At 43.6% G+C, this 143,323-nt stretch overlaps 8 protein-coding genes, 1 long non-coding RNA gene and 1 pseudogene across 12 annotated transcripts in view; 4 read left to right on the top strand and 6 right to left on the bottom strand.

Moving 5' to 3' along the window:
* Positions 1-20,059: 20,059 nt before the first annotated feature.
* LOC139533959 (achaete-scute homolog 1a-like) lies at positions 20,060-21,868 on the bottom strand. The gene is made up of 2 exons (XM_071332508.1): positions 21,088-21,868; positions 20,060-20,935 (listed from the first exon to the last, which is right to left on the bottom strand). Exon 1 carries the CDS (start codon positions 21,688-21,690, stop codon positions 21,106-21,108), a length of 585 nt encoding a protein of 194 aa, XP_071188609.1. The 5' UTR covers positions 21,691-21,868; the 3' UTR covers positions 20,060-20,935; positions 21,088-21,105.
* Positions 21,869-25,979: 4,111 nt separating this feature from the next.
* Positions 25,980-37,964, top strand: LOC139533960 (KICSTOR complex protein ITFG2-like; annotated as a pseudogene).
* A 9,689-nt stretch (positions 37,965-47,653) lies between these two features.
* On the bottom strand, positions 47,654-76,667 carry LOC139533958 (nuclear receptor-interacting protein 2-like). Its single transcript, XM_071332507.1, has 6 exons — positions 75,723-76,667; positions 65,360-65,668; positions 55,674-55,756; positions 55,288-55,403; positions 54,273-54,325; positions 47,654-52,580 (listed from the first exon to the last, which is right to left on the bottom strand). Exons 1-6 carry the CDS (start codon positions 75,876-75,878, stop codon positions 52,473-52,475), a joined length of 825 nt encoding a protein of 274 aa, XP_071188608.1. The 5' UTR covers positions 75,879-76,667; the 3' UTR covers positions 47,654-52,472.
* Positions 76,668-79,624: 2,957 nt separating this feature from the next.
* Positions 79,625-83,231, bottom strand: LOC139533957 (kelch-like protein 42). The gene is made up of 3 exons (XM_071332506.1): positions 81,989-83,231; positions 81,620-81,813; positions 79,625-81,434 (listed from the first exon to the last, which is right to left on the bottom strand). The coding sequence occupies exons 1-3, from the start codon at positions 82,750-82,752 to the stop codon at positions 80,983-80,985; spliced, it is 1,410 nt and encodes a 469-aa protein (XP_071188607.1). The 5' UTR covers positions 82,753-83,231; the 3' UTR covers positions 79,625-80,982.
* Positions 83,232-87,151: 3,920 nt separating this feature from the next.
* LOC139533954 (endosome/lysosome-associated apoptosis and autophagy regulator family member 2-like) lies at positions 87,152-98,624 on the top strand. The gene is made up of 22 exons (XM_071332501.1): positions 87,152-87,403; positions 89,858-89,978; positions 90,218-90,407; positions 90,738-90,885; positions 91,183-91,272; positions 91,378-91,483; positions 91,708-91,857; positions 91,943-92,031; positions 92,632-92,812; positions 93,049-93,177; positions 93,423-93,513; positions 93,802-93,904; positions 94,607-94,744; positions 94,856-95,131; positions 95,432-95,605; positions 95,720-95,909; positions 96,077-96,173; positions 96,585-96,686; positions 97,106-97,232; positions 97,387-97,565; positions 97,679-97,841; positions 98,028-98,624. Exons 1-22 carry the CDS (start codon positions 87,299-87,301, stop codon positions 98,097-98,099), a joined length of 3,021 nt encoding a protein of 1,006 aa, XP_071188602.1. The 5' UTR covers positions 87,152-87,298; the 3' UTR covers positions 98,100-98,624.
* Positions 98,625-99,974: 1,350 nt separating this feature from the next.
* LOC139533956 (uncharacterized) lies at positions 99,975-102,889 on the bottom strand. Its single transcript, XR_011666892.1, has 6 exons — positions 102,754-102,889; positions 101,613-101,704; positions 100,649-100,749; positions 100,444-100,564; positions 100,277-100,350; positions 99,975-100,130 (listed from the first exon to the last, which is right to left on the bottom strand). It is a non-coding gene; the product is annotated as an uncharacterized lncRNA (long non-coding RNA).
* Positions 102,668-108,209, top strand: LOC139533955 (tetraspanin-9-like). 3 transcript variants are annotated; one of them, XM_071332502.1, is made up of 9 exons: positions 102,668-103,051; positions 104,647-104,671; positions 104,878-104,957; positions 105,107-105,298; positions 105,391-105,465; positions 105,587-105,688; positions 105,800-105,931; positions 106,724-106,807; positions 106,907-108,209. In XM_071332502.1, the coding sequence occupies exons 3-9, from the start codon at positions 104,895-104,897 to the stop codon at positions 106,976-106,978; spliced, it is 720 nt and encodes a 239-aa protein (XP_071188603.1). In that variant the 5' UTR covers positions 102,668-103,051; positions 104,647-104,671; positions 104,878-104,894; the 3' UTR covers positions 106,979-108,209. The 3 variants fall into 3 exon arrangements, with proteins under 3 accessions (XP_071188603.1, XP_071188605.1, XP_071188606.1); XM_071332504.1 differs by lacking the exon at positions 102,668-103,051 and adding an exon at positions 104,269-104,326; XM_071332505.1 differs by lacking the exons at positions 102,668-103,051; positions 104,647-104,671 and adding an exon at positions 104,736-104,759.
* A 3,880-nt stretch (positions 108,210-112,089) lies between these two features.
* Positions 112,090-117,002, bottom strand: amdhd1 (amidohydrolase domain containing 1). 2 transcript variants are annotated; one of them, XM_071332498.1, is made up of 8 exons: positions 116,760-117,002; positions 116,404-116,510; positions 115,668-115,759; positions 115,111-115,388; positions 113,530-113,755; positions 113,173-113,391; positions 112,846-113,006; positions 112,090-112,506 (listed from the first exon to the last, which is right to left on the bottom strand). In XM_071332498.1, the coding sequence occupies exons 1-8, from the start codon at positions 116,888-116,890 to the stop codon at positions 112,401-112,403; spliced, it is 1,320 nt and encodes a 439-aa protein (XP_071188599.1). In that variant the 5' UTR covers positions 116,891-117,002; the 3' UTR covers positions 112,090-112,400. The 2 variants fall into 2 exon arrangements, with proteins under 2 accessions (XP_071188599.1, XP_071188600.1); XM_071332499.1 differs by having other exon boundaries at positions 115,668-115,732.
* A 173-nt stretch (positions 117,003-117,175) lies between these two features.
* LOC139533953 (small nuclear ribonucleoprotein F) lies at positions 117,176-119,022 on the bottom strand. The gene is made up of 4 exons (XM_071332500.1): positions 118,873-119,022; positions 118,450-118,575; positions 117,958-118,022; positions 117,176-117,461 (listed from the first exon to the last, which is right to left on the bottom strand). The coding sequence occupies exons 1-4, from the start codon at positions 118,873-118,875 to the stop codon at positions 117,395-117,397; spliced, it is 261 nt and encodes an 86-aa protein (XP_071188601.1). The 5' UTR covers positions 118,876-119,022; the 3' UTR covers positions 117,176-117,394.
* Positions 119,023-130,847: 11,825 nt separating this feature from the next.
* Positions 130,848-143,323, top strand: part of LOC139533951 (netrin-4-like) — a 24,266-nt gene continuing 11,790 nt past the window's right edge. The window contains exons 1-3 of the mRNA XM_071332497.1: positions 130,848-131,355; positions 132,085-132,626; positions 137,614-137,886. Of these exons, the coding sequence (XP_071188598.1) occupies positions 131,298-131,355; positions 132,085-132,626; positions 137,614-137,886 (873 nt within the window). The 5' untranslated portion in view covers positions 130,848-131,297. The remainder of the gene's footprint in view (positions 131,356-132,084; positions 132,627-137,613; positions 137,887-143,323) is intronic.

The raw sequence follows: 143,323 nt of genomic DNA, 5'->3' as shown, positions 1-143,323 counted from the left end.
AGATGTGATTGTGTTCACTGTGGTGGAAGACGGACTGTCAAATGAGACATGACTATATCCATCTGAGCTGCTGACCTCTGACCTTTCAGCACAGTATATGATGACAGTCTGTGACGCTTTTGATGAAAGATAGATCTGAACCCTATCACTCTGTTGGTCAAGCTTTCTCCCGATCGTAATGTCTAACTAACACCATCCTAATGCTGAAATGCTTGAAACTCATTTGTTTTATGTAACACTTATGGTAAAGAATGACTACTATAGTTTTTTTTTATATAAGGAAATTGTACTCACAATCCAAGCCTCAATGTAGCGTGAGTCTTCATTGATGGCACTCTTTGTCCCTGCGCTTCCAGGCCAGGAAGTGCATTATTCAGACTTTTCATTGGCAGATAATGGGACTCCTAATTGGGGGCCAGTGCCAAATCGACTGAGTGGTTAAGTTTCTCGAAGGGAGTGTCCCTCTTTCAGTTAGGATGTGTAAAGAACAGAGGAGTGGAGATGTGATGTGACTGGGATGTTTAGGGAGGACAAAGAGGTGAATGTGTGTTTGTGAGGGGGGGGGGGGGGAGAAGTGGTTGCAAAGTGATTTCTTAAGTAGCAAGATAGATGTACACAAATGCAGAACACCTAGCATGTTGACTTTCAAAGTGCTTTGTGGAACTCTAGTAGGCACACAACAGTAATATTAAACTAAGTGGGTCAGCATCATGAAAATACAATAACCAGTGAATGAGCACCAGAAACAAGAAGGTGCCATACCATAACCATAAACCGTGTTAGTTTCATAGATATGACTGCAATATGATGACTTCTGAGACTCAGATTTGAAATTTGCCCAATGCCATGAGATTATTCTCCATCTCTGTGTCCCCATCCAGGCCCCATCCCAGACCAGTGGGTTCCAGTGAAGGAGGAGCCTGGTTGCTCTGATCGGGGGGAGCGAGGCTGGGCTTCCACAGGGGGCAGGAGAAGGCCCGGGATGCTGGAGTGCATAATGAGGGAGAAGGAGCGAAAAAGGGAGGAGAGAAAGACAAAGGTGCTAAACATCTACTCCAGACTCCAGGACAGCGGGCCCCTCCAGCCCAGCCGCAACAGGGGCCGCTCCAGGTTTGAGGACTGTGAGTGTATCAGTGTATCCATCCACCCTCACACATTTAAAACCCAAAACTGCCAACCGACACATACTGATCTGCCCACTGCCTCTTACCGTAAGGGAGCATGTTAGCAAAACACAAACGCATCTACGCTCAACACTGCGGCCTCTCTACTTTTTAAAATAATTATTCTCCCCAACACAATTTTCCTTTAGTCCAGAGCACAGCATTTGATTTCACCATTTCAATTAGCTGCTTTGTAAACAAGAGTTTACCCTGAAATTCTTCAGTCTCTCCCAAATGTCTAATTTCTGTCATGCCACGCATTGTCACTGCGCCGAGCCTGGCAAGTCCCACAATGAGCCTGTACTCCTCGGGTCAAGGTTAAGGGGGTGGGGCCCCCAGAATGGTCACAGGGTCAGGGTTTCTCCTGTGTGCACAGCCACTTGTCTGATTGGACAGGTTCGTTCAGCCAGTAATAAACCGAGAGGAAGAACCCTGCAGCTGTCCTTCCACACAACAAAGAAAGTTTTTTTTTTACCAATGATGAGCTTTTGTGTATTGTGTGTGTGGTGGGGAGAGGGAACTGTTTCTCTTTCATAAGTGTGTATTGGCTTCAACTATTTCTCAGTTCTCAGCTCGTTTTATATTTTTAGCAGTCGTCTTCAAGCATCATGTTTATGTCTGCTGGTGTTACTTTCTGTTTTTCTTTGTGGGTTTGTGTGATAATGAGTGTCAGTATGTGTGTGTGTGTGTTCGCACGTGTGTTTGTGTGCTGCTGCCACTCGCTCAGACACGTGTAAACGTGTCCCCTCATTAGAGGCTGAAAGGTACTAATTGGCCTTAATTGGCACCCTCTCGTCTGGCACTGACCACTGGCCAAAGCACTCCTAAAATAGAAACGCCTCTCTATGCAACCTTTACTTCCCCACTCATCCATCCATCTATCCTTCCTGCCCCTAGACATTCACTTTCTCTAGTGCCTCTGTTTGTGCCACACTCCCTGTTTCCCATCAAGAGTACATGACTGGGCTAGCACAGTAGTAGATAGACTGTAGATCGCACACAGGAAGGTGTACATGACTGTGTTATCACAGTAGTAGCTAGACTGTAGATCGTACACAGGAAGGTGTACATGACTGTGTTATCACAGTAGTAGATAGACTGTAGATCGTACACAGGAAGGTGTACATGACTGTGTTATCACAGTAGTAGCTAGACTGTAGATCGTACACAGGAAGGTGTACATGACTGTGTTATCACAGTAGTAGATAGACTGTAGATCGTACACAGGAAGGTGTACATGACTGTGTTATCACAGTAGTAGCTAGACTGTAGATCGTACACAGGAAGGTGTACATGACTGTGTTATCACAGTAGTAGATAGACTGTAGATCGTACACAGGAAGGTGTACATGACTGTGTTATCACAGTAGTAGAGAGACTGTAGATCGTACACAGGAAGGTGTACATGACTGTGTTATCACAGTAGTAGAGAGACTGTAGATCGTACACAGGAAGGTGTACATGACTGTGTTATCACAGTAGTAGAGAGACTGTAGATCGTACACAGGAAGGTGTACATGACTGTGTTATCACAGTAGTAGATAGACTGCAGATTGTATACAGTAAGTATAAGCAATAGCAGAGTGATGATTGTTTTCATACAGATAAGAGCGGGGTCAGGTCTGAACCTCAATGTTTTCCTAGTAGGCTAGGAACATACAATGCCTGTGTTGACTGAGTGCATGATTGTTTTGGATAGATACACGAGGGATGACTAAGTGCATGCAGGGAGACTGGTGCCCCCTCGGAGCTCCATTGTTGTTGTCCCATGGAGTGCTGCTCAGTAGCTGTACCTGTGCTGCTGGCGTCAGTGACTCACTCTGCCAGAGTCTCTGATGAATGTCAGTGTTGATGGGGAACACCTGGCGGCCCCGTGACTGCACCACCTCAGCCCCGCCCCCTGGACGCCACTCAGCCTCCCGTGTATTAGTGTTCTATTCAAGTAGGTGGGAAATCCACTGCAGTCGTTTGCTCGGTTGTTTTCACCGCAGTGAATAGCTTCTCAATGAATGAGCAAGGGAGACCAATCACTTAGAAGAGAGGGAGGTGTGTGTGTGTGTGTCTGCACGCATGCGCTTGTGTCTGTGTGTATATGTGTGTATCTGTGTGTGTGTGTGTGTGTGTGCCCGTGTGCTAGGGTACAGTGCCTTTATGTAACGGCTGTTTGCTCAGCCTTTGGTCTAGAATACCTGTCTATTTACCATTAGCGCCAAATGACTGGACAAACAAACAGCCAACCTATTGATGAGCATCAGCGTGGAATATGCACGTTAGCTGCTGTTTTTTTCCAAAGAGAGCAGAGAAGGAGAGAGGCAGAGAGCGGCAAAGTGAATCTGTCAAAGAGTCTATTATATGGTGTCTGAACAGAGAGGGCCCTCCACAATGGCTTTATTAATGGCATAATGTCAAGGAGAGCCTGGGAAATAATAACACATAATTTGGCTTTGTCAGCTTATCAGTTCAGATCAGTTATAGCAGATGATTAGAGGCTTTGAGGACTTATCTTTGTGGATCTGTGTGCGTGTGTAGCAGCGCTAGGTGATTGGATGTAGGCGTGTGTGTAAGCGTGTGTAAGCGCCGTGGTTTGTGGTGAGGTGGATGGCGTGCTGCCAGGGTCGGGAGTGTGGCCGCTGCGTGTGTCTTTGTTTGTTTTCCTGATGCAGAGTTTTCCCCCTCATCCTTTTGGGGAAAGTGTAGGGGTGGAGCCACGGGTCCATGGAGAAATAATGAGGCCTGTTGGCAAATTCTGCCCCCCTCCTGAATCCACCACGCTCAAAGGGACTGGAGCACAGTGCCAAATTCTCCTCCGACTCCTCCGACTCCGACCCGATTTGGTCGGGTTATTAAAGAATCACAAAGTTGATGAACTATCCTGTAAATATGGTTCTAAATTGCTTTCCTGTAAAACGATAACATCACGGAATCGTGATTGATGAATTGGCTAGTCTGGCCACTCCTGCTACAAGACTAGAGGAAATGTACAGTATGTTTAAGTCATGTCCAGTCCCCTGTCTTCAGCTAACAGTTGTGTGTGGATGTGGACATCTGTCTTAGATATGAGTTTCAACATTGAATGGAGCTCAGGAATGAAAGGGCTGATGATCTCCTCCTGCACCTCCTACTGGCCTACTGAAGCGCTCAACCTCCTGCTTGTATAATGCTGTTACTGTAACATGTAGTCTTCATATAAACCTCATTGGTTGCTCCATTGTGTAATTAATACACTCAAATATACTCTAGAATCATATCATGAAATCATCTAGACCAGTTTGGTTGAATTAATATCAGTGACTGGGTGATTTTATTATCATCATACAACATGTCAAGCTACTCAAACTATCAAACTATTATTTTTAGATTGTAGGACAAGCACTCAGTATGTCATGTTTTGACGCTACAGAATTAAATCATAGCACTTAAAGAGCTTAAAACTCAACGTATCCCCAAAGGTTCCCATGTAGTCTGTCTGTTGTGTTACCGTCACAGTGGATAACGTTTGAGCCTAGCCAACGCCATGGAAAATCCATGCTCATTACATGAATGTAATTACTCTAAATACAGGTTTTTAATCAGACACAATGTGGGTTAGGTTGGGCTCTGACATTCTCCCGCTGGAAAAACGGGGTCATTTCTCCTCTAGCACTGAATGTGACCTTTGTTTGGGGAATTATGGACACTTTATACATGTGATGATGAGCAGAAACAAAGGTCTGGGATTAAGCGGGGAAGAGAGGGATAGAAATAAACAAGAGGACAATACGTCATACAACACAATAGAACCACAGTCCCGACACTGTTTACATACAGTTGAAGTCGGAAGTTTACATACACTTAGGTTGGAGTCATTAAAACTTGTTTTTCAACCACTCCACAAATTTCTTGTTAACAAACTATAGTTTTGGCAAGTCGGTTAGGACATCTACTTTGTGCATGACACAAGTAATTTTTCCAACAATTGTTTACAGACAGTGAAATAATCTTATAATTCACTGTATCACAATTCCAGTGGGTCAGACGTTTACATACACTAAGTTGACTGTGCCTTTGAACAGCTTGGAAAATTTCAGAAAATTATGTCAAAGCTTTAGAAGCTTCTGATAGGCTAATTGATATCATTTGAGTCAATTAGAGGTGTACCTGTGGATGTATTTCAAGGCCTACCTTCAAACTCAGTGCCTCTTTGCTTGACATCATGGGAAGATTTTTTTAAATCAGCCAAGACCTCATAAAATAAATTGTAGACCTCTACAAGTCTGGTTCATCTTTGGGAGCAATTTCCAAACGCTTGAAGGTACCACGTTCATCTGTACAAACAATAGTACGCAAGTATAAACACCATGGGACCACGCAGCCGTCATACCGCTCAGGAAGGAGACGCGTTCTGTCTCCTAGAGATGAACGTACTTTGGTGCAAAAAGTGCAAATCAATCTCAGAACAACAGCATATTGTGAAGATGCTGGAGGAAACAGTTACAGAAGTATCTATATCCACAGCAAAACAAGTCCTACATCGACATAACCTGAAAGGCCGCTCAGCAAGGAAGAAGCCACTGCTCCAAAACCGCCATAATAAAGCCAGACTACGGTTTGCAACTGCACATGGGGACAAAGATTGTAAAATATAACTGTTTGGCCATCGTTATGTTTGGAGGAAAAAGGGGGAGGCTTGCAAGCCCAAGAACACCATCCCAACCGTGAAGAACGGGGGTGGCAGCATCATGTTGTGGGGGTGCTTTGCTGCAGGAGGGACTGGTGCACTTCACAAAATAGATGGCATCATGAGGCAGGAAAATTATGTGGATATATTGAAGCAACATCTCAAGACATCAGTCAGGAAGTTAAAGCTTGGTTGCAAATGGGTCTTCCAAATGGACATTGACCCCAAGCATACTTCCAAAGTTGTGGCAAAATGGCTTAAGAACAACAAAGTCAAGGTATTGGAGTGGCCATCACAAAGCCCTGACCTCAATCCTATAGACAATTTGTGGGCAGAACTGAAAAAGCGTGTGCGAGCAAGGAGGCCTACAAACCTGACTCAGTTACACCCGCTCTGTCAGGGGGAATGGACCAAAATTCACCCAACTTATTGTGGGAAGCTTGTGGAAGGCTACCGATTTGTTTGACCCAAGTTAAACAATTTAAAGGCAATGCTACCAAATACTAATTTAGTGTATGTAAACTTCTGACCCATTGGGAATGTGATGAAAGAAATAAAAGCTGAAATAAATAATTATCTCTAATATTATTCTGACATTTCACATTCTTAAAATAAAGTGATGATCCTAACTGACCTACGACAGGGAATTTTTACTAGGATTGAATGTCAGAAATTGTGAAAAACTGAGTTTAAATGTATTTGGCTAAGGTGTATGTAAACCTCCAACTGTCACGCCCTGACTTTAGAGATCCTTATTATTCTCTATGTTTGGTTAGGTCAGGGTGTGACTCGGGTGGGAAAATCTATGTTTTCTATTTCTTTGTGTTTTTGGCTGAGTATGGTTCCCAATCAGAGGCAGCTGTCTATCGTTGTTTCTGATTGGGGATCATACTATATATAAGTTGTCATTTCCCTTTTGGGTTTTGTGGGATCTTATTTTCTGTTTCGTGTCTGTGCCTGACAGAACTGTTCGCTTTCGTTTTTTCGCTGTTATTATTTTGTTTGAGTGTTTCTTGAATAAACGTTCATGAACACTTACCACGCTGCGCCTTGGTCCACTCTTTCCACTAACGAGAGCCGTAACACCAACTGTATTTCCTGACTATAATGATCGGTATTGAGAAAGTTTGTTGTTGCAGTCATTCAGCTATTCCGACTTAACCTAGATTTCGATAAAATAACGGTTATATGCAAACTACCTTCTCACTTTGAATGATGTTTGTTTTGTTCAGGTTGTGACTCTGTGAGAAAATATGAATCGTGCGTTCATGAATGCCTGCACGGTGTCAGATCAGCAATCAGGCCGTTTGTCATCTGTCAGCTGGAGACATTGACAGTGATGTCCAAGTGTGTGTTAAATGAGATGTGACTGGTGGCTTTTCGCCGTCTGCGGACCGGTGGACGTCTTTGTGGTGACTGAAGAAACTGAACAAAAAGAAGCAAAACAAACGGCAGTAAAAGTGAACCTCCTTGCTCATCATCATCACGGCCCCATTGTTCCTCCCTCAATCGCTACTGAATCGCCTCACTCTCATTACAGATTACAGCTTCAGCGGAGTGACTGTCCCCTTTCTCTCGCCTTTCTGTGCCACGGTCCTTCTCTTGATTAACATTTTCTGCTAGGCTTCACACCAAAGGCACAACCTGTGTGCTTTAAAGGCCATCTGAAAAAAAAAGCCATCATGCGCTGGAGTGGAATCAGATAAGGCTATCTGGCAGGAGGTTTTAGTGCCTGGGCTTTGTCCCGCTCCTCCACCCGCCTTCGCTTCCTCCCTCAATCTCTCACTCCACTGCACCTTTTGTCCGGCTGATTTCCCGACGGAGTGGCCCCCTCAGTCGCAGACCCCCTGATCTCCCTTCAGCACGGACGGACGGACGTGCGTGCGTGCGTGCGTGCGTGTGTGTGTGTGTGCGCGCGTGTAAAAGTGAGTGCTTGTGGGCACACATCAGGCTTGAGAGGTGCAAGGCAGAGGCCCTGGAAAGAGAAGCAGGCCTAGGATAGAGAAAGAGAGAGAGTGTGGTAGAATAAAGTCCCCATTAGGGGGACTGGAGCACTACCTACCAGGGACAGGACTGATGGGACCTGCCTCAGCCCGCCACCATGCTAAAGAGAGGAGACGGGGGATCCATTTACTCTGTCACAGAAGCTGTCAATTCACTTCATTGGATTGATCAGTGCACTGATCCAGGCAGTGGAGTGTGTGTGTGTCTATTGAAGAGGGTTAGATTGGGGTCTGGGGGCTAGCTAATACCCAGCCCAGATGCTGCTCTGGGACCGAACGTGTGACTCGTGGGTCTCAGCGAAAGCCCCTTCTCGTCACAGATATTTGCAAACAGATGTACACAGCCCCGCCGCAGGTTTTGATCAATCAAGCTTTAACAAGTCAAGTTGACTGGATGCGAATGTAATGCTTTGCATGTGAAAGGCGGAGGCTGCAGAAGGCCTGGTTTTGATTAGGCCTAAGCAGATAAATGGCAGATTGAAACGGCTCCCTGCAACCGGGGAGCAACCCAGAGGTCCAGGGGTTTAAGTCAGACTGATATAAACTCTGTTTCTGTTACTTTCTTCTGCTACCCAATGAATAGATCCATTATTCAGTGGACTCTTTCTCATCTCTACTGAATTGAAGTGGAAGCAGCTTAAAGTGCTTTCCCCTTGTCTCCGCTTCTCTTCTCTCGCCTTCTCTCCCCTTCTCTCCCGTTTCTCCTTTCTGCTGCTTTCTCTTCTCCTCCCCCAGATTTGCGTTCTGAAATTGACGTGGATGTGTGATTAGCTATCATAGCAAACGAGCTGCAGGCCCTTCTGTTGCTATCTGAAATTTTGACCACTGTAGACTTGTGGCGTCCTCAACATCCGTATATATAATTTCTAAAACGTGTACTACGTGCTCAAACCCTTGTACTTGTATTAAACGTTTCCCCTAAAGTGAGTTATGATGCCTGTTTCTCTTAGTTAATCAATAGATTGACCTCAGCCTATCCCAGGTCTGTAAAAACTCCTCTCTCTACACACACGAAGACTTAGCAGCCAAGTGCCACAGGAGGCCCCTGAGTGTGCTGCCTGCCCGGCTGGGAACCCCAGTGAACACACCTGTCCTTATTGCCCCCCCCCCCCCCCCCCCCCCACCACCAGGGGGATGCTGCTGGCCTCGCATTGATAAAGACCAGACTCTCACACACACACATACACATACACACACACATACACACACCTGAAGCCTGGCATACTGTATATCTAGATATTATTAGAAAACGTTCAAAATGCTCACAGATGTTTTGTGATCAGTATGAAATAAGATATAAACCCAGTTTGAGATAATATTAAGTTTATATTTCAGTTTGGTGATGTGTGAGGATTTGTAAGCAGTTGATTTGAATTTAGCACTATAGCAGAGGGTTGTGTGTGGCTTCTCTTCCCGCTAGAGAGCCTGTTAAACACAGAGGTTTGTATTTACTCTCTTCTTCCCTCTTCTCCTCTTCCTTTCTTTCTTGCAGTCGACTTCTTGGCAAAGTATTGCATTTTCAGCCAGGAGAAGCTGGCAGAATACAAAAGGGCTTTTGAAGCGGTAAGTGAAAGGGGATTTAAACCCTCTCTGTTCACACTATGCCTCAGATACACTCCCTCTTTCTTCCTCGTTTTCTGTCTCTCTCTTTCTCTAGTTCTTACTCTCTCCTTTTCACTCTTCCTGTCTCTCTCTTTCTCTCATTGTTACTCTCCCTCCTTTTCACTCTTCCTGTCTCTCTCTTTCTCTAGTTATTACTCTCTCCTTTTCACTCTTCCTGTCTCTCTCTTTCTGTAGTTCTTACTCTCCCTCTCCTTTTCACTCTTCCTGTCTCTCTCTTTCTGTAGTTTTTACTCTCTCCTTTTCACTCTTCCTGTCTCTCTCTTTCTGTAGTTTTTACTCTCTCCTTTTCACTCTTCCTGTCTCTCTCTTTCTGTAGTTCTTACTCTCCCTCTCCTTTTCACTCTTCCTGTCTCTATCTTTCTGTAGTTCTTACTCTCTCTCTCCACTTCCCTCTTCCTGTCTCTCGTGATTCTAACTTTGCTTGCATGAGGATGTTGTTGTTGATTATGATAATGTTGATGATGATCCCTTCAGGTTGTCATCGATGCTGATGGTTACATCTCCTGCCTGTAAGTGCTGATGGCACTAAAGAAGGTCATTCCTCCAGAGCTGCTCTCTGATGAAGAAGAGATATACGTCTACAGGGTAAATACAACACACACACAACACCTTCCGTATCACTTTGACCATGATGGTTTTTCTCTCAGATCCTGGAGATGGTGGATTTCAGGGTGACAGATGGACTTACAGACCTGGCTCTTTGCTGTGGTTGCGAGCCTGGAGCAGAAAATAGCCACCATGGAGTGAGTAGTCCAAGTCACCAATCCAACTCCCTTTTCACAATGAAGTCGAAAGAGGTGTCACTGAACCCCCCACCATGAATAAGAATAATAGTGTGTGTGTATGCATCCGTATGTCTGTCCACTGTGTGTGCATCGGTATGTCTGTCCACTGTGTATGCATCGGTATGTCTGTCCACTGTATGCATCGGTATGTCTGTCCACTGTGTATGCATCGGTATGTCTGTCCACTGTGTATGCATCGGTATGTCTGTCCACTGTGTATGCATCGGTATGTCTGTCCACTGTGTGTGCATCGGTATGTCTGTCCACTGTGTATGCATCGGTATGTCTGTCCACTGTGTGTGCATCGGTATGTCTGTCCACTGTGTATGCCTCAGTGCGTGTGTACTGTTTTGAGTGTGTTTGTGTATGCCTGTGAATATATTAAGACTACAACACGCCTAGTCAGGCCATTTAAAGCTGACCTGGGCAGTCATGATCCCAATACAGAACCCCATCACACTGATTAGAGTTTGGGGCCTCTGTCACTACATTATGTCCCATATGCCACAGATTCCCACACACTGCACGTTTCTCCCTGGCCGTGGTTTATGGCTGAGTACTAAGTACTGTGAACAGGGCCCGCCTGAAGCTCCAGGGGTCTCCGGGGGTCAGGGGCTGCTCAGGGAGACACAGTCCAGTGTGAGAGCTCCCTCTCAGGGTGGACGCGGCCAGGGTCATGGGTCCCCTGATTTACGGCTGGCCCTTTGTGCTGCCCGGTGAAGAGGAGAAGAGGCTCCTACTCAATCCCATCTATGACTATAGACTGTCTGACTTCTCCAGAAATGGAGAGGGACTAACTGGGGTGTTTAGTCTGGAAAGAAGTAATTGTGATCGTGATTCATTTTTATGCCCTGTGCATGGAAATGGAACTCTTTTCAGGGAGCTTGTAAATGGTTCCTGGATATTTCTAACAGGGACCATGCCCAATCATTAACATCTCAGATAATACTGGCATATAATACTTCCAGAGTTTCCTAAACCGCCAATTTTCATCTGTAGGTCCTTAGATGGAAGTACAAGCTTCAAGACAAAGATTAGTTATCTTAATACCCTTGCCTAAAAAACAATAGCATCAGTCTCTCATCTGGTCCTAGCTGAACTAAATTGATCCTGTTACCTGCTCTAATCCTGTTGACTTTAGTCCTAGCGTAAAACTAATCTGTAACAGTACCCGAAAAATGCTACTCTCTGGCTGCCTTTGAGGATTGACCAGCATGAGTATACCAAATAATGATGTACCATGCCCTTATTTCCCCCTTCCCCCGCAATTCCATTTCTATCCTTCGCAATGTCACTCTACTATTCAATCTAGTTCTCCCCTCTGTGCCTCAGTATGTTTCTCTCACTCTCTCGCTCTCTCTCAATGTCTCTCTCTCTCAATGTCTCTCTCTCTCTCTGGCGTGTTGCCCCCTGACTCAGTCCATCTGTCCCTGTATAACACTGTGCTTCTCAGCCTGCCTTGTACATTGCTATTCCCTCAGGGCAGGTCACATGACCTGAGAGACACATTTCCATACAGCAGCAGCCCATCAGAGCCAGGGTTGCAATCCCTTACAGGACACCAGTGGAACCTCATGCCACCACTGAACCCCCCTGAACCTGGAAGATCTGTAGTAGAATTTCACTCCTAGTAGTCTTTCCTCACTCTGACCTGTGTGTGTGTGTCACTTCTGAGTCCCTCCAAATGCATTATCCTCTTCTTCTCCCTCAGACCTGCTTTTATTCATTCTCTCCTTCCTTCACACTGCATTCAGACCAACTGTGGCCTGCTTAAATCCCCCTCTTCCAAAGACAAGTCTCAATTTCTCCCTGTCACTCGATTTTAACTGGGTCAGCATGCGTTTGCGTTCCAACACTGACCCCCAACCTCATCATGCCCCTGCCCCCCCAATGGAGGAGTAACCGCCAAAATGTTGGACATTACGTAAGTACGAAGTCTGCTGGGTTGTCCATGGCAGGGTGCCGTAGGAGGGCCAACAAAAGAAGTGGGTTAGGCTGCTATTATCCTCACTGGTCCTTCCCGGACCCATGTTTGGGGCGGCCATTATCATGACTGTCCTTCCCTGCACTGTCGTTTGGGCTCTTTTACTGCAAACCAAGTGCAATTAATGATCATTAGCTGCCCTGTCTCCCCTCGTTCCCATCAAGCCCCTCCCGTTTAGGGAAGTGGGCCAATCACAGAGCTGTGAGCACTCAGGCGTGCGCTCAACTCGGTGGCAGAGTGCTGATTCCATTCTTTCCCACTAACAGGCCATTCAGCGCGTGGGCCGGGCCGGGGAGGGACAAGGGCTCATTAGTACGGGGGGCTCGTTAGAGACCGGGGGACGGCCGTCGCTGTGCCACACGCTGGACAGGAGAGGTCTGTCCCAACACAATCGTCTGTGTCTCTGTCTAATTATCTGAACGGGGACTAGATTGTGTCGGTCAGCGAATGGTCATATTGCACCAGAGCCCTGATCCCGGTCTCTCCCTCCTCTTCCTCTAATCTACCTCCACTGAACCCCCCCACCCTACTACCCCTCGCCCACCACCCTCACCACCCACTCATGTCTCCATCCAGAGCAGTTTTATCCGTTAGCTGTGGCGGGATGTCCCCGTATCCATGGTCATTGTTTTGAGGACAGGCCACTGTGAGCAACCACAATGGGCTCAGAACACTTTACCATCACGTCTCCCCAAACAGCGTCACATGGGAGAGTCCCGCCAAAAAACACCCGCCACAGGGACCCAGACCTCCCCAACTGGGCCACCTCTCCTGTTTTTCTGTTTACTCTCTCTTTCTCCCCTTTACCCTAACACTATAGTGACACTGTAGAGATGCGTTCCCTGATATGGACTTCCATTCTTTGGCATTAAAGCTATACAAAGCAAAGGTAATACAAACCAAATATTGTCATTATCTCATGCCTGTTGAAGCAACATCTTCAGTATGAACGATGGTCTACAGTGCCTTCAGAAAGTATTTACACCCCTTGACTTTTTCCACATTTTGTTGTGTTACGACCTGAATTTCAAATGTATACTGTAGATTAAATTTAGATTTTTTTTGTCACTGGCCTACACACAATAACCCATAATGTCAAAGTGGAATTATGTTTTTTCGAAATTTGTAAAAATGTATTCAAAATGAAAAGCTGAAATGTCTTGAGTCAATAAGTATTCAACCCCTTTGTTATGGAAAGCCCAAATAAGTTCAGGAGTAAAAATGTGCCTAACAAGTCACATAATAATTTGCAGGGAGTCACTCTGTGTGCAATGATAGTGTTTATCAATTATCTGTAAGGTCCCTCAGTCAAGCAATGAATTTCAAACACGGGCTCCCGAGTGGCGCAGCGGTCTAAGGCACTGCATCTCAGTGCAAGAGGTGACAGTCCCTGGTTTGAATCCAGGCTGAATCACATCTGGCCGTGATTGGGAGTCCCATAGGGCGGCACACAATTGGCCCAGCATCGTCCGGGTTTGGCCTGGGTAGGCCGTCATTGTAAATAAAAATGTGTTCTTTATTGACTTACCTAGTTAAATACATTTTTTTTAATATAAACACAGATTCAAAGACCAGGGAGGTTTTCCAATGCCTCGCAAAGAAGGACACCTATTGGTAGATAGGTTAAAAAAAAAACAAACAGACATTGAATATCTCTTTGAGCATGGTGAAGTTATTAATTACACTTTGGATGGTTTATCAGTACACCCAGTCACTACAAACTCAGTTACCGGAGAGGAAGGAAACCGTTTATGGATTTCATCATGAGGTCAATGGTGACTTTAAAACAGTTACAGAGTTTAATGGCTGTGATAGGAGAAAACTGAGGATGGATCAACAACATTGTACTCCACAAAACTAACCAAATTGACAGAGTGAAAAAAAGGAAGTCTGTACAGAATAAAAATAATACAAAACATGCATCCTGTTTACAAGGCACTAAAGTAATACTGCAAAAAATGTGACAAAGCAATTGACTTTTTGTCCTGAATACAAAGTGTTATGGTTGGGGAAAATCCAATACAGTACATTACTGAGTACCACTTCCTATTTTAAAGCATAGTGGTGGTTGCATTAGGTTATGGGTATTCTTGTAATCATTAAGGACTGGGGAGTTTTTCAGTAAAGAAAAAAGACAGAATGGAGCTAAGCACAGGCAAAATCCTAGAGGAAAACCTGTTTCAGTGTGCTTTCCATCAGACACTGGGAGAATTAATTCACCTTTCAGCAGGACAATAACCTAAATCAGAGTTTCCCAAACTCAGTCCTGGGGCCCCCCGTGGGTGCACTTTTAGTTTTTTGCCCTAGCACTACACAGCTGATTCAAATAATCAAAGCTTGATGATGAGTTGGTTATTTGAATCAGTTGTGTAGTCCTAGGGCAAAAAACTAAACTTGCACCCAGCGGGGGCCCCAGAACGAAGTTTGGAAAACCCTGACCTAAAACACAAGGCCAAATCTACACTTGAGTTGCTTACCAAGACAACATTGAATTTTACTGAGTGGCCGAGTTGCAGTTTTGACTTAAATCTGCTGGAAAATCAAATGTCAAGACCTGAACATGCTTGTCTAGAAATGATCAACAACCAATTTGACAGAGCTTGAAAAATTTTGAAAAGAATAATGGGTAAATGTTGCACAATCCAGGTATGGAAAGTTCTTATAGACATACCCAGAAAGACTCACAGCTGTAATCACTGCCAAAGGTGATTCTAACATGTATTGACTACTTACATTACTGAGTATTTTGTATAGATTGCTGACAAAAAAATGTCAATGAAATCCATTTTAATCCCACTTTCTGAAGGCACTATTCATGTGGTAATAATATTCAATATAATTCAGGTAGTTTGCTTACTCCCTAACTGTAAAGCCCATCTTTACCATGTACAGTATAGTTTAACATTTACCATAATCACCCTCATGAAGGTATTTTCATGCTTACATCACAATCTCTTCCAACCTGTGGTACCTCTCCCTCTTTCATGGCCCCGGGAGGGTAATTACAGTGAAATAAAGACTTGGTAAACACTTTGAAGGGCATTTCAAATGAAAGCTTAGTAAAACTAGCTTTTTCCAGAAGGACCAAGTGCATCTATAGAAAGAGAGAGAGAGAGAGGCTCCTTTTCGCTTTCATGGATTGCTGTGCCTTAATCTCATTAAAGTGCCCAGCGGTGTACCTCCCGCGCCGCTCCGCCCCTCCCTCCCTTTAATCAGCCCTGAGACACACTACCACTCATCTCAGATGGACCAGAGTTATAGGATGGCCATTCACAAGAGGCAAGGCAGCCCGTCGCATTCAAATGGGGAGGGCAGGCCGACAGGGCTGCTGAAAGGCACATAGGGAACATGAAAGCATGTGGCCATGGGTGTGGAAACTGAGCCTGGTCTAGGTGGAGGAAGACTTTGTAATTATAGAGCTGGTGGTAGGGATAGGGTTGTTAACTGGGCTGCAGGAGCTGGAGGGTAGAAATGGGCTGATTGCCAGAGGATTATACCCCCTCCCCCCAATTATTACCTAGAATGCATTTAACTGTGCAAACAGGTGCACTCATACAAGACTAGAAACAGGCCGATGTAACATGAGACGCTAGGAGAGGCACACACCGACCGACACACACATATACGAGACACACACGCACACCTCTGCCCTGTCTAAACCAAGTCCACACCATTGCATATTGAACGGGCCTCTCTTTTTTTCCACCTGTATTGACATGGTGTTTGACCCTCTACAGCAGCTGTTCCTGCTGGAGGTGTAGACAGGGGGTGCTGTGGCCCAGCAGGGCTGTATCAGCGCAGAGCAGCTCCTAGTGGAGCTAAAGGCCGGGGGCATCCGACCAGAACAAGAGGAAGCCATCAAACAGGAGCTCCGACACATCAGCTCCCTGGACCTGCTGGACTTCCTGGTGTACCAGCCCCTCTTCGTCCTAATCCACAACTTGGTCATCGCCAACCCACTGGATGACTCCAGCAACCTGTGTTGTCATTGGCTACACAGGCTTGACCCCTATCTGTCATTAGCTACCACACACTGTGGCCACAGGGTTCCAGGGTCCCCTTTCTAAAACGATAGCTAATGCACTTAAAGCTGTTTTTTTATGTAGTTTTTTTGGGGGGGGCACTTTTCATGTAACAAGGTCGACATTCTGAGACATTTCTTCAAAAGGGCTTTGGAGACACCCTTTGGAATATGCATTTATAAATAGCCTACTGAAGGTGGACGTCTAAGCTTGAGAAGGGTGCTGTCTATGGTTCTGAAATATGCAGGGATTTTCAGTTGCGGTTCATGCTGAATCAGTAATGCACTGAATAGGGACATAACACGTTTAGACTCCAGTTAGACAAGGGATACACAATTGATGCTCATGGGGGGCCAAATCCTAAAATGCAAGATGCAGGTGCAACTTCAAACTTTTGCACAAATCAAGCATTGATTTAATGCATGATTTATGCCAAAGCTTTGTGTGGGTTTTTCAGATAGGGGGGGAATATAATGGCTCTCCACCGCTTTAGTAACTGAGTAATGTGGCATTATGAAAATAAAATAAATGAAGCATGACCTAACCTAAATCTCCTATGTGTTTTCAATCATCTCCCTCAGCTTTAAGTGAGAGGGTCCGGCAAGAAATTACAAATTAGATATGGCAGTTCTTTCTTTAATTTCCCTCAGGCTTGACAGAGTCGGGGAGGAAAGCGTTAACACACTCTGACAGGCGGTCATGGAATTGTTCGGACCATTCATTGCTGTTTTCGAGTATCTGTGTCATAGAAATTCTATAATGCCTAATAAGGGTACCAAAGAGAGCTATACATATTGCCTGTCGTTTTTGTGTCTTGTGCCCTTCTTGGTAAGCTCTATTTTTATTTTACCTTTATTGTAACCCTTTCCTGCAGTCAAATTATCAAATCGCCCTCTAGTGCAATCATGGGTGTAATGTTATTTTTTTCATAATTAATAAACAGTTTCTGTTTTTTGCGCCGAGAATTCGGGGTTTCTATGTCAAACGGTTTTGTTATATTTCAGTCTTCTGTGATGTATATAAAGTATAATATTTGGATGCAAACTCAAAATGTAATACATTTTCGCTAACGCTTTTCAACTGAAAGCGTTAATGTTTTCAGTTGGCAATTTTTTTATTTATTGTTTAATCCCATAACCGTGTGTGAAGTGTATACTTTTGTTTCAAAGTACAGTAGATTTGTTTAAGACTACTAAGAATGACTGTGTGACCCTGACTTAGCCCACTGCAGTAAAGGGTTAACAGGGAGTTCCATTGAGACCAAGGTCTATTTACCAAGCGAGCCCAGCATATACACAATTTACAATATAATACAAATAGGCCTATACAAAATAACAAACACATTCAAGAAAAACCATCACATTCCTCAGCAAAGAGGTCCCCAATCAACAATTTGAACTCCCCAAAAGGCACCACACCACATCCGGAACTCTGTAGATTGTTCCATACATAGGGTGCTAACAAACTAAAAGCAGAGACCGAAGTGATTTCCAGAGTAAGCCATCCATGAGACCAGGTATGGTACTGTGACTCGTATGTCTAAAGGTTTTTTAATTATGCTAGGTACGGCCAGAGTTTTTGTAAGAGAGCTTTATAAATAAAAAGAGAGCAATGAATCGACCTATGTAACTTCAAATAGGGCCAGCCTACTATTTGGTAAAGAAGGCAGTGATGTGTACCGAACCTGTCACCAGTAATAAAGACGAAGTGCGCTATGGTAAACTGCATTTAACGGCGTTAATGAAGTGGCTGCTGCATTCATATAGATGTCACCATAGTCTAGGACCGGTAGGAACGTCGGTAAAATGATCTGCGTTTTACTATTAAGCGAGAGGCAGGACTTATTTCTATAGAAGAAGCCCATTTTTATTCTCAGCTTCCTCACTAAATCATCAATATGCTTTTTAAAAGACAGCCCATCGTCTATCCAGATGCCCAGATATTTGTATGCAGGGACACAATCGATGTTAGCACAATCTAAAGTGCATGTGCTCTAGAAAACATATAATTCAATACTAGTTTGAGGTCAATAAAGGGTTTCTGTAAATCAATGAAGGCAGATTGATGATCAGATAGAGCCTTGTCAACAGAAAGGGCAGCAGAATACACAACAGTATGCCCGCACACAAGTGAAGGTTACATTTTTTTTTACAGACAAACCAATATTGTTTCTGTACTGTAGTTAGTAAAATGTACATGACCCAAAATCAAACCTTGTATGACACCTTTCGTAATATCAAGGAAACCTGACTTAACACCATCAGAAAATACACGTTGTGTCCTGTCTATAAATAACTTGGTCCCAGAAATAGATTTAAAATCAGTATTTGTCCCCCTAGAGAGTTAGATAATGGTGCATTATACACAATACACGGGCTTTATAAGCCGTAATAGTAGGCTCCACTCAAATAATATGTAGGCCTAGTAGCCATGCCTTAGAATATATTCTTATGTGACAACCATTTTACCGAATAAATCATTAATGAAGCATCAGCTATGATGTTTATCTTGGCGTCAAGGAATTGTATTGTGGTATTTAATAACTGCTGAGCAATAACCCTTTCAGCTAGAGATAGTGGTGAACAATACCTGGCACTCTTAAACGATATTCCATCTGGCAGCTGCACGCAACAAATGGTTTAACTTCAGCCAAACTGTTTTTTTTTCTTCCCAAGGACATTTGTTGAGTGCTAGTCGCGCGCTGCTGTAGGAAAGGCACACGCCGTCAGCCAATTCAATGCGCTGTCTCCTCTACCACTAGACAACGGCATTCACTCATTAAACCAGGCACGCGCCTCGATGCAAACGCGTCCCTACCTGTCAAACGCGATGCTTCTTGGCCTCAGGGATTAGATAGGTACCTGAACTAGAAATGGAGCAGAATGTTATGGGTGCTCTTTGCAAAACTGTTTGTATGTCTATTTTTACACTGTAGGCACCTGCAACTTACCACAAGTGAGATCATTTACATGTAGGCTAAACAAGAATAACTTTTCAAGCTTTGCGTTTTTTCTTGTCATCGCAATTAACTTTATTTTCAGAGCTTAAACCCTACAGTTCTATATGATTCGGAATCCTAATGTTGATGGTTTGCCAACGAAATAAGTATGTTTAAATTAGAAATAGGATTGTTTGTTTTACAGAATTGCACAATATATTAGAGGTTCCAAAAACATAGCAAACTGATGTAATTCACTGTTATTTATACAGTTTCGTTTACTAAAGTTGTTTTTAGAGTTTATTGTAATAAATTTGACTAAGAGGATGGCATAGACGGACTTACGGAGTCATTGTTACAACTGGGACTTTTTCAAGTGCTATTTTGGGGTGCTGGGCTGTAGCTACATATTTTTCTCACTCTGATATGCACGCGCTTGCGCGCTTCAGCATTGAGCTGGTGCACAACAGAATTGACATGCAGCATGAACGCTCCAATATTCGTGACACGTCTCCGCTAGCCTAAAGCCAGGCAAGACGTATTATCCCCCCATTAAGTATCCTCGGGCTATAAACAGGGCTATTGGATTCTTGAGGATTCGAATTTGCTATTGTTATATTACTCTATTTGTATGTTAATAACTTATATTACAGAATGTACCGTTTTTTACGCAAATGGGACGCGCGTAAAATGTGTGATATGGCATGAATTCGTTGGTGGAAGTGTGCGTAAAATGGGTAATATTTTTATAAAAAAATGTAACAGAAATATATTTCATTCCCCCCTCTCCTATATCCTTTCTCCCATTCCATCTCCAGTCAAACACACTGTAACTAAAAGTGAATGTAAAATGCAAACGTAAAAAAGTTTGAGGTACAAAAGGAAATACTAGAAAATGTTTTATTATGAGACTAGAGTGTAGAAAATATGGTTATAGGCTTTTCTCTTTTCAACCAACATGATATAAGTAAAGGCAGTGTGGAGCTGGCAGTATAGCAATAGACAATGAATCGCCATTGTGCTCTGTTTGGACAATAGCTGCATAACCTTTGATCATCGTGAACTCCATGTACAATAACATGTATTTCCTATTAAATAAGACACATTGGTGCTAAATTAAAACGTCGGAGTGTCAAACCCCTTCTTGAAACCTCATTAATCAATGACCATACACAGAATAGCCAGCTGCAGAGTATTATACAAGTCTAAAATAGGCAAGAGGTAAGAGCAACTTACCAATATAAATATATACAAAAGAAAACATCTAAAAAAAAAATCTATTTACATACAAAAATATCTTGATATATTTGAAAAACATGTTTGATATAGAATTTCATATAATAAAATCCGCACATTGGAAGCATTTTAGAACTAAATGTCACAGGAGTTTACAAAGAAGGGTTGATGTTCTTTGATTGGATTAAGCATAGTTTGAGAACAACATTTTAAATAATGTTTTGTGTGCTGTTGTAAATCACTTTTGAAATGTTGTTTTCGTGGGCGAATGTGCTGGAAGGTTGAATTCCCACGCTGTCAGACATGGAAAGCCCGTTTTCTTTTTAGTCCTTTGGCGTTTGGCTCAACACTGGCCTGCATGTCCGCAGTTTCTCTGGTTGCAAGGCCGTTCCTTTAGGTGGACTGGGTCGTGGACGACCGGAGCAGAACGCCAGCTCAGTGCGTCTTGTTCTAGAGGGCGCGAGCTCCCCTGTAATCCTCCCGAACCATGCTGAGAGTTTACATCATTCAATTGATCCATATTCCTATAGTAACGAACAAGAAAATGAGGTAAGACATTAGTTCAGTTATTTTCAATTGATCTTGAAAACGTAATAATGCAAATATTCATTATAACAAAGCATAATACAGTACTTGTAGAATATGAATGATGGGCCTATTATAAAAACATGTTTACCTTATAGGATACAGATGCTCAGAACCAGTTAGTGAAGTCCAGGAGTTCCTGCTCCTCGGGACTGAGAGGGTCGTAGGACCCCTCATCGGACGAGTAGGAGGACACTGGAGAGCCTGCCATGGAGTTCATCTCGTTGGGGTAGTTGTTGGGCGACAGGACCCCGGACTGAAACGCTGCGCTCACCGCGTCGTGCTCATCCAAAAGTTGCTGCAGTGCGCGAATGTACTCCACCGCCGACCGTAACGTTTCCACTTTGCTCATCTTCTTGTTGGCCGCGCCATTGGGGACGTGTTCCCGGAGAGTGGCGAAGCCATTGTTGACAAGTTTCACTCTGTTGCGCTCCCTCTCGTTCCGCCGCGCCACAGTGTGCGGCTGCTGCTGCGGCAGGCTGTACCCAAAGCCGGCAAAGTTCAGCCTCCTCTTGCATCTTAGCAGCTCAGGCGAGGATGAGCGCTGTCTCTTCACCTTGGATGCTGACTTGCCGCTCCCTTGGCTGCTGGTAGGGCTGAGCTGGATACTCTGCGCTGCGGCAGCAAAGAAGCAGGAGGGCGGCATGAAGTGCTGCTGGCTCACATTTATTTCCATCTTTGCTGTGATGTCCATTGGCACGTATTGAAAAATAAAAATAAGAGCTGCAGAGAATCTCAGAGTTCTTCTTTGGATTGATCCGTAGCAGTGCGTCCTGCTCGTGGCGTTCACGTGTGGCTTAATGCTCACTTTAGCCGTGTTTAATGGGCGGTCTTGTGGGCTTCTGCCTCGCACACTCCTCAGTCTGAACTGAGTCCTGATAAAGGCTAGTAGCGAGGCTTATACACTGGTAGCCCCACGCGCTGGACCTGACCACGCCTCCTCCTCGTGCTAGTTGTATTCACCTTGGCTCCTATGCTGTTGCAATGCGTACGCCGGTCGCGTGCCACTTGAACCACTGAACAAACAGTCACCAAAGCACAACTGGTTGGTTGCAGCATGCCGACTTGTTCCAGATGTCTTGAGAGTTTTGAGCATTAATAGAATGTTAGTTTTCATTCAACTCTGCTTTGAAAATCTAGCACCGGATCGTATGATTACGCGCAAAGGTTCCAAAATGCTCCTCATATAAAATGCATAAAAATAGAGCGTCTATGGTTCAGAAATTAACATTATATACTAGATATATCGAATTGTTTCATGGCGAATGAGAGACTGAGGGTCTTGTACATAAAAGTTGGCCACAGTGTGATAGAATATAAAATAAGATCGAGGTCGAAAGACAAATAAGGCGTAATTTCATTTTATGCGTAAAATGAGCTAAACGTGTCCCTTTATGGGTGACTCAAACAACTGTTGTTTTTTTTGGTTTGTTGAATATATCATTTTTTTTAAATAACTTAAACAAGCGAACCTATTAGACTATACTAGCTTTTTACGCATGCAGATAACCAATTTCTCAAGTGGACCGAAAAGTAGTGCTGAAAGGCAGCTCTCAAACTCAGGCGGACCTTAAAGGCGCTTATCAAAGATGTTAAGATTTAGTTGTTTGCATTGTCTTTGCAGTCCATACAGTATGGGCAGTATACTATAAGGTATACCTTATAGACACCATTGACTGTAAGTTGTTTGGAACACTGTCGGGTTGGCAGGCACAAGCAGACCCCACAGTCTTGGATGACCCACCGTTTATTGTTAACACTTTTACAACCGCATTTGAATGCTTCGTCTTTCGAAGAATGGAGCTTTGTCCAGCAGAGGCGAATTTCCCACTTTCATTAGGCTAGAGCTAATCATCACCCTCGGAGAGGCGGAACGGAAGGGTAAATCTGAGAAGGGGCCATAAGAAGGACGCATTCGAGGATGTTTTGTGTATGATTTGATACACCCTATTTTGTTACAGTAACGACTCGACACAGTGTATTTCGACAATTTTGTTTTCTTTTAAAGGGCAGCATAATAGAACATGTCTTTCACTCAGAACAAAACCAACCGACTCCACTCATGGGGATGAGTGTGTGTGTGTGTGTGTGTGTGTGTGTGTGTGTGTGTGTGTGTGTGTGTGTGTGTGTGTGTGTGTGTGTGTGTGTGTGTGTGTGTGTGTGTGTGTGTGTGTGTGTGTGTTTGAGGGGAGGGGGTAAATTGTGAAAATTTTCTGTGTTGGCTGTGGCATTCAAAATCAAGCCTGCATTGAAGAACCCAGCCCCCACCCACTTTTCTTTTCTTTTTCCTCCTTTTTTTGCACAGCAAGAGAGTTTAGAAAATAAGCGTGGGTTCTATTCAGTTTCCCCCAGCCCCCTCGCCATCGTCGGCTTTCTGAAACCTATCTACCATTCCCTGTCAGTGCGGTTCCAGAGTCCAATTAGCGCTTTGTAAAGACTTTTTTCTACTGCAGATCTTCCAGAGGCAGGCAGAGCGCTCCCTCTATTCGAAGGTGCCAGTCATAGCCGAGTGTAATAATTAATATGACATCTGGGCGCCCGAGTATCCATTGAAACACCTCTGTCTTTCTGCTTTTGGAGTTCACTGAGACATCATAAACAAAACTCATAAGGGCCCATTTGTCCTGGGAAATAATCCCTATGTGATATGCGGGATTAATTTTCAATTTGTTAGCTGTTAAACTAAATTGTGGTGTTTATTTTTTTTAAATAATGTGGTCGTTTGGGGTCGGCCATGGCACTGACTCTACTTTGTATAATTTCTGCAGGTGCATTACAACAGATCAGTCTTATAATAAAGTGGAAAGCCCCTACTGAATGCATTTTGAAGGATACAAACACAGTGATCACGGTTATCAAAATTCTAATTTATCTTTACTAACAATTTATACACATGAATAGGTCTAAATAAAAAAAGTTTGAAGGGCATAGCCTATATTCAGCTGCATTAACTATTCAATTGTGCTAAAAATAGAGTTTTAGATGAAAGACCATATCTGAAATAAAACATATGAAGTGGACTATAGCACAGTGTTGTCTAGCTAGCGTACATGACAGTATAGGGGACTTTAATTTTGAACGTTTTGGACGTTTAAAATTAGTCTACTTTAAACATCTATCTGATGCTTTTGTTTTACTTATTGAGTAAAAGAAAAGGGTTGTGCTATGCATTTAATTAATTAATGAGACCTGTCAAGAACATCTGGAGTGAATGGTAATGACCCATGCCATCACAAGGCATCTGAGTAATCTGAATCAACTTCTCTCAGCAGTTAGCCTATTGAAGAGATGCTGAACTGAATATTTATCTGAAATTCCCTACAGTCGATGTGGACAATCATCCAGTCCTGTCTGTGGCCAGTGATGTGCAGCTGTTTAATGGGTCGTGACTACCTGTTCTGGTCTTTACACACACACACACACACACACACACACACACACACACACACACACACACACACACACACACACACACACACACACACACACACACACACACACACACACACACACACACACACACACACACACACACACACACACACACACACACACACACACACAGAGAGAGAGAGAGAGAGAGAGAGAGAGAGAGAGAGAGAGAGAGAGAGAGAGAGAGAGAGAGAGAGAGAGAGAGAGAGAGAGAGAGAGAGAGAGAGAGAGAGAGAGAGAGAGAGAGAGAGAGAGAGAGAGAGAGAGAGAGAGAGAGAGAGAGAGAGAGAGAGAGATCCCCAGTGGTGGAAAAAGTACCCAACTGTCATACTTGAGTAAAAGTAAAGCTACCTTAATAGAAAATGACTCAAGTAAAAGTAAAATTCAACTTGAGTAAAAGTCTATAAGTATTTGGTTTAAAATGTACATAAGTATCAAAGTAAAAGTATAAATAATTTCAAATTCCTTATATTAAACAAGCCAGATGGCACCCTTTTCTTGTTTTTTTTATTTACAGAAAGCCACGAGCACACTCCAACCTTCAAACATAATTTACAAACGAAGCATTAGTGTGTTTAGTGAGTCCGCCAGATCAGAGGCAGTAGGGATGAACAGGGATGTTCGGTTGATAAGTGCGTGAATTTGACAATTTTTCTGTCCTGCTAAGTATTCAAAATGTAACAAGTACTTTTGGGTGTCAAAGAAAATGTATGGAGTAAAAAGTACAATATTTTCTTAAGGAATGTAGTGAAATAAAAGTACAAGTAGTCAAAAATGTAAATAGTAAAATAAAGTACAGATACCCCAACAAAACGACTTAAGTAGTACTTTAAAGTATTCTTACTTAAGTACTTTACACCACTGGAGATCACTGAAAACAGTGGCTCTGCTGCAGTAAATATCCACAGGCTGTGCACTTAAATTATTCCGTACTTCTGAGAATATACCAACAAATGTAGGCCTTTCAAACATGTAGGTCTAATATATAGGCAAACCAATGGTGGCTTGGGTTCCTCACTCAAAGAGTCATATGGGTCAGAAGGGCCTTGGGTCCCTAGACAGTATGGATGAGGTGAAATAGTTGGAAAATATTTTGTCTTGTACAACAGCACCCTCTACAGGATTGACAGTGCATCACCCAAATGCACCCCGACGAGTAACCACTTGATGGCAGTTGTACTGAGTTTTTAAACCTTTTTGATTTAATGCCCACAGCAGTCTACCACATTATTCTTTTAGCTTACTGACATTATAATTTATCATTTACACTCATAGAATATTCTGGAATTACTAGGCTACATGTGAGTGTGACATTAGTCTATATAATGAACAATTGAATAATCAGCTAGGTGGGATTCAGTATTTGTGCATAAATACAAATGCAGGGATTATGTTACAATATAACATTTCCGTTGGCTGTTTAATTTTTTCTTTACTTCTCAATAACTAACGATATCTGTGGGATTACAATAAATATCGCCACGTGACCATACGAATCGCAAAATACAAAACGCGTGAAGCTTGTCTCAAGTATGTTTCCGTACTGTTTTTGTCACGTGAGCTTTGTTTAAGGAGGAGCGTACAAACCCTCAGGTCTTACAAGTTTAGTACGGCTTTCTGTTATTTTTAGTGGTTATGGTTGATAATAGTTATCACGCCAAGTTTAAAAGCAGAAGCAACGCTTAAATATACGCTTTAACACAGCTAACTACTTGATGTTTCTCTAACTTGCATTTGGATGATGCAAATTGCAGCTGTCAGTGTCCAGCTCAGCTGTCAAACTGTTATCTGGTGAAATGCGGTCCTTGAGCTATGTTCAGCGTGTTAGTTTGGATTTCACCGTAACTCTTTTCCCTCATGCAATTTGTCTTGGGGATGCAGATAATGACTCGGTAAAGTATCAGCAGCTAGACAACTATTCAGCGATCTTTCCTTGTGTCCATGTTTTCAGACATGAGCAATTCTTGAAAAAATGTGTGTAGTCTCAATGCCTACGGCGTTAGTGTATCCACCTCCTAGGGCCAGTTATACATATTGTAGACCTACCAATGACATGTTCAACTCGTTTTTTTGTCAGTTATTTCCCCACCTACGTGGCAACAGATAAATAATTTTTCAGAAGTCATAAACTGCTCTGCCCACTCTCCACTTGCCCATTCGTTGTCCAGGTGTGCCTTTCTAGTCCCTGTACTGTAAATAGCAACTCCGCCTTTCTAGTCCCTGTACTGTAAATAGCAACTCCTGCTTTAGAGGGTCTCTGACTCATTCCCTCCAGTCACGATAAGAGGGTCAAGAGTGAAATAGTAGATGCCATAACAGTCCTCTAATCACATTCCTTGACCTTCAACATATTTATGACAACATGTCTTATATCTATGGAAACAAAATGTCCTGGCTGTGACTGTACCCAGGGCCTTGACACCAAAACCTTGACATTAACTGTCATTATTTTTTAACAGCTGAATGAACTTATCGTGGGTGACACCAGTGGAAAGCTGCATGTGTACAAGAATGATGACTCTAAGCCTTGGATCACTAGAACATGTGTGGGCATGGTAAGTGGCTGCTTAGAGGTTATTTGATCACCCCTCTTTGAGTTCAAATATCGTCACATTTAAGTCCAACTGTAAGTGGCATAAAAGAGGGAATTCGAACACCCCTGTCTGCACATCTGATTTCTGTTGTTATTTTAGCAGATTTAGACAAATATTTAATGAATTATCTTTTTTGTTTATTTTTTAGCTCACCTGTGTTGGTGTTGGAGACATCTGCAACAAAGGAAGGGTGGGTGTGTGTGTTTTTTCCCCCCCTTGCATCCAATGAGTGCTATCATCTAACTATTCACTGCCTTAACTTATCCATCAGAACTTTGTAGTTGCTGTGGGTGCAGAGGGATGGTTTCACCTGTCTGCAGTGGCAGGAGCCAAGTCAGATTTGTCCAGCCAGCAGGAGGCGCTGTTCTCTGATGACCAGAAACCCTGCTTCTCTCAGCACATTCCTGCCAACACCAAAGTCATCCTTATTAGTGACATAGGTAACCTCTCTGTTCTGCACCCATTTCATCCTAGACGTAGGCACCCTCAATGCAATTGACCGTTTCTGTTTTGACTGCTTTATTCTCAGGTGTGTGTGTGTGTGTGTGTGTGTGTGTGTGTGTGTGTGTGTGTGTGTGTGTGTGTGTGTGTGTGTGTGTGTGTGTGTGTGTGTGTGTGTGTGTGTGTGTGTGTGTGTGTGTGTGTGTGTGTGTGCGCACGCTTTGCAGATGGGGATGGGCGCAGTGAGCTTGTAGTGGGATACACAGACCGTGTGGTGAGAGCGTTCCGCGGGAGGAGCCCACCGATTCTTCAGACCTGAGCTCTGGACAGCTGGTCCTGCTGAAGAAGTGGCTTCTGGTAGGTCTATACACAAACATGGATTATGTCAATCAAAGGCTGAAAAACTCCTGAGGGGTATCCTACGGAGCAATCTACTCAGGGTTTTCTTACCAGCTTCAGCAAGTTTTACATTCCAGCTCAGGCTTGGTCCGTTCTACGACGGTGGATATTGCTCGTCCGCCTGCCGCTATCTCTAACAGGTTAGTAACTGCGCATGTCGCACATGGCTAGTCGAACTCTTCATTGAGACAATGCTGAAACCTTAATCTATGGATTAATCAGTGCCACATTTTTATTTGTTCTGAGAGAAAAATTATCTCGCAAGTTCAGCAGGCTATGGTGTGAAATAGGCTATTAAAAGTGCCGTCTTTATTTTCAAACTTATCGTTAAGGTCTTTGGTGTGCTTATCAATGCACAAGCACCTTCCCACTCCTATTGATATTTGTTATTTATTAAGTCATACAAAAGTGTTACATTGCGTGAAGTTTAAAATGCATTCTATCATTACTAAATGTGTAATGTGATAAATCTTAACATTAGTAATTTAACACACAAAAAACATTTGATTAATAAAATATTGAATCAGTCGTCTTCCTCAAATGGAGGGGATGATGGAAGTCTTTGCAAGAGGGAGTGAATCTGAGTTAATTGATCCTCAACTCGCGGCTCAGTCATTTCATTCAGGGTAAGTAGAGTTAGCCTGCCCAGGAGCTGGTTCGTTCTGAAGGATTCGTTGCCATAGAAATTAACCTGGCTAAAAGCTGAGCTACAGTGGGGAGAACAAGTATTTGATACACTGCCGATTTTGCAGGTTTTCCTACTTACAAAGCATGTAGAGGTCTGTCATTTTTATCATAGGTACACTTCAACTGTGAGAGACGGAATCTAAAACAAAAATCCAGAAAATCACATTGTATGATTTTTAAGTAATTAATTTGCATTTTATTGCATGACATAAGTATTTGATCACCTACCAACCAGTAAGAATTCCGGCTCTCACAGACCTGTTAGTTTTTCTTTAAGAAGCCCTCCTGTTCTCCACTCATTACCTGTATTAACTGCACCTGTTTGAACTCGTTACCTGTATAAAAGACACCTGTCCACACACTCAATCAAACAGACTCCAACCTCTCCACAATGGCCAAGACCAGAGAGCTGTGTAAGGACATCAGGGATAAATTGTAGACCTGTACAAGGCTGGGATGGGCTACAGGACAATAGGCAAGCAGCTTGGTGAGAAGGCAACAACTGTTGGCACAATTATTAGAAAATGGAAGAAGTTCAAGATGACGGTCAATCACCCTCGGTCTGGGGCTCCATGCAAGATCTCACCTCGTGGGGCATCAATGATCATGAGGAATGTGAGGGATCAGCCCAGAACTACACGGCAGGACCTGGTCAATGACCTGAAGAGAGCTGGGACCACAGTCTCAAAGAAAACCATTAGTAACACACTACGCCGTCATGGATTAAAATCCTGCAGCGCACGCAAGGTCCCCCTGCTCAAGCCAGCGCATGTCCAGGCCCGTCTGAAGTTTGCCAATGACCATCTGGATGATCCAGAGGAGGAATGGGAGAAGGTCATGTGGTCTGATGAGACAAAAATAGAGCTTTTTGCTCTAAACTCCACTCGCCGTGTTTGGAGGAATAGAAGGATGAGTACAACCCCAAGAACACCATCCCAACCGTGAAGCATGGAGGTGGAAACATCATTCTTTGGGGATGCTTTTCTGCAAAGGGGACAGGACGACTGCACCGTATTGAGGGGAGGATGGATGGGGCCATGTATCGCGAGATCTTGACCAACAACCTCCTTCCCTCAGTAAGAGCATTGAAGATGGGTCGTGGCTGGGTCTTCCAGCATGACAACGACCCGAAACACACAGCCAGGGCAACTAAGGAGTGGCTCCGTAAGAAGCATCTCAAGGTCCTGGAGTGGCCTAGCCAGTCTCCAGACCTGAACCCAATAGAAAATCTTTGGAGGGAGCCGAAAGTCCGTATTGCCCAGCGACAGCCCCGAAACCTGAAGGATCTGGAGAAGGTCTGTATGGAGGAGTGGGCCAAAATCCCTGCTGCAGTGTGTGCAAACCTGGTCAAGAACTACAGGAAATGTATGATCTCTGTAATTGCAAACTAAGGTTTCTGTACCAAATATTCAGTTCTGCTTTTCTGATGTATCAAATACTTATGTCATGCAATAAAATGCAAATTAATTACTTAAAAATCATACAATGTGATTTTCTGGATTTTTGTTTTAGATTCCTTCTCTCACAGTTGAAGTGTACCTATGATAAAAATTACAGACCTCTACATGCTTTGTAAGTAGGAAAACCTGCAAAATCGTCAGTGTATCAAATACTTGTTCTCCCCACTGTACTTTTGTATGACCGGTTATCCCGAGTTGAACTCTGGCCCGACATATAAACCCCACATAACACTGGATGACTTCACATCCTGTAAAGTGTACACTCTACTTTTTCTAATCCATTATTTCCTCCTGTGACAGGTGGACAGCCTGTCAGTAAACCCAGACCTAGAGGGTCTTCCTGAACTGATGGTGTCCCAGCCTGGTTGTGGCTTTGCCATCCTGCTGTGCACATGGACACAACAGGGCTCCTCTGAGGTGGGGCCTGGGGAGGAGGCCCCACCCACTCCTGGCAGGTACATACCACTGGACATGCAGAGCACCTAATACATATGCAGTATTGATACATACAGTACACAGTAGTAGACAAGTGCTTTGGCTGTCTAATTATAGATAAGCTGTGCCAGTTCATGTTGGTATCGTCCTGTGTTTGTAATGTGTCTGTCACAGCGAGGGTCCCTCCAGAGACGTCTTTCTGCATCTGACCACTGGTCGGATCCACAACAAGAACGTCTCCACTCATCTCATCGGGAGCATAAGCAGAGGCTCCAAAGGCGACTCCTCTAAATGCGGCCTGTTTGCCCTCTGTACTCTAGAAAGTGTCTGAAGTAAGTTGTTCAGAAGAGCAACGCTGCGCAATTCACTAATCGCACCACTGACCACTCTGAACTTTATTTTACTCAGTCCGTCTCATAATGGAATCCTAATGAGGATGTGTTCAGATAGGACGTTTAAAAAAAGAAAAAAAAAAAATTTAAATACATTTTACCCCCTTTTCTCCCCAATTTTCGTGGTATCCAATCGCTAGTAATTACTATCTTGTCTCATCGCTACAACTCCCGTACGGGCTCGGGAGAGACGAAGGTCGAAAGCCATGCGTCCTCCGAAGCACAACCCAAACAAGCCGCACTGCTTCTTAACACAGCGCGCCTCCAACCCTGAAGCCAGCCGCACCAATGTGTCGGAGGAAACACCATGCACCTGGCCCCCTTGGTTAGCGCGCACTGCGCCCGGCCCGCCACAGGAGTCGCTGGAGCGCGATGAGACAAGGATATCCCTACCGGCCAAACCCTCCCTAACCCGGACGACGCTAGGCCAATTGTGCGTCGCCCCACGGACCTCCCGGTCGCAGCCGGCTGCGACAGAGCCTGGGCGCGAACCCAGAGACTCTGGTGGCACAGCTAGCGCTGCGATGCAGTGCCCTAGACCACTGCGCCACCCGGGAGGCCCCCAGATAGGAAGTTTTAACATCACTGCAGTCAATTATCTTCTAAAATAATGAGCTAAATCATAACTGTAGCGGGCTCAGCAACAACAAAAAAGAAGTACTTCCACTCTGCTGTTAGGTGAGTTTTTCAGTGTAAATACGAGCAGATCCAAGGTTTATATGACTTGTGGTTGTGAAGATACCTGACTGACCTGTTTATCTCAACAGCAATAACCCTGTATATTAATCCTCCTTATAGAAATCTGCTGAACATCTCTGACAGGCAGTATATCTGCCAGCTCACAGAGCTGCCTAGCCTGCTCCCCAGCTCTCTTAATGTGAAAAGGAAGACCTTTCTTACTCTCTCACCAATTACAGTTTCTAACAAGGTCACTCAGAACTAGGAAAGGCATGTAGAAGGGAGGGAGGTGTTGTGGGTGAATGTTACCAGAGGAGACTGGTTGTGGTTGTTGCAGGCTGAGGGCTCTGTGAGCTCCTGGAGAGACTATCAATATTTAAAGAAAAGGGGAACCAATAGGATTATATCTTACTAGAGAGTCTGGGCCAGTCACAGATAGGCTAATAATGATGCACCAAGAGAGGGCTTGACATGCCTGTGTACCCTAATTAGGATCAATGTTTGAGGAATTCTGCTGAGGGAATAGTGAAATGTAGCCCGATCATATTACAGCCATTTTATTTTATATTTTTTCCCAAGTATTTGGATTTCGAATTCAAAGCTTGTTGGTGTTTTCAGGGGAGATTGAGGGACAGAAATTGTGTTGAATAAAGGTTACCTTAAATTATGTGCTATTTTCTTGCTTTTAGCTCAGGGATGGAGATCTTTAGATGACTATGTTGGTGTCCAGCACTCAGAGTGCTGCTGTAACCGTATGAATAATTCATTCCATTTCTATGGCTTTAATGTCTTAGTTAACCCCGTGAGAACCAGTGATCTGCAGGTCTTGAGCTGTTTTAGTTCTTTCAAAAAAAATCTCAGACTGTCGTATTATTATTATTATTATATGCAGTTTAAACAATACTCTTGATAGCATTAACAATATTAAGCATAAAATGTTGGTAATTTTAGTATGTGAACAATGTGATCGTGTGTTTTTGTGTTCCAGGCACACTGAAACTGATGGACAGTTCAGAGCAGTTGAAGTGGTCAGTTTTTTTAGTGACTGCCTGTGACCGTGCGGTTTTTGACATTGTGACTGTGCCTCTGTCTCCAGGGCGACGGCAGAGAAGAGGTGGTGGCGTGTGCCTGGGATGGTCAGACCTACATCATCGACCACAACCGCATGGTGGTGCGGTTCCAGTTTGACTAGAACGTCAATGCTTTCTGTGCAGGTGAGATCTCATTCTGAACCACACATTCTTGTCAGATCTCTCACCTATGTATACCTGATTTACGTGATGACTAAGCAAATGATATTGACAGTATTAATACAGTAAATGTTTCCAGCTCATGTCACCATTAGATGGCAGTGTTGGACTTCAGGCTCACATAAACAAGCTACATCCTCTCTATCTCCCACTCTCTATCTCCCACTCTCTATCTCCCACTCTCTCGCTCGATGTCAAACGCTGTCTCTCCAATTTCTGCACGAGCCCCAGTGCCTCTGAGAGCAGAGAGAGATCATATTGTTATCTAATAAGAGGATTAAAGAAATGGGCAAGAGAGAATCAAATTCAATTATTTTTGTCACATGCTTCTTAAACAACAGGTGTGGAGTAACTGTGAAATGCGTACTTACGGGCGCTTTCCAACAACGCAGAGAATAATACAAATAATAATAATACCACAAGGAATAAATGCAGAATGCGTAACGATGAACGCATGTTGAAGCTACAGACAGGACAATCAGAGTCAGTGTGTGAACAACACATGCTCAGGGGTCATCCATGCTTTGTCTCTGTGGTTATTGGAGTGAATTAGCTCAGCCTCACCACTGTTGGCATTGCTTGCGAAACACGCATTATTATAGGCCAGTGTTCACAGGGCCACAGTGATGAGCAAATATTTTCTTACTTTAAAAAAAAATGCATTGTTGGTTAAGGGCTTGTCATTTCGCCGCATGTAACAAATAACATCTGATTATATTTATTTGATTTGAACAATCCTATTTCTAAGCCTCTCCTATTGTCACTGAATGTATATTTTACTGTAATGACTAGGGCCTGGAGTTTTTCCCGATTAAGACATGTGATTAGGGAAAACTCGGGCCCCTAGTCATGGAATATGTTCTTCCCTGTGGTTGTCTAACCGGCCTTACATATTGGTGTTTAACAGGTCAGTACACCTGTACGGATGGCAAGAACAGCCCCTGTCTGGTGTACGTCAGCTTCAACCACAAGATCTATGTGTACTGGAGGGTGGAGCTGGAGCGCATGGAGCCCACCCATCTCCTTAGGGTCCTGGAGGAGAGGCCAGAGTTCAAGGCCCGGCTGGAGCAACTGGGAGTGGGTGAGTTGGAGTTAAACAACAATGTAAACCATGTCAAGAAAAAAAATGAGTTAGTTCTAACCTCCTCCCCAGGCTCATTACTAGAGAGAGCCGACAGGTGGACTAAGTAGGTCGAAATACAAAAATAATCTTACATGTAATTTAATTAGACCACAGCACCAGGTAGAAAGCTCCTGGGTTTCCCTGTCCACCATTTTGTTTAGTTCCCCATTAACTCAGCTAATGCTACCTGACACACAAACAGTGCATCTACTGTTCTGTATTCATGTCCTCTAACTGAGAGTAAGGGAAACAGATTAAATGTGTGTCCTCTACTCGTCTAAATGTATGTAAAACCTGTCCCCGCCAGCAGACTGTTGTTCTGATGCGTGACTGGAGTATTTATAGAGGCAGAGGCTGGAATCCACGCATTCACTCCTATGGAGCAGAGGGGACCACTCTCTCTTCATCTCTCTCTCTGCCTCTCTCTTTTTCGCTCTTTCTATCCCAGGGGAATTCTCTCTCAGCAGGCTAGCAACACTGTCAAAGGGCTGCCCAGATTCACACACACACACACACACACACACACACAAACGCAACCACGCACACACACACACTGAGGGACACATCTAGAGACGTACAGAAAATCCATCACACAGCTGTTCATTGTAGGGTGTGGGTGGACATGCACAGGACAGACTGGGGATATACAGTTGAAGTCTGAAGTTTACATACACCTTAGCCAAATACATTTAAACTCAGTTTTTCACAATTCCTGACATTTAATCCTAGTAAAAATTCTCTGTCTTAGGTCAGTTAGAATCACCACCTTATTTTAAGAATGTGAAATGTCAGAATAATAGTAGACAGAGTCATTTATTTCAGCTTTTATTTCTTTCATCACATTCCCAGTGGGTCAGAAGTTTACATGCACTCAATTAGTATTTGGTAGCATTGCCTTTAAATTGTTTAACTTGGGTCAAACGTTTCGGGTAGCCTTCCACAAGCTTCCCACAATAAGTTGGGTGAATTTTGGCACATCATTTTCCATCCACATAGTTTTCCTGCCTCATGATGCCATCTATTTTGTGAAGTGCACCAGCCCCTCCTGCAGCAAAGCACCCCCACAACATGATGCTGCCACCCCCGTGCTTCACGTTTGGGATGGTGTTCTTCGGCTTGCAAGCCTCCCTCTTTTTCCTCCAAACATAACGATGGTCATTATGGCCAAACAGTTCTATTTTTGTTTTATCAGACCAGAGGACATTTCTCCAAAAAGTACTATCTTTGTCCCCATGTGCAGTTGCAAACCGTAGTCTGGCTTTTTTATGGTGGTTTTGGAGCAGTGGCTTCTTCCTTGCTGAGCGGCCTTTCAGGTTATGTTGATATAGGACTGGTTTTACTGTGGATATAGGTACTTTGTACCCTTTGTGCCATGGTTCGTTGGGCAAGGCCTATGGGTAAATGAATGGAGTTTTTGGATATACGTGATGAAATAAGGTTGGTGGTAAACACAGGCTTAGGAGATCTTGTTCTATGAGATAATCTTCATCAGCTAACATCACTTTGTTGTGAATTCTGAAGCATTTTTGTCATCAAAAAAAGCACACAATGCACGTGAAAGGCTTCATATTTCATAAAGGTCATGTTAACTGCCTGATATTATCTCATCGAACAAAACGTATAAGATCTCCTAAGCCTGTGTTAACCTCAGACCTTATTTTCGGTGTTTATCCCAAAACCCCGTTCTTTCCCATTCATTTTCCCCATAGAAACGAACCAGAGGTATCTCTTTTCCGTTTTTTTAGGACGACAAGCTGCCGAGCTCTATTCAGGCTTATCTTTCTGCTACATGAGCACTATCTCCATCTGTCCCTGGGCTGTCCCACTAATGAATGACATAGACTGCACTACATAATACAGTAGCTAGCTTCCTGTCTGTTTATGTTTGTGTTGCATATGCACGTACTGTGTGACTGTTCATTTGTACTATATTCCGCTGCTCTGCATGGCCCTCTCTGTCGGAGCCAGTAGCTGCTGTGCTCACAGAGTGACAGATGGTCCAGCTACCTGACCCAGTGGAGGCTGCTGAGGGGAGAACAGCTCATAATAATGGCCGGAACGGCGCAAATGGAATGGCATCCTACACCTGGAAACCATGTGTTTGCTGTATTTGATACCATTCCACTGATTCTGCTCCAGTCATTACAACGAGCCCGTCCTCCCAAATTAAGGTACCACCAACCTCCTGTGCATGACACTGACAGCTTCTATATAAACACTGCCATCCTGGCTACAGGGCAGACACGCTGTTGAACGGTCTCCTGTTTCGACAACACAATGATGCACTAGCAGGGTAAATCAATTTGGCCCAAAGAAATGATCATTAATCCCATAATTAGCCTCTTGATTAAATCAAAGGTCTGGTGAGCTGACTGCTCGCCTAAATGATTATATAGTCTGCAGATAGCCATTTCAGGTAGGCCTTATTCATAAAAAAACCAAAAAGATTTCCTAACAGCAGCTAAGCCTAGTAGCTTCCTGTTCCTGCAGTGTGTGTTAATAATTGAACCCCTGGGCATGTTGGTGCTCCTTCCTGCGATTTCAGAGAACTGTTACCTAACAAATCATGAGACACATAGTGGTCATGGAGACTGAGGGCTGAGGGGGGGGTAGGGACCGAGAGACAGAGGGGGTAGGGACAGAGAGACAGAGGGGGTAGGGGGAGAGAAGGTGTAGGGAGAGTAAGGGAGAAGTAGGGAGAGGGGGTTGGGAGAGAGAAGGGAGTGGAAGAGAGAGAGGCTCAAAGAGAGGGAGATGTTAGAGAGAAAAGGAGCGACAGACTGTAGCTAGAGAGAGAGAGAGGTCCTCATGGCTAAACCCAGTTTGCAGTGCGACATCAGCTTATTGCTGATAGATAGCGCTGCCTGTGTGTGTGTAGCTGTCGCCTGTCACCAAGTCTGAGTTCCACACACAATGGTAGACATCTTCACTCACCCATCACAAATAACAACCAAACGCATCCCCCTTCTCTGACTGTCGACAGACCTGCGATATTATATATGAGTCATTGCTTAATAACAAGGAAGGGAGTAAAGTAAATGTATCTACAGTGTGTTTTATGTTTATCAGGAAGCTTATTTTCTCTGGCTTCACAATGTGACAATGCAGGATAATTATGGCTGTTGCTGTACAAGGCGTCGTGAGGAGAGATGCATATTTGTTATACCTATGGGGACTTTTATCTCTCTCTGCTTGTGCTTATTTCAGCAGTAAATGAATAATCTGAGTGTCTTCTCAGCGGCGTTGCCATGCAGATGGTACAGTTTACTTTGTACCACCACTCTCAGGTGTTTTACTGTGGCAAACTAAAACATTTATGTTCAGTGAACTTGTGTACCTGTCTGCAGTATGTCATTACTATGTAAATATGCATTTGAACAACACTTAAAAAGTTGGACCCTCAACAAGAAAGCTCAGACATGCAGCTACTACATACTGCCTGTGTGCATCTCTTGATTTAACATCCTGCCCTAATGCATTTTCTGTTAGGGACCAGCTAAATGAATGGCCCATCCGTAATGCATGCCATCCTGCTTCTGCATGATGATGTCACACTTTTTCTGCATTACCTTGCCTAAGCAACCATTGTCATGTATTCTAAACTCCCCAGTTTAAGTGAATGCCGGTAGAATAGCTCCTCAGAGCAGCAGGGAGCTCCTCCACTGGCTCAGCCGTGCTTTATTATTCATCTAAAGCAGTGCTCTCATCTGCATTTCAAAACCCACTCTGACTCAACCCCACTAAAGACAGAGTTTAATACAGAGCAGTCCCAGCTCCTTCAGAGGGACTCGAACCTGTAACCTTTCGATCAGAAAGCTCCCATGCCACCAGAGGACAGACCGGTCATATGATCTGTGTCTGGTCAAGGGTCATGGCCACCATTTGTGTCTGTGACAGACGCCGAGGACAGGGAGGCCGTGAGAGAGCTGGTGGGAGACACGCTCTACGGACACACGCTGAAGAAGCAGGCCGGATGACCTTAACACGACCCTCACCTCTCCACTCCTCCAACCCCCCACCTTTCTCTTTCTCCTAATTTATGTAAATACTCTGAATAAAGGCTGAAGCACACACTGACTGTTAGTTGTCTCATGTTTTTGGTAGAATCCTATTATGAAACGTGTCTGGTTTGCCTAGCTCAGCTTGTATCTAGTTCATGTTGTCTCACTGTCTCAGATCTCCCCTCTGGCATAATATTCCATTTATTCCATGCACCAGACTGGTTTAGAAGACACATTAAAGTGATATATGCTCGCAAAGGAGATTGTAGGAAAGGAAAATGCTAATATACTATATTCACACTGGTATGTCTCCACTGATGTATCAAACGGGATAGTTCTATGCAGCGCCTCTGTTTTCAATACCCTAAGGCAAGGTATTTTGTGGGGGGGGACTCAGTCGAGCCACTGCGGTCCTTCATGAGGAGTTCAGGTTTTTTTGTGGCCCTTCCCTGCCCTAAGGCAATGTGCCGGTTTGACAGAGTTAATGTAGCGATAGGTTCAACTACCAATATTTATTCCCGTCTTTTTATCTTGTAAGTTATACCAAATGTCAGCCATTTTAGTCCCATTCTTTTTGTTCTGTGATCGTTGACCCTCAAGGATCTGGAGTGGTACTGCTGTTACATAATTACCAACAGCGTTATGTAACTTGACCATTATCGTAGCAGCAAGACTGTACTCTTGTTTGTCAGCTTTGTATTGCAGAGGACTTCTAAGTCGAGGCAACAAGCATAAACACTGGCTGACTGCTGGATGGGTCTATAGGGGAATCCTACTTTATCCCAAAGGGAAGATCCGATATCAGCCTCTAGTCTGTCTACTCTGGTTCTCATGTATTATAAATGAGGAGGGACGAGTGGAGGACTCAGTAGCTGCCTCAAGTGTGTACTGTATGTGTGTGTCTAGACTCTGGGCTCAGGTGTCTCTTGTGTATCGTACTCTGGAGCTCCCCTCCCCTTTATGGGCCAAGGCCCTGCAGTGTAGTATGTACCAAAGCATGGACACTTTGTTTTTCATCTGTTTAGTTTCACTTCTCAAGGTTAGAAGTTGCATACAGGTAGCTGCCAAAATAATGGAAACAAAGAGAAATTGAAAGCAGGTGCTTCCACACAGATGTGGTTCTTGAGTTAGTTAAGTGTTTAACATCCCATCATGCTTAGGGTCATGTCAAAAAAAATCTGGGCAGGCCATTATTTCGCCTACCATGGCTATGCCCCCATCACAGCGTTTTCCATCAACAAAACACCAAAGGATGGAATTTCTTGTGGAGGGGTGTCGTATCCCTCCAATAGAGTTCCACGCCCTATTAAGACACTTTTATGTTGGTGTTTCCTTTATTTTGGCAGTTACCTGTACGTTCATTAAGGTATTTAATGAACCGGTGATGGGAACTGTAGAATGATGTGTGTGTTCTATGTCCTCCTTCCTCTCTGTTAATCATTATATTCATGGGTCTCCCAGGCTGTTCAACAAGTTATGTGATTATGTTTTTAGGTTGATCGTTGCGCCCATTACTGTGGCATGAGAAAAACAACGCTAATATATGCCCTTATATGTAGCCGGCACATTGGTCAGCAGCATTCCTATCAGCTTTGTCGAGACTTGTTCCTGTTTTGCCCGTTAATGGTCAAACGGTTGGCACGTCAGTGTGTCACGCTGCTTCCCAGGACCTGTGTCTCTGTGCGTCAAGACTGAAGGGACAGAAAAACACTGCATTCTATAACTGGGTTCCACTTTGGTCTCGACTTTTGACTCCGTCTGCCGACTAAGGCCTCTGACTGCAGTCCCGGTACTTGCTACCTCGTGGTTATTCAGTAAATCAAATCTTCTAATGTTATGTTCTTAAGTGTTTGTCTACTTTATGTAGACGTGTGTCAAGCCCCAGCAAATAGAGTAATGTCAAGACCAGCGATTGGTTCCATATTTATTGAATTATTTCCCACATAGGACACCCCTGGCCTGGTATAATAAATGCAACATGGAGGAGTGGAATGGTTCCTGTGTGAATTTGACCTTTGCCCTGATATTTCCCCAATGCCGTCAGGCTGGATGTTACACTATCTAATACAGAAGCAGCAGACGGATGACCCTGGGAACTGACCACCCAGGGGTAATGTCCCCACCAGCTGTGTGTGTGTGTGTATATTTAAGCAATGGGAGCTATTCTTGTCTCCACTCTCCTGTAGTTTTTACAATTATATTGATAGTCAGCGTTGACATCTGTTTAGTTTCACTTGTCCAGGTTAGAAGTTAGAACTCGTAACAGAAGTTCATTAGGGAATAGAATAAACCGGCGATGGGGACTGTAGAATGATGTGTGTTCTATGTCCTCCTTCCTCTCTGTTAATCATTATATTAATGGGTCTTGCCAGGCTGTTCAACAAGTTTTGTGATTATGTTTTTAAGTTGATTGTTGCTCCCATTACTGTGGCATGAGAAACAATTTTTTTTGACTGTGTGTAATGGATGGAGGACTTTTTTTCTCAGAGATGGAGAAGGTTATCATTTAATGTGCTTCCACAGAGCATGGCTACCGGGTTAGTGTAATCATAGGAAGGTTGAACAACTGTTCTGATGAAGCAGAATGGTGAGGCTATGATCAGGGCCCGGGGTCTATGACAACTGACAGCATGATGTGTCTAAACACACTCTATAATGGATGCATTTGTATAATTGTAAATGAAGGATCATTTTTTTTGTCTGCTGTTATTGAAGTTGATTTGCAACATGTCATTTGATTTACACGACATAATATAATTTTGGGTAAAGTATCAACAGCTATAATTACCTTAGAAGAAAGGGGTACATTTTAATGTCATTACAAATTATAATAATCAAGTTATAATTGAAGTTAAAGCTGGAGAGGAAAGAAATCTGATATGGTGTTGAAGGCATTAGGCTGTAAGAGCTTTAGCCAACATAAAAGGGTTTGGAAAATTTCCCCCTTTGAGTCCATCTAAGCTCAAAGACATGGCTAATAATAAGTACTGTAGGAAATAGTATTTTCTCTATGCGGGAAAAGAAAATGGTCCTACTCTGAAAACTGACAGCCGCCTCTCGTACAAACAGCCTTTACGGAAAAACCACATGAACTTCACGTGATCTTAAAACAACATATGATAACATCAACCTACACGTGAAAACGTGATCACGTGAAGTGTTCCAAAAACATGATTTCATGTGAAATTTCATGTCAAATCATGTGTTTTTTGTGTAAGGGAGTATCCCCCTCAAATCCTTCACCTTCGCCATCAGGTCACTCGGTTGTCATGGCAGTGACACTACAGAAGCCCCCTGATCACTAGGACTGAGACTGATTCATATTCCAGTTCAGCCATCATTGTCCCTTCAAGGTCTCCTCTCTATCAAACACTATATCAATTCAATTCAATTCAAGGCGCTTTATTGGCATGGGAAACATACAGTTGAAGTCGGAAGTTTCTCACAATTCCTGACATTTTAATCCTAGTAAAAATTCCCTGTCTTAGGTCAGTTAGGATCACCACTTTATTTTAAGAATGTGAAATGTCAGAATAATAGTAAAGAGAATGATTTACTTCAGCTTTTATTTCTTTCATCACATTCCCAGTGGGTCATAAGTTTACATACACTCAATTAGTATTTGGTAGCATTGCCTTTAAATTGTCTAACTTGAGTCAAACGTTTCGGGTAGCCTTCCACAAGCTTCCCACAATAAGTTGGGTGAATTATGGCCCAATGCTCCTGACAAAGCTGGTGTAACTGAGTCAGGTTTGTAGACCTCCTTGCTTGCACACACTTCTTCAGTTCTGCCCACACATTTTCTAGAGGATTGAGGTCAGGGCTTTGTGATGGCCACTTCAATACCATGACTTTGTTTTCCTTAAGCCATTTTGCCACAACGTTGGAAGCATGCTTGGGGTCATTGTTCATTTGGAAGACCCATTTTGCAACCAAGCTTTAACTTCCTGACTGATGTCTTGAGATGTTGCTTCAATATATCCACATAATTTTCTTCCTCATGATGCCATCTATTTTGTGAGGTGCAGTCCCTCCTGCAGAAAGCACCCCCACAACATGATGCTGCCACCCCCGTACTTCACGTTTGGGATGGTGTTCTTTGGCTTGCAGGCATCCCCCTTTTTCCTCCAAACATAACGATGGTCATTATGGCCAAACAGTTCTATTTTTGTTTTATCAGACCAGAGGACATTTCTCCAAAAGTACGATCTTTGTCCCCATGTGCAGTTGCAAACCGTAGTCTGGCTTTTTTATAGCGGTTTTGGAGCAGTGGCTTCTTCCTTGCTGAGCGGCCTTTCAGGTTATGTTGATATAGGACTCGTTTTACTGTGGATATAGATACTTTTGTACTTGTTTCCTCCAGCATCTTCACAAGGTCCTTTGTTGTTGTTCTGGGATTGATTTGCACTTTCGCACCATACTACGTTCATCTCTAGGAGACAGAACGCGTCTCCTTCCTGAGCGGTATGACGGCTGCGTGGTCCCATGGTGTTTATACTTGCATACTATTGTTTGTACAGATGAACGTGGTACCTTCAGGCGTTTGGAAATTGCTCTCAAGGATGAACCAGAATTGTGGAGGTCTTGGCTGATTTCTTTTGATTTTCCCATGATGTCAAGCAAAGAGGCACTGAGTTTGAAGGTAGGCCTTGAAATACATCCACAGGTACCCCTCCAATTGACTCAAATGATGTCAATTTGCCTATCAGAAGCTTCTAAAGCCATGACTTCCTTTTCTGGAATTTTCCAAGCTGTTTAAAGGCACAGTCAACTTAGTGTATGTAAACGTCTGACTCATTAGAATTGTGATACAGTGAATTATAAGTGAAATAATCTGTAAACAATTGTTGGAAATATTACTTGTGTCATGCACAAAGTAGATGTCCTAACCGGCTTGCCAAAACTATAGTTTGTTAACAAGAAATTTGTGGAGTGGTTGAAAAACGAGTTTTAATGACTCCAACCTAAGTGTTCGTACACTTCCGACGTCAACTCTAGTAAACATTACACTCACAGAAGTTCCAAAAGAATAAAGACATTTCAAATGTCATTATGTACAGTATATATACAGTGTTGTAACGATGTGCAAATGGTTGAAGTACAAAAGGGCAACAGGTCACAAATCTTGCTGCTGTGATGGCACACTGTGGTATTTCACCCAGTAGATATGGGAGTTTATCAAAATCGGGTTTGTTTTCGAATTCTTTGTGGATCTGTGTAATCTGAGGGAAATATGTGTCTCTATTATGGTCATACTTTTGGTAGGTGGTTAGGAAGTGCAGCTCAGTTTCCACCTCATTTTGTGGGCAGTGTGCACATAGCCTATCTTCTCTTGAGAGTCAGGTCTGCCTACGGCGGCTTTTCTCAATAGCAAGGCTATGCTCACTGAGTCTGTACATAGTCAAAGCGTTCCTTAAGTTTGGGTCAGTCACAGTGGTCAGGTATTCTGCCACTGTGTACTCTCTATTTAGGGCCAAATAGCGTTCTAGTTTGCTCTGGGTTTTTTTGTTAATTCTTTCCAATGTGTCAAGTAATTATCTTTTTGTTTTCTCATTCTCATTTGGTTGGGTCTAATTTTGTTGCTGTCCTGGGGCTCTGTGGGGTCTGTTTGTGTTTGTGAACAGAGCCCCAGGATCAGCTTGCTTAGGGGACTTTTCTCCAGGTTCATCTCTCTGTAGGTGATGGCTTTGTTATGGAAGGTTTAGGAATCGCTTCCTTTTAGGTGGTCGTATAATTTAGCGGTTATTTTCTGGATTTTGATAATTAGTAGGTATCATCCTAACTCTGCTCTGCATGCATTATTTGGTGTTTAACGTTGTACACTGAGGATATTTTTGCAGAATTCTGCATGCAGAGTCTCAAATGTTATATCTCTATAGGCCTACCTCCCCCATTTCCATTCTATATCACAGTGTTTATGTGCCATTCTGTGTGTTACTAGCCCACATGCTCCCCTGATCTCTGTAGCACAGAATGAAATAGAACAGTAAAGTATGTATGTATCTATACTCAGTAGCCCCTCTGTGAGAGCCTCCATGCATAATCTGGGTCTGTTGTACTATAAAGCCTTGTTGATTTTCACATAATACCGCTGCAATGTTGCAGTCATTCAGGCTGAATAGCATTCATACAGGCTTAATAGCATTCATACAGGCTGAATAGCATTCATACAGGCTGAATAGCATTCATACAGGCTGAATATTGAAGTAGTGTTGTTAGTTGTTTATATACGCTTCATGCATTGTCTCAACCTGAATAGACAAGGTAGTGTACTGTAATCAGTCCTGGTCCTTGTGAGTACATGAGAGCTGTTAGAAAGATAAGCCATAACAAAGTCCCTAGCCCATGAGACAACACTCATCTTGATGGAGATGTGCTTTTGCTGAGTCTCTGTGGTGGCTACAGTCTGTTCCAAACTGTCATGGTACCCCTGTGCGTGCTTAGGCTTGATGTGTGTATGTGTGTGTGTGTGTGTGTGTGTGTGTGTGTGCGCTCTCGCTCGCTCAGGCTTGATCCCAGTGTCACCGTGACGGGTTCTGATCCTGACTGACAGCCCACCGGCCGCTATCTACCTCAAGGGTCCTTGATGTGAGGGCTGAGTCTCTGTTTCCCCCGCGGCCCCCACCACGTGGAGAGAGAGGAGGAATCAAAACCCAGAGAGTAATTTCTCTTTGACAGGCAAGACAAATTATCACATTGTGAGTTGACGTACAGAATACAGACAGACAGCGTGCAGAATACAGACAGACAGACAGGTTGCTCCTCCACCCCACCAACCCTGTCTGTTTATTCTCAGGTCTATTACAATAGGAACAGGTAACATGTCAATTATAATACTGTGTGTCAACACTGGCCTGCAATTTTGACTGCAAAAGTGCTGTCTTGTCCGATATTTATTTTCATGTCATGATCTAGTACATGATTTGAAACAACACTTTTCTTTCAATTGCCATAGTTACACCATTTAGCCTGCGATGCTTAAAAGCAATGAAGGCTCTTCCATTCGTGACCGGTTGGACACGGTCACACATTGACCATCTTTCATCAGTGGAACGCCTATGTAACCTGAGATAGATCCCATGTGTAGTGATGACGACTCAGAGAGAGATTCAGTGTGTGATGGTTCTGTGAGTGGGAGTGTTGTATCAGCCTTTCATCCACTGGGTCTGACTATGTCTCCTGCTAGGCTCTGCAGAGCTCCTCTCCTTCCAGTAAGTGAGAACGGTCTCCGCTACGGTGTCTATTTGTTTAGGTGTGAGGGTGTCATAAAATGGACACCATACTCAAGGTCTGCGGGGAGGTGCTCTGTTACCCTGCAACACTCTTCCAAAGATGGCGAGAGACTTCAGACGGGGCTAGACTTTAGTGTGGGAGGCAAAAGAGGGTTAGATGCCTCACTGATGCCTCTAGTTTAATGTATTTTTAACCATATGACTAACAGAATCACAAGTGAGCAATAATACACTGTTTTCTGTTTTATTCACAGCCGTTTTCAAGTAATCAAGCAAGAAAATAGCTTGGCGGAGGTCCAGAGGTGTCAAAAGCCCCAAAGTACCAACAGCGGAGACTACCATTACTGTTTCCTGTATTCAACGTTTACACCTTTGAATTATGCCGTTGGTCTCTGCAGAGGAACAAATGATGTGGCGAGTTAGAGCTGTGGCAGGATGTGGCCTGTGCACTGACTCCAAAGGAAAGTTGCTACTGGCCTCCCAAAGCATGCTGCCACGGCAAACTACAGTTTTGCACAGATGACTATGCTTTGGGTTATCTGTAGGGTGCTCGGGGGACGTTCTGTACCTGGCTTTGATATAATGTAGCTCCGCAGAGGGCCTTCTCTCTGTGTGCCTACACTTTTGAGCCCACGCGTTGTGTTTAAACCTAGGATAAGCCAGGGACGTCCCATGGCTCAGATGAAACCGTTACTGAGAGACAGTCCAGATGAGATGAATGGGCTGTTTTTGTGACACATCTGTAAAACAGACAGCAGCAGCACAGGACAATAGCTTTTTAAATTGAGACTGATCTCTTTAGACGTTTCCTTAGCTGAGGTCCATTTCTCTTCCAAATTTTACATTAGCAATGTTATTCTGAATCCTGTGTACTGCAGTACCTGTTCTTATTCCATCAGCACTGTGGACATGGAGAACAGTGAGAAAATAGTCTCTTGTGACAGCCTTAACATCGAAGCTGATTTGGTTATGGGTGCCAAGGTATAACTTGGTCATAGAGACCTCTGCTAGTAGCATTGTTTTGAGCTTGTAGTCCTTCGCAGTCAGAGATAAATCGGTGTAATATGTGTGGCTCTAGTCCTAAGGCTGTTTGTTGGTAGCAGTGATTCAGCAGAGCATCTGAGGGCTGGGCTGGTATGGGGAATTAACAAACAGAGGCAGCCTGCCTCCCTGGATCCTCTCTGATTTGGGAGGGTGGGAGGATGCGTAACAGGGTTGGTTATGTTTCCACTTGCCACTGAAGAAATATGTATTCAGTGTTTATGTATTCCTATTGGTTGGTTGAATTTACATATCAATAAGGTGTTATGCCATTGGTCATGCTTGCAGATAGGGGGAGATCGTGAAACGTAAATTCTTCGCAGTCTGAGGGTGAATGGGCAAGACAAAAGATTTAAGAACCTTTGAACGGGGTATGGTAGTAGGTACCAGGCACACCGGTTTGAGTGTGTCAAGAACTGCAACGCTGCTGGGTTTTTCAAGCTCAACTGTTTCCTGTGTGTATCAAGAATGGTGCACCACCCAAAGGACATCAAGCCAACTTGACACAACTGTGGGAAGCATTGGAATCAACATTGGTCAGCATCCCTGTGGAACGCTTTCGACGCCTTGAAGAGTCCATGCCCCGACGAATTGAAGGTGTTCTGAGTGCAAAAGGGGGTGCATTCAATATTTTGGAAGGTGTTCCTAGGTTTTTGTACTCAGTGTGTGTGCGTGCGCGCGTACCTGTTAGATATTGCGGGCTTCCTGGGATTTGCTTTTGTATGTTAGCGCTGTAAGAGCGAGTTAGCTAGCATTCTCTAATTGTAGTGGACACATTAGCTCCCTGCTTATTCAGTTATTTTCATGCTAACAGACGAATCACAAATCTACAGCCATCAACATACTGTTGGTCCTGCACTTCTAATGTGCTTCCTTGTGGCTATTGTCAGGTACTTACATTTATTGTATTTTGTACTAATTTTGTCATTATGACGTTTGATTACAAAATACCCAGTCTGATATTGGCATGCAAATGATTAATAATGAATTTACACCCGTCAACCTACTGTCCGTCATATCTAATGTGCTTCCTTGTGTCTATCATCAGAATAAACACCAATAAATGGGGATCTCTGGCTGAACAGTCCTTTAAGAACACAACGCAAGAGTTCCGTAGTACGATCACATCTGTTACACATGTTAGCATTAGCACAGGGACGCAGCCAGCCAGGGACCTGCTCCCTAGTCAGAGGAGTCATCCTTCCAGGTCTCCAGCCCCCCATTCCCTCGCTGTGGGAACATCTGCTTTCTCTGCTGCACCAACTTGAAAAGGGGATTTTTATAATGACGTCACAGCAACACAACCATGAGAATATCAGAGCTATTAAAAAAGAAAATGGCAGCACAGTGACTCATGTTTTAGTTAGCGCTGAATATCCTCCTTTCTTCCCTCCAGTTGATCAGGTGGTGGATATTAGTGATACTGGCACATCTTAGTCTTGGCATAGTAAATTTGTGCAAATTAGACCTATAAAAAAACTGCAAGCATAGCTAGCCAGAATACATCTTTTAATAGGCAGAGAAAATACTGTTCAGAAAAAACACAAAAGATAAATGTATTTCATACATCGATTACCATCGCACAGCATATTAGGAAGTACACTAGTACGAAACATTAGCAATTATTCGTGGGTGACCTCCATAGAAAGAGCTAGAGGTCAGATGGATATTGTTACACAGTTGAGAGCATGGCACTGTCCAGGACCCATCTTCACAAAAAGTCTGAGTTGGAGTGCTGATCTAGGATCAGGTCCATGTAATCTTATCCACTATGCTCTGAAAGGCATAACTGATCCGATATCAGCACCTACTCAGGGTAGTCACTAGTTACCACAGCCACAAAGTCATAAACCCAGCCTATTTCTACATCTCTTCCTAAAATCTGATTTTTAAACCTAACCGTAACCACACTGCAAGACTTATGTCTAACCTTGAATTAAGACCAAAAAGCAAATTTTTGTTTTCATGTATTTTTTCCCTATATAGACCATTTTGACTTTGTGGCTTAGATATCTAGTGGAAACCCGTACTCAGAGACTCTTTGAATACAGGTCCAGATGGTTAAAGCAGAGTATGAAGACCCTTCTGAGGGCGTCTGAAGCGCTTCTCGATTGTCCAAACAATGTGAATGGATCAAGGCAGAGTGTAATGCATGTTAGTGGGAAGATTATAGCGTGGCCTTTTGGCTTTCTCACATGCCTGATTCACACCATAGGGTCAAACTGAACCAAGCCGAGCTGTACTGGATTGGACTCGTTACGTATCCACAATAATAGCTGGAACTGTGCTGTAAAGGATAATGAGAAAATACGATATTCAAGCAAGCACAGTACGTTTCGGCCCTGTAGTCGACCCTGTAGTGTGAAACTGTCAGTCAGGCAACAAGCCTGATGATGATTCTGTGCCGCTGCGCCGGTCCTAGTAAAATACCAAATCAGCAAGCAAGGCTTGTCAAAGTGAATAACGTACGTCAGCAAAAGTGGAACGAATGAGAAGGGGAAAAATGTATCCTCCTGATTCCTGCTTACAGGCAAAAATTAAAGCAGGAAGCACCAGTGACTAGATCGATAAAAAAGTGGTCAGATGAAGCAGATGCTAAGCTACAGGACTGTTTTGCTAGCACAGATTGGAATATGTTCCGGGATTCCTCCAATGGCATTGAGGAGTACACCACATCTGTCATTGGCTTCATCAATAAGTGCATCGATGACGTCGTCCCCACAGTGACCGTACGTACATACCCCAATCAGAAACCATGGATTACGGGCAGCTGCCGCTTTCAAGGAGCGGGACTCTAACCCGGAAGTTTATAAGAAATCCCGCTATGCTCTCCGACGAACCATCAAACAGGCAAAGCTTCAATACAGGACTAAGATAGAGTCGTACTACGCCGGCTCTGACGCTCGTTCGATGTGGCAGGGCCTGCAAACCATTACAGACTACAAAAGGGAAGCACAGCCGAGAGCTTCCCAGTGACACGAGCCTACCAGACGAGCTAAACTACTTCTCTGCTCACTTCGAGGCAAATAACAGGGCCAGACGGATTACCAGGATGTGTACTCCGAGCATGCGCTGACCAACTAGCAAGTGTCTTCACTGACATTTTCAACCTCCCTGTCCAAGTCTGTAGTACCAACATGTTTTAAGCAGACCACCATAGTGCCTGTGCCCAAGAACACTAAGGTAACCTGCCTAAATATCTACCGACCCGTAGCACTCACGTCTGTAGCCATGAAGTGCTTTGAAAGGCTGTTCATGGCTCACATGAACACCATCATCCCAGAAACCCTAGACCCACTCCAATTTGCATACCGCCCCAACAGATCCACAGATGATGCAGTCTCTATTGCACTCCACACTGCCCTTTCCCACCTGGACAAAAGGAACACCTATGTGAGAATGCTATTCATTGACTACAGCTCAGCGTTCAACACCATAGTGCCCTCAAAGCTCATCAATAAGCTAAGGACCCTGGGACTAAACACCTCCCTCTGCATCTGGATCCTGGACTTCCTGACAGGCCGCCCCCAGGTGATAAGGGTAGGTAACAACACATCCGCCACACTGATCCTCCCCTCAGGTGCCCCTCCTGTACTCCCTGTTCACTCATGACTGCACGGCCAGGCACGACTCCAACACCATCATTAAATTTGACGATGACACAACAGTGGTAGGCCTGATCACCGACAACAACGAGACAGCCTATAGGGAGGAGGTCAGAGACCTGGCCGTGTGGTGCCAGGACAACAACCTCTCCCTCAACGTGATCAAGACAAAGGAGATGATTGTGGACTACAGGAAAATTAGGACTGAGCACGCCCCCATTCTCATCGACGGGGCTGCAATGGAGCAGGTTGAGAGCTTCAAGTTCCTTGGCGTCCACATCACCAACAAACTAACGTGGTCCAAGCACACCATGACAGTCGTGAAGCAGGCACGAAAAAAACTATTCCCCCTCAGGAGACTGAAAAGATTTGGCATTGGTCCTCAGATCCTCAAAAGGTTCTACAGCTGCACCATCGAGAGCATCCTGACTGGTTGCATCACTGCCTGGTATGGCAACTGCTCGGCCTCCGACCGCAAGGCACTACAGAGGGTAGTGCGAACGGCCCAGTACATCACTGGGGCCAAGCTCCTGCCATCTAGGACCTCTATACCAGGCGGTGTCATAGACTGTTCTCTAGACTGTTCTCTCTGCTACCACACAGCAAGCGTTACCGTAGCGCCAAGTCTAGGTCCAAGAGGCTTCTAAACAGCATCTACCCCCAAGCCATAAGACTCCTGAACATCTAGTCAAATGGCTAGCCAGACTATTCACATTGCCCCCCCCCTCCCCTCTCCACACCACTGCCACTCTCTGTTGTCATCTATGCATAGTCACTTTAATTAACTCTACCTACATGTACAAACTTCCTCAACTAACCGGTGCCCCTGCACATTGACTCTGTACCGGCACCCCCCTGAATATATTGTTATTTTTTACTGCTCGTCTTTAATTACTTGTTACTTTTGTCTCTTATTCTTATACGTATTTTTTTAAACTGCACTGTTGGTTAGGGGCTCGTAAGTAAGCATTTCACTGTTGTTGTATTCGGCGCATGTAACTAAGAAAATTTGACTTGATTTGAAACTGTCAGTCAGGCAACAAGCGGGCCTGATGATGATTCTGTGCCGCTGCGCCGGTCCAAGTAAAATACCAAATCAGCAAACAAGGCTTGTCAAAGTGAATAACGTACCGAATGAGAAAAGGTAAAATGTACCAAGCAGATTTGTTTCCCGAACATAAAAAATGAAGGGAGAGAGAGAGAATATGCTTAAACAAACATCTATGAGGGCCTTGGCCCAGAGAGCAGCCTCAGAGCAGAGTGATTAATGTCCCCTGAAGAAGACGAGGGAAGGAAGGCAGCTGGGGTCAGCTCTGTTTTGGCAGGTCCCTCTGACTGGAGCTGGGAGGAGTAGGAGCTGGGAGAAGTAAGAGGAGGAGAAGTAAATAGAACTCATCCCTTTTTCTTTCCCATGTGAAACACTAGCCACTAACCATATCGAAACAGAAAAGCCCCTCCTCGATTGACATGCATCCAACACACACACACACACACATCTACCAGTACGTACACACACTCACACATCTCCAAGTCACACACACTGACACACTCTCACAGGAACATTAACATCCAGACGAATACAAAAGCAGACGTATACAAAAAATCATGTGGAATTATGGAATGTTTGTATCTTTTTGCTGTGCTGTCCGTCTGACGCACACAACTAGCTCCAGGACTCTATTAAAATTTTACATTCTTAGGAGCACTCTTCATTTGGGAAAATAGACGAGAGAGAGTCTTCACTTGGCTGAAGGCAGTTAGTTCAGGAATAGCAGTAGTCTCCTCACATCTCTTCCAGTATTCCCTGTCTGTCCTGACTCTCAATTTGATTTTTTTAACAGGCAGATTTAAAGGTTTCATAAGACCTGTTTTTTCACTGTTTCTCTTGAGCACGTGTGAGAGGACATCTAGAAGACTATCACTCTGTAAAGGGACATACAAGGGAGAAACATTTTTTTCCTCAAGGCTGAACTGATTTTGATTTTAAACAGTTTGGGCATTTAATTGATGATCAACGTAAATTATTTTATACCTCCAAATCACAATATGTTAATTTCAAATGATAATCATCGTCTGACTCCTCAGTATGTTTCAGTACACTCTTAGAAAAAAAGGTACTATCTAGAACCTAAAAGGGTTCTTCGGCTGTCCCCATAGGATAACTTTTTGAAGAACCCTTTTTGGTTCCAGGTAGAACCCTTTTTGGTTCCAGGTAGAAACCTTTTGGTTCCAGGTAGAACCCTTTTGAGATCAATGTAGAACTCTTTACAAAGAGGATTCTACATGGAACCCAAAATAGTTCCACCTGGAACCAGAAAGAGTTCTCCAATGGGGACAGCCAAAGAACCCTTTTGGATTCCTTTTTTCTATGAGGGTATTGAACAATGATGCACTGTCTGGCAGATAAAAAACACTTTGATTAAGTACATAATTATGAAGATTGTTACATAGAATTGTCCCAGTCCTTGAGCTCCATCCGCTCCATAAACTAGGCTAATTCAATACAGGAGTAACATCATGGTAATGTCTTAATTCCACAGAAACAAACACAATGGTGTAAACTGAAGAGAATTGGGGTGCTCAACCATGTTCCTGGCAGTGCGAGACACTGATTGGACAGTCCCGACCCGGACCGCATCATGTTTTTTCAGCGCCAGCCAATCAGAGGAGGGCGTGGGACGGCTGGGAGGTTGTGACACGCCAGCGTCACAGGTTCTCATTGCTGTCTTGGTGATGGCACTGGCTGACCATGAAAGGCAGCTCCTCCCCTGAGCCCTGGAGCTTTAGGACTCTACTGCTCAGGTCCACACAGCACTGGAGATAAAGGATGGATAAGGGAGACATCAGATGGGTGACCGTGACTGACTATAGGGTCAAAACATGGTTTAACATCAACTCTACCACAGATGGAATGCAGTGCGTGCCATGGAAACTCCATTCGTTTGCAGAACTGCCATCATCCAACAAAGTGCCATTTTAGAAAACAGAAGGTTAATAATGTTATGTAAACCAATATCCTCGGAAAGGTCGCCTCGTCTGCTCCAAATAGCAGTTCAATCGGTCTGCACATGGTGACATTAAAGGGAGACACTGTACTTTTTTCAGTTATGTACTTTTCCATCCAAATGGTTCTCTTGAGGGACTCATTAAATATGCCCCACTGCGCATGCATATGTGATCACAATTCACACAATGGCTGTGAGATGCACCTGAGTCTAGCTCTCTGCTTTCCATTGGGCCTATCAGACTCCACTGAGCTCTGTGTTTTACTTCCAGGTCACCAGAACGGCCCAGGGACTAAACTGAACATTTTGTCTCTGTTCTAACAGTTGTCTTTAACTTTAACTCCAGGCTTCCTCCATCTCCATATATGGGTATCTTTCCTTGCAGGCATATGTGATAATTAAATTAGGATTCACCCTTTTTTCCAAGCCACCGGTCTATTTAAGGAGTATTTTGAAAAGTTTTCAGCTATGATTAAATTGAGTTAAAGTTCCCATCTTGAGTTTTGCCGAGGGAGCAAAATACTGAGACTGGGTGCACTTGGAAGGAAAATTGTCTCCGGTATCGCAGATCCTCCGGGGGTGCTTTTGCGAAATCGTAGATCTGGTTTGCAGTGTACCCTTAAAGTCTAATTAGATTCTCTGTGAGAAATAGTCGCAATTAGTCTCGTGCCTAATTCTACTTTCCCTCTCAGACCCTCTAAGACAATTCTGTTCATGTATTTTCCCCTTCTGTTCTGTTTGTTGACTGTCACATTGTGTTGCCATTTCCTGGGATATCCTGTGGAAATGGCAGCATTTTAAACCTCCTCAGTGAGATGTGCTGATCTGAATTCTGTCTTATCTGTCTGTTTTCACCTGCAGCCCTGTCCTCACCAGGAAGCGCCAGCAGACAGCCGTAACCCTCAGATAACATAACACAAACCTGTCTGTCTCCATCTCTGTCTTAACCTGGTATTACTTGATGTGTTCTGATAGTAACACATTGAAGATGCCGGTTCCTAAGGTCTCTGCTTAATCTAATTGCTACAGCTCAATGTCTGCCTCCTTTTTCCCTATGATTATTTTTAGCAGCAATTTTCATTAGCTGTAAAGTTAACGTTGGGGGAGATTTGGGGAGGGCGGCAGATTCAAAATACAAAAGGCACTCGCACATCTGAGCAAACGTTTTGCAGGTGCATGGCAACAATTGAACAAGATGAAGGAAAAAGGAAACCGCACACTGCTCTCGATAGTATCACTGATCTTTAATAAGCTTACGTATCGGCCTCACGGCCTTCGTCAGAGCTTTTGTGAATTTTTTTAAATTAGCACCCTTATGTAGACCTAGCCCCACCCACATCCGTTCCACGCATGGAAAGGGGTTGGAGGCGAAGGAAAAACAAATAAGTGCTATCAAATATAACAATTTGCATTTCATAAATATTTGAATGAAGTGTAAATAAGACGTAGGAGGCAGATCAAACACAGCATTTACATATTTGCGACACTAATGAGGACTTACTTTGAGTTCCTGCAGAGTCTGAAGACCCAGGCACAGCTCAAATACCTCATCCTCTGTGGGGAGATGGAGAGGAGAGAGAAGGAGAGACAAAGAGAGGAAGAGAGAGAGCCGAATAAGAAACAGTGATTTTCTAACCTGCCGTGTCTCTCGCTGACTGATTAATTAACACTGTATAAATGAGCTCAACTCTAACAGAAATCATCAGCACATCTCTATTCTCCCATGTGTGTGTGTGTGTGTGTGTGTGTGTGTGTGTGTGTGTGTGTGTGTTAAACCATTAAGGTAATAGTCTCTCCCTGCTTGTCTTTGTGATTTGTCCCTGGCTGCTGAATAGGAAAGGTCAGGAGCACATGCTGCATACTGAGTACACACTCACACACACTCACGCTCTCTCACACACACTCACACACTCTCTCTCACACACACACACACACACACACGCTGTCACATACACGTTGGCTGCCAAGCACATCTCCAACACCTTTTAAGACCGCTGCCTTTTTAGAGCAAGCATTCAGAAATAACACAGCCAGTAAGCAAATCTATTACCGTCTGTTAATGCTACTGTCTGAAACACAGCTTTGTACCTAGGCACTGATTTGTTGGGGGGGTTTTACCAAGGGGTTTTGTATTGACATTGGTAAAGAGAAGTAATCTTGATGGTGTGGAAAATGGCTTGTGGTCATTGTGAGAGAGCACCCAGACGTTTTGTATTGATCACTGACAGGAACATTACAGTTTAACCCCAGCGATTTATATAATCAAGTTTACTTATCCAATCCATAGCATTATTCGATTCAATGTTGTTTGTTACGCCTACAGTCCAGATAATGCTGAACAGAATGTATGTTTACAGAGAAAGAAAAACGAAAGTGTTTCATTGACACTGTCATAACACCTGTATTCCTACCCTGTATGAGTGGACTCTCTCTTGCTTAATTGACAGTCATTACAACTGGCTGCAATGCTGCTTTAAATGTTTATGTGACGTAATATGTGATCTCCCCTTCCTTACCGGTGACGTGGGCAGAGCACTGGACACTCTGTCTGCCCAGCTGCAGCTGCAGGCCCCTCACAGAGCCCTGGCCCTCTGTCTGCTCACAGGGTGGACCTTCCTGGGTGGGCACCAATCTGGCAACACACAACACGGCCATGGTAGAGGTTATTAGGACGCTACTTTGTTCTGTCTCTCACAGGCCAGTTTGTTGATGCTGATGCAGTCTGATGTTGGTTGTGGTTGTGTGAGTGCCTGAGGAACTCAAATGTGTTTGTTGGCGCTCTGTATTTCGGTGCTGGTTGGCAAACCTGGACCCAGGAGTGTTATGTGATGGGTGGCTATTCGTGGGTGTGGTAGAGGTCGACGGAGAAAGGGAGATAGCGAGGGATAATAAGGCCTCTCACCCAAGCCTCCTGCAGCAGGAGCTGGAGATGCGGTTGTGTTGACTCCCGGTGTTGATGGAAGCCTTCACCTCAGTGTCACAGCACTGTGGAAATACAACAGAACTACTGTGTTAACTGACAGTATAAGTCTCCCACAAAGGAGAGAACAGCAGACAGGAACGCATATATTTCTCCTGCAGCTATAGGGAAATATATCTGTTTGATTACAAAAGGCTCCTCATCAAATGGGTCCCAACAGCTCTGCTGTTGAAAAAACCTGCCAAACTACGATATAAAGGCTGAATTAAAGGCTTATCGACTCTAGAGTTTTGGTCAAATTTGTGCTAGTAGTCCATTATTAAGCCACATTTCCCAACCAATTACAGATAGTGTTTAAGACTAGGTGTTTTCTAGGTTTGGCATAGTTGTTTATATGCAATCACGTTTGTATTGATCCTCTGTCTGAGTCAGAGACTATTAGATCATGAAGCCTGTGCTGATGATGCAGGACTTTGGCTATTCTGCCTCATGGTTAGAAATTATACCAAACCAACCATGACTGTTTAGAAAAAAACAACTATGAAATCATTAGTCTCACTCCAGTGGATGTGTTGACTATTAGTTCAACCATTAGAGCCAATGACTGTGCTTATTTTCTGAAAAAGATCTGAGAGATCTTATCTGAGGCCTCTCCATGTTTTTATAATCCAGAATACATTACTAGACAGTGAAATATTAGCCCAATCAGCAGAGCCTGTGGAATATTCTTCAACTAATCAGCGAACCGGTCAGTTCCTGATTTGAAAATAGTGCTCGTCCAAAACCATTATGCTCAAGCGCAACATCTTCTGTACAAGAGCAACATGATGTTGTCTAATGAGCCAGAACCATAGAACAGTAAACAGCACAACAATACTTCTGAAGTGAGGATCCTGTGTTTCAGCAGGGCTGTCTTCTCCTGGGTGCCTAAAGCATCCTATCTGTCTCACTCCCTGTCATCCAGTGTGTGTGTGTGTGTGTGTGTGTGTGTGTGTGTGTGTGTGTGTGTGTGTGTGTGTGTGTGTGTGTGTGTGTGTGTGTGTGTGTGTGTGTGTGTGTGTGTGTGTGTGTGTGTTTACACACCCAGCAGAGCTGCTAACAGCCAGGGTGGTGGTCCTTTATCCTCCTCCACATCTCCCAGTGGTTCTGTCGTAGGGCACTTCATGTCACAATGTAGTGATTCACGGTAAAGGGGAAGCAGACATTGCGGCAGATTCTAATGACTGCAGAGGCCTGGTGGCAGGTAGACTAGTGGTAAGAGCAATGGGCCAGTAACCGAAAGAGCGCCGGTTTGATTCCCCTGAGCCGACTAGGTGACAAATCTGCCGATGTGTCCTTGAGCAAGGCACTTAAACCTATAAATGTAAAATGTTCTATAATGAAGTTTCTGTTGTAAATCCCAAGGCTCTTATTATAATATTGCATATTTTCTTAAATGTAGCCTTTATTTAACTAGGCAAGTCAGTTAGCATATCACACTTCTGCGAGTGGAAGGCAGAACAGGCAATGTTGCTGAAAACACGCAACTCTGGAGGGAGGATTTAAAACATGTTCACACTTCACAGCATATGGTGGATCCGCGTGAGTGAGAACGGAACAAGATGTCACACCCGCCCCCTCTCGATGGAGAGGGAAAGACACTGAGTGGACACATAATGATATGCTTCCCTGAACACGAGTTAACACAACCCAGTGACATAACCTCTGTGTCCTCGCTGGGTCAGCAGTACTACCTTGTGGTTTCTGAGACATTGTACCTAATCTCAAGCCTTCTCTAACATCCACCATGTTTTGAATGAATGGTTCGATTGGTGGATGGATGGAAGGATGAATAAGGGTTGGATGGGTGGATGGGTGGATAAATGGATCATAGATGTACAGATGGATAAAACATCCTGAGAAAAGCACGTTTTCACTTGTCTTTTTCCTGCCATATTATCACTGTGTATCACAGTACATACATCGACTTGGCTCTAGGGTGTTTTTTACCCCCTAGATTAAAGCCCACTAGGACATCAAATCCCATTGCTGTGGCTGGGTGTAAAAATGTAGTCCCCGACACACAATATGGTGATAGTTGAGCTTCCCCCCTTAATCCCTGCAGGCTTCTCACGGCCAGGCTTCTCAGCAGGCCTGCGAACGTGTGCTTTTGTCTCTGCCTGAGTGATGAAAAATTCCTCCCCTTCTGTGAAGTTTAAAAATGGCTCTGGAATTAATGGGTAACTATGGGGTGTGTAGCCGCTTTTAAAACAGAATTAAACAAACGAGATCAAAGATAAGCTGAGCCCCATGGAATGTTCCCTGGCGAACCACTTACTTCAAACACATACACAGTAGCTGTGTTCGAATACTCATACTAACCGCACTAACCATACTATTTGTGACGTAAATTGAGTATATAAACTCAGCAAAAAAAGAAACATCCCTTTTTCAGGACCCTGTCTTTCAAAGATCATTCGTAAAAATCCACATAACTTCACAGATCTTCATTGTAAATGTTTTAAACACTGTTTCCCATGCTTGTTCAATGAACCATAAACAATGAATGAACCCTCTGGGGTTTGTGATATATGGCCAATATACCACGGCTAAGAGCTTTGTCCAGGCACTCCGCGTTGCGTTGTGCTTAAGAAAAGCCCTTAGCCGTGTTATATTGGCCATATACCACACCCCCTTGGGCCTTATTGCTTAAGTATTCACCTTATTTAAGAACCCGGAAACAAAACTATGTCCGAACGTTCTGTTTTGTGGAGGACTTTCATTGTGGCGTTCTTGCCGTTTTGCGATCGTTAGCTAGCTAGCTCAAAATGTCGTGGGATCATACCAAGAAAAACCTTTCAAAGTCGAATGGCAAGTCTGTGCCACATCCACGGATTATTCAAGAGTAGGAGGGCGATATGAAAAAATGGCCACATCACCTACGAAGACGTCTTCAAATATGTTGTCTCGTCTCTCGGTGTGGATGTCAGAGGTGAGGAGCTACAAAAGCACAGAGTCATATCAATACCTCCACAGCGGCAAAGTTGGACGGGTGCTTATTCACTGTCTTGAGGATGACAACCTGGTGTTCCTCAAAGCAGATGTCCAGCCCAGTCAGAGCAAAACACACCATCATTCTGCCTGGATTCTTGTATCATCTGTCGGTAAGATGGAGACTGCAGGGTGTTCTTGTGTTGCAGGGCAGGGGAAGTCTTGCAGTCATGCAGATGCAATACTATGGAAGGTAGTTAGCTCGCTGGCTTTTTGTTTATCATAACCCTTTCTATGAATGATAGTTACTTAGCTAGCTATCTAATTGTGATGATACCATATCACTGACCAGAACTGATAACGTTAACTATTACAGTAATGGCTCATTGTGTAAGTATATCAGTCTAATCTCGAATGGCAATGAGGTAGGTACAGAATCAAGGTGAGTTTTACAATCAAATAGGAAATTACCAGCATAACCTAAACCTACTAGTTAAAAGGAGACTGTGTAAACTAGTCAGCTGTGAACACCATGTAAACTAGTGTTCTGTAATTTACTATTCTATCAGTAGTGCTTTGTTGAAGGTGCAGAATGCTGTGTATGGAGGATTGACAGGGGTGTCCTGTACAGATGAGCAATGCCAGTGGCACTCTGGGACGCAGCGGAATTTAGCTCCAAAAAGGTTGAGCGAGATCTGTTTCAAACGTCACAAACCAAGTGACGAGTTCTCTGACAGCACCCCAGATGCTTCTCCATCTCTACCTCCAACTCCTGCATACCACTCCCACAACGCACTTAAAAGTTTGAAAGGGGCCAATGTTCCAGTGGGGAGCTTTCTACACAATTGCATCAAAGCTTAACCAAACATTCATCAGGTTCCAGCAGCAGCCACACAGCTACAACAGCCTTATGGTGAACATGGCATCAACATGCAGTGTCAGAAATGCTTGTCATTTTATGACATTTATGTTAAGCTGGAGGAGTGTAAATGTGCCAGCTTGGAGGAGGTCACTAAAGCACAGAGTGTCTCCCATGCATTGTATGACGCGCGTAAACTTTTGGATCACTGCTAGCTCAGCAAAGAAGGTTCCTGTGCGCACCTCAACAAATCCCGACTTCTTTGTGCGGGAGCATCTCTTCCCACACGTTCCGCAACCACATATGGCAAGGAGAACGAGCAGTTGGCCTACACATGGATGGAGAGCTGAGGGTTTAGTCTGGAGAGTAGAGGCACAGTAGTGAGTGTCAAGGAGCCATGTTTTTTTTCTGCAAGCCCAGATCGAGTGTTAAACTCTCAAGAACTATTAGAAATCAAATGTCCTGTTCTGATTAAGAAGTGCGAGTCTCTGACTGAAATGTTCTCTGGCAAACTCACTGATGTGAAGTTGGTGCATGGGGTTCCTCAGCTGCAACCTAATGGAGCCCGTGGGTACTACATGCAGGGCATGTTCTGCACAGGACTGGAGAGATGTGTTAGCAGTTGATGTTATTCTTCAATAACACAGACCCCAAAGCAAATCAGGGGGAGAAAAATATATTTATTTAAAGAGAACAAATCATAGTTGTTATGCTTGAAAGTAGATGGTAGATGTTTATTCTTCCCTGTCCTCAATGTGTCTCCTCTGAACAAAGAGACAGGATGTAGTTTATAACCCATCCCTAGCCTGTGGTTGACCAATTAGAATGTCTTGCAATAAAACTGGGCCAATGGCCAAATAACAAATATCCTGTTTCAGGCTCAATGTATAGACAATTCGGACCAATGAGAACTTGACACATGTAGCTATGAGTCCCAGACTGAAATTCCTCCCGTGTCCCTGACCCATTAATCTTCAGTTCCCCATTACAGAAAAAGAACTATTTCCATTGATAATGAATTCCCTCTTGACCTTTAGTCCTCTGCGTTGTGTATGTATCTTTGAATATTCGTACAGATGCAAACTGCTTGTCTGGGCTCCATCCGAGCAGGTTGTTATTGATGTGAAGTTCTGTGCTGATCTTATCCCTAAACTAAAGGCATTCTATTTCAAACATATGCTGCCAAGGATAGTAGATGAGTTCCAGTCAGTCAGACTAACTCTGTGCTCCAAATATGTTCATCTATGTGGTATCTAGGGGCCTTATAGTTCTCTGTTTTTAAATGGTTCATATATTTTGTGTCTTGTAAAGCTCTGTCAGCTCTACCTTATTATCTAAGCATAACTCTTGATTGGTGTTTTTTGTCTGTCACAGTTTCCCTTCATATGCACATTTACCTGATTTATATTTGCATGATTCTTGTTTTTTTTATATCTTGCCTTGTACAGCTCTCTTCATACTTGTTTATCTAATGCCTACGGATAATGATTTATGAATGTTTTTATTGTCCCTTGTATAACTCTCTTTTCATAATATGGCACTTCATGAATTTATCTCAGCATACCATAATTAATCTTGCACTTGGTGAATTATGGTGTTAATAAAACCACTATGAAATTCAACTTTGTTAACATTTTCTTTTATACTTAACATTTTGAAATGGACGAGGAGGCATGTCTAAAGGTTTCAAATCTGTTTACAGTTTGATTCTGGGTTTGGTTTTCAAGGGCACAAATTAAGAAAATTGTGCAAAGCTATCATCAAGGCAAAGGGTGGCTGCTTTGAAGAATCTAAAATACAAAATATATTTTGAATTGTTTAATAGTTTTTTGTTTACTACTTGATTCCATATGTGTTATTTCATAGTTGTGATGTCTTCACTATTATTCTACAATGTAAAAATACAGAAAAAGCCTTGAATGAGAAGGTGTGTCTAAACTTCTGACTGGTACTGTATTTACACCCCTTTGCTATGACACTTCAAATTGAGCTCAGGTGCATCCAATTTCCTTGTATGATCCTTGAGATGTCACTACAACTTGATTGGAGTCCACCTGTGGCCAATTCAATTGTTTGGACATGATATAGAAAGAAACGCACCTTTCTATATACAGTAAGGTCCCACAGTTGACAGTGCATGTTAGAGCATAAACTATAACATGAAGTCCAAGGAAATGTCTGTAGATCTCTGTGATATAAATGTGATGAGGCATATAGGCATATATATCTGGGGAAGGTATAAAGTGTTGAAAGTTTCCAAGAGCACAGGGGTCTCCAGCATTGGGCAACTGAAAAAATATGGAACTACCCAGACTCTGCCTAGAGCTGGTTGTCTGACCAAACTGAGCAACCGGGCAAGAAGGAGGTGGCCAAGAACCCAACCCACTCTGACAGAATTACATAGTTCCCTTGGCTGAGAAGGGAAAACCTACCAGAAGGATACGACTTTACCAATCTAGGCTTTATGGGAGAGTGGCTAAACGGAAGCCACTCCTAAGAAAAAGGCACATAACCGCAGGCAAATCCTTCATGAGAACTTGGTTCAGAGTGCAAATGACCTTAGACTGGGGTTAAGATTTACGTTCCAACAGGACAGTGACCCCAAGCATACATCCAAAGCAACACTGGAATGGCTTCAGAACAAGAATGTGAAAGTCCTTGAGTGGCCCAGCCAAAGCCCATACTTGAATCCCATTGAAAGTCTGTGAAAAGACTTGAAGATTGCTGTTCACTGCTGCTCCCCATTTAACTTAACAGAACTTGTGAAAATCTGCAAGGAAGAATGGGAGAAAATACCCAAATCCAGATGTGCAAAGCTGGTACAGACATACAGTTAAAGTTGGAAGTTTACATACACTTAGGTTTGAGTCATTAAAACTCGTTTTTCAACCACTCCACAAATTTCTTGTTAACAAACTATAGTTTTGGCAAGTCGGTTAGGACATCTACTTTGTGCATGACACAAGTAATATTTCCAACAATTGTTTACAGACAGATTATTTCAAGTATACTTCACTGTATCACAATTCCAGTGGGTCAGACGTTTACATACACTAAGTTGACTGTGCCTTTAAACAGCTTGGAAAATTCCAGAAAATAATGTCATGGCTTTAGAAGCTTCTGATAGGCTAACTGACATCATTTGAGTCAATTGGAGGTGTACCTGTGGATGTATTTCAAGGCCTACCTTCAAACTGAGTACCTCTATGCTTGACATCATGTGAAAATCAAAAGAAATCAGCCGAGACCTCAGAAAAAGAATTGTAGACCTCCACAAGTCTTGTTCATCCTTGGGAGCAATTTCCAAACGCCTGAAGGTACCACGTTCATCTGTACAAACAATAGTACGCAAGTATAAACACCATTGGACCACACAGCCGTCATACCGCTCAGGAAGGAGACGTGTTCTGGTGCAGAAAGTGCAAAAAGTGCAAATCAATCCCAGAACAACAGCAAAAGACCTTGTGAAGATGCTGGAGGAAACAAGTACAAAAGTATCTATATCTACAATAAAACGAGTCCTGTGTCGACATAACCTGAAAGGTTGCTCAGCAAGGAAGAAGCCACTGCACCAAAACCGCCATAAAAAAGCCAGACTACGGTTTGCAACTGCACATGGGGACAAAGATCGTACTTTTTGGAGAAATGTCCTCTGGTCTGATGAAACAAAAATAGAACTGTTTGGCCATAATGACCATCGTTATGTTTGGAGGAAAAAGGGGGAGGCTTGCAAACCAAAGAACACCATCCCAACTGTGAAGCACGGGGGTGGCAGCATCATGTTGTGGGGGTGCTTTGCTGCAGGAGGGACTGGTGCACCTCACAAAATAGATGGCATCATGAGGAAGAAAATTATGTGGATATATTGAAGCAAAATCTCAAGACATCAGTCAGAAAGTTAAAGCTTGGGTCATCCAAGTGGACAATGACCCCAAGCATACTTCCAAAGTTGTGTCAAATTGGCTTAAGGACAACAACGTCAAGGTATTTGAGTGGCCATCACAAAGCCCTGACCTCAATCCAATGAAAATTTGTGGGCAGAACTGAAAAAGCGTGTGCGAGCAAGGAGGCCTACAAACCTGACTCAGTTACACCAGCTCTGTCACGAGGAATGGGCCATAATTCACCCAACTTATTGTGGGAAGCTTGTGGAAGGCTACCTGAAACGTTTGAACCAAGTTAAACAATTTAAAGGCAATGCTACCAAATACTAATTGAGTGTATGTAAACTTCTGACCCTCTGGGAATGTGATGAAAGAAATAAAAGCTGAAATAAATGACTCTCTACTATTATTCTGACATTTCACATTCTTAAAATAAAGTGGTGATCCTAACTGACCTAAGACAGGGAATTTTTACTATGATTAAATGTCAGAAATTGTGAAAAACTGAGTTTAAATGTATTTGGCTAAGGTGTATGAAAACTTCTGTCTTCAAGAGATGACTCAAAGCTGTAATCTCCGCCAAAGGTGCATTTGCAAAGTATTAACTCGGGTGTGAATACTTATGAAAATGAGATATTTCTGTATTTGATTTTAAATACATTTGCAAACATTTCCCCCCCAAAATGTACTTTGTCATTATTGGGTATTGTGTGTAGATGGGTGCATAACTTTTTGTTGTTGTAGTTAATCCATTTTGAATTCAGGCTGTAACAACAAAATGTGGAATAAGTCAAGAATGAATACTTTCTGAAATCGCTGTACGTGTATGAGTTCATCAACAAAGCTCTATCTATCCCAAACCACATTGATTTGTTGGAACCTCGAACGCTCTCACAGGTATGCTTCAGGCAGGTGTGATTCAGAAAGCCAGTCAGTTAAATGCTGCCAGGTAACACCGGGGACGTTGGAAATACGCACAACACTACCTTGAGATGACATCAGTCAGAAATGATGCAACTGAGTGGGTGGTTTTTGTGTGGCAGTCATCCTTGGTCTATAGAGTGACTCAGGTGAGGTGATCTGGAGGAGGGACAGAACACAGTAGTCTCTGCCGCCCGCCCACCCACTCCCCAAGGTCAAACTCCTTTAATTGGGGGTATATTTCCGTACCTCTCAGTGGAGTTGATGCCTGGTTAGACTTGTGTATGTAGGTGTTGTTTCATCAGTCTGAGCCTGTGTTCCAGACAATCAATACTTGTGGGTGCAGTATGGTGTTTTAAAGTTAGTCCAATATTACGTTGCAGTATGTGGGTTGTCAGTGGGTTGTCTGCAGAAATAATATAGCCTGAACATACTGAGTCAGAAATTACTTGGATGGTAAGTTTGCTCATGTTCACTAATAACATCTTAATGAATGCTATTCATTCACTGAAATGAATGATGTTGGCAGTGAACTCAATGCATTTGCATTACTGGTTTGTCTTCCCATCTTGCATATAGATTGATTCTACCAATGTTGTTCGTATGATTATCTTATGATGGGGTCTTCAGCTGTGTGTTAACTTCATTATGAGTCTGTTGTTGATCCTGCATGTGGAGGAGTCACTGTTACAGTGTGTTACGTTAGCTCTTCCTTTAGCCACAGACACAGTGTGACGAGAGTGTCTGAGGGGTGCAGATGGTCGATATGGGGACTCTACAAGCCCTAGAATCAAAGCCATTTAGAATTGATGAGACCGGGCTCAGTGGAATACAATGAGGGAATAAATAATCTGGATAAATGATGAGTCACTGTGGTCTCTGAGTGCTTCTCTCTCCTCCTATCCCTTTATCTTACCCTTTCACTCCTCTTTTATCTTCATATGGAGTGGAACTGAATAGTATCTGAGATTTAATTTAGGTTAATAAAAAACCCATGAATCCGAAATGAAGGAAGGATGGGTGTTCAAGCGTACCTTGCACTGGACCAGCAGGGTAGTGAGAGGCCTCTCCTTCCTCCCCTCCTCTGTTTTATCGTTCCCAGCCGTGCTGCTTGTCTTCCCCCCGGCCTCGCTGCTGTCCTCCTCCTCGTCCGACCTCGTCTCTAGGCTCCTCTCGCTCTCCTCCGTGGAGTCGTCAGCCGTGCTCTCACTCTTCTCCTCTGCGTCGCCGGCGCCCCCCTCCTTGCTGTCGACCAGGGGCGAGGGTCTACCCACGCGGGCCTCGCCACGCAGTTGTGTGATGTTTCCCGCCATGAGGCGGCGCTGCACGATACTGTGGGGCTGCTGTAACCAGGAGACAGGGCAGGTAGAGGGATGTCAGACACCATTTTCAGTGGAGTCAGAAGAAATCTGCATTTAGGGCTGGGTTAAGCCTAGTCCTGGACTAGATTAGATTAGAGAGTTTATAGTCACATGTATAGGCTGGCAGATGTAATTACAGGGTACAGTGAAATTATTGCGCTCCGAGCTCCAACAATGCTGGACAAAGTGAAAAAAATAAAAATTGATAATAAAATAATAATATATACATATTACAACTGTGGCAATGATAAATGTCCATTGGGGTGGGGGCAGGGTGACTCAAAATGATGTCACTAGAGAATCTCCATTGAAAGTGCTTTTTAGTCTTGGACTAGGCTTAATCTGTGTCTGAGATCCCGCCCCTTAGTTTAATAGATAGCGCATAGTAGACCTAAAATGGTAAATAAATAAATTAAGAGAAGAGGGAACCAGTCTCGTGCAGTCTCTGTTCAATGTTAGAATGTTACAATGATTCCATATTCTTCAGGACAGAGAGTTCTGTAAATATGATACATTTCTATCTTAGTGTTCTGTACAGCTTTCATGTCCATTTACTCAGACCAACCCCTTTCCATAGAGACATTAAGCAACTGTTCTTTTATGATTTGATAATTGCCTGGATGACTAACAAAACAATCGATTTTAAACCATTTCAGAACAACTGGTGGGCAAAACAATACAATGTTGAGCCTAATGGTAGTCTAGTTGTTTTCCAGTAGGGAGTCACTCTAGAGAAAGATGGAAATCGTTTTTCTAAGAGGCCATGTGGTTTGAAGTGAACAGAAGGTCAGCTAACACCAGCAAAACCAACAGCATCAATTCACCATAAGGAGGATGTCAATGATTTCAGATATCATAACTGCTGCTGAAAAACGGTGCTGCTACTGACGGGATGGAAACATCCATTCTCTCTATGCCAGAGGCACATCGTTAGCTGTAAATAGCGTGTGTAGGCGCGCCTCCAATTTGTGTTTTTATCTGCACCGTGCATGTCTGTACAGTATGTAGCATACAAAACAGTTGTTCTGCTTATATCACACAGTTGCTGGTCTCAAATCTCACCTTTGGGGCCTCATTGTGAGTTCATTTGAGGTGTTGAAGGTTTTAGGTAATGACCACAACATCAGAGCCAAGCCGAGCTGTCTGTCAGTCTCCTCCTGGGCTCATTTCACCCTGTGCTCCAGCTCTCCCTGTCAGCCCGTCAAAGTGATGACTGGTCAGTGCTCTCACACTGGCTCACACAATAGATAGTATCAGGCCTCTGTATACCTCTGTGGGTAGGCGTTCTATTGATCAGGGAGGACGTGCTCTCTGGAGAGGCCAGTTTTGCGAAGAGCTTCTCTGTTATAGGGCTTATTGACACTGTAAACAGGCAGATATACACTCTCTCTCTCCCTCTCATATTTAGCTCTCTCTCTCTCACACACACACACACACACACACACACACACACACACACACACACACACACAGAGAAGCAAGTCTGTGTATGTGTGATAACCACATGAACAAGGTCAAATGAATAGGTTAACAAAAACAAGAAGCTTGTTTGCTCTGACTTTTCTAAGACATTTAGTGGCTATACTGTATATAGTGAACTCCAAAAGTATTGGGATAGTGTATGATATTTGTGCATCTGTAACTTTCTCATCATTATTCAGGATTCCTTTCAAAATCTCTGAGCGATGGCTACTGTAAAGTCAGCAAAATTGCTTTAGGAGAGTTAAGATGAAGATCCTACATCTGTAGGTGGGTTCTGCTGCTGGTACTGTGGGAGACTGCAGTTTCTCTAAAGGCTCTGTGTCACACCGGAAGTGTCTGGTGAGAGTTTACACAGACATGACCCTTGACCTCCTCAACACCTTCAGTAGATGAGCAGGTGTCCGTTGTGCATACAGCCTTGAGTCTGTAGTCTAGTGCCTCCTCTAAAATATACTATTACAGAGAGAAGCTGCAGGACATCACAGCACAAACAGCCTCATTACTATGTTGTGATACAATGCTACCTCTAATAGGGTTATTTTATAGTTCTATAATAAGTCATGTTATTTTACATTTCCTCCGTATGTTCGTGTTAATAGAAAACCTCATAGCCTTGGTACCTTGTATCCTATCTCTGCATATAAATGAAGTATTACATGGCCCACTCCTGTAATCACAGTATTGTATTGCACCCAGATACGAAGAGCACAAATCCCCAGAGGGTTTACTGTCCAAGTACTGCGATTGTGCAATCATACCCAATAGCCTGAGGAACAGATGGAGCAAGACGGAGAGGAAGAAGGAGAATAAATGCCACGCTGGTATTTTGTCCCGTTCTTTTCTCAGTTGATTGCATTGTTCATCATTGTTTTGTATTGTGCAATGTGCAGGGCTAATTTACCATTCTCTACACAGGGCTGGAAGCTGCAGCTTGTTCTGCCTGTTTACAATATGAATGAAGATAAGAGGGGAGAATTATAGGAGAGTAGAGAGAGGGAGAGAATGAATGAGAGAGAGAAAGAGAGAATAAGAGGGATAGAGAGATCCCAGTAGATCCTGGCTATAATATTGTCCTCTCATGCACTCCCGTGTGTATGTGTGTTTGTGTTTGTGTGTATGTGTGTGTATACAGTGTATACACTGTTTTTATAATGGCTTTCCTCCTGCTCCACAACACTGATTGACATCTGTCTCTCAGTAACACACCCTGTCATCCTAGAGGTCACCTAGGGGTCACACTGTATTCCTCTCCCAGTCCTGTCTTCCCTTTATTCCCCCCCCCCCCCCCCCCCACATCTCCTACCATTTTGCCTCCATATCTCCCCTCCTTCACTGTTGTCTGCCAGTGCGAAGGCAAAAGTATATTGTTGCTGTTGCTACCTCACAGTCCAGCCAAGGTCTGTGGATACGGGAACCGACTGGGTATGATGTGAGAGGTATTCAATCACTCTCAGAGGACATGGAACTTGTAAAAATACTTCTGTATTGTTGCAAAGCATTACACAATTCATATGGGTACATTAGAAGCTACCAGTCTGTATGTCATTGTCCTCCCAACCCAGCCTCAGTTCTAGCTGATCGTGTAGTTGCTAGGCTGAGCTGTGTTAGTCAGCTCTGACACAAGCTGTGAAGAAGGCCTCTCCACAGGAGCCCTTCGCAGAATAGGCTTTTCACAATGAGCAGCTCGACGTCCGCTCCACACCACTCCACATCAATCAACAGGGCCACTTGGACAGGCCTGAATCATACTCACCTCCTTCTGGTCCTGGAGCAAAGTGGACAGTGTTTTCTGACTCTGTCATATCTGACAACCGTTCAAATCAAGCCCCTGTGGTTCCTTTGACCTCACACTCACCTTCCCAGCTATCAACACCCATAGAGACTGGTTTTATCTCGATGTCCGCAGCCCTTTATCAAAGATGTCATTGGAAAACCAGCAGTGTACTGTGTGTCATTCTCGTTTGACCCCCACCATTCAGCCTTCTATCTTCCATCAGCACCAGCCTTATTGAAGGCAACACAGAAAAGGTGTAATTTCAGCAAAGTTTTCTCATTTACATTTCTCAAAGCTTGCAGGATCAGATAATTTATTATCTAAATCCGACAATGATTAAGGGTACTTCAACACTTATTCCCCTGATCCTTCCTGCTGTAATGAACAGTATGTGTACGGAAACACACACAGGGAGATAAATAATGAACCGAGGTAAATGGCTGGCTGGCTGATGGAGGGGCGTCCCTGGGCGAACTACTAAAGGTTCATCTGGATGGAGGAGTCACAGTCTGGAGGGAGGAGTCACAGGCTGCGTCCACAAATGGCTCCCTGTTCCCTATTTTAACCAGAGCCCCATGGTATCCCAATAGGGTGTCATTTCAGACGCAGACACAGACACAGACACAGTCTGTGGTACTGCTGATTTATCTGACTTCGTCCCAGTGTGTTACTTTTTACATTCATGGAGTTTTTGTTTGGTCCTTGGGTGGAGATTTAAAAAATGAAGAAATAAACAAATTTCTCTTTGACACTTTGACAAGCATTAATTAGTCCACAGGGGAGGGAGGGAGGGAGAGGGAGAGGGAGAGGGAGAGGGAGAGAGAGAAACAGGAGAGGCAAAGAGTTGCCTGGTTGCCTGCCTCTCCTCCCAAGGAGAAAACCCTCCTTTAAATCCCATTATTAAAAAAAACTCCATTACCCATACTCCCCCTCCTCAGTGCTCCTCTCTGACTGGCAAAAAGCAGAGCAGATTGAAGCTGACAGCTGTGTACCCAATGTAATTCCCCCTGCTCCATGTGAGTGAGGAGGCAGCTGGCTGATGTAGGTTCCGATTGCCCTGCAGCTACAGCGAGGTAAGACTGTTTGGATGCAGATCCTCTGTCCACAACAAGCGGCCTGTGTGCAGGGGTCGTGAACTGCCATACAGTATGTGGCCTGGCCTTTTTATAAAGTTCAAATGCAATTCACTGTTCTAGCGCTGCACTTTGGCGGATGTGCTTAGTCTTTTGTCTGGTTTCAGGGACAGGGATGAAAGCGGCTGTAAAATAACCCGTTTGGAGACAAAGATTATAATAATGTGTGATGTTGCGTCTGGCCTCTAGCCGTGACATCCTCAGAGGCACGGTGGAGGGCTAAAGCAAACAGTAGGATTTCAGAGCTTTTGCAACAACAACAAAAGAATATATCGACCAAATGCCGCAAGTAAACGTTGATTATTTATTCAGTTTCAGCTGTCACAGTGGACACGTTCATCACTTTTGTGCCAACCGTCAAATGGCAAAAGCATGAGTACATGTAAAACTATCTCGTTTTGCCAAATAGCTCATACAAGGCTTTTATTTGATTTGTCACACTAAATATGGAGTTATACCTATTGAATCCCCCCTGGGAGAAGGTAGCAGTCATACGTCAGACATTATGCTATACACCACCTTTATGGTTGTAAATGCATGCTGATGGGTGGTAGTCTTTATTGGTTAAGTGGGTAACATGGAATTGGCATCCCTGCTATGAATTAGGCTAATCTTTGTCTGCATCCATCAGCATTCATGCAGATTAGATTATATTGGCTGATATCATGGTTAGTCGTCATTCATTTCAGCCAGCAGAGATGATGACTGGATGAGTCTTAAATAGTGATTTGTGATGGTTAGTTAAAGATGTACAAAAGATGTGAAGGTTGCTGTCCCTTAATGTCCCTCGCCTAGTTGGTCTTTAGAAATCAATTCTCTCTTCAATTAGCTGTAATTAAAGCGAGTATAACTTCCCATAGTCTTTCTGGTACTGAAAGTATGGAGCAGAGATTGAAATTAAAACTTTATTGGCATGACATATAATATTTCTATGACTGTTGTTAACACTGTATGACACTATTGATGAATGCCAACTGTTGTCTCCCGTAGGCTAGATGGCCATTGTTTAGTTTTTTTGAAATATTTGAATTTACTAGATACAGAAGCAAACTGACCCAGTTAGACAAACAGTCCAGTCAATCCACTAGACATGGCACAATAGGTAAAGACTGCTGATGCTGCTGCTGAGTGTCCTGCAGTGACCTCCCTCGGAACACGTCCACAGTGTTCCAGTTTAAACCGGTCACTATGATGCTCACTCTCTCTATGATGCTCACTCTCTCTTTCTCTCTCTCTCCCTCCCTTTTGTCATGGCATGTTCTCTTTTCTTCTCTCACTCTCTCTGAGAGATTAGAGCCTAATTGCCGTGTGGGCTAATTATCTGACTGCAACAGGCTCCTCTCTCTGTCATGGCTGAAGTCACATGACTCTGCTAATGCCTGCTTTCCCATTCGGATCAAGGTCCCCAGCCGCTGGCTTTCTGTCATACAAACCATCAGGGTGTAGCCAGCGACACATCTGCTCTCTCTCTCATCTCTCTCTCATTTCTACTCTCGATCTCTCCCTCTGCCATCCCGTCGGTCTCTGTGCCGGTCTGTTTCACCCGGGTATTTTTAGCCGGCTGTCTGTCTGCGGAGCGCGGACCAGCTCTGGGTGAACCAACTCTGCCTCCCATCAACGCTTCTGACAACTGGGAGCGAGAGTGGATGAAAGAGAGCGGGGAGGGTGAGAGAGTGCAGAGAAGAGAGAGAGAAACAGATAGAGAGAGCGTGGAGAGAGGGTGGAGCGATAGAGAGAAGGGTCCTCACCTCCACTCTCGTCAGCCAGGCTAATTGGCTCAGTGCTGGGTTCTAATGGTAATCACTAGAACCTTCCTGAGATGTCTCCTGAATCAATTCACCATGGCCCTCCACAGTCAGAGTTAGGGCACTTTTCTCAAACTTCTTAGTGAAATGTCAAGGGATCCCATCGAGTGAGTGAAGGTGCCATGTCGCCGTCTGGGAGAGAACTCGGTCTAATGTTGTCGTCCTTGGATGTTATAAACAATTTAATGAGATAATTACCACCAATTTAAACCCAGCCCAGGCACTTCCACTTGATGTGGAGCAGGAAATGCCCTGCTGGGTTTGTTGTCCTGGTGGTGTAATGCACTCCTCTGAGCTTCATACTGCAGTGAGGTGATGAGAAGGGAAGGTGCTCTACATTCTGCTCCACACTGGAGCATGCGGACGCTGCAGCCCGGCTCTGACCTGACAGAGACACCTGGAGCCTCCCAATTAGACAAGCCTCACTGGGTCTGTCAGGAAAGAGGATACTGCTTCTACACCTGCATTGCTTGCTGTTTGAGGTTTTAGGCTGGGTTTCTGTACAGCACTTTGAGATATCAGCTGATGTAAGAAGGGCTATATAAATTGATTTGATTTGATACACAGATACACTCACACACATTTTATTCACACACACAAAGTTAAAAAGAGTGGGAGGCAGAGCAGATGGAGGGATATAACTGAGAAGTGGCGAGAGGGATGCTACTTCCTCTCTTCCTCACCCTCACTGTTTTTCTAGAACTCATGGCTTTCTGATATAAATAACACTTGTGCTAAAAGGGGCCACAGTCTACCACTTCCCCTCTTGTCCCCACCCTCCTCCACTCTGCTTTTCCCTTCCCTCGCTCTTGCGATTGAATGGTGGGTTGTCTTTGCCCTTTTCATGATCACTGCTCCCTGGCTCTGATCTAGGGGGAGGGAGGGCAAACACATTCATTCTTATATAACTGGCCCTTTACTGTTAAATGATGTACTGGCTCAGTTGAAGTGGAGTGGCAAACCCGGCTACATCTAAAGAAGCCCTGCGCGGTTCAATGTGTGTTTTTACACCAGAAATAGTTATATTTTAATGACTTGAAATGATAACGAGGACAAATGGCTCCATCATTCCTTAATAGGGGAAGGAACCCATGAGACTGATAATAAAGCATTCTTGAGATATGAACACAATTTCAGAATGACAGACAGACACACACACATATGTGGGCGGCAGGTAGCCTAGTGGTTAGAGCGTCGGATCAGTAACCGAAAGGTTGCTAGATCGAATCCCCGAGCTGACAAGGTAGTGGCAGTTAAGCCACTGTTCCTAGGCCGTCATTCTAAATAAGAATTTGTTCTTAACGGACTTGCGAAGTTAAATAAAGGTTAAATAAATAAAAAATATACACACATAATGTCTTTCTATTCAGCTGTGAGGTGACATCACTACTCTGTTGGTGCCTACCAGCTGGCTTCTGTTTTATCTCAGAGTATCCCCACGCACCTTAGGGAAACTCCTGCTGCTTTTCTACGATTCACTTTAGCCATGTCTCCACTTGGAGCGTGATTGCTTTTGACAGTCAGTACGGAGAGCGAGGCACGGCGGGGGAGCTGTAACAATGGCTGCCTCTCTGGCATTCTGCCGTTCAGGCTCCAAGGCCATTACAATGCGAAGCAGCACTGTGAGATGACATGTAAATCATTGTGTAACCCCTGTGGCCTGTTTCCTCCATCAAATGGGGTTTCTAGCAAATGAGGCATGAATCAGAGTGAGTTCTTTTCTCTTTCCGATGAGCAGATAATTGGTATTAGCATAAGAGGGATTTATCCCAGTAGCGTCGTTGAGTTAAATGCTGCCGTTCAGCAGATGTGGTCTGCATTTTGGAGGTGATGCAGAAAAGATTCAGCTCTGACTGCATTATATCGTGACAAAGTGGCATAAAGTTATACATGTGGCTGTAAATATACACTGAAGAGCCTGAGTGTGTCAGTGGCATCATCCTCTCTTGTTGTCACCATTGTAATCAAATTTTCCCCTGAATATTGCTTGCTTGTATTCAGAATAATGGAGACACTCGTTTACAAGTCAGACACCAGGGGTGAATCCCAAATGGCACCTGATTTTCTACTTTATATAGTGCACTACTTTTGACCAGAGCCTTGTGTGTGTAGGGCATAGGGTTCCATTTAGGATACAGAAGATGGTTACCTCCAGGTTCTCTCACTGCATAGGGATTTCATATTTTCTCAGAGTGTGAATAGAATCCACAGCACCAGACAGGCTCCAACAAATATTTAATTTTGCTCTAAATAACAGCTCGTTATCCTCCCACAATGCTCGTGTGAGAGAATTCAACTCTGAGAGGAAAGGGAAATAGATTTAGATATAACATGAGAGGGTTGAGAGAGATGGAAGTTAGTCATGGAGATGCTGCTGCCTTCTGCGAAAGCTGGCTTTAAATACACAGTGTAATCACACAGACACGCACACACACACTGACACACACACACACACAGTGTAAACACACACACACACACACACAGCACACTTCTGATGCTCTCCGCTCCAGTCATTCTGGAGATTCTTGGAGTGCGTTCTGGGAATTTGGGAGGCAGCCATCTAATCAAGACTGTGTCAGTTGTTGACAGTGGGGCAATGAAGCCATTATCACAGGAAGCATTTGTGTCCATAGAGGAGGACTGATTGAGCAGGAAGTGGGAGGATGGTGGGGTACAGGCGGACACTTCATAACAGGTACTGTCGCTCTGTCTTACAGTGTGTTCTATCACTGTGTCATGCATTGATTATAAGACTGTGGCTGTGTGGGTAGCTGCGTGGGTGGCTGCGTGGGTGGCTGCGTGGGTAGCTGCGTGGGTGGCTGTGTGGGTGGCTGCGTGGGTGTACGCCTGCATCTTAATCTAACTTGCTCTGTTTGTTCTGTCCCTCTGGCCTCATAGCTAGTGTACTGATGGAAGCAGACGTGTGAGGACAACACTGTGTCTCTGAGGCTCCATGTTCTCTAACAGGGTTTGACAGGCAGTCTTCTCATCTACTGTACTGAGTCTTTCATCTTCTATGCGGTCACATGGCCTACCATCTTTTCTAGACATCTCGTCAGATAATGGAAATTGCAGTTGATGTTGCAGCGATAACAGGGAATGGTAGATCCATGATAAGAATCGCACCGGTTTGATAGAAAAGCAGTATGGTGTTGATATTCAACTCTTTTTGATGACGACATCAAGAGAACAGAGCAATATCATAGTCAATCAAAGGTCCACCTCATTAGTCATAGACTTACTACATTAACTTTACACCGCATTTTTAACCTAGTAAATCATTCTGTTAGATACAGCCAACCGTTTACCCCAGTGTTGTCAAAATACTGTGACAATATTCATGTCTTTCAACTTGTCTCCCAACGGTCCCCAAAGCACCAACAATGCCAAGCAGCTGGTGGCAAACAGAGTACAGCCTCTTCAACTAACTATCCAAATAAGCTCATTTCAACATCTTCTATCTGCCAAGTCTCATCCAAAATGCATTTAGCCACCTTTTAGCCACCATTAGCCACCATTTAGCCACCATTAGCCACCACCACTAAAAGTCAAAGTGACACAATACAAGAAATAGAGTGTGATCTAATGGGACTTTCAGACAGCCACTGACCAGGGTCTTATTAAAAAAAAAAAAGACAGTCCCTCCCTGTTACAATCTGAACGTGTTCAATAAGAGCAGGGCACACTGTAGTAAAACATTCTACAACAGAAAACAGAAAACAGGCATTTTCCCTTGCAAAACATTTTGCAACAGTGTGCCTTAATAGATACAACTCATGTAAGTGACAGTACCACCAATAACAGAATAAGAATAGTCCAATGGGACATTGACAGACACTCACCAGATCTTTGGAGGTGCCCAGTCTCTTGAGCCCATCCAGGGGCAGCAGGTCGGCTGAGTCTTTGTGTGTGAACTGGGTGGCCTGCTTCAGACGCCTTTGCTGGCCCAGGATGGCTTTATCCCGGATAGCCAGATCACCCTTCTTCGACTCACTCATGGTCAGTCAGTCAATCAGTTAGTCAGTGCAGTACAGCTAGCTAGAGTGTAGAGCAGAGCTGCTACTTTCAGCGTACCTCTGTCTGATGTAGCCTGGTTTGGAACAGCAGTAGCAGCAGAAGCAGCACAGAAGGGTATGAGTGTTTAAGGCAGAGCAGCACAGCCCAGTGCCCTGTACTGCAAAGTCTCTCCTTTTCACTTCCAAGAGCTATATCGCAGAGAGGAGATGATACTGTTGATTACTCCTGTTTTTAGTTGGTCTCTTCCAGAACAAATGTCTTCCCTCACCTTTACTGTGTCCGTCTTCTAACTGTTCCACCTTCAAACTGTGACCTCCCTCTCTGTGAGGGTGAGGTTGTTTTGAGGGGCTAGTCCTTGGCATCTATTTGTGTTCTGTGTTGCTGTCAGTGTCCAGAAATGGTTAGTGTGCTGATTGTTCTGTTATGTAGACATGTCTCTCTTCAGGCTGGGCTGTGTGTGTGTGTCCCCTCCTCTGTCAGTGCAGTCTGTCCTTGCAGCGCTGCAGGAGCAAACTGTGCCCCTCTCTTTCTCTGCGCTCTCTCTCTCTCTCTGTCTCTGTCTCTCTCTTTCTCTCTCTCTGCTCTCTCTCCTCTTTCTCCTCTCTCTCGCTCTCTCTCTGCTTTCTCTCTCTCTCTCTCTGCTCTCTCTGTGCTCTCTCTGTGCTCTCTCTCTCCTCTCTCTCTGCTCACTCGTTCTCCTCTCTTTCTTTCTGTCTCCTTTCTCTCTCTCCTCTCTCTCCTCTCTCTCTCTCTCTGTGACTGTCTCTTCCTCTCTCATTGTTGCTCTCTAGAGTACATACCCACCCCCTGTCCCTCCCCTCAAGCCCTCTTTCCATCACACACTCTGACACACACACATACACACACACACACACACATCTCGCCTAGTTTCAAAACACGACACCCACATGTTCTCGGTTAATGCCCCGTAGTGGGGGGAAACACAAAGAAGTAGAAAAGCAACCAGCTGCCTTCTTATTACCTCCCTACCCTCCACACACAGATCTGGAATACCTTTCTGCCATGGCTGACATACTGAACATGCTGATTCATGCTGCTATAGAACATCAGAGATGTAACATGTCATAATGCAGTCAACCAGTAGAGATTCTAACTCCTGTACAGTAGTAGTTCTATGTGATGGATAACACATTGAGGGATCCACTCTGTCAGCTATATGTGTATTTAGCTGAGTTCTAACCAGTTGTTATTTAGTTCCCCTGGGTTTTCAGTGGTTCCGGCACCTATGCTACGGTTGTGTCTGTGATTGGTGTCTGTGATTAGTGTGTGTGTGATTGGTGTGGTTGCTCCAGCATTGATCTCCACTCAATCAAGCTCCATTAATAAATGAACAGGCTCCAGCATGAGATTCACAAACCCCTTCAGTTCAGACCCCCCTCATTTATATATATATAACCTCATCTATATATAATTATCAAAAGGGAAGAAATCAATCCCTCAATGAGAATCGGTGTAATAGAACCTTGATGTGTCAGTAAAATGTTAATATATATTTTGCAAGTCATTGCTTTTGACCTTGGGCTAAGCAGGTTAAGTCATAAACAACATTTATCTGGTTCAGCAGGAATGCATGTAGCCTACTCAATACATGTAAATGTACTCAACATTTACATGTCAAACAGAGTATAATGTCCTTAAAATGTCCCCCTGCACAGAATATTGTTTTCACATATACAATTAACCTGTTTACCGGTTTTTATTTATGAGACTGTTGAACTTCCCAAGGTGATTTATTGGAAATGGACTGTATTGAAAATCTAAATACTCAGACAGGGATATACTGCCACCTTCTGGTGATATTTTTCTTTGACCCTGGTGGATTGTTACATGGGTTTTTGTCGAAGATGTGCACGCTCACACACTGCAATTTGCGGTTTTATTTTAGCCTTGGCGCCAGTCTGTTTTTGCTTTCTTGCCATCTCCTTATGGAATTGTCTAAAATGCCAAAAGCACAAACAAATCTGAGACCAGGCTAGTTTTGTTTATGTCGTTTAAGAGAAATGTAATCTAAATGGATGTGTTTGGTGGGGGTTGCAAAGTGCTTTTAGCATTGATTTGCAGCTGTGTAGAATAGTAAACATAGTTGCACAAATGTTGTAGATTAAAATCTCAAAGGAAGCAGACGAATTCCAGATGTTTTAATGGCCACTATTTTAGAAGTCTACTAATGTGCAGTGCCATTCCATTAGAATTCAGAATGATTTCCAAATGATTGTTTCCATAGAGACATTACAAACCAAGAGCGTAGATAAATATTATTTTAATGCAAATAAGCAAAGTGTGGATTCACTGCAAGACATGGAGGTGGTTCAGCCCTATGCAGAGAAATATCTTATGAGGCTGACATTCTATGCAGAAGACAATCCTGCTTTCAATTTAGGTAAATCTTTTTTTTAATGTAAATTGTGAAATAGCCACCAATTTATAATTTTTTGTCAGTTATTTCAAACAATTTCATAGTTCCATTCTTTGTTTCATGATTGGGCAGATTTCATGAAGGAAACATACTCCTACCCAACAAACACGACTGTGCGACTGACCAATACAGCAGAGAAGCCTCTGACACAGCAGAACCTGCAGTGTGTGGCCCTCAGCATCCCAGACCTCAACTACCATCTCACAGGCCATCCTTATGCCCCGGGTCTCCTCGACCTTCAGACAGACCCTCTACTCCTGGACTATAGCTCTCCAGCTAGACCAACCCTGGATCCCAGAAAGCAGACATGAGATAGAGTCTCTCTGGAACATTCCACTATTCCCCTGACCAAGATGTCTCTTCCTGAGGACCAGTTCCATGGCTCTCAAGGGGTAAGCGAGAACACCAGTATCACTGATTCCTCTGTGACAGACTTCCCAGGGAAGGAGTGGACCTCTGTGAACTACAGAGGCCTGGAGTTTATAAGGGCTTTCTCCCCAATCAGACAGACTGACGATGCAACTGATATAGTGGGAAGTTGGAATATCATCGATTACACTGCTTACGAGCAGTTTGTCTTCTCTGTCGATGTGGACATCCTCAAGGCAAAAGATCCTTCAGGAACAGAGGAAGCTAGTACCACCTCCAAAATGTTAGAAGAGAATAGTTTAGAAAGAGAGGAAGCTATTCCCGCCTCCATAAGGGAAGAGGGGAATAGTTTTGTAAGAGAGGTCTCTAGTTTTGACGACAAGGGGAATAGTTTAGAGAGAATGCTAGTTCCGCCTCCACATGGGAAGAGATTAATAATTTAGACAAGAGAGGACACTAGTTCCACCTACGAATGGGAAGAGCAGTATAGTTTAGGAAGAGAGGACGCTAGTCCCACCTACAAAATAAAAGACAGCAATAGTTTAGGAACAGGTCACTAGTTTTGCCTACAAATGTGAAGAGAGAAATCATTTAGGAATAGAGGACGCTTGTTTCGCCTACAAAGGGGAAGCGGGGAATAGTTTCAGGAGAAAGGCTGTTAGTTCCCCCTACAAAAGAAGAGAGAGGACAAAGTACCGGGATGTACAGAAGCAAGGACCAAACCAAAGACAGGGAAGAAAGATAACTAAATTATCCTTAAGGCCTTAATATGCCCAGACTATGAAAGTTTAGATGTGATTCAAAGTATTTTATGTAGCTTCACTTGCAGAGATGAAAAGACAAAGCCTTCTACATCCAAAAAGGCACAGTCACTGAATGCATGGTTTCAATGTTTTTACAATAAAACAGAACGACACCTACTCCCTGAATATTTTCTTTATTCTTTTAAGTCAAAGTCATCTGTCAGAACATAACCAGAGGTGACAAAACAATATACAGTACATTCATCAAACTCCAACACATCTTTAGAAGCCAAACAACGTAGTTGTATTATCAGCAGAAAGACTGCGTTCATACAAACCATCTCCACAGAAAAGGTTTGTAATCCCCTTTGATTAAAGATAGACTCAGCAAAGTTGCGTTGCCACAAGCAGCACCGGAGATATTGAGATGAGCGACAGTAACACACAGTATCTGTGCACAGGTTTGCGTCACGCTGTTCACAGCGTGGTAGCCAGGGCACCAAAATAGCTGAGAAGTCGAGCCTCACGCTTCTTTAGTTGTGGAAATTGACCCACTATGTTTTTTACTTTTCTGCATAATATCGCTGAGTCTACCTTTAAACCAAAACTACATTCTCATTGTCTTTCATCAATTTGTCCTTAACGTACCCTAATGAAAGCCCTTTCCTGATAATTCAACAGTGAAAAGGGAAAAAAGACAGTTTTGGTTGGTCACTTACAATTCAAGTCTTCATCTGTACAAAATCCCCCAGGTGAGGGAGAAGGCACGTTCCTTATCCATTTCATTGAACTGTACTGCTGCTGAGCTTAGCATTTGTTTTCTAAACAATGTTCATAAGTTAAATCAAGTCAATGTATTTCTCAATTTCGTCCGTTCATGATTCTACCATTTATCTTCTCACGCAAGAGTTAAAACATTTGTTTAGTTATTAATTGTGGTCCGGCATCAGCTTAGCATTTTATTTAAGTTCTTCAATTGCCCATTGCAAAACCGGCAGTGTAAAACCAAAGCCACTTCTTGGCTACAAACTTTCTTCAATATCCAATATGACGTATTAACTATATTACTAATTTGCATTAGCGTTTAAGGTTTGTAGTGAACACTAAAACGAAGATTTTTGCAAATCCTTCATTTTAAATTTGCAGTGTAAACAATAGGGAATGTTCTATATGATTCAAGTCTACTTCTAATCAAAGAATCAGAAAATGGATCTCGATAGTAGCCCAATGCTGCTATGCTAACTAAGACATTGACATTGACCCACAATGCATAACTGTTGCTTTGCCTGTGCTTGTAGCTACTTTAAGGTTTAAATCATGTATAGAGCTGTGTCTTTCTAGATTTTGCCCCACCAACGGGGATTTGGCCATACTGTTTCCTACTGCAGCCATCTACAGCTCTACCGTTACCACTTCTCTTCATGTGAGCTACGTAGCCGCAGCACGCACAAACAAGCCTCTTGTGGCATATGATGTAGTCTCTGGACTGTACGACCACTGGCATCAACTAAACATCCTACATTCCATCCGCAACGCTCATAGAACGTTGGGCAGATAGAGGGAGCAGAGTAGCATATTCTGGCCCAGCGCGGGGAAGCGTCTGAAGGCCTCCCAGGCGTCTGAGAAGATGTTGTACTTGAGGAAGACGCGGTGCTCCAGGCTGGTGGGCAGGCTGACGTCGCGCGACATAATATAGACGCCGTCGTTGTGCAGCGTGCATGTGAGGTTCAGGCCCGACTTGGAGGTGTTGTCCTTCAGGTGGAGCCACTCCCCCGTGATCACGTTGTAAGACTGCACTGTCAGCATGTCCTCCGTCTGGCTGGCCCGTCGCCCCGGACCCGGCTCCAGCTCGTGGGTGTACCCCCCCACCAGGTAGATGGTATCTTCCACCGAGAGCATCTGCTGCTTACGCACGTGGGCCGAGCAGGAGCGGAACACTGTCCAACTGTCAGAGGTGGGGCAGTAGCGGAGTACGCTGGTATTCCTGTCTAGTAGATACAGAGAGAAAAAAAACAGCATTATGTTAAAATAATTGAAAAAACAGTTGATATTTTGTCAAATGGACAAGCACTATTTGTGTAGCCTACAGTTCTTTATGTCTACTGTGTGTATACATTGGACATTTTAGAAAATGTCCTCACTTCTGCTGGGAATGAAAATCACCCCCACTAACCTCTGGCAGTATATCCTCCCATGACGTAGATCATGCCCTGGCACTCGCAGGCAGAGAACTCTGCCAGGGGGTCGGGTAGTGACGACACACAGGTCCACCAGTCCTGCTCAGGGCTGTAGCACTCCACAGTGCCCTGACACTGGCCTCCCACTGCATACAGCTTCCCTCGTACCGCCAGCAGCTTGAAGTTGGACCTTACCGGAGGAGAGACGGATATACAACAACATTACAGGACGGAGACATACTGTAGCCTATGTAGTTTGCTGGCTCAGCATCAAAACAGATTGAAGATCAAGACATCGGAACAGACTGGATATTGGAACTCAAGACTGGGACAGAGATCTATTCACATAGCTGACCTGTACTGACCTCTTCTGGTTCAGGGGGGCTACCTGGTTCCATTCATTTCTACAGGGGTTGTAGCAGTGTGCCGCTGAGATCTCCTGGCTGGTCATTCTGTACCCACCGACAATGAACAGGTAGTTGTCCAACACGGCTGAGCCGTAGCCTCTCACATTGACCATGTCAGAGGGCAGGTTGTTAGCGAGCGGCTTCCAACGCTGCTCTACTTCCCCATACCTCAGCATGGACCAGGGCTCATCCTGGTCTGGTAGGTCCAGAGCCAGACAGGTGAAAAGTCCGATTGCCACCAGAGTGGCTGTGCCTTTCATACGCATCTCTCTAACCTGGTTGCGCAGGGCAGCGGGTAAGTCGTTGAACTCTGGTCTCCGCAGCATCGGGTGGTAGTGACAGCTCATATATCTGAGACAAGCGTTGCGTAGATCATGAGTTCCATATACCTCAGATAGGCTGTAGAGTTCCACACAATTCTCTTGTCGAATTTCAGACGAAAGGAGTTTTAGGATAGAGGTGACTTGCAAAAAAGATGCAGTCTCAATCAGGTCTTCCAGGGTCTCGTTGACTACTTTCACTTTGGAGGTGTTGATAAACTCCAGGACCAACTCGAGCCCTGGCACACTCAGCCCCTGCAGTTGCACTGAATCCTCTCTGGACTCGCGCATCCCAGAGCTGTACAGTGCACGGAAGTAGTCGCTTTTTTCTATCAACTTGCCTTTGTTGACGTTGTACGTTTTGTCATCCATGACAATTACGATTATTTGTTCAGATGACATGTTTAGTGGTTGGGTTAGCTAGCTAATGTTGTCAAGTGATCTGTTTTGTTGACTGTCTTCTTCCGGCCTCGATCTGTTAATGACGGCCTGTCACAGTTTACATTTCTCAGGCGCAGGGGTGGTCTGCAACTCTACTCGCACCGCAGTCACCAGGCCTATATATGGTAATGTTCAGCCCATACGTCTGGATGATGCCTGGTTAATTTCAACTCAGTTATGAGTGTGCTAGCTAGCTAGCTAGCAAGAAGCTAAGAGTGACTTGGAATCTTGCTAGCCACTTTATCTTTCAAAAACAGCAGGTATTATCTCGACGTATATCCAAAGAAGATGTTTTGCTGGACCATGTGGTCATTTTTAAGATGTTTATATTGGGTAACACACTTTCCTTGCATTGTCGAGATAATCTGCAGAAAGCTGCAGTTGGTTTATGAGGAGAAATTTGCAGCATATTTCCTGTTTTGATCCTGTGGGTTGCGTCACTTGCTTGCTCAACCGGAAACCACCGTTTTCTTCTTCGTGTAAAGACGATGCCATGCAGATTGGTACAAGATGTGTTGCTGCCACCAGCTGGCTTGGGGTATACTCTACCTGCACTCGACAGGTGCAAGCCACCCGTAATACATGTTCCTATACTTTGCTTCACCAAATTTTCAGGGAACCAGGTACATTAAATCCCACAGTTTCCAACTATCAACAACATAAACTTGCAATGAAGTAAGATATCAGTGTATAGCCTCTGTGGCACCCAACACACAGCTCATCAAGCCTCCAATCTCAGGCTGAGCCTACCCAACAGGGACATGTTTATTGGTGGTTGATGTAGGATACAGTATTTTACTGTTAACTTAATGGCTATATGGACTGGAGGCAAGCATTACCCAGTGATGAAATATGTAACTGTTTTGCACTTCGCTGAGTAGGCCTTTTGGAGTACCAATGATATATATTTGAATCACAATTTAACAGTAGAGTAGTAGGAAGCTGAATCTGATACTTTTGTTTGGCATGACTATTTTGCCGCTCGATTTTTCTCTTTCTCAGGGGCATTTGTTAGTGGAACAGCAGGTTTTGGGGAGAGTTAAAACAGACAGACTTTCTGCATTCTTCACCCTTCTGCTCCGTGGAAAAAACACTCATCGAGGGAGTACAAGTCTAGATAATGGCTGATTGCGCTCTTCAAGAATGCGGATGGCCATGTATAGGGGCAGGCAGCTTGTGTGTGTGTGTGTGTGTGTGTGTGTGTGTGTGTGTGTGTGTGTGTGTGTGTGTGTGTGTGTGTGTGTGTGTGTGTGTGTGTGTGTGTGTGTGTGTGTGTGTGTGTGTGTGTGTGTGTGTGTGTGTGTGTGTGTGTGTGTGTGTGTGTGTGTTGGTAGGAGGGGGGATGGGTGATGACACGACACTATGGCAGACCCAACTACTTCAGACTGGGACTAACAACAGATATTCACACCTGCAACGGGTCTACCCTATATGGGACCTATGAGCTGGACTGTCAAGTGTCCATACGTTTTAGACACTGCCCCAGAACTGTGGCTTGCTGCACCTCTACAGACAACCATCTGGCACCTCCTTCCCATGCACCATACCATAGAAATTGTATTCCTATGGCATACATGTTTCCAGGGCAAAACTACCTAAATGTGTCCCGGTTAAGGTTGCAAAGAGAGGTTATATTACTGGTAACTTTCAAAGTTTACCAGTGAACTACCAGAATTTTGGTAACTTTCAAGGATTTTTTGTCATTTATTAAAGGACATCTAGTGACCCTTTTGGGTACTTCAGTTTATCACATATAAAATATATAAAATAATAAAATAAGAGGATTTTTACCATAAACTTAGTCAATACCATTGGCCTTTATATAAGGGTTTCAGCACAAAATATGCTTAATATATTTTATTTACACACTTTAATTTATTTTACTATGTCAATATATCTGTGTCATTAATGTTTTGCCACCAAACTGGTAGCAGTTGTGAAAAAAGTCAATAGTTGAAAGAGTTGCAGAGTTTACAAAAAAATATGCCTGGTATTTCCCCAGTCATTTTGTATTCTACTTCATTGATGTCTCATCTTGCATCTGGCACAACTTCTCTTGAGAATCAGGATAGGCCTACAACTGGTTTAGTGTGGTTGTTAGCTTACAAGTCAGCAGCTCAGTATCTTCCTGGTGCTTCATTTAAAGTGGTGCGCGGTGCCAGGGTGTGCTACTTGACCCAATGCTTGACCCATCTGTCTGCCCATTTAGCCTCCCCATTTTGACCAACATTCACCTCATTCCATGTTATTGGGCTGCTGTAAGATTTTTTTTTACGTTTGCCTAATCATTTATGGAAATAAACAGTAATATATTTTAACAGTGAACACTGTTGGTAATAAGTCTATACACAGATGGTGGACTTAATAACAAAACACATTGTTCTTGCTGTCAATTAGACCGAGGTAAAGTTGGTTTTATATTCACACATTCAGACATTCAACAGACATTCATCAGACATTCAACAGACATTCAACAGACATTCATCAGACATTCAACAGACATTCAACAGATATTCACCAAAATCCATTTAAAGCTGTATAAATCAATAACTAATTCACCGTTTGTCACAGAAACATAAAAATAAATATGGTGTATTCTATAAATGTCTAGCATACTTTTACAACCTTTGTTTTGAATAAAAATTCCAGTTTATGACAAAATCATCAAGCTAGGTATGATTTATTCTATAAATGTCTAGCATATTTTAACATCCTTTTGTTTTGAGTAAACATTCCAATTTTGACTTGATAGAAATACATAACATCTATGGACTTGCGGGGGCGGTTCTAGACCATTTCAACTGGGGGGGCCAAGCTGGGACCAGTTGTACTGTTAGAGGGGCCAGTTACATTAGATGTTATTGTTGTCATCGTTTTCTTCACTGCATTGAAGGCATTAGCAGGCAAAAGACCATGTTCATAATCATCATCATTGCCACTGTCTAATAACAAATGTAAAAAAAAGAACGATAGCAAAAATTTGCTATGTAAAAATTATTTCATATTTTTCATAATTATTTCATAGATTTCATAATCTGATCCCCAAGGTCCTCATAGGTACACTTGGATATATAGAGCTGGAGGTAAAGAAACAAATATGAAACTAGGACCTTAAAACACTGGCAGAATTCTTTCATCCACATCCATTCACATAAAAGATGTCTTTTAAAGAATAAATACCCTTCCAAGACCACTGTCTTTCTGGATGTTTTAAAATGTTTGCAAATAGTTATTTCTGCAAGGAATGTGAATTGAAAGGGATATGGTAATACCTATGTAGGTGACATATTTCCCCACTGGTATAATGGGTATAATGTGTGGTAGTTGCACACCTCCCTGCTGAATTATGAAGAGCTGATTTGGGCCAGTAGATTTTTTGTTTCATGATCTTTTGTGAAAAAACACATTTTGATGTAGGCTTTGTGCTAGCAGTTTGAGAGAGAAAGAGAGCAAATAGCATAGGGACAGCCCGGTTGAAGTCCTCATTTTTAATGGTTAGTGACAGTAGATTGCAGAGGGGTTCACATACAGTTCAGAGGCAAATCATAATGTATACATTTAGCCCAAAAACAAAACATGTACCGTCCACTTCTTATATTAAGTGGGGTTTGTTGTTATCCACCCTCTGTTATCTTTCAATACCCAATACCCAATATATATATATACAGTATATACGTACACTACCGTTCAAAAGTTTGGGGTCACTTAGAAATGTTCTTGTTTTTGAAAGAAAAGCAATTTTTTTGTGCATTAAAATAACATCAAATTGATCAGAAATACAGTGTAGAAATTGTTAATGTTGTAAATGACTATTGTAGCTGGAAACGGCAGATTTTTTAATGGAATATCCACATAGGAGTACAGAGGCCCATTATCAGCAACCATCACTCCTGTGTTCCAATGGCACGTTGTGTTAGCTGGAATGTTTACTCAAAGCAAAGGTTGTACAATTATACTAGACATTTATAGAATAAATCATACCTAGTTTGAAGATTCTGTGACAAGGGTGAATTAGTTATTGATTTATACAGCTTTAAATTGCATTTTATAGATTTTATGTATTTCTATAAAATCTAAACTGGAATTTGTATTCAAAACAAAGGTTGTCAAAGCCTGCTAGACATTTATAGAATAAATCATATCTAGTTTGATGATTCTGTGACAAACGGTGAATTAGTTATTGATTTTTACATTTGTGAATGGCTTTTGGCGAATGTCTGTTGAATGTCTGATGAATGTTTGTTGAATGTACGAATGTGTGAATATAAAAGCAACTTTACCTCCGTCAATTAGCTGTCTTAAAATAACGCAAAGCCAGTACTTTAGCAGAGTGACGTCGGCCGCGTGCCTCTGACAGGATGGCTCTTGAGCGCAGCGTAGCGGAGTGGGTGGAGAGAACCGTGCGCATTCATAACGAGTGGGCACCATAACCAAAATCACGCACTGTCATTCATGCGTTTGGTCTTCATCCGAAGCATTTGACGGACTGTCTTAAAACAAAACGAGGATGAGGGAAGAGTCACGTGGGTTCTGTTTTCTTAAATGTTTTTTATTCATCATCAGCGCCCGGCAATGGGTGTCCGCGAGCAGGAACCTGCGCCCGTGCAATGAGGTAAGAGCGCGCAGCTCGACACGAACGGCATTGGCTGTCACACTGTTATTTGAACACTGTTATTAAACTACAATAAATAAGCAAGCCATGACATTGTCACCAAGTGCGCTGAACGCACAATGTGTAATCATCTTATTCTATGTCCCAACCATATTTATCATGTTTATGTTCCGAACGTTATCAAATGGGTCAAGAATTAACATTAACCAGAGGATTATAGGCTACAACCTTCTGCCAATCATTGTTATAAAATACCTATTGGCGTGGAATGGAGTGGAGATAAACGATGTTATGGAGGCCTTCTTTGTTAGTGGTGGGATGTAAAATGTGTTGGTCGCCTATTCTTCTTATCGGCTTAAATCCTAAACATGTTGACAAAATATAAGGCTCCATAATATGATGACGCGGCGCACTGAGCCGATCACTTGGCATCCATCCTCGTCCGTGCTGCCTTCCGATGATGTGCCGGAGTAATATTACCGCTGAGTAAGAGGAAAACAGAGGAGGGAAGGACAGCTGAACAGCAAGGGCCCTGGCACTGCATTATCCGGTTAGATGTATCTATTATGGCTATGATATCAGCTCTCTAAGGACAATAGCTGCCTGGAAGCCATCTCTGTCCCAGCCTTCTCCATATTATTTGAGCTGAAAATTATTGAGTGCTGTCAGATTTGTGTCCCAGAGTGTGTCCTATTACACTGCCAGATCTACACACACACACACACACACACACACACACACACACACACACACACACACACACACACACACACACACACACACACACACACACACACACACACACACACACACACACACACACACACACACATATACACACACACACTGGTGGATTCATGGATGATGGATAGGTCACACTGGCACTAAATATCTCCTCTTGTGGCACATGGTCTCCTCTGTATCCATGGTGACCATGATGAGTCACAAGGAGACAAGTTATGCACATTAATCTCAATACCCTTTTATCTACCTTCAATTCCACTGCACAAGCCCCATATCCACCACAGTACCAACATTTACCCACCAGCCCCTCCCCAGACTCCCAGTTGCCTCAGAGGAAAGCAGGTGCACTCCACTTGAAAGGGGTTGTCTGGGGCATGGTACTAAGGGGTTTCTATAGCTACCTCTCATCTAGCTGATATATGGCCTCACCTATTGAGAGTTTGTTATGCATGTGTGTTTGCCCATGTCCCCAATATTTGTGTGGAAATGGCAGGAACAATACTTGTTAGAACTAGAGAGAGATGATGATCTATACAAAAGAGCCCAGGTTTATCTATACTCCACACACAGCCTTAAACTCTCTCTCTCTCTCCATCCTCAGATTCCCCACCCCTCTCTCTCTCCATCCTCAGATTCCCCACCTCTCTCTCTCTCTCTCTCTCTCTCTCTCTCTCTCTCTCTCTCTCTCTCTCTCTCTCTCTCTCTCTCTCTCTCGTTCTCTCGCTCTTTCACACACAAATACACACACATTTAACATTAACAGAACCACATACAGTCAGTATATACACACACACTCACCCACTTTGAATGCAGTAATGATTTGGGTGGCAGTGAGCTGTTTGTCAGTGGTCCGGATTGATTGCCATGGTAATGCTGGGTGAACAGAAGGTTTGGGAGGATGGAGGAAGGGGATGGTGAGCAACATGGTGGTGGAAGTGAAGTGTTGCATGACTGGCTGCAGATAGAATGCTTAGAGACAAACCACCATGGCCTCCAAAACAAGATGGCATCCAGTCTCCTTATGCTTTTTCTCTGTGGGGATCCTCCCTCTCTCTCCCTCTCTCTTTCTCTCTAACGTTCTCTCTCTCTCGCTCTCTCACACACACATGCTTGGTTGTGTGGATGAACAGTTTTTTTCCGGTAGAAGTTATGTTATTGACCTGAAGTGACCTGTTCACAACTGGCTTACTACTTAGTAGTAAACAAACAGAAGAACAAATGCATATGGCTGAGACAAAGATGAGCGGTAATAACCCAGAGTATTGACTTAACATACAGCAATTATAATAACCAGAGTATTGACTTAACATATAGCAATTATTAATGGAGCTTTCTTTTCTTTCCGTCTGATTTTGTTTTCCTTATCTGCCAAGCCTCACTGATGACAACCTGCTCTACCACTGGCTTTCCATCATACTTGATGTTGGCTGTTTAGTACGCCTATGCAGCTTATTAGATTCATTTGGTGCATGCTGTCTTGAAAAACAACTGCATATGACGAGTGAATGGGTGTTCTGGCACATTGACAAAGAAGTGACAAGGAGGTGTCACTGAAATTAAATCCTTGCAACCTGTTCTGTCACTGCAGATTTAAGTGTGTCTTAGATTGTTTTATCTACTGGGACATGTGTGACTGATTGTGACTGTGTGTCTAAGTGAGTGTGTGTATCATGCTCTAATATGACTACTGTGAGATTGTGTATCTTCCAGACAGACTACTACTATGAGTATACAGAGTGTGACAGTACAGGGTCTCGATGGAGGGTGGCCATCCCCCACAATCTGGGCACCTGCTCAGCCCTGCCTACTCCCACCAGAGGAACAGACTGCTGTGAGTACTGTGCGTGCGCGTACGTGTGTGTGTGTGTGTGTTCATTACCATTTATTTCACCTTTATTTATTCAGGTTTGCCTCATTTAGATAAAAAAAATCGATTTTTCCAGAGAGACTTGTTCAAGATAGCTGCGTACGTTCATGAGCGAGAGAGATACGGTCTAGGTGTGAATGTGTCTGTCACATTGTGTGTGACCCTCCTCTCTCCCTGTCTGTCTGTGTCTGTCTGTCTGTCAGCATTCTCGTGTGCGGCGGGAGAGTTCCTAGAGATGTCCGCTCAGCAATGTACGCCGTGTGCGGCCGGCTCCTATTCGCTGGGCAGTGGGGTGCGTTTCGACCAATGGGACACTATCCCTGCCGGCTTCACCAGCCTGGCCACCTACATGGACCCAGGACCCAGTGTAGAGGAGAGTCAGGCCTGTAATAGGTAACACACATGTCGGTTTTACTGTCCTTGTGGGGACCAAACAGTTGATTCACATTCAAAACCCTAACGCTTAACACCTAACCCTAACCCCTAAAAATAATTCTAACCCTAACACTAATTGTAACAATAAACATAAAATAGCCTTTTTCCCTGTGGTGAAAATCTTACATTTTTTCCTTGTTTTACTATCCTTGTGAGAACTTCTGGTCCCCACAAGGATAGTAAAACCCAAAACACACACACATACACTACACACACCTGTCCTACACATACAGCCACACACACAAACTCACAGTAGTCCTGTATTCTCTTTCTCTCTGTGTACTGTAGCTCATCGTGGACGCCGCAGGGTGTGTATTTGGAGTCTAGTCGTGATGAGTGCACCGTGTCTCTGGTTTACGCTGTGCATCTGGAGAAGCAGGGCTCTGTCTCCTTCAGCTACCAGTACCCTGACAACAACATCTTTTTTGAGTTCTATGTGAGTCTGACTCTCTCCTCCCTGATAAAGTTTATATCAGTTCATTTATTACCCTTTTATTTAGCTGGTTGACGTATGTAGAGATGAAAAGTGGGTCTGTTTTGCGGTAGCAGGGAAGACTTTAATTGTACATTCATATATTTTTGTACATCAATGGCTTTTACATCAATGGCTTTACATCAATAGATGTGGGCAATTGAGTGCTTTTCTGTGGTGAGGAGAATCAGCTGCTGATTGGAAGCGAGAGAACCATGTGATGCAATGTGCTGAGTGGTTACCGTGGTGACGTGTGTTCAGGTCCAGAACGAGCAGTGTCAGGAGATGGCCCAGACCGACGATCAGAAGTGGATCAAACTCACCACCAACGGAGAGTGGGACACACACACAGTGAGGAGGAAGGCAGTGTGTGTGATAAGTGTGTGTTATATGATTGGTGTGTGTGATGTGTGTAACATAATCTGTGTGCAACATATTGTGTGACATGTGACTCAGGTGAATCTGAAGTCTGGTACTAACATACTGTACTGGAGGACGACAGGGATCCTGGTCGGAGGGAAGATGGTTAAACCAGTGTTGCTCAGGAACATCCAGATTGAGGGTAAAGACTGCTCGTACCCCTACTCCCTATCTTCACACTCAACTATAATCTCTCTCCCATTCCGCATGCCTCTGTAATGTGGTCGGTCAAGGCACTCCAGGCACTCCAGGCACTCCAGATTCTGCCCACTCCAGAAATCGCCCTTCTTAGATCTAGGAAATGAGACCACAGTGTGAGACAACAGCAGAATCTACATCCTAATTAATTAATGTGTCTCGGTCTAGGTGTTGCCTACACCTCAGAGTGTTTCCCGTGCCGACCAGGCTGGTTTAGCTCCGTCCCTGGCTCCTCCTCTTGCCAGCCCTGCCCCAGGAACACATCGTCTAACAAGGGAGCCGCCTCCTGTACTCCCTGCCCCGACACACAGTACTCACGTATGTACTACACACACACACACACATTCAAATGTATCAGTAGAGCCCAGTTTAAATATCCACTGTCTCTCTCTCTTTCACTCAGATGAAGGATGGTCACAGTGTAAGGAGAGGCCTCCATGTTCGGAGAAGGATTACTTTCAGATCCACACAGCCTGCGACAGCGAGGGAAAGGTAAGTCACACACACATATAGTGTGCATATTGTGAGCGGACCAAGTCATTTGGCGTCACTCTAAAGCGGAAAGGTGGAATAAACGAGCCAGGAGTAGGTTTTCTTGATTGAACACAGTTCTCTATTGAGGGATTTTGGTCAATACAAACACTCCAACATAATCAATGAAAATCTCCCAAGGAAAAACATACATCTTCTTCTCCAGATGAAACAGGAACACAATACGATTATCTTTAAACTACAACAAAAGTCACGGGTTTGTCACCGTCATTAATGGTTCTTCGTGGATAGCTCCTCTCTCTTGTTGGCCATCCTCCAGAGATAGTTTTCCCCCCTTTATCTGCTGGTTCCATACTCTCTCTTATAGGGGAAAGAGAATATGTCATTAGTACCGTCAGCTGTGCTTAATTGCCTCTGGTTACCTTGTCACACATGCCTTGTTAGGCTACTATCCGTCAGCCCAGCCTGCCCTCTGGTGGTCCTTCCACAATATATAGAGCGAAGGCTGTGGTCATATACATTAGATTACAATACATAAGACATTCTGTGTATAGTATCTCTAAGGTTGTGAGGTAACTGCTGTGGTTGCCGTGGTGACAGACGCAGGTGATGTACCGGTGGGTGGAGCCGAGGATCTGTGAGGAGAATGTGACGGGCGCTGTGGTACTGCCCCCTACAGGGGAGAGAGAGGCCTGCCCGCCCTGTAACCCTGGTTACTACAACACCAACGACTCCACCTGCTTCCCCTGTTCTCCTGGAACACACTCTGACGGCACCTCAGGTACACACACGTGCGCACACACACACACACACACACACACACACACACACACACACACACACACACACACACACACACACACACACACACACACATACTATATATGTATATATTCACATGTGTATATACATTAACAGTGCACATACACACACTTACAGTACACACACACACGCCACTCACGTCTGTATTGCTGTATAATGAAATGTGTTGTTGACGGTTGTGTGTGTCTGTCCCAGTGTGTGAGGATTGTCCTGCAGGGACAGAGCCAGTACTGGGGTACGAGTATAAATGGTGGAACGTCCTCCCTTCCAACATGAAGACTTCCTGCTTCAACGTGGGCAACTCCAAATGTGACGACATGAACGGTGAGACAGAAACATGTCTCGGGTGGTTAGGGTCAAGAGATATGTAATATGTATGTAGTAGTACACGTGGGTGAATAGTAAATATGTCTAATATAGACATCCTGCTGGGTATGTAATAACTCTGTGTCTCTCTGACTAATGGGAGCATAGATGTATTTTTAATAGATATGTGGTCCCTCAGATTGTAAGCAATATAGATGTGTGTTTAATGGAATGTGTAATCACAGTGATATGTTGTTGTTCAGGCTGGGAGGTGGCAGGGGATCACATACGCAGCGGTGCTGGAGGCTCGGATAACGATTACCTCATCCTGAACCTGCTGGTTCCTGGCTTCAAGTTAGTCTTGGCTTGACTGTGTATTATTGTTAGAGCTCTCAGGTTTTTCATGGTTAGGTCATGTGGTCAGAATGAACACATGGCTATGATTATTGTGAAACATGAAACGTGTGTGTGTGTGTGTGTGTGTGTGTGTGTGTGTGTGTGTGTGTGTGTGTGTGTGTGTGTGTGTGTGTGTGTGTGTGTGTGTGTGTGTGTGTGTGTGTGTGTGTGTGTGTGTGTGTGTGTGTGTGTGTGTGTGTGTGTGTGTGTGTGTGTGTGTGTGTGTGTGTGTGTGTGTTCTGTCAGGTTACCCACATCACTTGCTGGGATGACCGGGACTGAGTTTGGCCGGATCACCTTCGTCTTCGAGACAATCTGCTCTGCCGACTGTGAGCTCTACTTCATGATGGTGTGTGTCGGATCATTCGCATCTGCACGAGTGTGTGTCTAGGTTCTCAGGGAAATGTTACTGACAATATCAACAGTGTTTTAGCCAGTAAATCAATATTACCCAACCTAACATAGCCAGTATGACACAGCCAATACATGAGTGACCTACTTTTATCCCGCTATTGGATAAATACATATCAATATCTATGTTTGCTAGTAAAGCCATATAAAGCAGAACAGGGTTCCCCAACTGGCGGCCCGCAGCCCCCCAAGTTTTCTGAGCCCAAAGAAATAATACAACATTTAATTGTTGGACTTAAAACACTGTAAAAACACCAGCAAATCAGCTACAAGTGATTTTAATTTTGGAAATCGGTTCCCAAGTATTCCCACGTATAACAGAGAAATATATGTGATCGTATACAAATGTACACAAGGTTTGAAATTATTATGTTTTAGTCAAATATTATGTTTGTGCTTCTTGCGGTCAATCCGCTCAAGAAAACATCGGCCCGTGGTTGAATCTAGCTGAAAATCCCTGCAGAAGACAAGGTTAAAACTGATGAAACCAAAGTATATTTGAACAAACCCAGCCAATCACAGTACACAATATACACAACTAAATCGCAGTAAAGCAGTGAGATTTCAGATAAACCAGTCACTGTGTAAATTGTAAACTAGAGTGATTCGCTCCCATGTGTGTGTGTGTCGCCCCCTGCAGGATGTGAACAGGAAGAGCACCACGGTGGTGGAGTCATGGGAGGGCAGTAAGGAGAGACAGAGTTACACACACATCATGACCAGAAACGCATCCGTATCATACACTTGGGCCTTCCAGAGGACCAACCAGGCTCAGGACGTGAGTACACACACACATACACTCTCACACACACAGTGACACTGCACACACACATACTTCACAGACACACTCACATACTGCACTATAATATATTGACGTGGGTGTATCTAGGTGCGGCGGTACATCAGTGACGTGGTGATACTCTACTCGGTGAGCGTGACAAACGTCCAGGATGGCGTGGCATCTGCGTGCCGGGCCTGCGCCCTCCTATCCCAGAGTTCTCAGCGGTCTGGGTCGTCGTCGTGTATTCCATGCCCAGCTGGGTTCTACATTGACAGAGACACCAACCGGTGCCAGGAGTGCCCCCCCAACACATACCTGTCTGGTCACCACACATATGGAGAAGACGCGTGTCTGCCCTGTGGCCCCGGGAGTAAGAGCAACAAGGTATTATATTAAACACAAACACACAACTCATATCATCACACAACCATAAGTCACAACCTTACAAACTAACCTTTCGTAACCATTATAATCATTAGAACCACTTTATAACATTACATCCTCATAACCTAATCTAAAATCTCAGGGCCATACTTATATGAGTTTTACTCTCATCCAGATCAACAGTTAACAGTCTCTCCTCTGGATAATAATGTTTTTAGCATTGGTACTATCATGTGTGTATCATGTGAGCCGCTATTTGTGCGATGTGTGTTGACTTGATGCTATTGTGCCCCCTCCTAGGAGCACTCTCGTTGCTATAGCGACTGCTCCTTCAGTCATACGGAGAACAACCGCACCCTGACATTTGACCTGAGCTCTCTGAGCACCGTGGCCTCGCTCACCATCGGCCCCAGCTTCACCTCTAAAGGCACAAAGTATCTCCACGTCTTCAATGTCAGCCTGTGTGGACACCAGGTAACACACACACACATTCGCACACACACACATTCATGCACGCACACATCAGCTTGTGTGGACACGAGATAACACACACATACCTCAGGGTCGTCGTTGTGTGTTCTGTTTCAGGGGAAGATGGCAGCTGTCTGCACAGATAATGTCACTGATATCGCCAACAAGGACATGGGGAGTGATTCCACCCAGTTCGTCAACTCAGTGGACAGCTTCATCTGTCAATCAACCATCATTCCTGCGGATGGGCGGGGCTTCAGGATGGCTCTGGCATCCCAGTCTATCAGTCTGGCTGATACCTTCCTCGGTGAGATGGCAATCGAATAGTGCCTTCATAATGATTATAGGACAGTGCCACAACCACTAGTAGTCATATAGCCAGAGCACAAAGTATACTCTTCATCTAAAAACAGATTTATTTTCAACCATTTCATTTGAAACTTGTTTTCTCCATCTCTTCCGTCTCTCTCTCAGGAGCGACAGTGGACAGTGATTTAGACGGAATAAACACTAGACCAGAACTCTTCTCTGACAACTCAAAAGGCATTCCAGACATCAACTTCTTCTACAGGTAGGCCAGCGTAGACCTAGACGCCATAGAACAGCATTCATAGTTTAATGGTTCCAGTGAAGATCAGTCATTGTGGTTGAAAGTGGGTGGAAAATGTATTTTTTGTACACTGCTGCTACGCACTGTCTATTATCTATGCATAGTCACTTTACCCCTACCTACATGTACAAATGACCTCGGCTAACCTGTACCCCCGCACGTTGACCCTGTATATAGCCTCGTTATTTTATTGTGTTACTTTGTTGTTTTTTACTTAAGTTTATTCAGTAAATATTTTCTTCACTCTTTCTTGAACTGCATTGTTGGTTAAGGGCTTGTAAGTCAGCATTTCACGGTAAGGTCTACACTTGTTGTATTCAGCGCATGTGACAAATAACATTTGATTTGAGTGTGTGTGTTTGACTGTCTCAGGTCTACTCAGGCGACTGGATCCTGCCAGCGTGGTCGGAGTGCGGTCATGACCATACGCTGCAACCCAGAGAAGACAGACCGCGGGCAACTCACAGTGCCCAGGTACACACACCTGTCTGACTGTCTGCTCAACGTCACCTGTCTGACTGTCTGCTCAACGTCAGCTGTCTGACTGTCTGCTCAACATCACCTGTCTGACTGTCTGCTCAACATCACCTGTCTGACTGTCTGCTCAACGTCACCTGTCTGACTGTCTGCTCAACGTCACCTGTCTGACTGTCTGCTCAACGTCACCTGTCTGACTGTCTGCTCAACATCTCAGCTGAAAACGTTTGTGTATTATTTATGTGTGAATTTTCATTAGCGCCTTCTACATTTCTCCTGTGTGTGTGTGTGTGTGTGTGTGTGTGTGTGTGTGTGTGTGTGTGTGTGTGTGTGTGTGTGTGTGTGTGTGTGTGTGTGTGTGTGTGTGTGTGTGTGTGTGTGTGTGTGTGTGTGTGTGTGTGTGTGTGTGCGCGCAGTGCGTGCCCTGCAGGTACGTGTGACGGCTGTACGTTTCACTTCCTGTGGGAGAGTGGGAGCGCCTGTCCCCGCTGCACCCAGGATGACTATCACCAGATAGAGGGAGCCTGTAAGGGAGGGGCCCAGGTAACCTGTTCCCTCTCTCTTCATCTCCTTTAACACACTCATGCTACTCTTATTTTCACCTCTTGGTATTTCAATTGAACCTACTTTCTCGCCTTCTCTACTCTCTCTCCATCACTTCCTCCCTCCTTCCCCCTCACTTTCTCTCTCTCTGTAGGAGACTCTGTCTGTGTGGAATGAGCCAAAACTGTGCATCAAAGGAATTTCCCTGCCAGCTAAGAGCTCCGCCCCCTGCGAGGCCATCGCCCTATGGCTAAAGGTGGGGGTAGGGGGCGGGGCCTTCTTGGCTGTGCTGCTCGTCTCTCTCACCTGCTATTTCTGGAAGAAGAACAAGAGGTGATTGACTGACACCTGTTAATCAAATAACCATCCTAGCCATAGGCTGTAGTACAACGTTCCTGACTCCTGCATCTCTGTGTCCTGTGTGTTTCTGTGTCACCCCCTGTCAGGCTGGAGTATAAGTATTCTCGGCTGGTGATGTCAGCCAATAAGGAGTGTGAGCTGCCGGTGGCAGATAGCTGTGCCCTGGCCGAGGGGGAGGAGCTTGAGGATGACGTGGTCTACTCCCACAAACCCTCACTGCTCGGGAAGCTCAGGGCCATCGCCAACAAGGTAGGTAGGTAGGTGTGTGTGTGTGTGTGTGTGTGTGTGTGTGTGTGTGTGTGTGTGTGTGTGTGTGTGTGTGTGTGTGTGTGTGTGTGTGTGTGTGTGTGTGTGTGTGTGTGTGTGTGTGTGTGTGTGTGTGTGTGTGTGTGTGTGTGTGTGTGTGTTAACCCTGTGTGTATCTCTATCCTTCAGCAGAGGGAGGGAGAGAGCAGTGAGTCGGTACAGCTGAAGTCATCCCAGTCTGAGAGATGGGTCTGGGGGTAACGACGAGAAAGAAAGAAGAGAGAAAGGGAAAGAAAGAAGAGAGGAAGGAAGGAAGGAAGGAAGGAAGGAAGGAAGGAAGGAAGGAAGGAAGGAAGGAAGGAAGGAAGGAAGGAAGGAAGGAAGGAAGGAAGGAAGGGAAAGGGAAATAGAAGAAGCAAGAGTTGGTAGGGTTGGCACTGAGTTCCACTCCTCTTCATGTCTCCTGGGCTCTGCTTATTCCCGAGGACTCCATCGTGGCTCCAGCTGCTCCAGCTGCTCCAGTTTCCTCTGCAAAGGTACCTGTTCCCATGATTCTGACTGAAACTGGAAAGTGGTTTGGCTCCCCACCCTAGACCCTACCACACAGGGGAACACAACCATGCTTATTGCCATGGATATTGAAGGGCTGCAAATGAAAGAAACTGTCACTGTTTTTGTATATTTTGTATTGTCATTTGGAGTTTATCTGTACAGTCATGTCTAAAGTATTTATAATTATTAGTGGTGTTATGATTTATCTTTATTAAATTCTCACTTGCCTTTGGGGCCGTGTTTGTATTTGTGTGCAGTTCTGTTAGGCTACACATTAGTATTATTATTATTATTAATAATAATAGTAATACAACAATAGTTAATGGGGCCTGGAATACTCCTGAGAATACCATGTCTTGTAGAATTAGACCAGTTTGTTGGATATTCGACGGCTATTTGCGCTTTCAAACCTCAATTGCTTTCAAACCACTTGAGCCACAGACTCCAAATAAGTGTCATGATGTTGGAAAAATTGAGCACAACATTGCACAGGTCTTATTTTTGGGCATTCATTTTCTCTCCAAACCTAATAAACATGTGGAAATGTGAGCAGCATTTTGTATTCCTAGTTGAATTAGTTAGGGAGCGTAAACAAAGTACAAACTTTTTTTACATTCAAATTTCAATAGCTCCTTGGTCATGTGACCTACTTGACTCAAACAAAGTTCAGAATGTCCACTGACTACCTTTCTATATTGCACACCGTTCAGTTTGTCCATTTTCATCTCACGCATTTTTAGCTGAATTTTTCAAACATTCTAATTGAAATAGTTCCTTGGTCATGTGACCTAGTGACTTAAAACAAGGTTCAGAATGTACACTCAGTGGGCCTACACATTGCACACCCTTTAGTTTGTCCATTTTCACCTCACAAGATTTTACATGAATTTTTCAAAATGTAAAGTTTCAATAGCTTCTTGGTCATGTGATCTACTGGACTCAAACAAACTTCAGAATGTCCACGAACTAGCCTTATATATTGCACATGCTTGTTTGTGTACTGTAAAATCACGCAGTGTAACGTACATTTTTCAAAGTTTTACATTTCAATAGCTCCTTGGACATGTCAATTACACACCTAAGAAGCATGCAGTGGATATACACCCATATTGCATAACCTCTATCATGTATCTTCTATATTGTTGTACATTAATATTAGTTTGACAATTAGAGGGTTCAGTCCAGTGATGTGTTTACCCTTTTCTTTAATATTTATCTAAAATAATTGGTAGTTCTAAGTACTTATTTTCCCTGTTTTTTATTTTTCCACAGTATTTAACAGTGGTACACAATAGAAGAGAGACAGATAATATCTCCTTTCGTTGTTAATATCAACCATAAAAGAAAAGGGCAAAGTACGAGATTCATGCTATTAATTGTCCAAAGCAGGGATGGAGAGTGAGCTAGTGAGGTAGGCTGCAGTGGGTTTGCTGGTCAATACATGTACTGAACATGTAACCACAGTAAAGGTGGCCAGAAAATCAATGAATAAAAATGTAATATTGACAAATTAAACAGAAATTGTAGACCTTTAAACTTTTCCAACATGTCAACAGACACTTAACTTTAAATAAGTACAAGACATTTCACCGTGTTAACTTTCTCTTTATCCCTGGTTGATGTACATTTCAGAGCCTCTTCAGTGTGGATGGGGTATAGCATACATTTTCAACAACAAAGACTGCACTTCCAGTTTGTGTTCTTCACTCTTGAACTCTTTTGGCATGCAAAACATTCAATCTAAAACAAAACGTAACACGTTATAAATAATATCAAATATCAATGCAGTATGACGAATTAGCCATCCATTGTGTTATATCATAAATTGTCTTACATGCCGTCACTGTTGTCAAAAGATTATAAACATGTTAGATAAAGTTACTAACCCAGTCAGTCTTTGGGCCACATCCAGGTTCTTTATCAGTGGCACACATGAAGCAGTTGTTGGCTTTGTTGAACTCTGAAATCATAGGCATGAACTGAACATATGGCTGTCCCACACAACTACATAAAAATAAAGAATTTACATTTAATTTGAATTAAATGTCATTACCAGACATTTTTAGTATATCCTCAGCCATTTCTTTTCGCAGTTACTCCATGTGTTTTTGTGAAGGTTCCATATCAATTTGGGAGTGGATGTTGGGGAAGTTCTGTGCAACTTCCTTAGCCATCTACACCAAAAAATAAAATAGAGTTTTTGACCTAATTGTCACATAACAGCTAACCATTCATTATTGAAAATATAACTATCAAACCTGCATTACAAAGACCCCACAGATGAAGGTATCCTGCTGCATGGTGTGAGTTACTTCCCCTCCTTTCCATTTTATGTCCACCCAGTCATCTTTTCCAATATCTGAAAATGTCAGTTGTTGAACATAATACAATTTATGATATATGCAGTTGAGGAATATTCCATGTACCAACACTACATGTAGGACAGACATAAGACATTCCCACCCACATACAGTATACACATACATAGAGGCATTTTTCAGCTATGATTTTACCACTCAGAATCCAGAAGGGATATGACAATGGGACCAGCACAGGATGCAATACACCCTTACAACAATCTACTTTTTGATCTTCTTGACTTCTTATCTTGTAAACTGCTACTGTGTGTCAAGAAAAGAGCCCCAATTAGGGGTTAGTGTACTCCAGTAAAAAAGGTCTGGTTTAGATGAAAAACTATTGCCTTGTGTCCCCGTTCATAGGGGCATGAGAGACTAGTCAGTGGTAGAATTGAGTTGGCACTTTATTGGCCCAAACACCCATAGACCCACAGGGTTGAGGTTACTCATGGACAGTAATTAGTAATACCTTTTTTTTGCATTGATGCATTGTGTCTTCTAACTGTCCAAGAATAGGACCCAAAGTGTTGGGAAATATTTGTTCCCATAAATACAAAGGAGGATGTCTCTCCTCATACCTCTGACACTTTAGTCAGACTGCCAGACTGTGCACCACAGAGCCAATCAGGAGAGAATACATACAGGTCAACAGTGCCAGTTGAAAGTCAAGGGGTATGTCTGTGCCTTTTGGATTACTCTCTCTTTACAGAGAACCCCTGTGGTTCAAGTCTGCTCTGCTATGTCTGAAAGTGACAGAGCCAGCAGCCAAGAGTTTTTCACAGTATACCATAAAAAAGTATTACACTTATGAATGTATGTAAAATGCTAATATGTATTAGATCCAGTACAATGGAATAACTAAGACCTGAATTTGAATGCAGCGTGTTCCGATTCCTCCTTCTCTTTCTGTCCAGCAGGGTCAACCAAAAACACTTGGCCTGATGGTTCATGCAGATACTGGGGAAGCAATATAGAAATGTATTGATCCCTTACATGATTTTACTATTAAATGACCCATATCACAACCCTCATACCTCTTCACAAAAATGTACCTAAATCAATTTTGGAAAAAGGATTTTACTCACAAAAGACGTAGGAATGTATTTTCCCAGTTAGAAATAGTAGGCCATGCATCAAATAACTATTTATCAGAAAAACTAACCCTCAAATGCACTATTGCATTTTGTAAGTTGTCTGCAGGTGGCTTGTTGTGAATGCACTCAAATATCAAGTCATTATCAGGTTATGTAAACTGCGTTCTAATACTCAACGTAGAAGGATTTGTCTTAATATACAGTATATGAAAGTGATGCTATAAAAAAAAAGGAAAACCATGTGAGATAAAAATTGACAAACTAAAGGGTGTGCAATGTGTAGGCCCACTGAGTGGACATTCTGAACCTTGTTTGAAGTCGCTTGATCACATGACCAAGGAGCTATTGAAATTCTAAAGTTTGAAAAATGTATGTAAAATCATGTTAGATGAAAATTGACAAACTAAAGGGTGTGCAATATAGAAGGGTAGTCAGTGGACATTCCAAACCTTGTTTCAGGTCAGTAGGTCACATGACCAAGGAGCTATTGAAATTTGAACGTTTGAAAAATGTATGTAAAAATGTGTGAGATGAATATTGACAAACTAAAGTGTGTGCACTGTGTAGGGCCACTGAGTGTACTTTCTGAACCTTGTTTGAAGTCAGTAGGTCATATGACCAAAGAGCTATTGAAATTCAAAAATATAAATAAATAATAAAAAATAGTGCGAGATGTAAATCAACAAAAAAAGTGTGTGCAATGTGTGTCTATGCCATCAGGTTAGCTACAACCAGTTTTGAAAGTTTCAGGAGTAATGTTATTTTTTTTATTATATATTTTTTTAGGAGTAATAGTTAAAGAGCTATTGAAATTTGAAAAAATAGATTTGTCACTATGTTCACGGTCCCTAACTGCTGTTGGCGGACGTAAGGAAAACGACAGGCGAATATCCAACCTGAAACTGTCTTTACCTCGGTCAAATAAATCCATCATATCCCAGGACGTCCCATACTCTCGTTGCAGTTCCATTCGGTAACGTAATTCCTCCCCGCCACCAGACCAGTTTCCGCCCTTCTGAGAGAAAATACTTCGCCTGTGATTCATCAACGACAGAAGGAAAGTTTAAATATAGCCTACAAAAAGAAGACAATCGGATTTAACTTTTGCGTTATCGCGGATTCTACGCTGGAAAACCGGATAGATGTCGGTCGCAGTAGTCAGGAGATTGTTGAAATGAGGATGAGCTGAACTCGAGCTGGTACAGTTACGGTACGGAATCATCTCTTTGGTCTGGATACTCCGGCCATGCTGTTTAGGACAAGTCTAAAATTATCCCAGCAGTTTTGGGTATCAATCCAGTCCGTCATTTTCTAATTTTTTTATGAGAATATATGCTTGTAAATTATGTTAAATTCACGCACGACCAACGTTATCGGTTTACAGCGTCAACGAATTAAATCAGAGGTGTAGCCAAAACCATTGGACCTGGCTGCTAAACAATGTTGACATTTTCTTTTAACATAAGTTCCATCATAACACTATCAGATTCTAGAGCGAGCAACAATGCTTCTTTCTCGATCCTCACCAAATGTCACTTCCTGTGGTGGCGATGTAGAAAAAAGATGAAGGGGGAGTGCAATCTGTGATTTATTATTCTGTAGTTGGCCTAAAAGTGATGGTAGATTTATCTCTCGCTCTTTGTGTGTGTGTCTCCACTGTGATTGACTCGGAAAATTATTTCCAGAAGAACATAACTGCTACTACATAGAACAACAGTAGGCCTACATGAAATAGTTGTGTGTGTGCTTTGTCTTACAGGTCCCTCCGCTGAAAACTCGACGGCATTATCTAATTCCTTATCTAAGTGGTAACATTATTCAGAGAGAGAGAAATTACATTTAATCATTCTGAATTATGAGAACAGTTTACATGTTCAAATAGTATCAATTGTCATGCCTCAACACAACCTCAAGGGGGCAGCACTTTCCCAGGAGATAAGTGACTAAATCAAAACACTGTTCATTATGTTCTTTAGTTTTTCAAATGCATTTTCTGTTATTTCTCCGGGGCTATCTGGAGGTTTTGGCTTTGTGCTCGTAAATACGACGTTCAAAAGCACTTTTATATCAGGAGTGAACTGAATAGCCTACACAATTATTTAAACGTTGCTTTAGTCCTTAGGACTCCAGTCACTTTAATTCTTGAGCAAACGCTGCCCTCTTGTGGTTCCGTTGAAGAATTACAGCGGGGTAATATTTTCACAGGTAAATGTCAAACAGATGGAAAGGAGCGAATAATCTTTGTGTCAAACTGTACATTCACCTGGGAAAATGTAGGCCCTAGTCTGTTGTAATCCCACAAGAGATCAACCAAGTTTTTTTTACAGGGACGAGCAAAAAGAACATGACGTTTTAATAGATGGGTTAGCTGGAAATGTCACGAAAACAATGTGTACGTTTCTATGGGGGGGCAGAAGTCAGTGTGTTGTTGTGATTCTGGATGGCCAGATTGCTAGCCAGAATGACAAGTGCCATGTGGGGAATCGTAAGTGGCTTGTTCTTGATACCATGTCTTGTTTTGACTGATTTCGTGTCAATGCTAATATGGCCCAAATTCGCAAGCTAATCAACAACTGTAACGATGTATTTGAGCGACAAGTGCTCATTGTGCACATGTATTTCTGTTTTTAATAAACATTGAATTCGAAATATAGTTTACATGTTGTCAGCAATGTAAAGCCAACCCCGTGTGTTTTGCCCTATATTTATGCAAGCGTTAGTTTTGTTGCTGAGCAACCAACCCTTCTATACCAGCGAGATTTGATTTGTTTACTTTGTTAACGCTGCACTGTTTTTTTTTTTTAGGCATTAAAAGAGTTTCGCAAGTGAGGTGAGTGCAGTATTACTATTTACTAGTACCTATGGAAATACACTCGGTTGAAACGACTTAAAGGAAACAAGTTCGAGCAGTGTTTGAAGTAATATAGATATTCAGTCACATTTGAATTGTAATCGATTGTTGATCATTTGCAAGGGAGAAACGTACAAATTCTTCACAAAGGTTTTGCATAATAAACACTGCCCTTTTATTTGCAGATCGTCACAGCTTCACCATGGCTCGGGGCTGCCTCTGCTGTGTCAAATACATGCTGTTCCTTTTCAACCTGCTCTTCTGGGTGGGTGAACAAACTCACTGCACACATCATTTTCAAACAAATTTATCTGATTCGGCATTCTATTTTATTATTAAATCATAGTATACTAAAGGTATAATAATGATTAGAGTAATGACAATCATGTATTTATATTTTATTCTGCCTCTCAGTTGGGGGGCTGTGGTTTGTTGGGTGTGGGGGTGTGGTTGTCTGTGTCCCAGGGCAGCTTTGCCACCCTATCACCATCCTTCCCCTCCATCTCTGCTGCCAACCTCATCATCACCCTGGGTGCTGTCATCATGGTTACAGGCTTCCTGGGTTGCCTGGGTGCCATCAAGGAGAACAAGTGTCTGCTGCTGAGTGTGAGTGAACTACACTAACCACGATGCACCACACTACATTGCTTGGCACATTGGCAACCTCACCTGTCTCTCTTCTCTCATGTTCCCTGTAGTTTTTCATCACGTTGTTGGCTATTCTGTTGGCGGAGCTGATCCTACTCATCCTGTTCTTCGTATACACAGACAATGTAAGACTCCCATAGAAGCCACCTGTCAATTCAACCCCTGGTTATCCTTCCACCTATGGTTCCTGTTCCCATAGTGCTCTGTGCCTCTGCCTACATTTCTCATGATCCACTGTGTGTGCAGGTGAGTGAGAACGCCAGACAGGACCTGAAAGAGGGACTTACTCTGTACAGCACCAACAACAACGCTGGCCTCCGCAACGCCTGGAACACCATACAGACAGAGGTACGGTACCTAACTACTAATGATCTACCATACAACCCCACACTAATAGCATAGCATTCCATCAAGGGAGAGGTGCAATATATAACCCTGTCTCCTCTCTCTCCCTGTCAGTGGCATTGTTGTGGGGTGAATGGGTACACAGACTGGCACACTGCCCTGCAGGAGAAGGTGGTTCCTGACCACTGCTGCCAGGATATCTACCAGGACTGTGGGCGCAATGCCACCAACCAGTTCTGGACACAGGTCAGTTTGTGTTTGTTTAAAAATGTCTGAACTTCTCCCTCCCATCAGGGAGTGTGTGTCTGATTTTCTCCCTACCATCAGGGAGTGTGTGTCTGATCTTCTCCCTACCATCAGGGAGTGTGTGTCTGATCTTCTCCCTACCATCAGGGAGTGTGTGTCTGATCTTCTCCCTACCATCAGGGAGTGTGTGTCTGATCTTCTCCCTACCATCAGGGAGTGTGTGTCTGATCTTCTCCCTACCATCAGGGAGTGTGTGTCTGATCTTCTCCCTACCATCAGGGAGTGTGTGTCTGATCTTCTCCCTACCATCAGGGAGTGTGTGTCTGATCTTCTCCCTCCCATCAGGGAGTGTGTGTCTGATCTTCTCCCTACCATCAGGGAGTGTGTGTCTGATCTTCTCCCTACCATCAGGGAGTGTGTGTCTGATCTTCTCCCTACCATCAGGGAGTGTGTGTCTGATCTTCTCCCTACCATCAGGGAGTGTGTGTCTGATTTTCTCCCTCCCATCAGGGAGTGTGTGTCTGATCTTCTCCCTACCATCAGGGAGTGTGTGTCTGATCTTCTCCCTACCATCAGGGAGTGTGTGTCTGATCTTCTCCCTCCCATCAGGGAGTGTGTGTCTGATCTTCTCCCTACCATCAGGGAGTGTGTGTCTGATCTTCTCCCTCCCATCAGGGAGTGTGTGTCTGAACTTCTCCCTACCATCAGGGAGTGTGTGTGTATCCATGTGTATCTGCATGTGTAGGAGTGTCCTTTTTCACTTCTCAAGATTGTATGTTTCTCTCTTGTCAGGGTTGCTATGAGAAGGTAGAGGAGTGGCTGGATGACAATAAACACCTGCTGGGAACCATCGCCATGTGTGTTCTGGTCATACAGGTATGGTGTGTGTGTGTGTGTGCGCGCATACAGGAAGACATACAGATGTACATGTAATGATGTTGTTGCAGTGTGATTGATGTCACTTTCTGTCTGCAGCTCCTGGGTATGGCCTTCTCCATGACTTTGTACCAGCAGATCCACCGATCCGGGAAGAAGTACGAAGCTTAGAACACACACACACACAGAGTTTGAGACCCATTACTTGTATACAAAATTATACTCTAAAAAGACACACACACATGCCACAAAACAGCTTTTTATTTAGTGTTTTATATTTACACACCCTTGTATCATTTTGTGCACAAAGGCAATATTGTCTTTTAATGATCATCTTTATCATTATAATCAGTGTTCTTGGCAGGGATTCAATCCGACCGCGGTTTGTCAACAATGCACCGGAAATGGATTAATCCACAAATAGTGCCAACAATCAGCATTTTGACATTGTCCCTTGTTATGTTTTTCCAACTTCTGGGAAGATTTCAACCAACTTCACCCCAAAATTCCTCCATGTTTTCAACATCATTGAAATTCTACTGTAAAAAGTTATGTTAGTTATGTTGTTGCTTTGACAGTCTTTTCTGAAGGTTATTTATTTATGCGATTTCATTTGTCTGTCCCTCATTTTAAGGCCAACCCTGTTACGTAAACCTAACTATTTATATATATATGGTGAAACTATTCCTTTTTTAAAGAAGTTTTTTCCAAAACAAACTGTCAAATCAGTGTAAAAGCAGGTGAGCTGGTTCTACTCTTTTTGGCCTTTTTCTGGTGTTTTGTGGTTAAACTGAGCATGTTGATTATAACGCATCATCGCTGTTACCCATAGATTGGATTTGTTAAAACATTTCTAGCCAAAAGTTTTGTGAAGCTTGCATTCATTTGCCCCTCCCTGTTGCACACAAGTGTCCATTCATTCCCCCTGTCACAAGTGGATTTATGGCTGATTTCAGATGAAAACCTCAACCCTGATACGGTCAACCCTGTTACTTTAAAGACACGTAGTCATTTTTTTATTTAACCGCATATGTGAAATTAATAGTTTGTTTTGACCAATTTACACTGCCCCAAAATGTTATTTTGTTATCAAATGCTACATATAGTTCCATCAGAAATTCCATTTAAAAGCTGAATTGTCGACAACCCGCAGTCGGATTGAATCCTGGCCCTAGTTCAGTTATGGGGTGAGGAAGGGGGGTTGGATTGTGTATATGGGAATAGGGACACCCCTCAGTCATCCAGAATAGCTTGAACACAAAATAGAGTAATGGGAAAGAGAGGTTCGATTTCATGCCTTAGAAATCCTTAAACGGATTACATTTATATTGTATGGATTTATTCTTGTAAAACCAGTGTTACTGAGATGTGTTCAATAAAAGTTACACTTATTCTGTCAAAATGCTGGCCATTTTTCCTTCAGTTCAAATTCCAATTCTGTTTACTAAAGCATAATCTTCAATTGAGGTGGAGGTGGAATGAACTATCATCTAGTACTGTTACAGGAGTGAACTATCATCATCTAGTACTGTTACAGGAGTGAACTATCATCTAGTACTGTTACAGGAGTGAACTATCATCATCTAGTACTGTTACAGGAGTGAACTATCATCTAGTACTGTTACAGGAGTGAACTATCATCTAGTACTGTTACAGGTGTGAACTATCATCATCTAGTACTGTTACAGGAGTGAACTATTATCATCTAGTACTGTTACATATGTGAACTATCATCATCATCTAGTACTGTTACAGGAGTGAACTATGATCATCTAGTACTGTTACATATGTGAACTATCATCATCATCTAGTACTGTTACAGGAGTGAACTATGATCATCTAGTACTGTTACACGTGTGAACTATCATCATCTAGTACTGTTACAGGAGTGAACTATCATCATCTAGTACTGTTACAGGAGTGAACTATTATCATCTAGTACTGTTACATATGTGAACTATCATCATCATCTAGTACTGTTACAGGAGTGAACTATGATCATCATCTAGTACTGTTACAGGTGTGAACTATCATCATCATCTAGTACTGTTACATGTGTGAACTATCATCATCATCTAGTACTGTTACAGGTGTGAACTATCATCATCATCTAGTACTGTTACATATGTGAACTATCATCATCATCTAGTACTGTTACAGGTGTGAACTATCATCATCATCTAGTACTGTTACATGTGTGAACTATCATCATCATCTAGTACTGTTACAGGAGTGAACTATCATCATCTAGTACTGTTACATATGTGAACTATCATCATCATCTAGTACTGTTACAGGAGTGAACTATTATCATCTAGTACTGTTACATATGTGAACTATCATCATCATCTAGTACTGTTACAGGAGTGAACTATGATCATCTAGTACTGTTACACGTGTGAACTATCATCATCTAGTACTGTTACAGGAGTGAACTATCATCATCTAGTACTGTTACAGGAGTGAACTATTATCATTTAGTACTGTTACATATGTGAACTATCATCATCATCTAGTACTGTTACAGGAGTGAACTATGATCATCATCTAGTACTGTTACAGGTGTGAACTATCATCATCATCTAGTACTGTTACATGTGTGAACTATCATCATCATCTAGTACTGTTACATGTGTGAACTATCATCATCATCTAGTACTGTTACAGGTGTGAACTATCATCATCATCTAGTACTGTTACATATGTGAACTATCATCATCATCTAGTACTGTTACAGGTGTGAACTATCATCATCATCTAGTACTGTTACATGTGTGAACTATCATCATCATCTAGTACTGTTACAGGTGTGAACTATCATCATCTAGTACTGTTACAGGAGTGAACTATTATCATCTAGTACTGTTACATATGTGAACTATCATCATCATCTAGTACTGTTACAGGAGTGAACTATGATCATCTAGTACTGTTACACGTGTGAACTATCATCATCTAGTACTGTTACAGGAGTGAACTATCATCATCTAGTACTGTTACAGGAGTGAACTATCATCATCTAGTACTGTTACAGGTGAGAACTATAATCGTCGTCATCTAGGACTGTTACAGGAGTGCACTATCCTCTAGTACTGTTACAGGTGTGAACTATCATCATCTAGTACTGTTACAGGTGTGAACTATAATCATCATCATCGTCATCTAGTACTGTTACAGGAGTGAACTATCCTCTAGTACTGTTACAGGTGTGAACTATCATCATCTAGTACTGTTACAGGAGTGAACTATTATCATCTAGTACTGTTACATGTGTGAACTATCATCTAGTACTGTTACAGGAGTGAACTATCATCATCTAGTACTGTTACATGTGTGAACTATCATCATCATCTAGTACTGTTACAGGTGTGAACTATCATCATCTAGTACTGTTACAGGTGTGAACTATCATCTAGTACTGTTACAGGAGTGAACTCTCATCTAGTACTGTTACAGGTGTGAACTATCATCATCATCTAGTACTGTTACATGTGTGAATTATCATCATCATCTAGTACTGTTACATGTGTGAACTATCATCATCATCTAGTACTGTTACAGGTGTGAACTATCATCATCTAGTACTGTTACAGGTGTGAACTATCATCTAGTACTGTTACAGGTGTGAACTATCATCATCTAGTACTGTTATAGGTGTGAACTATCATCATCATCATCTAGTACTGTTACAGGTGTGAACTATCATCTAGTACTGTTACAGGAGTGCCCCAGGAGAAACACACCAATGCCACCTCATTCTGCAGAATATTGCCTCATGATTCTGAGGTTGTATGTTGAAGAGAGAACCCGTTTCATAACCTTGAGTTTGGGTTTTAACCTCAACTCTTACATTTGTGTGGATTTCTGCAACTCTTAATGTCAAACATGCAAGAAAAGTGTGAAGGAGTCTGGCTCGGGTTAAATCCCCCCCACCCACATTGCACCACTGTGGTTGTGAGTTCAATCCTTACCTGTTACACTTGAGTCAAGTTCTGCAACTCAATATCAAAGATTTAGACTTCAGTGGATGTCGTAGCAGCAAATTATTTTAAATTATAGCCCTGGTATAGTAAAAGGGATAATCAACTCGTGGCTCTATGCGTATCAATGAGGCTATGTGTTCTATGGAAAATAATGCAACTCCGTGGAAGGTCAGTTCCACTCCGCTAGCGTGTCGTGAAACACGCCTTCCACGTCGTTCATTCTTTTCCATAGAACACATAGCCTCATTGATTATCCGTTACACAAAGAGTAGAGGGAGAAATGTGAAGCAGTCAGTGGCTCGGTACTTAAATAACCTAGAGGTTATGGGTTCAAACCTCATCTCTTGTGCTTTTATGTACATTTCAACAATTCTCCATGTCAAACCTACAGAGGGGAGTGTGAAGGAGTCTGTGGCTCTGGTGTAAGGCTCTTGCCCCATAAGTACAGGGTTGTAGGTTTGAACCCAGTTGCTGGCTCTGGCTCATGGTTGCCTATTGGGACTCTGAGTCAAGGGGAGTGGCTGCCACACAAAGATGGTTGGAGCAATAAGCGGGGGTGGTTAACTCCTGGGGGGGCCTGCAACTTCAGAAAAAAGTGGACACTTAGTTTTTAACTATAGGCAACTCTCCATTTAAATACTAAGTGTCCATTTTTTTCTGGAGATTTCTTTCCCATACCATCTTTGAGTGGCAGCACCTCTTTAGCACTCGTGCAACCATGCTCCAGTGTCACACACAGGGCTGGAACCCAGGATCCTATGGTTGGAGGGCAAGATCCTTACCACTGAGCCACCAATTCCTTCACATCTCTTCATATATTTAACACAAACATGTTAAAAAAAAAAAATTAAAAAAAGTTAGACAAGAGTTTATCTCAATGTTCAACTTGGCGGACTCCCTTGTCTACCACACGCCAATGGTTAAACACACTACGATGATTCCCATCCAGCTCCCAGTCCTCAAAACCTACAAAGGTTACAAAAGCAGTCTCTCTGCTTTCTCTGACCCTCAGACACGCTACTGGATCATAGTGAGCACAGTCCCCTTGCAACACTACTGGTATGCCTGATCAGTTGAGCTGGCAGATAGTACCATGTGCTACAGGCTGAGCTTCCTCACTAATGATTCACTCACCTCGCCTGTGTTAGCTTAACTATCTCTCCTACAACCTTAGAGAGAGAGACAGGAAGGGGAGGGGTGTAGAGCTGAAGGGCAAAAGATTAACAGAGCAAGAAGGAGAGGAACCAAAGGTCAGAAGGTCTCCAACCTAAAACAGGGCAAAAAAAATGACAGAGCAAGAATGGAGACTTTTGTTTATGGTAAGAAAGACATTTAAATCACGTTATTTTTAACAAACACTTACTGGATATGAACCCTACCCAACTCTACAGTAACTTGGAGATTGGAGAAACAATGGTTCAAAGCCCATACTCAAATGTTACCACATACCCCACTGACATTGAATATCTGGTTAATATTAACTGTCTATTTACAAAACCTTGACTGTGAGCTGTGTCCATTTATAGGGAAACACAGCCCTGGCCACGGGGCTAAGGGCCGTGTGAGACTATGTCTGGGGGAAGAACAATTATTCAAAACCAATTTTGGAGTTAGAAGTCCATGGTTTTGTCGTTGTTGTAGACAACGTTGCCCCTGATGACAACGTAGCGGATCAGTTCCTGGTGTCCTCCTAACTGGTAGATGAGATGCTCCCACCTGCCGGACAACACCAACACAACACTGTCAGTCCACACACACACACACATCTACACTAATGTGTCAGCCACACACACACAATCAACACAACCTTTGGCAGTCTCCCTCACACCATTAACACAACCTTAGGTAGTCTCACTCACACAAACCAACCGGTTCCATTCACACAGCTACTGCATTTTAGACAACGCCATACACAGTCCTCACCACAATTACAAGATAACCTTTCAGCAGCTAGATAACTGAATTAACGGTCAACTGGAACATACACTGTGGTGTCTGACCATTACATGAAGCCAGCTCTTACAATATAGTAGTATTTATTGACAGCAACTTTACCGTGGTGCGTTGAGGACCAGCAGGTCGCCGTGTTTGTTGACCTCCAGGGAGCCGTGCGTGTGAGAGCGGCCCAGGGCGTAGGCTGCATTGATGGTGGCGGCGGCCAGAGCTTCGGGCATGGACATCCTCATGTTGACACACGCCAGGTGCATCACCACCGGCTGGGATAGACAGAAAGGGATAAAGAGATGATGACAGAGGGATTGCTATATAGAGGAATAGGCTTTTTACCTTCTTCTCCCACTAACTCATTGAACTTACCCCCACAGCCCCCTCCCTCTTTCCCCCCTAACTTTCCTCCTCCACCTCCCGTCCTCTGGTACCCACCATAGAGCAACAGTAGGCATTAGGGTTGAAGTCACTGCCCAGGGCAACAATGACCCCAGCCTCCAGCATGTCTCGGGCCCGTGGCTGGGGCAACCGTAGGATGTAAGCGGTGGTTGGGAGCAGGATGGCGGCGGTCTTAGCTGTCGCCATGGCAGCGATGCCATCATCTGTCACCTCCTCCAGGTGACTGATAGCCAAGGCACCAAGCTCTGCCCCCAGCTAGCACCACCAGAGAAAAACACACACACACACACACAATACAGGTATGGTTAAGTGAGATTAAATAATACGTACAGGTAGTAAACCAGCTGTTGTTACACCAGTGACAGTAGAGAGGCGCAGGTTGATGATGCGTACCTGTGCAGAGTTCATGGGGTGCAGCTCGTCTCCGTGGAAGTTGATGTTGAGGCCCATGTCCAGGCCAGCCTGCAGGATGGAGCGCGTGGAGGACAGGTCAAACACACCCTGCTCACAGAACACATCTATGTTGTCCACCCTCAGGGCCCCCGCTGACATACGCTCACGCAGCTGCGGCAACTGGACCTTAAGGATGTCTGTTGTCGCCTCGGCAACAGTCTTACCCCTGGGAAAGAATCAGAAGGGGTGGGTATTTAATAACACCTAGTGAGGACGAAAGTCAGTAGGGTTAGCTGTATGGGTGTGGGTGAATGTAATACATGACCTCAACAGGTCATGACGGGGTGGAAGTGAAGTGTTTGTTCAGGATGGGGAGTGTTCAACATGGTGTAGTGCAGTGGTTACCAAACTTTTTCGGTTACTGTACCACCAACTGAATTTTGCTCTGCCCAGAGTACCTCTGAAGTACCACCTCATGTGCATTTTACCAGCTTGTCTATAGTGTCATGAGTCTTCTCAACTACCCCCTGTGGATAGACCAACTACCCCCTGTGGATAGACCAACTACCCCCTGTGGATAGACCAACTACCCCCTGTGGATAGGCCAAGTACCCCCTGTGGATAGGCCAACTATCCACTGTGGATAGACCAACTACCCCCTGTGGATAGGCCAACTATCCACTGTGGATAGACCAACTACCCCCTGTGGATAGACTAACTACCCCCTGTGGATAGGCCAACTATCCACTGTGGATAGACCAACTATCCACTGTGGATAGACCAACTACCCCCTGTGGATAGACCAACTACCCCCTGTGGATAGACCAACTACCCCCTGTGGATAGGCCAAGTACCCCCTGTGGATAGACCAACTACCCCCTGTGGATAGGCCAAGTACCCCCTGTGGATAGACCAACTACCCCCTGTGGATAGGCCAACTATCCACTGTGGATAGACCAACTACCCCCTGTGGATAAGCCAAGTACCCCCTGTGGATAGGCCAACTACCCTCTGTGGATAGGCCAAGTACCCCCTGTGGATAGGCCAAGTACCCCCTGTGGATAGGCCAACTACCCCCTGTGGATAGGCCAAGTACCCCCTGTGGATAGGCCAAGTACCCCCTGTGGATAGGCCAAGTACCCCCTGTGGATAGGCCAACTACCCTCTGTGGATAGGCCAACTACCCTCTGTGGATAGGCCAACTACCCCCTGTGGATAGGCCAACTACCCTCTGTGGATAGGCCAACTACCCCCTGTGGATAGGCCAACTACCCTCTGTGGATAGGCCAAGTACCCCCTGTGGATAGGCCAAGTACCCCCTGTGGATAGGCCAAGTACCCCCTGTGGATAGGCCAAGTACCCCCTGTGGATAGGCCATGTACCCCCTGTGGATAGGCCAACTACCCTCTGTGGATAGGCCAACTACCCTCTGTGGATAGGCCAACTACCCCCTGTGGATAGGCCAACTACCCTCTGTGGATAGGCCAACTACCCCCTGTGGATAGGCCAACTACCCCCTGTGGATAGGCCAAGTACCCCCTGTGGTCCTAGTACCACTGGTGTAGAGTGTGTGTTCAGTACTTAGGGACGGCGTGTGCTCCACAGTAGGTAGACGATATATTGATTGGCAGGGTACGTCTGGCCGTCTCGATGACCTCCAGCATCTTCAGCTCTGTCTGCAGCTCCAGGCCGTAGCCACTCTTACACTCCACCAGGGTGGTGCCTGCCCGCTGCATCCGACCCAGCCTGCCTGTCAGAGAGGCCAGCAGGGTGGAGGCAAGAGCAGCCCGGGTGTGCTCCACTGTGAAGTGGATCCCTCCTCCGGCACGGTGCACATCCATGTAAGTGGCACCAGCCAACTGTAGGCACACACAACATTACCTAGGCTGCGTTTTGACAGGCAGCCCAATTCTTATATTATTTCACAAATTGGTCTTTTGAAAAATCAGATCAGCGCTGAAAAAGATCTTGTGTGAAATGATCTGATGCGATTGGTAAAAATACCAATTTGTGGAAAAAAGATCAGAATTGGGCTGCTTGTGTAAACGCCATATAAATCTTTACTTTTACTCTGAAAGGTGAGTCATATTACAAGCTGTTGAGGCAGAGGGGACAGGACCCATGGAAGTCATATTTACCTTCATGGCAAATTCATGAACCCTGTCTCCAGCCCATACAGGGTGGGTGTGTGCATCAACCAATCCTGAAACGCAATAATCAAAGAGCACAACTGCATTTCGGTAAAACCTAATTCTCTACATGATAGAACACTAAACCAATGATTCAAATATTTGTATCAATAGAACAGGGGTGCATTCGGCAGGACCTAACGTTTTGGAACATTCAAATAAAAATATGCTACGTAGACCAAACATGGCTCTCTGACACACAGGAGGCTGCAGAAGGGTGGAATGGCTCATAATAATGGCCAGAACAGAGCAAATGGAATGACATCACACACCTGGAAACCATGTGCATGATGTATTTGATACCATTCCACTGATTCCGCTCCAGCCATTACCACGAGCCAGTCCTCCCCAATTAATGTGCCACCAACCTCCTGTGCTCTGACTTGTAGAATACGTATAACTTTGGCCCTATTCATGGCAATTCTATCTGCACCGTTCGACAACGTTTGGCAAATAAACGTGGCCAAGGTTGAATGTTTACATGGCCCTTGCTATCCAGTATCCTTGGGACATACCTACCCCATTGAAGTTGCCATTTAAAATGGTATGGGTTAAATTTAGGATTAGGAAAGGGTTATGGTTAGGATTAAGGATCCCAGATAGCGCAAACCATGTTTACACCTGTGTGCACACCTAGATCTACCGTCCCCTATTGTCCAGAGTGGTGTATTGCACTGATACTTGCCTGGAATGACACACATGCCAGTTGCATCGATGACTTTATCAAACAAGACCCCTGCATATTGGAAATCAATGGTGCTCGCTGGTCCAATATCCTTTATCAGACCGTCGCTGCACGAACAATACACAGCTCTTTTAATCGATAGTTTGCGGTGGAATAACATCTGGTTTAGCCCACATTAAATGTTACTTTCAGAGCACGTTAGGGCAATCTGTAGTCTGCGACGTTTGACAGCTGCTGTCAACTCGTTCTAACCAAATTGTAACAAACAATAACTAGTAGCCAAACCACTGAACATTAAACAATGTTGCAATCTGCAGCCCTATATCGGACATTAATGATACAATGTTTCGACTTACCTCCCGATAACCAAACTACTGTTCTCAATCACACACAGCTTTTGCATCCCATCCTTCGTCAGGAACTTCTCACCGTTGTTGCAAATTAAAACCACCTGTTTCGCGTTCTTTACCAAAAGTTTGTTGGACATTTTGAAATAGTCGAAATTAAACTTAAAAATGTTGAATTACTTTTTTAAGTCACCTCTATTTCTATGTCGCCTCGCTGTCACTTTCTAGTGGTTTGGAGAAAAGTAAATATGTGCTCAACAGGTGTTCAAAGTGCAAGAGCCAAATCCTGGGCGGGACTTTGTAAATTAGGAATACTGTACATTGATTGACAAGCTCTGTTCAATGTGTAGTGTTTGTTAATAAGGTTGAGACGCCACATCAATCACCTCCCTCACAAACCTGTAATAATACCACCAGTCAGCAGGTTTAGGAATGGGTACAATAAACATCATTTAATTTTTTTCTACAGTGATAATACATATTGATCATAAACAGTAAAAAAAAAAAAAATGTTTTCTTGAAAGTTTCACACATATAAAACTAACTTGCTTCCCAAGAGTCAATTTTCCACATAGTGAAAATGAAAAAACTAAGATTTAAACAACACTCATCCAGATCGTCAGTTGTAAGTCTTATCCTCGCCATCATTCTTTCATTTCTCCGTCCTCCTCTTCTTCCTCCACTCCTCTAATATATAAAACATTATTGCACCTGTGGGTAGAGAATACGCACTTTAGATCGAAGAGAATTACACTGAACAGCCACTATCAAACATCTGCATCAGAAGTATGCTGGATACAGAAGAGGTAATACATGTCTACTGGTATTCATTAAAGGGTTGACTTGCAGTTCAACCAATGAATCAGAATATAGAGTTGCATTCTATTGCAGAAAATATCTGATTTCAACAAATACTTCCTTCCCTCCCTCATCGCTTTCTTGAACTGGGTATTATTTACTACAAATCAAACAAGACGAAGTGGGACTTTGAGGGACTTACCTGAACTTGTTCAATATGAAACTTGTTTTTGTTGCAAAACCCTTTCCGTTGAAACAGTCTACTCTAATGAATACACCCCAGGTTACTGCTCTAAGAGAGGTAGGTATTTCATGAACGCAGTCATAGCCAATCTTGATCACCTCAGGAGTGAAGGACAAGAGGCAGAAGGCAACATTGTAGAGAATCCAGAAGAGGGCTCTTATTTACCTAACAAGTACTTCTCCAAGGTGACCAGCCAACGCTCCATCCACATACTCTTCTGTGTTCGCCAACTGTCGAAACCAATGACAAAAACATGACAAATTTACATTAGCATTAATCTGCACCAGCCACACACACACTGTTCAGGTTAGTGCAAAATACAAGTCTTGCACATGCAGCATACATGGACAAAAAATGAATAACTTGTGGGGGACTTTTATTTTGACATGAGATAAGCGGAGAGAAAGTGGGTCTACAACAGACCCACGTTTGGAAAGTCTGTTTAATAATACAATCCTTTGAGACAATATATAATTGTCTCAAATTCCGTAATAATGACCAATCGTTCTGCCCACCAGCACTGTAAACTGAAATTGTTTTTAACTTCTGGCTTCCCACGGACTGTTTTTGTGCAATCCAATACAATTGAAAGCAACGTTAGCGTATGTAAATACCCCCGCGTTGCTAAAAGCACCCGTGTCCAGGTGTGCTACTCACCTGCATGTTCATGTAGCTGTCCACAGACACTAGGTAGCCCTTGTACTCCATCCCCCACTTCAGCTTCACCATCACCGGCTTGCCTGTCAGGCCGTTCAGGAAGGGCTTGGGGTTCAGAGGTAAACTCTACAGACACACAGCAACAGGAAGAATGTGGGATTAATTGTTATGGTTAATAATTTAATGGAACAAAATAGAACGTTCAGACCCATGTGTAGGGAAGAACAGACGTGTATCATCATGCAATGAAACGCATATTAGATTTCAATCTGCAACATTACTTTATTTGCTGCTCATTCACTGCAATGAATGAATGGGATAACGTTAGCTTGCTGGAAAAAGGCACCCAACTCAACTGCTAATCCGTTTTTCTTTTCAAAATATTCTGGCAATTTTATTATAACCAACCATATCAACACTCACCATTGCTGTGCGAAATGTGGTGCTATTATATCTTAGTACTTTACTATCTTTTCGACACAAACACGTCCAGACTAGCACGCATTGCCGCCGAAACCAGGAAGTTGGAGCATTTCAACTTTGACCTAAAACAAAGGTTAATCAATTGAGAAGAAGAGCTCGTAATATTTATGTACCGCCACCTAGTGTACTGAGGGGCAAAAATTAAGAGACATGATTTACATTTCCATGTTCATTGCTCATTGCGGCAGATATTTTAACGGAAAATGTTATAGATAAATAAAGGACAGTAAACTATTATATTTATCCATATCCATCTTCAAATGGTTGCATTTTATTCAAAAGACTGCCCATGTGTATGGAACAATGGCGCCCTCTGGCGGTTATAGTGGTTATCGTGTTGAGTACTGCACCTCGGTCCACTTCTCAAAAATCTTTGAGCTGTGATGTGACTTATTTACTATCAATGGATGTAATCTACCTAGATAAAGCTTTACTAATTTCTATGTAACGCAGCAAATAAACAAATTCAATGTTTTCAAGCCAAAACCCAGTCTTCAGCCATGTCCCAGGAGTAGTGGCCCATCAATGGAAACCACTGGTGTCCAAGGTCATTGTAATTGAATTAAAAACATTTGAAATCTGCATTTAATTTCAAATAAAATATTTATTTATTTTCAATAAATGAATATGTTTTGTCTGGAATTGCATGAAGAACTTATGGCATAGAGGTAAACTGTCATATCTGGGTCTGTCTGGCAGCTCTCTTTACTGTTACTAAACCGTTTGGCAAGTTTGAACTTGAGATCATGAATAATACTTCCAACAGCAAGGGATGGTTTAAGTGGAAATTCCTTTGAAATTACACTAAACCGTCTTTACATTACTGAAATAGTGATGTCCTTACATCAATGTTAATGTGTTTGTGTGAGCATGTTCAGGTGTGTGTGTGTGTGTGTGTGTGTGTGTGTGTGTGTGTGTGTGTGTGTGTGTGTGTGTGTGTGTGTGTGTGTGTGTGTGTGTGTGTGTGTGTTAGTGTTAGTGTGTGTGTGAGTGAGTGTGTGTGTCAAATCAAATTTTATTGGTCACATACACATGGTTAGCAGATGTTAATGTGAGTGTAGCAAAATGCTTGTGCTTCTAGTTCCAACAGTGCAGTAATATTTAACAAGTAATCTAACAAATTCACAACTGTCGCGTTCTGACCTTAGTTCCTTTTTTATGTCTTTATTTTAGTTTGGTGAGTTAGTTTGGTGAGTTGGGGTGGGCATTCTATGTTGTTTTTCTATGTTTTGTTCTAGTCGTTATATTTCTATGTGTTTGGCCTAGTATGGTTCTCAATCAGAGGCAGGTGTCGATCATTGTCTCTGATTGAGAATCATACTTAGGTAGCCTGTTTTCCCACTATGGGTTGTGGGTAGTTATTTTCTGTTTAGTGTTTTTGTTTGCACCTTACAGAACTGTTCGTTTGTCGGTTTGTTGTTTTTGTTCAGTATTCATTCTTTATTAAATTATTATGAATACAATACGTACCACGCTGCACTTTGGTCCTCTTCTCCTTCCACCAATGACAACCGTTACAACAACGACTACCTTATACACACAAATGTAAAGGGATGAATAAGAATATGTACATATAAATATATGGATGAGCGATGGCCGTGCGGCATAGGCTAGATGCAGTAGATGGTATAGAATACAATATATACATATGAGATGAGTAATGTAGGATATGTAGACATTATTAAAGTGGCGTTATTTAAAGTGACTAGTGATACCTTATTAAATCCATTTATTAAAGTGGCCAGAGATTTGAGTCTGTATATTGGCAGCAGCCACTCTATGTTAGTGATGGCTGTTTAACAGTCTGGTGGCCTTGAGATAGATGTTTTTCAGTCTCTCGGTCCTAGCTTTGATGCACCTGTACTGACCTCGCTTTTTGGATGATAGCGGGGTGAACAGGCAGTGGCTCGGGTGGTTGTTGTCCTTGATGATCTTTTTGGCCTTCCTGTGACATCGGGTGCTGTAGGTGTCCTGGAAGGCAGGTAGTTTGCCCCCGGTGATGCGTTGTGCAGACCGCACTACCCACTGGAGAGCCTTGCGGTTGTGGGCAGAGTAGTTGCCATACCAGGCGGTGATACAGCCTGACAGGATGCTCTCGATTGTGCATCTGTAAAAGTTTGTGAGTGTTTTAGGTGACAAGCCAAATTTCTTCAGCCTCCTGAGGTTGAAGATGCGCTGTTGTGCCTTCTTCACCACGCTGTCTGTGTGGGTGGACCATTTCAGTTTGTTCCGTGATGTGTACGCCGAGGAACTTAAAACTTTCCACCTTCTCCACTACTGACCATCGATGTGGATAGTGGGGTGCTCCCTCTTCTGTTTCCTGAAGTCCACGATCATCTGCTTTGTTTTGTTGACGTTGAGTGTGAGGTTGTTTTCCTGACACCACACTCCGAGGGCCCTCACCTCCTCCCTGTAGGCCGTCTCGTCGTTGTTGGTAATCAAGCCTACCACTGTAGTGTCGTCTGCAAACTTGATGATTGAGTTGGAGGCGTGCATGGCCACGCAGTCATGGGTGAACAAGGAGTACAGGAGAGGGCTGAGAACGCACCCTTGTGGGGCCCCAGTGTTGAGGATCAGTGGGGTGGAGAGGTTGTTTCCTACCCTCATCACCTGGGGGCGTCAGAAAGTCAAGGACCCAGTTGCACAAGGCGGGGTCGAGACCCAGGGTCTCGAGCCTAATGACGAGTTTGGAGGGTACTATGGTGTTAAATGCTGAGCTGTAGTCAATGAACATCATTCTTACATAGGTATTCCTCTTGTCCAGATGGGATAGAGCAGTGTGCAGTGTGATGGCGATTGCTTCGTCTGTGGACCTATTGGGGCAGTAAGCAAATTGGAGTGGGTCTAGGGTATCAGGTAGGGTGGAGGTGATATGATCCTTCACTAGTCTCTCAAAGTACTTCATGATGACAGAAGTGAGTGTTACGAGGCGATAAAGGGCATAAAAGGGCATTGTGTGAGCGTGTGTGTGTTTGTGTGTGTCTGGTTGTATGAACAGACATACACCTAGGAATGTATCATGGGAAAACTCTTTTACTGTTAAAGGATACTTAAACTATCACTAATCATGAGCTGCTGCATGCATGACCTAGGATAACACTGACATGTCCCATTGTCTATTGTGTAATAGATATGCAGGGATGAAGACTCATGGGGAAGATGGAAACAGAAGTGCAGGATATAATCCAGGAGAACTAGAGCTCTCAGCAAAACAGAGAATGAAAGATATTAGACAGTATGCAGGTCTGCTCTGGTGTGCTCCATGGAGAGTAGCCATGCTGGGCTCATTGAGGTGAAGCAGAAAGCAGCAGAGAGGAGGCAGGTTGAGGGCCTATCAAAGAATTAGAGCAGGAGATCACTGAGCTAAAGGAGGGGGGGGGGGGCATTGAGGGTCAGAGCCCCACATCATTCCTGTGCTCCATGACTTCACTGTCCTACTGTATAATGCTCATCACCAGCACTGACCACACGAGGGCAACATGTACACAGACACTGTTTGTTACTGATTTAGCTCAAATTTCACAATATTTGGAAGCGTGTAGCCTATTGTAGAGAGAGAATATGCTATAATCAAACCCCATATCCTAAGCAGCACTGTCACCAGCTACACTTTTATATAGGTCTAATGACAAGATGAGAAGTTATAATATTATTGAGATTTTGCCTGTAATATTAGGCCTACAATAAGATTTATTGCTGTCATTATTAAAGTGATATTTTGGGATTTTGGCAATACCCTTTATCGACTTCCCCTGAGTCAGATGAACTCGTGGATACCATTTTTATGTCTCTGCGTGCAGTTTGAAGGAAGTTGATAACAAGCGCTAGTGGAGCTTGCTAACTAGCATTAGCGCAATTACTGGAAGTATATGGGCATCTGCATGCTAGCAGATACCTATAGACTTCCAGTCATTGCGCTAACGCTAGTTAGCATTGGCTCGCGAAACTACCTCTTACTGCCTTCATAATGGACACAGAGACCTAAAAATGGTATCCACGAGTTCGTCTGACTCTGGGGAACTCTTTGCCAAAATTTCAAAGTATCCCTTTAAGAGTCCTTTGGAAACGGAAGCAGGACTTTGGTAGGCTATTAAAAATTAATCTAGGAATTAAAAGGCCAACCCCTGGTATAATCATCTCTGCATAGAGCAGGGTAGTTCATTAATTAATTGGTACTGCATAAAACAGATCAGTTAATAATTCTCAATTGGCTTGCATTCCACTCCAATTAGCTGGGATTTTGTCGGGATAGGCCATCAGTAGCATATTGTCAACATAGCCCATGCAGAAGTGTATTTAGCCAAGTGACCAACCTCCCCATATATATACACTATCGTTCAAAAGTTTGAGGTCACTTACAAATGTCCTTGTTTTTGAAAGAAAAGCTATTTTTTTCCCTCATTAAAATAACATCAAATTGTTCATAAATACATTGTAGACATTGTTAATGTTGTAAATGACTATTGTAGCTAGAAACAGAATATTTTTTTATGGAATATCTACATAGCTGTACAGAGGCCCATTATCAGCAACCATCACTCCTGTGTTCCAATGGCACGTTGTGTTAAGCTAATCCAAGTTGATCATTTTAAAAGGCTAATTGGTCATTAGAAAACCCTTTTGCAATTATGTTAGCACAGCTGAAAACTGTTGTTCTGATTAAAGAAGCAATAAAACTGGCCTTCTTTAGACTAGTTGAGTATCAGCTTTTGTGGGTTCGATTACAGGCTCAAAATGGCCAGAAGCAAAGAACTTTCTTCTGAAACTCGTCAGTCTATTCTTGTTCTGAGAAATGAAGGCTATTCCATGCGAGAAATTGCCAAGAAACTGAAGATCTCTTACAACGCTGTGTACTACTCCGTTCACAGTTCAGCGCAAACTGTCTCTAACCAGAATAGAAAGAGGAGTGGGAGGCCCTGGTGCACAACTGAGCAAGAGGACAAGTACATTAGAGTGTCTAGTTTGAGAAACAGACGCCTCACATGTCCTCAACTGGCAGCTTCATTAAATAGTGCCCGCAAAACACCAGTCTCAACGTCAACAATGAAGAGGCGACTCTGGGATGCTGGCCTTCTAGGTTTGAAAAACAAGGACATTTCTAAGTGACCCCAAACTTTGTTTGTTGTTGTATTTTACCCCCTTCTCCCCAATTTCTTGTCTCATCGCTGCAACTCCCCAACAGGCTTGGGAGGCAAAGTTCGAGTCATGCGTCCTCCGAAACATGACCCGTCAAACCTTGCTTCGTAACACCCGCCCGCTTAACCTGGAAGCCAGCCGCACCAATGTCTCGAAAGAAACACAGTTCAACTGACGACCTGTGTCAGCCTGCAGGAGCCCGGCCCGCCACAAGGAGTCGCTAGAGTGCGATGAGCCAAGTTAAGCTCGCCCGTCCAAACCCTCCCCTAACCCAGACGACGCTGGGCCAATTGGGCGCTGCCCTATGGGACTCCCAATCACGTCTGGTTGTGATACAGCCTGGGATCAAACCCAGGTCTGTAGTGATGCCTCTAGCACTGCGATGCAGTGCCTTAGACCATTGCGCCACTCGGGAGGCCCCCAAACTCCACAATTTTAAAGTAAGTGCCCAGTGAAAATCTCTCTCGCTTTAACTCGTATTTGTGGCCAAAACATAAATGGGAGAAAAAAAACCCAACCTCAAATTTGTATCTCAAACAGATGTTTAAAAAATGCTTGCTATTTCCTCATATAACATGACTTCATCTCCCTGAGGAGGATGAGCTGGCCTATCAGCATTCTAGAGGAGGATGAGTTGGCCAGTCAATTGTTTACTTGCGTGAATATTTATAATGTACAGAGCACACACACACCATTCTGTTGTTGGGGTATGCCCACACCATTCCAACACAGAAAAGCCGCTGTTTTAACATAATTAATAAAACATCTTGGAAGGAAAACTATTTCACTCATATTGTCAGTTATTATAGGTCATATTTAATAGAAATCTGGAAACACTGGGCAGTTACTTTAAACTAAAGTGGATCACTAGCTAGGTTTCCATCCAATTGGTGACAGATTTTCTCTGCATAAGTAAAAAATGCGCATTTTATGTTTTTTCATCAAATTGACTTGTGCTAAAAGTCTGTGTGTGATGACATAGTACACATAAAAATAACTGTTGCGGTTAAATTCCCATGTACAGATAAAAAAAATACAAGTTAAATGGGTTTCCGTTGTATTTTCAACTCTACCGATTTCACAAAACATTTGTTATATAGCGAATGTGCCCACCCTGGTATTGGCATGTGTGCTCTAGCCACCAGCTCGCAGATACAGTTGTGGGTACAGTCTACACATAAGATTATTATGGCCAAAAGAGGGAGATTGTTTTAATTACCGAGCAGCAGCACCCACCCATAGCACACGCTCCAGCAGGGGTATATTTCACTGGTCACCCCCAAAGCCAATTCCTCCTTTTGCCGCCTTTCCTTCCAGTTCTCTGCTGCCAATGACTGGAACAAATTGCAAAAATCACTGAAGCTGGAGACTCATGTCTCCCTCACTATCTTTAGCATCAGCTGTCAGAGCAGCTTACAGATCATTGCACCTGTATGTAACCCATCTGTAAATAACACATCCAACTACCTCATCCCCATATTGTTATTTATTTTATTTATATATGTTTTTCCCCCTTTGCACCACAGTATCTCTTCTTGCACATTCATCTTCTGCACATCTCACTCCAGTGTTTATTTGCGAAATTGTAATTATGTCGCCATTACGGCCTATTTATTGCCTTACCTCCCTGATCTTACTTAATTTGCACACACTGTATATAGACTTTTGTATTGTGTTATTGACTGTACATTTGTTTATTCCATGTGTAACTCTGTGTTGTTGTTTGTGTCACACTGCTTTGCTTTATCTTGGCCAGGTCGCAGTTGTAAATGAGAACTTGTTCTCAACTGGCTTACCTGGTTGAATAAAGGTGAAATATTTTTTTTTTTTAAATACTGTATGTGGGAATGTCCGTCCTACATGTAGTGATGGTACATGGAATATTCCTCAACTGCATATATCATAAATTGCTATTGCAAATAGAAGTATTATTTTCAACAACTGACATTTTCAGATATTATTTTGACAAACACACTTTGGTGCTTACAATTTGTTCTCTATTGTCATAGATTTGGTGGGCACTGTCATCTGTGATCTTTGTGATATGACTTTAAGCACGTACTGATGAAACTGTCACTTAATATTATTTTCTTAAAGTCTACAAACGCTCTACAGTCGTGGCCAAAAGTTTTGAGAATGACACAAATATTAATTTCCACAAAGTTTGCTGCTTCAGTGTCTTTAGATATTTTTGTCAGATGTTACTATGGAATACTGAAGTATATAATTACAAGCATTTCGTAAGTGTCAAAGGCTTTTATTGACAATTACATGAAGTTGATGCAAAGAGTCAATATTTGCAGTGTTGACCCTTCTTTTTCAAGACCTCTGCAATCCGCCCTGGCATGCTGTCAATTAACTTCTGGGCCACATCCTGACTGATGGCAGCCCATTCTTGCATAATCAATGCTAGGAGTTTGTCAGAATTTGTGGGGTTTTGTTAGTCCACCCGCCTCTTGAGGATTGACCACAAAGTCTCAATGGGATTAAGGTCTGGGGAGTTTTCTGGCCATGGACCCAAAATATCGATGTTTTGTTCCCCGAGCCACTGAGTTTTGCCTTATGGCAAGGTGCTCCATCATGCTGGAAAAGGCATTGTTTGTCACCAAACTGTTCCTGGATGGTTGGGAGAAGTTGCTCTTGGAGGATGTGTTGGTACCATTCTTTATTCATGGCTGTGTTCTTAGGCAAAATTGTGAGTGAGCCCACTCCCTTGGCTGAGAAGCAACCCCACACATGAATGGTCTCAGGATACTTTACTGTTGGCATGACACAGGACGGATGGTAGCACTCACCTTGTCTTCTCCGGACAAGCTTTTTTTCCAGATGACCCAAACAATCGGAAAGGGGATTCGTCAGAGAAAATGACAGTACCCCGGTCCTCAGCAGTCCAATCCCTGTACCCTTTGCAGAATATCAGTCTGTCCCTGATGTTTTTCCTGGAGAGAAGTGGCTTCTTTGCTGCCCTTCTTGACACCAGGCCATCCTCCAAAAGTCTTTGCCTCACTGTGCGTGCAGATGCACTCACACCTGCCTGCTGCCATTCCTGAGCAAGCTCTGTACTGGTGGTGCCCCGATCCCGCAGCTGAATCAACTTTAGGAGACGGTCCTGGCGCTTGCTGGACTTTCTTGGGCGCCCTGAAGTCTTCTTCACAACAATTGAACCGCTCTCCTTGAAGTTCTTAATGATCCAATAAATGGTTGATTTAGGTGCAATCTTACTGGCAGCAATATCCTTGCCTGTGAAGCCCTTTTTGTACAAAGCAATGATGATGGCATGTGTTTCCTTGCAGGTAACCATGATTGACAGAGGAAGAACAATGATTCCAAGCACCACCCTCCTTTTGAAGCTTCCAGTCTGTTATTCGAACTCAATCAGCATGACAGTGTGATCTCCAGCCTTGTCCTCGTCAACACTCACACCTGTGTTAACGAGAGAATCACTGACATGATGTCAGCTGGTCCTTTTGTGGCAGGGCTGAAATGCAGTGGAAATGTTTTTTGGGGGATTCATTTGCATGGCAAAGAGGGACTTTGCAATTAATTGCAATTCATCTGATCACTCTTCATAACATTCTGGAGTATATGCAAATTGCCATCATACAAACTGAGGCAGCAGACTTTGTGAAAATGTATATTTGTGTCATTCTCAACTTTTGGCCACGACTGTACATTTATTCACTCTGTAGGGTTGGGTCCTTTAAGTTACTTTTATTGTCCTGTAAATGGTTCAGTGCCTATAATTTAGGCTGTGTGTAGAATGGGGCATAAAGGAAATTACCTCTACTAATAAATTACTACTAGATTATAGTGATAAGGAAAACAGCATACACATTTGGCTTGTGTATTCATTTGCCTATAACTAATTATAATTCCATTATTTTTACATAAAAAAGAGAATACTTCAAAATGAGAAGATCCTGCCATGGAAAAGATGACTGGGTGGACATAAAGGGTAAAGGAGGGGAAATAACTCACACCATGCAGAAGGACACCTTCAGCTGTGGGGTCTTTGTAATGCAGGTTTGATAGTTATATTTTCAATAATGAATGGTTAGCTGTTATGTGACAATTAGGTCAAAAACTCTATTTAATTTTTTGGTGTAGATGGCTAAGGAAGTTGCACAGAACTTCACCAACATCCACTCCCAAATTGATATGGAACCTTCACAAAAACACATGGAGCAACTGCGAAAAGAAATGGCTGAGGATATACTAAAAATGTCTGGTAATGACATTTAATTCAAAGTAAATTCTTTATTTTTATGTAGTTGTGTGGGAAAGCCATATGTTCAGTTCATGCCTATGATTTCAGAGATCAACAAAGCCAACAACTGCTTCATGTGTGCCACTGATAAAGAACCTGGATGTGGCCCAAAGACTGACTGGGTTAGTAACTTTATTTAATATGTTTATAATCTTTTGACAACAGTGACGGCATGTAAGACAATTTATGATATAACACAATGGATTGCTAATTCGTCATACCGCATTGATATTTGATATTATTTATAACGTGTTACACTTTGTTTTGTTTTGATTGAATGTTTTGCATGCCAACTGAGGTTCCATGTGCTGTGCCTAGGAATGAAGACAAAGAGTTCAACAGAGTAAAGAACACAAACTGGAAGTGCAGTCTTTGTTGTTGAAAATGTATGCTATACCCCATCCACAATGAAGAGGCTCTGAAATGTACATCAACCAGGGATGAAGAGAAAGTTAACACGGTGAAATGTTTCATACTTAATTGAAGTTAAGTGTCTGTTGACATGTTGGAAAAGATTAAAGGTCTACAATTTGTTTAATTTGTCAATATTATATTTTTATTCATTGATTTACTGGCCACCATTACTGTGGTTGTCACGCTTCTCGTGGGCTGAAGGAAGAGGAGACCAAGGTGCACCGTTTAAAGTGTTCATGATTTAATCCAAAAAAACTATCGAACAAAAACAACCAACAGGAGAACGAAAGCGAACAGTTCTGTCAGGCAAACAAAACAGCTAAACAGAAAATAACTACCCACAAAGCATCGGTGGGGGAAAGCTACCTAAGTATGGTTCTCAATCAGAGACAACGATAGACAGCTGCCTCTGATTGAGAACCACACCTGGCCAAACACAAAGAAATGCAAAACATAGAAAATGAACATAGAATGCCCACCCAAATCACACCCTGACCAAACCAAAATAGAGACATAAAAAGCTCTCTACGGTCAGGGCGTGACAGTGGTTACATGTTCAGTACATGTATTGACCAGCAAACCCACTGCAGCCTACCTCACTAGCTCACTCTCCATCCCTGCTTTGGACAATTAATAGCATGACTCTCGTACTTTGCCCTTTTCCTTTATGGTTGATATTAACAACGAAAGGAGATATTATCTGTCTCTCTTCTATTGTGTTCTACTGTTAAATACTGTGGGGGAAAAAAACTGGGAAAATAAGTACTTAGAACTACCAATTACTGTAGATAAATATTAAAGAAAAGGGTAAACACAACACTGGACTGAACCCCTTAATTGTCAAAATAATAATAATAATGTACAACAATATAGAAGATACATGACTAGAGGTTATGTAATATGGGTGTATATCCACTGCATGCTTCTTAGGTGTGTAATTGACATGACCAAGGAGCTATTGCAAATTTGAAACTATGAAAAATATACTTTACACCGCGTGATTTTACAGTACACAAGCAAGAGTGTGCAATATAGAAGGGTAGTCAGCGGACATTAGGTCACATGACCAAGGAGCTATTGAAATTCTACATTTTGAAAAATTATTTTAAAATCTTGTGAGATGAAAATGGACAAACTAAGGGGTGTGCAATGTGTAGGCCACTGAGTGGACATTCTGAACCTTGTTTGAAGTCACCAGGTCACATGACCAAGGAGCTATTGAAATTCTACATTTTGACAAATTCATGTGAGATAAAAATGGACAAACTAACGGGTGTGCAATGTGCGTCTATGCCATCGGGTTAGCTACAACCAGATTTGAACGTTTGGAGTAATGGTTAAAGAACTATTGAAATTTGAAAAATGTGATTTGTCACGATGTTGACGGTCCCTAACTGCTGTTGGTGGACGTAAGGAAAACTACAGGCGAATATTCAATCTGAAACTGTCTTTACCTCGGTGTTTTAATTTGTCAAACGGCAGCCAAGCATGGATTCATCAAGTAACCTCATCACCTTGCACTTTCACCACCCTATGAAGTTCATCATCATTTATTGAATCTGTAACCTAATAAAATGTATGCTTTCCCGAGTCCTAGTGGGATGACCACATAAACATGTCATCCGTGACTCCAAGTTTACTTCGATATGATGGTTATATCAATAATTTGGTCATAAAAGCGTTTCCACCTTCATTTCTCGCATAATACATTAACCTACACAAAAATATCCAACCTTATATTTTACCGACAATATTAGCTGTTTCCATCAGGCATGTTGTACTTTTTTTTATCGGACATGTAGGCCTACTTTATTCGCATAAAAAGGTTGGATGGAAAAGTGGTTAGTCTCCTTTCTAAAAAGGGGCAACTATTTCCCCCAATGTGAATCCTGTTCAGCTCACGAGCCTCAATAATTCTGGACCCTGGGCTTTTTTATTCTGCGTTCCTTTGTTTTGTTTACACGAAGTGTCAAACTTTACCGCATTGAATTTTTTATCCGGATGACTGTCTGTGGATTGGAGAGGTTTGGATGACCACGGCGTGCCAGCTCTGACCTGACACTAACTGGCCCCTGACCACCAGGAATGTTCCTTTAAAGAGAAAAATGCAGAGACGGGGCGGAGCTGCAAGCCCGCTGTCACTCTCTCAGTATTCCATAGTAGATTCACAGTATATCTTCAGGCTATTAGCAAGCAAATGAACTGTAAGGTAGAAGATCCCGACGAATACGAGAGAACGAAAATCAGTCCTCGGCTTTTGCAGAAGTAAATGCGGCATAATGGAATACTTTTCCCTGGGTGTCTGAACCTTCTGTGTTGTCAAACTGGGGACTTTGTTCTTCTTTGATCATATCTGATTGTTATTGAAATGGATAGTATAACCTACACTGGCTTTGAACCTTGGCTTTACATTCGCGGATGAAATCTTGCATCTATTTGCCACTTGAATAACACCAACGAGGTGTCGCGTTGCCTATTCACAAGGCTGCTCTCTATGTATCTCATCGGCTAACCTCTTCTTGGGAACACTTGCTCTTGGGTCGGAACTATGATGTGGACTTTGTTTGCTGTTTTTACCTGTACTGGACTATCTGGTATTCTTGCAGGTTTGTATTTTTTCTTTAACAAAAAACCTGCTCCTATTCGAATTGGATTCATAGGCAGTGTATTCATTGTGTGCAACAATGTAGCGTTCCCGCTGTCTCGGGACAATACGCGTGATAAGTGCAGCAACGGTGACAAAAGTATTTCCTCACGCTCCGCTCTGTTGACCACCTCGGGTCAACATTCTATTTGTGTGGAGGTGAAACTCGTGTCTCATGATAACATTGAGATTTTCTCTTTAATGTAGAATGTTTTCAAACGAAACACAAAGATATTGATATGTTTTTATAACTATGTAATAACCTCAAAAGACCATAACAATGAAGGCTACTGTGAGCTAACATCCATTGTCTACTGCCAACAATTGATTTTGAATACCTGCCCACATTATAAACAGAATTGTTGTGTTATATAAAAACATGAAACCCCCGTTGTGAACAGAACAGCCCTTGTGTGCACGTTGGCAGTGGAGAGGACTCTTAAAGATGGCAGTGTTGCCCAGAAGGTGTTCTTAAGTCCCATGCGCAATGCACCTGGAACGCGTCTGGAGTGCACATCCTCCTCCCATAGCTTCCCAAAACTTGATCTGTGTCAAAGTCCACATTGAAGCGTTCAAGTTAAGACTTTAGATTCAAGTTAATATGACATACACACAGACGCACACACAACCACACACACACATCCTCACCCTCCTCCTTCTCCTATAACCTGTCCTCTCTCTCTTCCTATAGATGTGGGTCGTGTAGGGGGGGTAGCCCCTCACTGTGAGAGCCAGGCGTGTAACCCCCGAATGGGCAATCTGGTGCTAGGTCGCAGGGTCCTGACCCAGACCGTATGTGGCTACAAGGGCCCAGAGCCCTACTGCTCCTACTCGGACCCCTCCTCCTCCACAGTGCCCTGCCCCCCGGCCAGGTGTGGGGAGTGCAACGCGGCCCTCCCCCTGCAGGCCCACCTGGCTGCAGCCATGGCCGACTCCTCCTTCCGCCACCCCAACACCTGGTGGCAGTCATCCGGGGAAGTGGAGTCTGAGACTCTGCAGCTGGATCTGGAGGCAGAATTCATCTTCACCCACCTGATCATGGTGTTCCGCTCGCCCCGCCCTACTGCCATGACCCTGGAGCGCTCACAGGACTTTGGGCAGACCTGGAAGACATTGCAGTACTACGCCAGGAACTGTAGTGCCACCTTTGGACTGGAGGAGGGAAAGGCAGTGCTGGATGGGGCCCCCTGCACCTCCAAATACTCTGGAGCTTACCCCTGTACCAGGGGAGAGGTGAGGAGTGTGTGTGTGTGTGTGTGTGTGTGTGTGTGTGTGTGTGTGTGTGTGTGTGTGTGTGTGTGTGTGTGTGTGTGTGTGTGTGTGTGTGTGTGTGTGTGTGTGTGTGTGTACAGAGACAGACAGACAGACAGACAGGAACCAGGTGTTAGTCCAAACAGCAGCTCAGACTCACACCTCTAGCCGTCCAGGATGTGCCCTGTCATGGCACCTTACTTATGGACGGATGAACAGCTGGAAGGAAGGTGGGATGATAGATGTTGGCTACTGTACTACACACAGGAGTGTCCACTCCACTCTCCCCTCATTCATAAAGCTAACCTGCATATTCCCCTGTGTGTTTAAATCATGGGTCTCTAATCTAAATACAGGTACTAATCAAAACCGTGATGAGTTGAGTCAGGTGTGTTAGTGCTGTTCTGGAACTCCAGTCTGCACACCCTAACCTCTCTACAGCTCTCTACGGCCTGGGTAGTCCATAGTACCCAAGCCAGCAGCAGCACTACGGAGGATAGTGTTATTACTACAGAAGGGTTGGTATCAGGTAGGTGTAGGGATGTGGCAAGAAAGGGTTCCTGGCATCTCCTTGATGTCTTACTGAAACAGTGTGTGAGGGGTTTCAGCTCCTACCAAGGCAGAGCTAACAGTTCACTCAGTGCAGGGAGATCATGTAGAGCAGGGTTCCCCAACTGGCGGCTCACAGGGCCAGATTTGGTGGTTTTATTAGGCCCCCCAAGTTTTCTGAGAATAATAAAAAACAATATATATATATGTATGTGTTGTTGTTTTTTTGTTAGACATAAAACACTGTAAAAACACTAGGAAATCAGCTCCAAGTAATTTTCATTTTGAAAATCTATTCCAAGTATTCCCATGCATAATAGAGACACATGATCGTAAACAATTGTATGCCAGGTTTGAAATGATTATGTTTTAGTCAAATATGATATAGTTTTGGGCTTCTTGCTGTCAATTTGCAGTCTATAAAATTATTTCCAAGTATGTTCTGGCCCCCCGACCATCCGCTTAAGACAAAAATGGGCCGTGGCTGAATCTAATTGATGATCCCTGATGTAGTGCATGTCGACTCTGTAATGAATCTAGTTGATGATCCCTGATGTAGTGCATGTTCACTCTGTAATGAATCCAGTTGATGATCCCTGATGTAGTGCATGTTGACTCTGTAATGAATCTAATTGATGATCCCTGATGTAGTGCATGTTGACTCTGTAATGAATCTAGTTGATGATCCCTGATGTAGTGCATGTTGACTCTGTAATGAATCTAGTTGATGATCCCTGATGTAGTGCATGTCGACTCTGTAATGAATCTAGTTGATGATCCCTGATGTAGTGCATGTCGACTCTGTAATGAATCTAGTTGATGATCCCTGATGTAGTGCATGTCGACTCTGTAATGAATCTAGTTGATGATCCCTGATGTAGTGCATGTCGACTCTGTAATGAATCTAGTTGATGATTCCTGATGTAGTGCATGTTGACTCTGTAATGAATCTAGTTGATGATCCCTGATGTAGTGCATGTCGACTCTGTAATGAATCTAGTTGATGATCCCTGATGTAGTGCATGTCGACTCTGTAATGAATCTAGTTGATGATCCCTGATGTAGTGCATGTCGACTCTGTAATGAATCTAGTTGATGATCCCTGATGTAGTGCATGTCGACTCTGTAATGAATCTAGTTGATGATCCCTGATGTAGTGCATGTCGACTCTGTAATGAATCTAGTTGATGATTCCTGATGTAGTGTATGTTCACTCTGTAATGAATCTAGTTGATGATCCCTGATGTAGTGCATGTTGACTCTGTAATGAATCTAGTTGATGATTCCTGATGTAGTGCATGTCGACTCTGTAATGAATCTAGTTGATGATCCCTGATGTAGTGCATGTTCACTCTGTAATGAATCTAGTGGATGATTCCTGATGTAGTGCATGTCGACTCTGTAATGAATCTAGTTGATGATCCCTGATGTAGTGCATGTTCACTCTGTAATGAATCTAGTTGATGATTCCTGATGTAGTGCATGTCGACTCTGTAATGAATCTAGTTGATGATCCCTGATGTAGTGCATGTCGACTCTGTAATGAATCTAGTTGATGATTCCTGATGTAGTGCATGTTGACTCTGTAATGAATCTAGTTGATGATCCCTGATGTAGTGCATGTCGACTCTGTAATGAATCTAGTTGATGATCCCTGATGTAGTGCATGTCGACTCTGTAATGAATCTAGTTGATGATTCCTGATGTAGTGCATGTCGACTCTGTAATGAATCTAGTTGATGATCCCTGATGTAGTGCATGTTCACTCTGTAATGAATCTAGTTGATGATTCCTGATGTAGTGCATGTTGACTCTGTAATGAATCTAGTTGATGATCCCTGATGTAGTGCATGTTGACTCTGTAATGAATCTTGTTGATGATCCCTGATGTAGTGCATGTTGACTCTTTAATGGTACTGCTCCACAGGCTTTCCCTGGTAGGATTGCCTACATGTAATCCTGTCAACTTTTATGATCTGCTGTATCGTACATCCAAAAGCAGTCTTCCCCTGTGAGTGGTGTGTGTGTGTGTCCTTGCAAGTGTGAGCATGTGAAAGTGTGTATGTGTTTATTTGAGGGACCAGCTACTATAAGATACTTGAGTCATGTTGTGATGTGCGTGCAATGCATGTTTGTGTGTGAATGCTTGTGTGTTTTTGTGTGTATGTGAGGGAAGCAGCGAGACACTGTGATAGTAGCATGACCTTTACACTCTAACCTCTGTCTGATGACCCTGAGGTCAGGGGAGGGGTCCAGACTCCAGAGTCCTTTCAGCTCCTCATCACAGAGCCTGTTATACTAAACCATTCTCCACTCTCTCTATCGCTATGGCTACTGTATTTATCTTGTGATGTTCATCATTAACTAAAACCATAATTCTGACAGCTCAACTGTCTGTGGCCTGTCTGGTGATGACAGCAAGGCATGTACAGAACTGTGTGTGTGCTTTACCCTGAGAGCTGAGAGCTGTGCTCTGTGTGTTTATGTTCATACAGAGGGCAAGGTGCACACGCAAATATGCCTTCCCTGTCAGGCTTTCACCTACTAGCTCAATGTGTCAAGTGCATGTGTGTGTGTTTGTGTGTTTAGTCAGTGTTAAGTGTTTGGGCTCCTGCAATCAGATAAGTGTTTAGCTGTGATGGATAGCAAGAAGGAGGGAGGAGGAGGAGGAGTGTCTTAGCTTGGAGCGATACTGTGAGGGAGCAGGTATTCTCAGCTTCCCCCCTCCTTTATCTGATGAACATTAAAAAGCATGTCATCTCTTGTGCTGAGAGCTGAACATGTTCATCTGAATGGGGGAAAACCTGGGAGGCTCGTTCAGGTACTAACTGAAGAGGTCTAGTTAGTCTCTCTGTTGGAGAGCTCAGGGCTCCTTGTGTTATTTATGAGGTCAGTTGGGCTGGAAGAGTGTGTGTTTAGGTGTTATAGAGACTGTGACCTCCAGGGAGGGAGCCGTCGAAACAGAGCCCCACACACACCTCTCTCCCTGTCTGTCTGTCAAGGAGGAAGTGCCGTTGCCCTGATGGAAGTTGGTCCTGCAGGCGAGACGGCCCATCCCCCTCCTCTCGCTTTCTCTCTCTCTCGCTCTCTCCCTCCATCAATGCCCATTGTTCCTGTTTACCAGAATACAGTCCACAGCGCTTTGATGGAATTAGGGCTGTTGAAGCCAGACTTACACTGTTTTTCAGACTGTAACAGGAAGAAAAGATTATGAGCGTAGAAATGCCACATGCTCCCCTGACTAAGGTTTCTGTGGGACTGCTCTCTCTGTTTCTATGGTTTGGGAGACCATACCCAGACAATGACTTGACATTTCATAAAAACTTTAATGAGAAACGTAATTTGTTTGTTTGTATGTGTGTGTTAGAGTTTGCTTTCGTTGTGTGGGTTGCATGAAGTCTGTGCCCTTCTGGAGAATCCAGAAGGCCTCTTGTGGAATTTTTGCAGGGTATGGGAATGTTGATTGGGTAAGTGTGTGTGTAGTTGGGAATGTTCATTGGATGTTGTGTGTGCAGTTTGGGATTGTCCATTGGGGATGTGTTTGTATGTGTGTGTGTGTGTGTGTGTGTGTGTGTGTGTGTGTGTGTGTGTGTGTGTGTGTGTGTGTGTGTGTGTGTGTGTGTGTGTGTGTGTGTGTGTGTGTGTGTGTGTGTGTGACAGTGTTGCTGCGATGTCACCGGGCTATCGCAGAGCCTTTGTCCAGGGCTGAGTTATGTGGGGCTGCATCACTCGCCCGCTCTTTTGTCTCGTCCTCCTCTCCCGTGGACTGGCGCCCCTTGCCCTATTTGTTGTGTTCCCTTAATTGCGGAACACAATGCCGTGACTCTGTGACCTATTCCAACAACAGGGAACTTAATAGTGCTCCTCCCATCACACCCCAGGCCAGCCATACAGCCAATGGAGACGCAGCATGGGCACGACTCACAAACACACACCCCTCACCCAATGATATCTATATCAGGGATACATACTCTCCTCCAATAACACTCCCTCCCAGCATCACACACTTCCCTCAATGACAAGTAACTCCCCTTAAACAAACACACTTCTGCCCCAGTGATATCTGTGTCAGAAACACACTTCTGCCCCAGTGATATCTGTGTCAGAAACACACTTCTGCCCCAGTGATATGTGTCAGAAACACACATCCCTCTCAGGAACACAGTTCACCCTCAACAAGAGCAGCAGTGTAACAGGTTGCCATAGGAGCAGCCACCGATGTGATGGCAGTTGTGCTTTGGCTGGGGGGTAAAATGGAGGGATCATCAATTTAGGGATGCAAGACTCAGAGAGGGAGAAAGAAAGAGAGACAGAGAGAGAGGTGCAGAAAAGAAGATGTGTTGTCACCAAGTCTTGCATAATAACATAGTGCCACTAACTCGTATCATTTTGACTGACTGTTGGATTGGTTGATTGACAGGTGATCTACCGTGCCCTCCCGCAATGGGAAGCTCTTGACCCATATGGGGTGGCAGGCCAGGAGCAGCTGAGGGTGACCAACGTGCGCGTACGTCTGCTGGAGCCCCAACCCTGTCCCTGCCAGGCCAAAGATCCCACCGTTGGAGCCCCGCCCACCCAGCACTTCGCCATTTATGACCTCATCGTGAAGGGCAGCTGCTTCTGCAACGGGCACGCCGAGCAGTGTGTCCCCGCGCCAGGTTACCGCCCTGTCAGGGACAGAACCAACCACGTGGTGAGTGTGTGTGTCTGTGTTTGTGTCTGCGTATCTGACTGTCAGTGTGAAAGTGCCTGCATACCCGTGTTCATGCATGTGTTTTGTGTATCAGTCATTAGCATAGTGATGAGGGCTATCACCTTTCTCTGTCCCACTTCCTGTGCTGGGCTTGCTCTGTCTGGGTAGATAAAGAGCTGCCTTTCCTGTGATCCAGATTACAAAGGAGATGTTGATATTGATTCAGCACTGGGCTAATGATGGTGTTGAAGTCTAAAGAAGTGTGTGTGTGTGTGTGTGTGTGTGTGTGTGTGTGTGTGTGTGTGTGTGTGTGTGTGTGTGTGTGTGTGTGTGTGTGTGTGTGTGTGTGCGTGCGTGTGTGCGTGTGTGTGTGCGTGCGTGCGTGCGTGTGTGTGTGCGTGCGTGTGTGTGTGTGTGTGTGTGTGTGTGTGTGTGTGTGTGTGTGTGCGTGGGCGCGCGCACTGATAAAGGTGTGAATGGACATGGCTGATTCACAGTGTGTAGATGGACATTAGAGATGCAGTGAGCGTTTCAGACTACCTGTGGAACGCCTATCTCTGCCATCTCCACAAGCAGTTCTGCCCGACGCCTTTTGAAGTAGAGCGCCTATTCTATTGCAATCAGCAGGCCCAGAGAGCAGGGAAAGTGAGTGTGACAAAATAACCTTTAGACTGCAGACACAGAGACAAAGACATAGACACACAGAGACTGTCTGACTGTGGGTAACTATAACTCTGTGTATGAGTGTTAAGCCCACAATAGCAGTGTCTGTGGCAGTATTACAGTATCTAGGAGCTTGTATGTTTGCAGCCGGTCAGTCTGTCTCCTCTGTTGTGAGCCCACTGTAATCAGAGGTGTCTGTCTGTCATCCTCCCCCATAATATCACTGGCTTATCTAGTAACCCAGTGGACTACACCTAGTTAACCTAGTTTGGACTTGACTCTATCTAGGTTACAAAAGCATCCTCAGAATGTGTTTTAAGCTTTTTAATGTTGATATTCTAAACATTAGGTTATATCACAACACGACCTAACTTTGTAGGAACGTCGGTGTGTCGTGTGATATGCGGGAGAGTTGGGTAAACAAGCATTGAGACGGGAGATGGTATGAGGTTATATAAGTTCTCTCTCTCTCTCTCTCTCTCTCTCTCTCTCTCTCTCTCTCTCTCTCTCTCTCTCTCTCTCTCTCTCTCTCTCTCTCTCTCTCTCTCTCTCTCTCTCTCTCTCTCTCTAACATATCATATCGGTCATATCTACCAAACCCAAACAACCAGAGCACGACAAGACAGAGGAGAGATTAGAAGCGGGATGCTAAATGTTAAGTTTAGTGTTTGGGGCTAAGATCGGGGTTAGGGGGTTGAGGTTTAGGTTAGGTTAAGGGAAAATAGGATTTTGAATGGGAATATATTTTTACTCCCCAAAAAGTCCAGAAAATTCTGAGTACCCCTCGCCACGGCACATGGAACGAGGCGGGGTTGGTTGTGACCGGAGTCGGGCCTGTACCAGCCCCGCCCACCACACGTTTTCATTGGTTGAGGCGCATTCGCATTCCACCACACTCTGCTTTTTGATATGTCAGCACATACAGTACCAGTCAAAGGTTTGGATACACCTACTCATTCAAGGGTTTTTCTTTAAGCTTACTATTTTCTACATTGTAGAATAGTAGTGAAGACCTCAAAACTATGAAATAACACATATGGAATCATGTAATAACCAAAAAAGTGTAAAACAAATCAAAATATATTTTATATTTGAGATTGTTCAAAGTAACCACCCTTTGCCTTGATGACAGCTTTGCACACTCTTGGCATTCTCTCAACCAGCTTTATGAGGTAGTCACCTGGAATGCATTTCAATTAACAGGTGTGTCTTGATAAAAGTTAAGAATATATTTCCTTCTTAATGCGTTTGAGACAATCAGCTGTGTTGTGACAATGTAGGGGTGGTATACAGAAGATAGCCCTATTTGGTAAAAGACCGAGTTCATATTATGGCAAGCACAGCTCAAAACAGCGAAACCACAGTCCATCATTACTTTAAGATGAAGGTCTTCTTCCTTGCTGAGCGGCCTTTCAGGTTATGTCGATATAGGACTCGTTTTACTGTGGATATAGATACTTTTGTACGTGTTTCCTCCAGGATCTTCACAAGGTCCTTTGCTGTTGTTCTGGGATTGATTTGCACTTTTCGCACCAAAGTACGTTCATCTCTAGGAGACAGAACGCGTCTCCTTCCTGAGCGGTATGACGGCTGCGTGGCCCCATGGTGTTTATACTTGCGTACTATTGTTTGTACAGATAAGCGTGGTACCTTCAGGGGTTTGGAAATTTCTCCCAAGGATGAGACAGACTTGTGGAGGTCTACAATTCTTTTTCTGAGGTCTTGGCTGATTTTTTGGGGGGTTTTGCCATGATGTCAAGCAAAGAGGCACTGAGTTTGAAGGTAGGCCTTGAAATACATCCACAGGTACACCTCCAATTGACTCAAATGATGTCAATTAGCCTATCAGAAGCCTCTAAAGCCATGACATCATTTTCTGGAATTTTCCAAGCTGTTTAAAGGCACAGTCAACTTAGTGTATGTAAACTTCTGACCCACTGGAGATGTGATACAGTGAATTATAAGTGAAATAATCTGTCTGTTAACAATTGTTGGAAAAATTACTTGTGTCATGCACAAAGTAGATGTCCTAACCGACTTGCCAAAACTATAGTTTGTTAACAAGACATTTGTGGAGTGGTTGAAAAACTAGTTTTAATGACTCCAACCTAAGTGTATGTAAACTTCCGACTTCAACTGTATGTAGAGTTTACACAAATATTAGCGTCTTAGCTCTACTGTAGGACTCTGTAGGAAACCACTGTGAAATGAGCAACATTAGATCTAAATGTTCAATACACAAAAAGTGGACTCGTGAGCTAATGTGGCTCATTTCACAGTTGTTTCAGAGTCCTACAATAGAGCTGATACGCTAACATTTGTGTAAAGTCTACATAGTTATGTTCTGTGGGTGTCACTGTGTAGACTGATACCCCGTTTCAGGGGTGCACAATCCATGGGTAAGCCTGTACAGTGCATATAAGTATGCCCCCAAAGCAATTATGCAGTCTTAATACATTCACAAATCTTTTCAGACTCCTGAGGGGGAAGAGGTGTTGTCATGCCCTCTTCTCGACTGTGTTGGTGTGTTTGGACCATGATATATTTTTTAAATTTTTAAATTTTTAATTTCACCTTTATTTAACCAGGTAGGCTAGTTGAGAACAAGTTCTCATTTGCAACTGCGACCTGGCCAAGATAAAGCATAGCAGTGTGAACAGACAACAACACAGAGTTACACATGGAGTAAACAATAAACAAGTCAATAACATGGTAGAAAAAAAGAGAATCTATATACAATGTGTGCAAAAGGCATGAGGAGGTAGGCAATAAATCGAATAATTACAATTGAGCAGATTAACACTGGAGTGATAAATCATCAGATGATCATGTGCAAGTAGAGATACTGGTGTGCAAAAGAGCAGAAAAGTAAATAAATAAAAGCAGTATGGGGGGTGAGGTAGGTAAATTGGGTGGGCTATATACCGATGGACTATGTACAGCTGCAGCGATCGGTTAGCTGCTCGGATAGCAGATGTTTAAAGTTGTTGAGGGAGATAAAAGTCTCCAACTTCAGAGATTTTTGCAATTCGTTCCAGTCGCAGGCAGCAGAGAACTGGAAGGAAAGGCGTCCAAATGAGGTTTTGGCTTTAGGGATGATCAGGGAGATACACCTGCTGGAGCGCGTGCTACGGGTGGGTGTAGCCATCGTGACCAGTGAACTGAGATAAGGCGGCACTTTACCTAGCATAGCCTTGTAGATGACCTGGAGCCAGTGGGTCTGACGACGAACATGTAGCGAGGGCCAGCCGACTAGGGCATACAGGTCGCAGTGGTGGGTCGTATAAGGTGCTTTAGTAACAAAACGGATGGCACTGTGATAAACTGAAGTATACAGAATGGTGTCGTCTGCGTAGAGGTGGATCAGGGAATCGCCCGCAGCAAGAGCAACATCATTGATATATACAGAGAAAAGAGTCGGCCCGAGAATTGAACCCTGTGGTACCCCCATAGAGACTGCCAGAGGACCGGACAACATGCCCTCCGATTTGACACACTGAACTCTGTCTGCAAAGTAGTTGGTGAACCAGGCAAGGCAGTCATTAGAAAAACCGAGGCTACTGAGTCTGCCGATAAGAATATGGTGATTGACAGAGTCGAAAGCCTTGGCCAGGTCGATGAAGACGGCTGCACAGTACTGTCTTTTATCGATGCCGGTTATGATATCGTTTAGTACCTTGAGCGTGGCTGAGGTGCACCCGTGACCGGCTCGGAAACCGGATTGCACAGCGGAGAAGGTACGGTGGGATTCGAGATGGTCAGTGATCTGTTTGTTGACTTGGCTTTCGAAGACCTTAGATAGGCAGGGCAGGATGGATATAGGTCTGTAACAGTTTTGGTCCAGGGTGTCTCCCCCTTTGAAGAGGGGGATGACCGCGGCAGCTTTCCAATCCTTGGGGATCTCAGATGATACGAAGGAGAGGTTGAACAGGCTGGTAATAGGGGGTGCAACAATGGCGGCGGACAGTTTCAGAAATAGGGGGTCCAGATTGTCAAGCCCAGCTGATTTGTATGGGTCCAGGTTTTCCAGCTCTTTCAGAACATCTGCTATCTGGATTTGGGTAAAGGAGAAGCTGGGGAGGCTTGGGCGAGTAGCAGCGGGGGGGGGCGGGGCTGTTGGCCAAGGTTGGAGTCGCCAGGAGGAAGGCATGGCCAGCCATTGAGAAATGCTTGTTGAAGTTTTCGATTATCACGGATTTATCGGTGGTGACCGTGTTACCTAGCCTCAGTGCAGTGGGCAGCTGGGAGGAGGTGCTCTTGTTCTCCATGGACTTTACAGTATCCCAGAACTTTTTGGAGTTAGAGCTACAGGATGCAAATTTCTGCTTGAAAAAGCTGGCCTTTGCTTTCCTGACTGACTGCGTGTATTGGTTCCTGACTTCCCTGAACAGTTGCATGTCGCGGGGGCTCTTCGATGCTATTGCAGTTCGCCACAGGATGTTTTTGTGCTGGTCGAGGGCAGTCAGGTCTGGAGTGAACCAAGGGCTATATCTGTTCTTAGTTCTGCATTTTTTGAACGAAGCATGCTTGTCTAATATGGTGAGGAAGTAACTTTTAAAGAATGACCAGGCATCCTCAACTGACGGGATGAGGTCAATATCCTTCCAGGGTACCCGGGCCAGATCGATTAGAAAGGCCTGCTCGCAGAAGTGTTTTAGGGAGCGTTTGACAGTGATGAGGGGTGGTCGTTTGACCGCGGACCCGTAGCGGATACAGGCAATGAGGCAGTGATCGCTGAGATCTTGATTGAAGACAGCAGAGGTGTATTTGGAGG

Source organism: Salvelinus alpinus, chromosome 11 (assembly GCF_045679555.1).
Source record: "Salvelinus alpinus chromosome 11, SLU_Salpinus.1, whole genome shotgun sequence".
Lineage (NCBI taxonomy): Eukaryota > Metazoa > Chordata > Actinopteri > Salmoniformes > Salmonidae > Salvelinus > Salvelinus alpinus.
This window is presented reverse-complemented; position numbering and strand designations above follow the sequence as displayed.

Coding starts and splice junctions, on each gene's coding strand:
- LOC139533959 (XM_071332508.1), bottom strand. CDS start 21,690: ATGGACATCACAGCAAAGATGGAAATAAATGTGAGCCAGCAGCACTTC.
- LOC139533958 (XM_071332507.1), bottom strand. CDS start 75,878: ATGAGTGAGTCGAAGAAGGGTGATCTGGCTATCCGGGATAAAGCCATC. Junction 55,404..55,673: donor TCCTGCTGCAGGAGGCTTGG/GTGAGAGGCCTT, acceptor GTGTGTTGCCAG/ATTGGTGCCCACCCAGGAAG. Junction 52,581..54,272: donor AGACTCTGCAGGAACTCAAA/GTAAGTCCTCAT, acceptor CTTTATCTCCAG/TGCTGTGTGGACCTGAGCAG.
- LOC139533957 (XM_071332506.1), bottom strand. CDS start 82,752: ATGTCATCTGAACAAATAATCGTAATTGTCATGGATGACAAAACGTAC. Junction 81,814..81,988: donor GCCCCCCTGAACCAGAAGAG/GTCAGTACAGGT, acceptor TCCTCCGGTAAG/GTCCAACTTCAAGCTGCTGG. Junction 81,435..81,619: donor GGGAGGATATACTGCCAGAG/GTTAGTGGGGGT, acceptor TGTATCTACTAG/ACAGGAATACCAGCGTACTC.
- LOC139533954 (XM_071332501.1), top strand. CDS start 87,299: ATGAGGGAAGAGTCACGTGGGTTCTGTTTTCTTAAATGTTTTTTATTC. Junction 91,273..91,377: donor GAGAGTGGGACACACACACA/GTGAGGAGGAAG, acceptor CATGTGACTCAG/GTGAATCTGAAGTCTGGTAC. Junction 95,132..95,431: donor CCGGGAGTAAGAGCAACAAG/GTATTATATTAA, acceptor GCCCCCTCCTAG/GAGCACTCTCGTTGCTATAG.
- LOC139533955 (XM_071332502.1), top strand. CDS start 104,895: ATGGCTCGGGGCTGCCTCTGCTGTGTCAAATACATGCTGTTCCTTTTC. Junction 105,466..105,586: donor TCTTCGTATACACAGACAAT/GTAAGACTCCCA, acceptor CTGTGTGTGCAG/GTGAGTGAGAACGCCAGACA. Junction 105,689..105,799: donor GGAACACCATACAGACAGAG/GTACGGTACCTA, acceptor TCTCCCTGTCAG/TGGCATTGTTGTGGGGTGAA.
- amdhd1 (XM_071332498.1), bottom strand. CDS start 116,890: ATGTCCAACAAACTTTTGGTAAAGAACGCGAAACAGGTGGTTTTAATT. Junction 116,511..116,759: donor AGTAGTTTGGTTATCGGGAG/GTAAGTCGAAAC, acceptor TTGTTCGTGCAG/CGACGGTCTGATAAAGGATA. Junction 113,392..113,529: donor ACCCCATGAACTCTGCACAG/GTACGCATCATC, acceptor TGGTGGTGCTAG/CTGGGGGCAGAGCTTGGTGC.
- LOC139533953 (XM_071332500.1), bottom strand. Junction 118,023..118,449: donor ACAGCTACATGAACATGCAG/GTGAGTAGCACA, acceptor TGGTTTCGACAG/TTGGCGAACACAGAAGAGTA. Junction 117,462..117,957: donor CTTGGAGAAGTACTTGTTAG/GTAAATAAGAGC, acceptor CTCTACCCACAG/GTGCAATAATGTTTTATATA.